General features: G+C 41.9%; 2 protein-coding genes across 6 annotated transcripts; both read right to left on the reverse strand.

Moving 5' to 3' along the window:
• Positions 1-14,979: 14,979 nt before the first annotated feature.
• C6H10orf82 (chromosome 6 C10orf82 homolog) lies at positions 14,980-26,826 on the reverse strand. 5 transcript variants are annotated; one of them, XM_054983526.1, is made up of 6 exons: positions 26,760-26,826; positions 25,916-25,984; positions 23,049-23,270; positions 18,847-19,033; positions 17,927-18,027; positions 14,980-17,038 (listed from the first exon to the last, which is right to left on the reverse strand). In XM_054983526.1, the coding sequence occupies exons 2-6, from the start codon at positions 25,971-25,973 to the stop codon at positions 16,893-16,895; spliced, it is 714 nt and encodes a 237-aa protein (XP_054839501.1). In that variant the 5' UTR covers positions 25,974-25,984; positions 26,760-26,826; the 3' UTR covers positions 14,980-16,892. The 5 variants fall into 5 exon arrangements, with proteins under 5 accessions (XP_054839501.1, XP_054839500.1, XP_054839497.1 ...); XM_054983525.1 differs by lacking the exon at positions 26,760-26,826 and adding an exon at positions 26,520-26,704; XM_054983522.1 differs by lacking the exon at positions 26,760-26,826 and adding an exon at positions 26,482-26,704.
• Positions 26,827-34,079: 7,253 nt separating this feature from the next.
• On the reverse strand, positions 34,080-97,822 carry HSPA12A (heat shock protein family A (Hsp70) member 12A). Its single transcript, XM_054983511.1, has 12 exons — positions 97,761-97,822; positions 77,833-77,918; positions 73,777-73,904; positions 66,252-66,438; positions 65,479-65,583; positions 61,609-61,725; positions 47,964-48,135; positions 46,751-46,837; positions 45,650-45,754; positions 40,144-40,402; positions 38,692-38,795; positions 34,080-35,281 (listed from the first exon to the last, which is right to left on the reverse strand). Exons 1-12 carry the CDS (start codon positions 97,786-97,788, stop codon positions 34,647-34,649), a joined length of 2,013 nt encoding a protein of 670 aa, XP_054839486.1. The 5' UTR covers positions 97,789-97,822; the 3' UTR covers positions 34,080-34,646.
• Between the last annotated feature and the right edge of the window lie 46,357 nt (positions 97,823-144,179).

Here is a 144,179-nt window from a genome sequence, read left to right on the forward strand (position 1 = left end):
AGAACTTCCAAAACTCTAGCTTAAGAATTCAGTTTCTATGTTCTAAAGTGACACAAAGTAAGGAGGCTGTTTGCCAAATCAAAGGCACTCCCTCATCAGTGAGTAATTAGCTGCATACAACCATCCCCAGTCAGATTAAGGTCTGCTGGTTCCACAAGAGGGTCTTTCACAAACTCCCAAACCTTTGCTTTTTCAGAAGTTCTAATAACAAAATAATAGACAGCATATACAGAGCAATGGTGCAAATGTATGCATGTTCATCCAGAAGCAAGTCCTTCTATGTTCAACAGGATTCACTCTCAAGAAGAATGTATATGATTGCCACCTGGATGAATTTAGGTAGATTGTAAAAGGGAGGGCAGGAAGAGACGAGTCCCTTCTAGGATCCTTGTTCCCTTTCTTATGTTCCAAGAGTACTGTTGACCACAGCTTTGGGGTTAGAAAGGAAGTCTCCTCCATGCTAGATTGGCTGGGGATCCTGGAGGTTTCCCCCCTTCCTCTGGGCATTGAGCAGGGACCATGGGGAGCAGGGGAGCGGATGCAGAGGAGCTGTGAATTTCCTGCATTGTACAGGGGGTTGGACTAGATGATTTTTGGGGTACCTTCCAGTTCTGTTTCTCCCCCCCACCCACACACACACACTACTGCTTCCCCTCTTGAAGGATGGGATTTACTTGCCTGTGGTGTTGAGTTAAACCACAACACAGACTGATTTAGTTGGAACATGCCACTCCTGACTGTCCTCCAGCCCCAGGAGAAGACAGTTTAGAAGGCAGGCAGGAAGGGACTGAGGGGCAGCCTGAATTTGTGGGGGGCAGACCCATTTGCCCTGATGAATGCACTGCTTTGGATCAACATTCAAATGCAGATGTCATCTCTCTGTACTTTCAATGAGATGTTCATGTGCATGTAAATGCACATCCCCAGCTATACTAGTTAAGTATAACTCAAGCAAGGCAAGGGAGTGTTATTCCAGTTGCCTCAGTAAAAAAAGACAACCCCCCCCCCAAAAACCCTCCTTTCTCCTTGAGAATAATTTCACACCTTTTTACAAAGGTGTATGAAAATTCAACAGCAGGTGTGCAAACAATTAAACATATCCATTTAAGTTTAGGACTTTCTGGTATACCACTGCTGAAATCAAAGGATAACATCGCATTTGCATGTACAGACGTAGCAAAGCCATCACTGCATTTTCATTTTGGGGCTAAGTATAGCATAACATTTCTAGTAACTAGTTGAGTCAAAAGGGGATGAGGTCTGAGTCTTGCAATATACCTTGACATACCACAAAGGTCAACAGCTGCCACACCAAGAAGATCAAAATAATCACCACCTTAGTTTTGTTCAGTACAAACTGTTAGGATTTTCAGGTTTTCTTGAAAGCACAATTGTTTCAGTGCAGCATTCCAAAAAGCACTTTGTTTTTATTTTAAAATGCTTTTACCTTGCCTTTCTCCCACAGAGCAGGACCCAAGGTAGTTTACAATAAAAGTCATACTAAACTGATGTAGCAGTACAATAAGAAACTCTCACATAACATTGGTGGTGTAGTGGTTAAGTGTCGGACTAGAATCTTGGAGACCCAAATTCCCATGCTGCCACAGAAGCTTGCTGACCAGTCACACACAGTCAGCCTAACACAACTCACAAGATTATTGTGAGGATAAAATGGAGGAAAGGAGAACAATGGAAGACGCTTTGGGAGTGAATTCATTAGTATTCTGCCCCAGAACAGCATTAAATAAAGTCAGGGCAACGCATCTAAGTATAACAACATTCAATTTATATACTGCCCTTCAGAACAACTTAAGGCCACACTCAGAGCGGTTTACAAAGTGTGTTATTATTATCCTTGCAACAATCGCCCTGTGAGGTGGGTGGGGCTGAGAGAGCTCTGAGAGAGCTGTGACTGACACAAGGTCATCCAACTGGCTTAAAGCAGAGGAGTGGGGAATCAAACCCGGTTCTCCAGATTAGAGTCCTGCCGCTCTTCAAACTGGCTTTCTAAGTAGAAGCTGTTATTTCTTTGCCCATAAATCTTTTATTGCCATGTTGAGAGTATATAAAGTTCAAGATGGAGTGCTGGATACTGACCAAAGATGAAACAGAAGTATTTCTTTTTTTACAACCTCTTTGATTACCCTTGGACAGATTCCCCACCAAACTGGGGGATTCTCCCACACCCAGCCTCTGTAAGCCTCTGCTCCCCAACCCCCACTTATGTGGATGGCCTGGGGAAGAGCACATAGAAAGGCTGGAGGCAGTCCTGAGGCACATGCTCAAAGCATGCACATGCCCACCTGTCATGCCAGAAAATGACATCATTTCTGATGCGACACAGAAGTGACAGGTCATGCCAGGGGCTAGTTCTCTAAAACTTTGCCCTAAGTTTTCATTTTCTGGTGCAACTGGTGAGCACAGGAGCAATCACACACCTCATCTGCCTGCACAGTAAGTATCCGCCCTCCCTGTTCCCCCAGAGGACCTGGCAACTCTGACATAACTGGGAATTTTCAGATCCTCTTAAGCTAATTTCTGGGTCTCATAGGTAAGCTCTTTAGTCTCTTACCTTTCCTTTCTATAGCGGTTATTGTTAAAAACATGAGATCTGTTTTATTAAACTATTTGTCTCTCACACACTTGTCTCTCTGAAACTTAAAAGCATTAGCAAAAGACTCTCTGTTGAAAATATTATCCATGTTTGCCTTTTAATATTCCATGATGCAAAGCTTATTTGCACAGAGGAAAGCAAGTTAATTTAGTAAAATCTCCTAACTTCACAGCTTTATACCAACATTTGTTGCTTTGTAGAAAAGGCACATAAAATATGTACACTGATGCCCAAAAATTCTTGACTGGAGCATAGGAGATACCGAGTTACACAAAATCCTTGGTTGTGACCTTGGATAATAATTGGGACCAGAACATAATGTTCCCTCTATTATATTTTATGTGCATATTAATACATTTTTTAACTTCTCTCAGGAGGTGGTAAACCATTCATTTTTTTTTTTTTATTAAATTTTTATTGTAACATCAGATGTAACAAATAACCTTCAAGTAACAAACAACATTTCAAATTTGAATGAAACAAAAACCCATATACAATACGCAGTTAGACTTACATCCTTAATAATTAACGTAAAGAAAAAGTAATTCCATGTAATTACACAGTTATACTATCAGCTTAATAGAAGGAGAGGTATCCATTGTTTGTTACAACTTGTAGTATTTTCGAGTTGGGCTGCATATTATTCTTTTCTATGTATTCCAGAAATGGGAGCCACTTTTCAATAAAATTAGTATTTTCTGTGAGTTGTACTGCATTTTGCATATCATTGCTTACTTTTTCTAAAATAAAATGATTCCAAACTTTAGAGAACCAGTTTTCGATTGTTGGTAGTCTTTTTGATTTCCATACTGTCGCTATGGCACTCTTAGCTGCTACAAAAAAAGAGGCAATGAGCTCCTTTCTGATTTTGGGGACGTGTGAGTTTTCCCACAAGTCTAAAAAAATCATTTTTGGGTCAAAGGGGAGGTCGTGGTTTGTGATATCTTTAATTTTCATTAATATCTCTTCCCAAAATTGTCTAATTCCTTTACATTTCCACCAACAGTGGGCGAAGGTTCCCTCCCCGCCACAATTTTTCCAACATTTTGGGGATGATCTAGCTGATATGTGTGCTAATTTTTTGGGTGTTAGGTACCATCTGTGAATCACTTTAAACGTTTGTAATTTAGTTATGTTGACTTTCGAGGTGAATATTCCAGATGTCCATATTTTTTTCCAAATCTCTGGGGACTGTTCAATTGCACAGTCCTTACCCCAACTAGATTGACAACTTAGCTGCTTGTTCTCAGTGATGTTTAGTAGAAGGTTATATAGTTTAGCTATCATGCCTTTTTTTTGTTGTACTGGTGAGTCTAGAAATTGTTCGAATTCTGTCAGAGGTTCTTTCATGATGTTCCTTAGCCTTATTTTTTCTGCCATGTGTGAGAGTTGTAAGTAATTAAACCAATGTAGTTTTTGTTCTAATTTATTCTCTATATCTACTTTCTCTAGGAGACCTGATTTTGTGGATATGTCAACTAGTCTAGTTATTTTTGCTTGATGTAATGATAGGATAAGTGATCGATCCCACTCTGGTAAAAACCATTCTTGATTTAGAAAGGTAGAGAATCTAGATATTTTGGGAACAATTTTGATCCTGATTTGGTCCCATGTCTTTAAGATAGATGGTATCAGGAAGCTTTTTTTGATGCTTTGTGGCCTATTACTTGGTTTGTTCCAAATTGTGTCTGTTATGTCACTGAATTTTGAAGATGGTTGTATGATCGTAACCCAATCTGGCTGAGGGGAATTTGAAGTCATTTGCAAGAGGTTAGCCAGTCGTGTCGCTGATTGATATAGGTATAAATCTGGATAATTAAAACCACCGTTTGCTGATTTCCTCCTCATAGTAGTGAATGCAATTCTCGGGTGCTTGTTTTGCCATAGAAATTTATTAATTAATATTTGCCATTGAGCTATTTGTGATCTATTTATAGTAAGAGGGATCGCTCTAAACATAAAAATAAATTTTGGTAATATAAAAGCTTTTATTAAATGAAATCTGTCATACCACGTGAGCTTTAATTTATTCCATTTGATAATATCTAATTTAATTTGATTTATCAATTTGAGGTGATTCAATTTTATAAGGTCTTTCAGGTTGGGGGTGATTTCAACTCCTAGGTATGTAAGATTTGATGGGGACCATTGAAAGCTATATATTGTACTAATTTGTTGGACCGTTTTGTTATGGGTGTTGATGGCAAGATAGTAAGATTTTGTTTGGTTAATTAATAGTCCTGATATTGCACCAAATTTTGTAAGTAGAGATGAAAGATGGGACAGTGAACTTAATGGTTTGGTCAAATAAATCATCATATCGTCCGCGAACAAGCTAATTTTAAATTCTGTGGAGTTAACATTTATTCCCTTTATCTGTTTGTGTTCTCTAAGGGCAGTCGCAAAGGGTTCTAGGGCGATTGCAAATAGAAGAGGGGATAGGGGGCAACCTTGTCTTGTACCTCTTTTAACGTAAATGTTTTCTGAGTACTTAGCGTTTACTTTGATGTTTGCTATAGGTTGGTGGTATATAGCTTCAATTGTGTTTAAGAATTTTTCTCCAAATTCCATATGCCTCAGTGTTTTTAGTAGGTATGATATTTCTACCGAATCGAAAGCTTTTTCGACATCTAGTGATAAAAAGATGGCTTCCGTATTGTTTTGGGTGCAATGGTCTATTAAGTTTAATGATTTATAAATGTTATCTGTAATGTCTCTTTTTGGTATAAATCCTGATTGGTCTGTATGAATGTAGTTAGAAATGAATGTATTTAGTCGATTTACCATAATAGAAGCAAAAATTTTATAATCGTGGTTGAGTAATGAAATAGGACGGTAGGATGCTGCTTTTAGGGGATCTTTTCCCTGTTTATGGATCACTATGATGTCGGCTCTCTCCCATGTGGGTGGCATTACCCCCTTTTCCAGAATCGAGTTGGCTAAATCAGTTAGATGTGTTGCTAACAAGCTCGTAAACTTTTTATAAAATTCTGCCGGGTATCCGTCCGGCCCTGTGGCTTTATTATTTTTAGCTGCTTTTATTGCATCCATTGTTTCTTGGATAGTGATGGGTTTTTCTAGGAATGTTCGGTGTTTTTCCTCTAATTTCTTGAAGTGTTTTAGTGAATTTAAAAAGTGGGATATTTTAGTTTGGTCCGGATTTTTTGATGAGTATAGTTGAGTGTAAAAGTCTTTAAAGACTTTAAGGATTGATTCCGGTTTGTACTGCATTATATTTTTACTGTTATGAATTCTGTTGACTGTGTTTTGTATTCTCTTTTGTTTTACTTTATTTGCCAGAATGCGTAAAGTTTTAGGTGTATTGGTCCAATGTGACTGTTTGATAGCAATCAGATTTTTGTATATCGTATGACTTTCCAAGGTTTCTAATATTTTCCTTTGTGTTAAGAGATCCCTGCATATTTTTTTGCTGCCTGTTAATTTATGTTTATTTTCTAGTGCTTTTATATTGCTTATTAATTCACGTTTTTGTTTCAATTTTTCTTTGTTGATTTTAGCAGTAAGGGCTATTAAATGTCCTCTGGTCACTGTTTTTATCGTATCCCAAAATATGTGTATCCCAATTTCTTTTGAGAAGTTGTCTGTAATAGCTGTTTCAATTATTTTGCCAACTTCTTTAATTGCATATTGATTGTATAATAAATGTTTCGGTAAGCGCCATTGAGTACTGCTTTGTGTTTTAGCACCGAGATTAAATGTCATGGATACCCAAGCATGGTCTGAGATTGTGTTACTTCCTATTTCTGTTTTCTCTATTTTATCAATTATGTCATTAGAGCTGAGAAGATAGTCAATTCTTGTGTATGTGTTGTGTCTTTGTGAGAAGTATGTGTAATCCTTTTCTCCCTCGTGATAATGTCTCCATGTGTCAATTAAGTGGTATTTCTGTAGTATAGCTGCTAGTTTTGTTATTTTGGTTTTTTTTGTTGTGTGTACTTTGTTAAAATTTGATTTGTCCAGTTGATGATTTATTATGTAATTTAGGTCTCCTCCAATTATCAAATATCCTTCCTGAAATGGAATCAATTTTTGTATTACTTCCTCTATAAATTCTAATTGGTTTGCGTTTGGAGCATATACTGAGGCTAGTGTGAGCGTGTGCTCCCCTACTTTCCCTTTAACGAAGATAAATCTGCCTTTTTTATCCTTAAGTGTTTTTGTTTGTTGAAATTGTAGGTCCTTTGCAATTAGGATGGCTACTCCTCTTGATTTGGAGTTTCCAGTTGCATGATACTGGGTTTGCAGCCACCTAGCTTTTAGCGAATCTGTATTATTATGTCGTAGATGGGTTTCCTGCAGAAATATAATTTGAGGTCTGGTTTGGGCTAAGTTCGACATCACTCTCTTTCTTTTGATTGGATTACCTAATCCTCTAACATTGAAAGTTAAAACTTTGATTTTAGAGCTCATTGTCTGATTTGATTATAACAATTACTTGTGCCTTTCTTTTTTTTTTTTTTCCTTTTTCTCCACCTGTATATATTCCGAATTCACTATATATCTTAACTGTTGATTAATATACAATCCTAGTCTAAATTGAATCCTTACAACTATATGCGATTGTTCATCTCTATACCAGCACTTTTGATTAAGAGACAGCAAGAGAAAGAAAAAAAAAATGATAGTATCTGGTTCACTGTTTCTTTCTTTCTTTCTTTCTTTTTTTTTTTTTTTGAGTGAATTGTATGGTTATAACATCAGACTTATCAAACAAACCGTATTCCAATCTTGTAACTTCTGCTTATAGTTCTCAACTAGGTATAACAATATAACTATCAATATAGTTGTTTTAATATCACAATAATCTTATTTACTATGTTATTTCTTAATGTCTATATTTAAATTACTCTCTTTGGGTCGATATATAGAAATTAAAGTTGCAAGATTTCTCTTATTTTCTGCACGATAAACCTTCCCTGATTCCTTAGAATTCAATCCAGTCAAGTGTTTACCAGTTATACCCCTCTAACTCCTTATGTTGAATTGACTTTTTCCTATGTTTGTACTCTGTATTATTGTTCTTTCCCCTCTCTTTCCTTTTCCTGTATATATATATATATATTTTTTTTCTTTCTATGATATTTAGTCTTTGTTACGAACTGTAAACTACTCCTATTATTTTCCTATTCCCCTCCCACTCCCTATGCTCTCCCTAACCCTCTTCCTTTTACTTACCCTCCCCTTCCCTTTTTTATACTTATAGATTATAGTAATAATATATATATAACAATTTTTTTGAGATTTTTAATTATTTTATTGTATTTTTTTATTATTATTTTTATTATTTTTTAATATCCTTTTTCTTTCCTTTTTTTTTTTCCTCCCTCCCTTACTATCAGGTTTTTTCCCAAAATTTTGTGTTACTATTTACTGAGCTTATATAACTAACTAACTGTCCCTGTACCTTCCCTTTACCACCCTCCCTCCCTCCCCTCAACCACCTTTGTGTCTTAGTAAGCTGTAAATTCCACTTGGATATTATTAGTATTCTATGCTACTGTAATAAAGTGTTCAAGTTTAGCTCTCTCAAACTGCTGAGTTACCTTCACTCACCAGTTGTGGAAGTCTATCTCACTCCCCTTCCACTTATGAGAGCTAAAAAAAAAACCCACGTGAGCTATGTTGAAAGCCCTTCCCCCCTTCCCCAAAACCTCTATAGTTACATCTCTATTTTCAAGTACTACAACTTGATAAACAGTCAAACCGAAGTATATTTATCCAGTTTTACCAGTTTGTGGTGTGGTAAAAATAAGAAGATTTAAGTGTCTCTGATGGGGATCTTACTCCCTTTCTGAGGAGATAGTAAGTCTGAAGATTTTCTTTTCTGATTTTGTTTGCTCATCTCCATTGGTGTTTCTAACCCGACTGCATTCAATAGCTCTAGTCCCGTATCGATATCAGTTGCAATATATCTTTTGCCATGATGGATGACCATAAGTTTGCTTTGATCCTGCCATTTGTATCTCATGTTCGCTTTTTGTAGGGTCTCAGAGATTGGTTTAAGTTCCCTTCTTTTAGCAAGCACTTCTTTTGGGAGATCAGCAAATATATATATATGTTTGCCTTCGCATTTAAGTGATCCCCTTGCTCTAGCTTCTTCCATTATCTTCTTTCTTGTCCTCTGGTCGGGTACCTCTATGATTATATCTCTCGGGCGTTCTTTGTTTTTGTTTTGTTGAAAAGGTCCCACTCGGTAGGCTGTTGTGATGTAGGGGAAGACTCCTTCCTCAAGCCTTAGTTGTTTAGCTAGCCAGTTAGCAATGAAGCTTATGAGATCTATATTGTGTGTATACTGTTCGTCTATTCCTCGTATCTTAACGTGATTTTGCCTGGCGTTGATTTCTAGCTTTGTTAGTCTGTCTTGCTGCTCCGTAATTATTCTTTGCATGTCTGTGACGTTTTGCTGAGCCTGCACACTCACGTCCAGAGCTTTTTCAGCTTTTTGATTAGTTGTTTGTAAGTCACGTTTTATGTCCATGAGTTGTGCAGTGATAGGGTTAATAAGTTTAGCCATTTGGTCTACAATGTCTTGTCGTAGTTTTTCGAGTTGGGGATCTAGGTATTTTTCTGTAGCAATTACCTTTCTCACATCGTCGTTTGCAGCGAGTTCCGCCATTTTGTTTCTCTCCACGCCGCTGCGTTCTGTCTCCACCGATCCTCCAGAAGCCGCGAAAAACGTCTGTAAGTTTTTAACTGCCTTTGGATCGTTTTTCTTTTTCTTAGTGGAGTTTGTGTACATTATTTTCCTGCAAATTTTCCTTCGTTGTAGCGAGTAAGGGCGAGATTTGGGTTCGGGGGGATTGGAGCGCTCTCAACATGCGTCCATTCCTCTCCTCTGCGACGCCCGTAAACCATTCATTTAAACATAAATATTGAACTGGCTGAGAGATATTGAACTGACACTGAGAGATCTCTGACTTTTAGTGCTACACCTCTGAAGATGCCAGCCACAGCTGCTGGCGAAACGTCAGGAACTACAATGCCAAGACCACGGCAATACAGCCCGGAAAACCCACAACCACCATTGAACTGGCTGATTGACTAATAGTGGACAAACCTCCAGGATGTGATGTATACTTCATTTTGCTACCTTTTTTCCTGACTAGGCTTATTTCTTTCATAGCTTTGTAACAAGAAATTCAACAAGTAAAGCTCTTCCATTGCAGCATCTTCATACTGGAAAAGCTACATTCTTGATGTACAGCTATTATGCACAGAAGTGTTTTCAGAAAAAAAGCTGGCAATCTTTTATGGCCTTCTAGCCTCAGTATCACCTCACGCTGTAGGCACTTCTGATGTATTTATAATTTGACAAACACAAGCATAGGCGCTGGAACCATGTGTGTGAGAGAGAGCTAAAGAGAGAAGGTCACATCCTCCTGTTGTCCTAGTGTTAAGATCCTTCAGGGAAAACACCTCTGTTCCTTCCCACTCCACATCTGAGTCCTTCTGGTGCTTTTGCTCACGACATCAATGTATTCATAGTTAACTATGGGTTACAAAACATCCTTTTTTAATAATGAAGTGGAACAGCATTCACTTTGTTGAGCAGTGTTTAAATAAACAACACTTTACAAAGCTCTCCCATAAAATGTAAAGTTAAATGAACACCAAATTACTGTCCATTTCCATGGCTTTCAGTGCTAATGGAGATATTTGTGTGACCTTTCCAAATGCTTACATTTTTAAAAATGACAACATAAAAAGATTTGTTGTTGGAAAATGCAAGTGACTATAAACCACATATTATTTGTAAATACAGCATGTTCCTACATCATTCATTTCAGTGTCTCATTGAGGCCTAATTGGTATATATTTGGGTTGACAAACATTGTTCTCTTGTAAAGGTGTCAAATTCCTCCACAATGTCAGTGACAAAAGGCCCACTGCTGGTGATATATAAATTATGCTTCTTACCATATAATCAGTCATATCTATTAGAATGCTATTTGTAGCACGAGTTCAAAAACGAACAAGATTTATTGGTCTTTTTCACTTTACTATTGCGCTATTCAAAACAAAAGTTTTTCATTTGAACTTTAGTTGAGAGGTTCAAAATTTGATCAGCTTCGTATAAAATAAGACTTGACGTGAGAAACTGCGTAGTTTATCAAATACTGGTCAAAAGGCCATCACTGTTCAAAAGCATTCTGTCTCAACAATTACATATGGGGCCATGGGATGACACAGTTGTTTAGCCCGATAACCTCTGACAGATGATTCTACTAGTATATATTACTAGTATATATATTCTACTAGTATATATTAATTTAATTTAACCACAGAGTTCATATGACATTCTATTTTCTCCTACCTTATTGTTTTTTACTGTTAGCCTTTTTCGCCTAGGAAACAGCCTTCAGTTCTGTACTGAATACTGATGTTATTGTACAAAACAAACTCTGTACCAACAGGAGCTCCTTTACAAATGCCAAAAGTGTGCTTGTACTGAAAGGTTGTCTTTTGTGCGTGTGGGGAGGGGATTGACAAGCTGAATTTTTAAAAAACAACAACTGCAGGTTTGCTTGCTCCCTGGCACATGACATAGATTGCTTGGAAAATGCCATGACTGTCATATGGCATAGAGGACTGCTTTTGCTAAAAGTAAGAATCTCTCCTAGTTGTGTGAAAGTAATTGAGCAACTCACTGGATTGTGGCAATCATGTTCTGCACAGTCTCTCCCCCCTGCAACCAAGGGAATGTTCTAGATTAGGAAATACAACCATTGCTTTTTCCCCTATGCAATTCTCCTGTAGAAGTTAAGCAGTTTTTACCCCCACTGCAGATAAAAACATGAGTACCTGTAAAGGTTCTCTACTAGGTAAGATAATTGTTGATGGAATAAAAAGCATGGAGAAAAGGAGTTAACCTCTACCCTCCCACCAGAATGGTCTGCCACTTTAAATTGCAGCCTCCAGAGTTCTTTTTTTCTTCTTAAGTTATGGAAAATAAACATGTAGTGTACAATTCTTTTCAACCTGCTATGGCTGAAGAATGACACAGCTAGCTCTATAGACCTAGGGCTTTGGACTACTTCTTTCCACTAAAACTGCAACACACAGCATGTGCAAACCACTTTTAAGGTGGTCTGTCCTAGCATCTTTTACTGCAGCATCTGTTCTATAGATGCTGGGGTTTGCTGTTCATAGTCTTTACTTCAGTTTCCACTTGATGTGGATGCTGGGACCACCTGTGGGACTGCTTCTCAGGAGAGCCCCCACTCTCCTGGCTTTCTGCAAACAATGCAAAGCTAAACTATTAAAAAAGGCCTTTTTCTCTGATAGGAGGGCATTGTAGGGAGGGGGGTGTCTCAGATTCTTCATTAACGAGTAATTAGGGACCATAGACTTCACCACTATGTTGCTTTACATATTATCTATTGCTTTAAATATGTACTCCTATATACTACCTGTGCTTCATGTTGTCTAATGTCAGCTCTAGAATTGATTATGGTCTGTCTCATCAGTTCTTCAACTTGGTATTGGATCCTTGCTAATGCTATGTTTTTGTAAACTTGCACTTATTTATCCTATGACATTGTTAATGGAAATGTCCTTGACACTATATGGAAATGTCTTTGATATTTTATGGAAATGTCCTTCCTTGCTACTGATTGTACATACTATATAATCCACCTAGTCTCAGTGAGAAAGATGGACTATAAATGACATAAACAAACAAACAAGGAGATCCAGGGAAGCCTGCTGTGCAGCTGCAACAAAGCAGTACCCTATAGTGGGCATGGAGGCCAGACAGTCCCACTTGTAATTCAAGTGCACAACCACAGGGTCAGCAAATAAATAAATAAATACAGCCTCAACACAGAGTTGTGAAGAATTCCAAGGGCTATTCCTATGGTGCCTTGTTTGGCACTACCAGCAGCAGAGTTGTGAAAGTCCCTTGACAGCACATTTTTGCACAGGGCATAAAGGAAGCTTGGGTGTATTCCCTGCTCACTGGGACTAAGAGCTCAACACCAGTACAAGGTGACCAGCAGGGCTTCTTATACAACCACTCTGTGAACTGCTGAGACAGAAACAGGAAATCAAAAGGGGGGTTGTAAAGAAATTCACACGATCACTAACACTAAACATCAGAGCTGCTGTACTGGATCAGACAGTCTATCTAGTTTCACACAGACAACCAGATCCCCCCGAAGTCTGCACACAGGGCACAGAGAACCAAGCCTCCCCCTGTTGTCTCCCACATTTATATGGCTCTGAACCTGGAGACTGTTTAGTAAAAACCAGCCAGTCTCAGCTTGAAGGCATTTTGCGATAGGTCTACTTCTCCCCACTCTCATTTCTCTCCATGCCTGGAATTTCAAAATGTAAACACTCATGTCAACAGGGCAGAGTACCACATTCCCGAGTTATATCACTAAAATGCCAATGAAGTTTCCTAAATCTCATAGCTCACACTTGTTTAATAAAGATAATTCTTTGGACATGGGCAGCTGGTATGTCAGATTTGGCTACTGTTTTCTCTGGCGTGCCAGCTGCTCATCTGTGAGCTGGAAGTGATTATGTACATAAGTATTTAAGCATTCTTTTTCCAACTTTTGGCCTGAAGAAACACAGTCCAGGAAGGGTTATATGCTTTGGGTCCCCACTGTGGAGAAAGGTCGGTTATAAATAAAATAAAACAAATAAAATGTTCCTGCACTCTTCATTGTCTTTTCCCATTTTCCAAAGGAAAAGGTACCATCTGGCAAAACCTATTCTGGCCTTTTCCCGTGCAAGCTTGCAGTGAAGTTGAGATCTTCCACTAAGAAGGAATTTTAAGGGTGAAATCTGAATGCAAATATTCCCAATTGTAATTTGCAACAAAGCAGACGCCCTCTAGTTGGCCTCCCTCTTTTGATGGCATATAAATTATAGATGGGGGAAGTGGGGTTTAAAGGTTATGGGATTAAGAGAATTAGAAATTTTGTGTTCAACAAGTATCCATACAGCTAATTGCACAAATGGTGCAATGGAATTATGTATTAGTAAAAAGGGGAAAAGGTAAGATATTAGGGAACTGATTACAACATTGAACAACTCAAATTATGACAGAGTAATTATCTAATATATGAGTGCACACAAATATTCTTGAGGAATGGGTGACAGGAAATGTACCTCAGTTAACACAGACAATTTGAAAAATTCCTACAGTAATCATGTGTAAACTTTACACTTGTATTTTTGAGAAATTGAGTATCTAAACATTCTTGTGTCTTTTACTGGCCACGTAAGGGAAAAAAGACAAGCAAAGGGCTGGTGCCCACCTTTTTTCTTTTAAAGACTAATAACAGTAAAAGGGGAAAGTTTCAACTGGTGAAATGGAGAGTGGGGGATACTTAATTCTACCCTTCTCCGCACAGCTATGGGTATTTCTGTTTAAATAGCATTAGGAAGATCTGATTGTGGATCTCCCAGTAGTCTCTCTTCTAGTTAGACCCTCACTACCTGGCAATGAAGAGTTCTTTATTCAAAGAGGTTAAATCACTTACAATTTGAATTGGGTCAAAAATTGCTACATAGATACACACCAAGTCTAATCATCTGGCCATACTAGCCAGGCAAGCCTCCCTCTCTCTTTTCACTCTTTCCAGGTTACACTGTCAATAGGGTATGTTTGGATGGCAAATGTTATAGCAATCTTGCTGAGGCTAAGAGTTCTGTCAGTGCCCAGAGAGAACTCTTGGAAATTCTAGGGAAACCGCCTTGATTTCTACATCGGAAGAAAAGTGAGACAGAAGTGCTGCCCCGCTCATTGCATTATTGTAGGGGAATGGGGCACTTCCTGTGGCCCCTGTTCAAGCCTGTCATTACATCAAGGGCTGCAGTTGGCCTCTGAAGGAGGCATTCCGCCATTTCTACTCCTTGTTGCCTTTTGGAGGTAGTGGAGAATGATGGCCCCGTCCAGGGACAGATGCCAACTCTTTATCCCCTTTCCAGTTCAGCCTGCACACGGCCAGCCTCTGTGGCTGTCAAGCCCTTTGAATCCCATTGATTAGGAGAAAAGTGAGTTATAAATATTTGAAAATAAATCAATAAATATTTCCAGGTCTTGCTGGCTACAGCTGAGTCAGGAGGATGCTTGGCAGCACCGATGTGGGACATAAATGGCACTGACCATTCCTAGCTACACCTATGGATTGAATACGTGCTCAACTGTATGTCAACAGCTATTCCAACTTGCATCACAATACATTAGTTTGATGCCGCAGCTGACTAGCATAAACACCTCAGGCAGAAATAAAAGAACAGATTTTTTTAGGAACAAGATTAAACAGCAATAATCAGTCTACTAAATTTGATATCTTTAATATATGATCAGCTTTTGTATGAAGTGATAAGTAAACAAGACTATTTTAACAGATATGTGGAACAGATATGTTTTCAAATATAAACTGCTTAAATATTTACAAGTTACAAATGGTAAGAAATCCACTGGATCCAGAGAACCTGATCATAGCTGCACTTTGTAAACAACTTTTCTTTTACTACAGCAGCATAAAAAATACTTTGGAGCTGCAGGAAAATTGTGGCCAAATATAGGATGCTGATGTGAAACCTGTACTCTGGGCAAGAGGCTACTGTTAGGACAGAGTATGGAGGAAAAAATGGTTTACAATTGGCAAAGGTGTCAGATAAGGATGTGTATTATCTCTCCGTCTGTTCAACCTATATGCAGAATGTATCATAAAGAAAACTGGCTTAGATTTAGATGAAGATGGAATGAAAATTGATGGCAGGAACATTAGCAGTTTGAGATATGAAGATGACATCACATCACTGGACTAGTGAAGACTTTAAATGATTACTGATGGTTAGAGGAGAAAGTGCCAAAACACAGCTGAACATCAAGACAAAAATAATGGCAATGGAAGAATTAACACAATTTTAAGGCTGAAAACGAAGAAATTGAAATTGTTCCAAATTTTCCATTCCTTGGTTCAATCATCAACTGTATGGGAGACCTCAACCAAGAAATCAGAGGGAGATTGAGAGACAGAAGGGCAGCCATGACGGAACTGGAAAAAACCCACAACAACAAGGAAGTGTCACTGGGGGCCAAGATCAAGATAATCCACACTCTGGTATCCCCCATCACTATGTGTGGGTGTGAAAGTTGGACAGTGAAGAAAGCTGACTGGAAGAAATTTGATTCATTTGAAATGTGATGTTGGAGGAGAGTTTTCTGGATACCGTGGATGGCCAAAAAGATAAAGAAGCGGATTCTAGATCAAAGAAACTTGAATGCTCCCCAGAAGCTAAAATGACAAAACTGAGGCTATCATACTTTGGTCACATGATGAGAAGACAAGATTCTCTGGAAAAGACAATAAAGCTAGGAAAAGAGGCAGAGCCAAGGTGAAATGGCTTGACTCAATAAAGGAAGCCACGGCTTCCAGTTTGCGAGATCTCAGCCATGCTGTTAATGATAGATCATTAATTCATAGGGTTGTCCTAAGTCAGAAATAACTTGACAGCATATAGCACACACACACACTCAGGAATAATACCTGGTATAGATGACTTTAGAAAACTTCTTTTATGGTAAATATATGTGATTTTGGTTTCTGCTCTTAAATCCCTCCAACTTCCTAAGCATTACATTAAAACAAATCCCTCTGCTAAAGAATATTTAAAGTTGGACAGATTGGAATGGTTTGAGGATCACAGTTTCTAACTCCACGCTGGGCACTCTTCATCAGTTTCTGCTTACATTTTCTGGCTGCTGTTATACTTCAAGGTGTACTGTGATGACAACAGCACTTAAGACACTCCTTTTTGCTGCTGCTGCTGCTGCTGCTGCACGGTCTTTCAGATTTCCTACAATATCTGCTACCAGATACTGTCAGGGGTAGTCCTAGGTCAGAAATCTAGGACTGTACCTCTGCCAATCATGTCAATCCATTTCTTCTAGGTGAAAAATACATTGCTCTTTAGTGCAAAATGCTTGGATGTATTTCATTTTGATCCTTATGAAATATTACTTTTTACTCTTCTTTTGATGCAAGGATACCTGAATTGTTTATACCTTTTTTTTACGTGAGGATGCCTGAGTCATTATTCCTTCCTTCCTATGCAGATGACAACACAGCTTATAAACCAGTTTCCAGTATCTAACTACAACCATACTTTTGCAAATGAAAATGATGAGCAATGCAGCATATTTGAAATTCTTGATCAAATATAGACAGCTTTTTAGCACGACTGTCTCAGACAACATTACTTTAATAGTTGATTGCCCAAGGTTATGCCATTATTTTTCCTCTTTCGGCTGTTCTTGATCTGTTTCAGTCTTGTGTTTCTTAGTAAGATAAGCTCCATAGCTCTTGTCATCATGGCTGCAGGCAGAGCAACTTCGGCACACACTACCAAAGGTCTTTCCGATGCCGGAACGTTCATCTGCAAGACATGAAGTTCTACTTAATATTCAAAGCCATGTGACGATGGTAGGTGGATGAGCACTCCAAGTTCTCAACAGCTAAGAGGGGGAGGGCTATAAAGCCAGTCCAACCAGCTCCCATCCACAGGTGTTTCCAATCACTACATTAAGGAAGGGGGATGATTTGTTATTTTCAGTAGAGTACGAGCCTGATCTTGTCAAATCTCAGAAGCTAAGCAGTATTGTCCTTGGTTAGTAATTGGATGGGAGACCTCCAACAAAGATGAGGGTGGCAGAGGCAGGCAATGGCAAACCACCTCTGTCTCTTTCCATGAAAACCCTGCCAAGGGTCTCCATAAGTCACCTATGACTTGAGAGTGGGATGTCATTTTCATCTGTGGCAAATGCAACATGTGCTCCATGGTAGTTATTGTAATTCAGTATTTACACTTGATATGCACAGAAAAGGGTTTGTATGGAACAATGGTTGAAGTACTAGATTAGGACTGGGGAGACCCAGGTATGGGGCCCACTCAGCCATGAAGCTTTGTGGGTGATGTGGGGCTAGTGACACTCTTTCAGCTTAACCTCCCTCATAGGGTTGTTGTGAGGATAAAATGGAGCTGGGGAAGGGAAGAGGAGAACCCATGTATGCCACCCTGTGGTCTGTGGAAGAAAAGCAGGATGAAAATGTAAAGAGAGAAGATGCAGCTGGATCCTGTGTCTGCATTCTACTAGAGGGGGCGCTTTCCTCTGCTGAAGAACCTCTCGTGTAAGTGGCAGACTCCTTAGGCTGGAGGCATACACTGTCCCATGAACTGCAGACAACATTAATAAATTATTAATAAATTTATGTATTAATAAATCATAAATGGCAACGTTAAAGTAATAAAATCCTGAATCCTTACGTGGAATATGACCCGTGTACTTGGGCATCATCCCCTCAGGCCTATAGCATCTCTGGTATCGATGTGAGTCCCTGTAGATTTTGGAAACATGAGGTTCTCCCCTAATTAAAAAAAATACTACAATAAGTATTTAGGGATGGATCTCTGTGTTGTATACACATTTTGACTATGCTTGGTTGTGAATTCTTTCTAACAGCCAGTGAAGCTGATTCTTCCTGCTTCCGGCCCCAGAGAGTAAATGCAATTCTTTTCTATGAGCTGCCCGATGCACACACAGGGGTAGTTATTCCTCCCTTTCGGCCTAGACACTACACTGCTACCCATGCACAAGGAGCAACTTGATACCATTCTGAAATTGGTTCTTTTTACCACCTTGCATTGTAAGCATTTTAAAAATAAATTTATAATAAAGCTACAGTTCCTATAGTGGTATATAACAGAGACTGCTGGTTACCAGAGTAGCACTCATGGTCGCCATTGCTGTCCCAGTGATTCCTTGAATATTTGTTCTTACACAACTCTGTTTGGTAATGCAATACTAATTATATATATCCCTGCCAGCTTGTGCCAACGCTCACCCAAAAGAAATCCAGAAAGAATTGCCCAGCGCTCACTACAAAAGGCACAACTCAAAAAGTTTAGAAAAAGCTGAAAAGCTTTGGAAAGATGAAGCATCAATTTCCTCCAACTCTCATCTAATGCAACAGTTGGACTTTTTAATCAAGACCTGTCTGTTTTTTCCTCTTCCTTCCCACCATGTAACATTTGCTTTTATACAATGACAGGGAGCAACACATATGCCACAGGAGAGAAAGGCAGAAAACAATCGAATGCAGCATTTGAATATGTATGAACCCATTCTGTAACAAAGCATTAACGGGATCAGTGCACTCCATTGAAAGGCCTGTACATCAACGTACTTGGATTCCTTGCTCGCAGGATCAGGATGGACTCTATCCAGCATGTCCTTAAAATCCTGGTAGCAATTTTCTGTCATCACATGATAGCGGACTCCATGGCCAAATTCTGTGACTTTGGACCTGGGCACAAATCCAGTCCAGCCTGGAATGGGTGGCTCAAGCAAACTTCTTTTTGTTTTCACAGGCCCTGCAAAATAATATCATTTGAAAGCTTATTGAGGCAAATGATAACTGTACATGTGATAAAATTATCAGAGGAGGAGGAGAAGAAGAAACCATGTTTTGCATCATCCTTTAGCATCTCTCTCAACTTTCCCTGATCTAGGAGCCAATTATACCCTTATGGTCTTATCTACGATTTTAAAAAGTTAACAGAGTATGACTCCCTAGATACTATTTTTAGTTCAGTTGAGAGGAGGACCAGCTGTGTGAAAGTACATAAAATTTCAAGTGCATGGCCTTAGGAAGGAAACATCAGCCTTTGTTGCCAGCGCATTCCATGGCCACGCCAGGTGCATCCCAGTGCATCAGCTATAGCACAACAATCCAAAAGCACTTGCCTCACCTCTACAAGGAGAGAGGCACTGAGGAACTGGAATAAATCTGCATTGCATTTCCCTTGGTGACAACCAGGACACCCACCACAACACTGGCCCACGGGATGGGGTTTAGACGGTCTATTACACCATCAGCTTGTCACCATTGATCATCAAGTGATGGAAGAGAGGAGTATTCACTACAGGTAATGTTCAAAGCATCACTATTCAAAGTAAAAGGATCAAATGAAAGCGTATTTAACAAAAAGGATTACCACCAATTCCCTTTATCTAGGAAAAGATACAGTTCCAGATGGCTTATGGATCTAGATCAGGAATTCACATAGCCCAAGACAAGTTCAAAGTTACAATCCTTATTCCTCTTGGCCTACATCCAGTTAAAGAAGCTAAATGTCAGTTTTATTCTAGTCTCTGGATAGTCGGAAGCAAATTTCACTTGTGTACCCTTTAGTAGAGAGCAGAAACCTAGACAGGGGCTATATATTATCTAAAACGCAGTATCATTGTACAAATTTTAACAGCCAATATTAGCGTAAAACTTCTAGGTAATTACATAGAGTCAGATCTGAAATCCTGTTCCATTAATGCTGGAACCTTGTACATGGAGCCTCCAGCAGAAGTGAGGTCTACAGGTGGTAGGCTCCTTGCTTACTACCGGTCTACAGGTTCCTTCCATTACTGGAACAGAAACCCATGCATGTTTTGACAATTCAGAAACACCGCTACAGGGAAATTAATTCTGAACATCCTTTCTGTTCAATATAGTTTAGCTCCAGATGTCACAGAACAAATCTAAGTAGCTGCAGATAAAATCTCAAGAAAGCAATTTTTGTTGTTCCTTGTCTATAATAACAAAGCTATAGTGCTGTTTGTCATAGTTTAATGCTGCAAGAAGATGAAAAAGATCTGGGAAAAGCTCCTTGCTAAAGATGGAACTGCCATTATGCCCTTAACGATACAATTAATCAAAGCAGCTGTAATATCTCGTCTCTTCCTGCATGCCATTCAGGCCTCAGACAGATTTCAGGTATGATTTTTCCTTATGGCAAAGCAAAAAAGGCTTTTGCTACTAGAATCTATCTATATGAAATAGTGGAAGAACACAGGTTAATGTTTTACTTTAAAATAAAAGCCACGCTGCCTTAAGCTTTTATATTTTACTTTTAAAAAACTAATAACAAGAACAGAATACATTCACTTTTGCCACCATGAAGCACAACAAATTAGCTTTTACTTTGAAAAAGTAGTAAAAGTAGTAAAATATTGCTCAGTGTGACTCAAGACAGAAACATGCCGATCCCAAATGTTCCCTTGGGGAAGAACCGGGACATGTAGGGAGCTGGGGAAATTGTCATCAAGAGTGGTTGTATGAAGAGTGAAGAGTGGTTGGTCTGTTCAGGCACAGGAAGAAAAACTACTGCAAATTAGGCTTTTACTGGTGTGTTGAACCTTCCATGTGAGACTGGAATATGCCCTGATCCAAAATGGGCCACACCAGCCATATGTCCACCACAGTCTTTTCTCTTTTCTTTTTTAAAAAAAAACAGAGATAAGAAAAAGGAGTTAGACCACTTCCACAAGGGGGCTGGAATAGCTGCCCATGCTGTAAAAGCAGCAAAGAGCAGGATGGAGGCATGGATGGTATGTGCACAGTATCTGCCCCCACGTCCTAACAATTGCACCGGGGGCCCAGAGACTGCTACAAACACACCCATTTCGGGTTCAAAGCTTACCCATGCCCATTAGAAGGCTGCGGAGGCATGTGCACAACTAAGTTCCACAACCCTCCCTGGACTGGCTGCAGGTAGATAGTCCATGTGGAAGCTTTGCCGGCAGCCACCTTGCACTTTCTTTCCTTGAGTCAGAAGAAGTTTTTCTTTTTTCCAGCTTAAAGACAAAAGACCTCAGAGCTCCACAAGTTGTGCTTGGAAAGAACACATATGGAACACTTACAGAAACTCCCCAAAAATGCGGAGGCATGCTGAGCTCCACACAGAGAAAATAAGCTATGTGGAAGCAGGCTTTGGCAGGGAGAAGGACAAAAGACAAATTCTAAAATATCAAAAACAGGTTCCATTTCTCAGAATTAAAAGGTAGATTCTGGGTCATAAAAACTGAAGACTTCTGGCATATCAGGTAAAAATGTCAAGTATTCAGGGTCACTCTCAATAAGGTGAGTGAAGGCCTGAAAAAGCAGCAGCAGAACAAATTTACAAGTAGTGCTGAAACACAACATTTGGGCAGCAGAAAGGCCAGCTGAGGCTTCCTTTACCCCGCCCACTGGCACAGAACAAAAAAATGTGTCTGGCCAATCAATATCCAGCTGCTAATCTCCTGAGTTGACATGATGATTTTGCAGTTTTCAAGATTTATTTATGGAGGGAAAAATATATTAGATTTGAGAGATTTAAGCACAAAATCCAGAGCCCAGAAGCTTCTATGGTTTACATCACCATCACTAAGATGGATGTTCATGAAGATGGTTGTAGTTAGCTAACCCAGAGCAAATCTCCTGAACTGTGGGTCTCACTGATAGCTAAGGAAAAAAAGACCTATTCAGAACTTGTGCATGCAACGATATACATCCTTTTTCACAAGAAGATGATAGAAGTACCTTTAAAATTAATATACTTGATTACAAAAATTACTTGGAAGACTGGCTAAAAGCTATACATTTCTTATACATTTTCAATCAAGCCTTAATTGCATGAATTTTAGCCGAATTAAGCATATTTCCCTCATGTTCCGATTGTTGCAGAGGTCTTCTCAATTGTGCAGTTTTCCATTTCTTTTCATGTTGAAGCACAGAATTAAAAACAGAATGCTAGCTTCGTTTTAATTGCCCAATCTTACTTAACAGAGATAGGAAGTGTCCCGGTCTAAAAAGACAACTGCAGAACATAGTGACATATTTTCAGGCAATGTGTATTATTAAATAAGCCTCAACCTGCACTGAAACAGACTATCCACTGAGCCCCAAGCATTTCCTCTCAGACTTCCCAGTCAAGCTTCCCCTGCTTCCTTCCGCCTGCACGTTAGTTCAGCCCTGAGGTTAAGGCTGCTCTTCTCCCATAAGCCCCAAACTTCAGGTGATAGTTACCTCACACACAGTCAGAGGCCACATGTCACATAACTCAACTCTTCTACTTAAAATATAAGGTTGGTTCCTTAAGAAATTTAAATCCTGAAACATCAGGGAAGCAGGCTTAGAGGTTACACTGGAACCACAGTTGTTTTTAAAAAGTCTAAACAAAGCCAACTGTCAAGTTTTTCATAATCACCCTACCAACTCCTGCTTATGCTGTAGTGGTTGTTTCAAAGAGTAATGTATAATTCTCAGAACACTCTGGACTGCATCCTCTCTGAGGTATTAAAAGCTGCTATATATGGCAGTGAAACTAAAAACATGATACGTGAGGTAGCCTTTTAGAGAAGGGTAGGAGAAAACCAAAGACTCCTTGGGTGGAACCCAGCTGACCCCCACCTAACCCTTTGTACAACTCTACACCAACAAAATGCTGGAGCGTAGATTCTTTTACACTGCAGCTGCTAAGGTACAAGCTTAGGATCTAGCTTCCTGTAGATTTGGCTTCTTCCTGTAGATTTGGCCAACCTCAATTTTGTTAGAAATTATGCATACTGTACCTAGCACATAAGGGTGATGTTTATAATTATAATCATCAAGTACTCCTATGATTTCTTCATTGGAACATATAGGTGGTAGTTGTGGGGCAGTAGCTGCTATGGTCCTCAGTTCATCCTGTTGATTGTTCTTTCTTCCAATAGTATGACGAAAAGCATTCACGCACCACACAGAATCGTTTCCAAAACTTGTTCCAATCCGGTAGAACCTAAGAGGGATATAACCTACAAAAGAAGTTCACAAGAATGATTAAGAAGCCATCAACAGGATAGTTCAATTTTTCATTCAACAGCATTTCCAGACACAAGATTATCACATAGCAAATCCTGTTACTTACTTAGTATGCAAGTTTCTGTACAGACAAAATTAGTGTTATACAGGATCTGGTTCACATGTATTCACAGGAGCCTTGTGAATTTTGAGCCCGTTTTGGCACGTCGACCCTTCATACTGGGAAAGCACGCTTCCTGCAACCTTTCCTTTCAACATGGTCACAAGTTTTTGTGACTAGAGGATGTTAGATACATATTCTTAAACTCTGATATGTGCATAAATATATCCTAAAAAACCTGGACTCCAAGTCATTGCATACCAAAGCTAGAAAATAATGCATGTTGCCCTATTCTCATAAAATGGTGGCATATGCATTGAAAGAATCACATGCAGACCAATGTCCTCTCATACATGGTTGGATCTCCAAAAGTGGATAGACTGAAAAGGGGGGAATATGTGTTGGAAATTGCAATGTCTGGTGTACTGCAGCAGCAAGAAGAGAAGAAGTGCCTTCTATGCAGGGGGCAGCAAGGGTCACTTAGTTAGGACAGTGAGAGCAGCATCTCTCGTTTCCTGGGGGTCATTTCCTTGTCTTGTCTCCTATTGGGCTAAACAGGGCAATATCCTGCTTCTTCTCTCTCCTGCCTTATTTTCACTCTTCTACAAGATGTAGTCAGATAGCAAGGACCCTATCTCTATCTCTCTTCTTCACTCTCAAGTACGCATTTCTTAAATAAACTTTTTAGCCTCTTTAATCAGCACAGCGTAACTTCTCTGCTCTGTTTGCACTCCGCTAATAATATGTGTATAAAATAATGATCACTTTTCCCCAGCCATGTCGTTTATCATTTTGACACGTTGCCATGTGATTAAAGTATACACAAAACATTCAATCTGACCCACTGCAGGATTTTTCTCCAGTCACTACACTTATCACACCTCACTCCAACCATTCCATTGCACAACTAAAAATGTCAGGCTACTGCCTCGTACCCCTCAGAGCAGGGCAAGGGGAGGACATGACATCATGTAACATGTTCTCATGTCCAGCTGAAAAGCCAGATGTGGAGTTAGCGGATGCTCAGGAATCTATGGTAATACCACAGAGTTTCCAGGGTGTTGGCTCACACACTAATACCACATCTGGGTTTCTAAAAGAAGTGTCTGCACCGGGATTTGCCTTGTTTGCTACATCTGGGTTTCTGGCTGGACACTGATGCATTGCATGACGTAATTTCTGCCCCTCGCTGGTCTCCGGCCAGCCCAGAGGCAAAGGCAGGTGGAAGGGCCCAGCCAGCTGAAGAATTCCTGCCAGAACCAGCACAAATCTTCACCTTTAGCAAAACGAGTCCGGTTCCAAGAACATCTTAAGTTGGGCTGTGCTGGATCCTGGTCACACATCGTCAGTCACACATTGCTATGCTGCAAGAGCTTTCTTCAGTACTGGGAAGGCTGCTGATGGGGAGAAGGAGTAGTGTGTGTGTGGGTGGGGGGGAGACAGGATGGGGATCAGCTCGGACTCTTTTCATTTAATCTGATATATAGATGTGTAAAGGATTTTTTTAATGTAAAGACGTTTAATTTTTTAATCATGGTACCATGACTAAAATAAAATAGGATTAAAGATGAACCCAGATACAATCAAGAGTTTCTTCTTGGCACCGAATTCAGAGTGAACTGAACTGAGCAAATAGGGAGGCAACTTACAGCTTGATCAGCCTATTTTAAGAAAGCAAAACTATCAGATCCCCAAATTACCTCTCCTACTTCCATCCCACCCCTCTCCTCAAGACGATTCTTACCTTTTCCATGTTACCCTTGCAACAACCCTGTGTCCCCTGCTGGTTAAGTCAAGAGACAAGTGGCTGTGAGTTTCATGGCAGTGAGTTTCATGGCAGAACGGGAGTTTCATGGCAGAACGGGAACTCCCGAGTCTGACCCTCTAACCACTCTGTGATTTCAAGGACAGGGCTTGCACCCAAAACTCAAAGGGACTGCAGCAGCTCCTTGATGAGGAGAGATTTTAATCTGTGCTCACATCACAACACAATACTGCTTGCTGAACTTCTCTCAGGTGACACCTGCACAGCTATACTGTACACCTGGTGCTTCCTCCCACACCCCGGGGATTTAGAAAACACCCAGGGCTGTCTGAAGCTTCACCCAAGGAGGCAGAAAGGAGGCGGAGAGAATCCCAGCAGCAGTCTGACAATGTAGGATGAGGCTGAAAGACACAACCCTTGGAATGAGGAAGAGGGTGGGGGTCAGGTGCAGTCTCTTGGAAGCCAGCAGCAGAAACACAACAAGCACAATCTTGAGGTATTCCCTTGCTGGAGCTGCTTTAGCACATAAGGACCAACTGCGGGCTCCAGACATCATCATTTCATAGCATCCAGTGGCAACTAAATGGCTTGAATGATGTAATAAAAACTCTCATCCTGTTTGCTACTGCTGTACTAATCAAAATCTGTTGTAGGAGTGACTAGAGCAAGTCTACAGAAGACATTCTTCAATTTCCCCCCTTTTAAGCAGAATATTCTGTGCTGAATTACTGTTGAGTGAAAGCCAGATTCAAGCTGAGTTTATCAATTATTACCTGTGTATCCTGGTATCAGAGGGTGGAAATCATCTACTTGGTGCCGAAATGCTTTCATGCTTCCTCAGACTACAATGAAACAAAGTGGATAACCAAAACTGAACCCATGTTCTGCTATCAGTAAGCCTGCTCAAGAAACATGCTGCTTTCAAAATGCACTGGCATACCAATTGGTTAAAACTTTACAGAGTCAGCTGTTCATTTCTACATATCACTGTGCCATAGGAGAAGGGCCACTTTTGTCCTAAGAGCCATTTATGACTAATTTGTCGGTCTGCTTCAGACAGGAAAGCCTGAAAACATTCAAGGAACATAAGGGGCCAATCTAATTCAGCGTTGCTCCAACAGGAGCTAATATTTGAGACGTTCATAAACACCGCATGAATGCAATAACCAAGGCCTCGAGTTTGCCTCCAGCCTGAGCCTCTGGTGGTGTTCAGGGCCGTGCTGCCTCTGATCACGGAGGCTCCATTTACGCATCACGGCTAATAGTTGTTGACAGACATAGCCTCGATTCATTTGTCTAATCGTTTTAAAGTTAAGCTCATCACCAGCTGCGAGCCCACCAGTTCTGGATTCCTCGTTTGACCCTCCGTATACTGACTCTCAAAATACACAAACGTTGCGAAACGAAGAAAGGCATCGGCAGGGTTTGAGATTCAAGCCACCACATAAGCGTGGGGAAAAAAACAAACACTCGAGCGAGAAGCTCTCCGCGACTTTCTCAGGACCATCCCCAGAGAACCACCCACTCCACGAGCGAGGAAGGGAGCCTTCAGCCTTGGAAAACTCGTCGAGCAATGACTCCGCCGCCCCGCCCCCCACAGCGGATAGGTCACTTTACGGTGCCCCGTTGTGACGTCAGCAGGACGGCCATTACGACACGTGGAGGGAGCGCAGCTGCGACCCGCAGGCATAGGTGGGAAATGTAGCGCCGTTAGGGGGCGCCCTGGAGCTGGAGGGCTGCGACGTAGCAACAACGGGGCATGCCTGTTATGTGCGTTCGAGGTGACGGTGCTGTTCGTTCATGCTAGGAAAGCACGTAATGCTGTGTTCAGCAACCAGCGCAGATACAAATTCTTCATGTTTCTTGTCCTTGTACAGCTCATAGTGCCACGAGTTTAATGGCTTCTCCACTTGCTTAAGGCACACGTGTTAATAAGGATCTAGCATGTTGGCTAGTTTGGTGTAGTGGTTAACAGCGCCGGACTCTAACCTGGAGAACTGGGTTTGATTCCCCACTCCTCCGCTTGAAGCCCGCTGGGTGACCTTGGGCTAGTCACAGTTTGCTGGAGCTCTCTCAGCCCCGCCCACCTCACAGGGTGTTTTGTTGTGGGGGTAATAATCAGACTCTTTGTAAACCGCTCTGAGTGGGCATTAAGTTGTCCTGAGGTACGATATATAAATCGAATATTACTATTATTAACTGTGCCCGAGGCGGTTTATTTACCCAAATCCTCGATGGCATTGTGAATCAGCAAAGATCCGTTGCGACCAGGAAACGGGGTCCATCATCCCCGTATCTGTTTAGAGGATAGTATAACGAGAATAGTGCTATAAGCTTCAGTTCTGGAAGCAAGACGAGTGCGGAGGGAGACATGATAGAACTAATAAAATTGTACTTCGTGTGGAGAAAGTGGACTTTTTCTTCATCTCTCATGCTACACGAGGGGAGGGGCTCTCCAATGAAGTTAATCGGCAGAAGTTTCAGGAGAGATGAAAGAAAGTGCTTCTTCATACAATGCATATAGTTAAGCTCTGAAGTTCACTACCATAAAATGTATGGACTGTTTAGAGAGCTAAAGGGAATGAGACAAATTCATGGGGACACAATGGAGCCTTCATGTTCAGATGCAGTGTATCTGAGTACCAATTGCTGATAGGTGCAACAACAAAGGAGGCTTTGGCATTGGTACTCTGCTTGTAGGATTTCCAGGGGCTTCAGGTTGGCTGTTACGGGAAATAGGAAGCTGAACTAAGTGCATATGCTGGTTCCAATGAGAGTTTCTTATATTTTTGCATGCCACAGCACACTGAAAACAGATCTCAGCTACTGCAAATCTCGGGAGTTACTATGAGGAAAGTGACTCAGCCTTCAAAATCAAAGTACACGATCATTTTAGAATTGCAAGAATATTTTAAAAAGTGCTTCAGTATAGGTTTTTGTGTATTTAAAAAGTACTATCACACTTTTAACTACAGGCGTTGAAATTTGTTTAAAGCAGGGATCATTTAGTAGAAAAAGCTGGAGGAACTCATTAGCATATGCCACACCTCTTGCCATCGCCAGAAGTGTCATTAGTATAACTGATTTGCATATGCCACAACCCCTGACATCACATATTCTTGCTGCTTTGTACCCAATCCTGGCCATTCAGGGCCGAAATTGTTCCCAAAATGGCAAAAAGGGGCTGAAAATGGCTGAAAAGGGGCCCAAAATGGTCAGGATCGAGCCACTGATGAGCGGGAGAGTGATCCACCGCCCATCAGAGGCCCGATCCAGGCAGTTTCAGCCCCAATCTAGGCCAAAACGAGCCCAAAATGGCTGAGTCAGGTGGGCTGGGCCACCTGACATGTGACCTCTTTGGGGAACTGCCGGAACTGTGTTCCTGTGTGTTCCCCCTCGAAATGAGCCCTGGTTAAAAGTGTTCACAATACCTGTTCTGAATCTCAGGTACATATGGTTTGACAACAAGTTCCAAGTTGTTTAAAGATTGATTCTATCAGTTTAAGCAGGATGCTTGAGGCTATTGTTTTGTTTTTTGCAAACCTCAAGAACAATCCTGTGCAGAAAAAAACACTTTTACTCAAGAGCCATCAATAATCAGCAAGCATATCTGCCTATGTGATTTATTGTCTTTTATTTGACACTTTTGAAAAGTATTCAGAAGATGCAATCGAGACAAGCTGTGCTCTGCTCCAGACGTCAATGGAGTTTTTAGTCTTGTACAGAGAAGGAAGTGAAGAATATCACAATGACCAGTATTCTTGCCCCCCGCCCCCCTTTATATCTGAAGCTATCCAAGAAGATGATGACTGTGACATTATGCCCAACAATTTGTACAGAATGCATCTTTTTTCCAATGTAAATGTGCAGATCACCATAGTAATTTACATCACTGCAGGTTGAAAATTATATTTTAAAATAACAGAATATATTTAAATACATTTATTTAGAAGTATTCTTCAGTGTTTAGGACATTGATGCAAGTTTTAATAGCACTGTACTTTTACCCAAATGAGTCATGATTAATGTATTTCCAGGTTTACGCTAAGTAGCTTTGGGCCAGGTCTTCCATGATTGAACACAAATATTCACAGGAGCAAAAAGGGATTTTTGCTGTTTAAAAGTTATTGTCCTGTCAAAAGAGAACAGAGTGCTGTTTTTTTTCTTAAAATTGTGTTGATCAAAAATTCTCTGAAAATCCTGCAGCAGAAAACACTTAAATATCTACTTCAATTTCCTACTTGTATCTGGATTATTTTTATCAATATAAGAGATTGGTTATGCTTATATGTGAACACATCCATGTGACACTTTAAACTTGTAGCAGTGGGCTGCATTCTAAAGTCTATGGGTCACATCATAACAATCTAGTTCTATTATAAGACAGTTCATTAGATACTTAACCTAGATTTGCTATCAGTTGAGGTGGGTGGGGATGGACTGCAGGTGGAAGAGAGCATGCCCAGAAAAATCATACTTGGATTTAAGGGTGAAGAATATAGAGAAGGATGGGGAAAGGGCTTCTTAAATACATACATTTCAGAAGAATAGCACTTGTACTACAGCAGCATAGTTCTTAGCATGCTACTGATGTGTGATTCTATTTAAATGGCAATTGCAATTGACAGTGAAACAGTTTTTAGCAGCTGTTCCATGGCATAGTCTAAAGAATGCTTTAGCTAATATATTTACAAACTGCCCTAATTTCATGTTCTCCAATGGGATGACATTGGCAAGAACACAGGCTTAAGGGGTTTGTCAGCTGAAAACTGCAAAACCTCTCTGGAGCATTGCAGCCATCCACGAGTCACCTCCCTTCATTGGCTGCAAGTTTACTAATCAGATCACACACACAATTTGTTCCCAATCCCCCAAAAGTTATTTCGTGTAAATTATTGCACTACTAGGCAAAGTTCAGCTCTTATCTAGATGGATATGTCTATTTTACAAACATGATAAATCTGTGCAGAAGTTAAGATCTGAGATAGGAAAGAAGTTTTTTTTTAAACCATCTTGCACATTTGATGTCTTAAAGTATTTAGACCAGATAGTCAGTCCTGCACAGCTACAATGCTTTTTGCACCTGCAATTACAGATACTTTGAAATTTTAAAAAAGTGATCAATGGTCTTACACATGTTTATGATACATATACACAAAGGGAAGCACTGTAAAAAAGTTGAATCACTGAATACATGAAGATGCCTTATACCAAGTCAGACTGTTTGGCCTATTAAGGTCAACACTGTCTGCTCTGATTGGCAGGGCATCAGTCAGAGGTCTTTCACACCATCTACTACCTGATCTTTTTAACTGGAGATGCTGGAGATGGTAGCTGGGACCTTCTGCATGCAAAGCAGATAGACTCTACTACTGGGCCATGGCCCCATCACAGCCATGCTTGTAATCAACATCAATAAATAGGGGAATTACTCCGTCTTTAAAAAAAGAATGTTTAGATAATGGATCAACACAAGCTAAAGAAAACACTCTGATAAACAAATACTAGAAGGAGGAAAAAAATCCTTTTATACACTTCACACTTATCTTGTTATATGGACAAAGGGAAATTTAACAGGTTAAGCACTGACTAATCCACAAATAGTCTTGTGTATGTGACATAAACTGAAGTTTGGTGAACCATGGTAGAACATTCCAGATACACAAAACTGGAGTTAAGCAAGCACATAGAAATGACATTATACTGTCCCTTGACAATTACATAAGAAGGGCTGGCAAATGTCACTAAGTGATTTCTCTTAATTTCCTTTTGAAAGAAAAGAGTTCCAACAATAGTTTTTATTTCATGGCAATTGCTGAGTATTCCTTAGGAATTCCTATAAGAAATCTTTTCCTAACATAGACATGGATGACATCAGAGGGCAGCCTCACTCATTTTTTATGAACTTCTGCTCCTTCTTTTGACAGCAATTGTCCACTTTAGGCCCACGTTATTTAAGTCTAGCGTTGCCTTCCTGTATAGAATAGATGATGTGTTCAAAGATAAGTGAGATACCGTAATTCCAAGACAATCAGAGAGCTGTGAAAAGTCAGAAGTTGAAGTCATCCCTTAAAAAAAGTTGTATCTTTAACTTTTCAAAGCCTCTCTGGTGCAGGAAGATCTCAAATCAGTCATGTGGCTCTTGAACAGCCACCCTATTTCCAAGTATTAGGAATTAGTTGTCAGAATAGGTGACATGCCAACAGGACTGCTATATTGTCCACCCCATGCAGAGCTAAATCATTATATGCTCCATGATTCTGTACTGACCCTCTCAATTTATCTGGCTTCTCATCAGTTTTGAATTTAGTTTTTAGCAAAAGACGGGACTATTTAACTGCACCAAATGCTACCCACCAGCAATGCGCTTGACATCCTCCCCATACTTTCACACCCCCAGACAAGCAGTTTATTGAGTCTCTGATGGAATTACCAGAGGTGGCTGGTGGTGTGTGTTCAGCTTAGTGGGTTAGAGCCTCTTCAGCAGCATAGGATGACAAAAAGGGTTCTTCACTTTGCCATTTTTCCTCAAAACAACACAGTGAGGTAGACAAGGCTGAGTGGGGGAGGGGCTAAAGTCACACAGTGAATTTCATGGCAGAGTGGGGATTTGAATCTTTCCCAATCCTACTCTGGCACTATATCCACCATACCAAACTAGTCTAGCAATACTCTAGATCACTGAAAAGAAAGAACGTATGTTTTGAAACTGGACTCCATTTATAGAACTCAATAAATGTCCTACATTCTAAATTATTACCTAGTTTTTAGATAGGAGAGGAAACTTTAGATACTGTCATTCCTATGCATTCCTTTAAATGGAATTGGGCCCATTAATGGGGGGGGGGGAGAGAAAATGCAGCAGCTCGTGTCTGTATGCTATTATTTGCGTAGCAGGAAGAACATAGTAGTGTCTGACACACTGACATTCCTCTCCCCTTATTATAAGATCAGCTTTGTGCATTTCATATCTTGCCATCTTTAAAAGCCTATAATTACTGAAACAGACTGAGAAACTATGTTATTTAAAATTAACTGCTGAATGCAAATCAACAGGGGTAAAAACGGGTATTTTCTGTACAAGAAAATAGCACTTTAGAAAGAAAGTCTCTGTACAATATTTAAATATTGTATATACATCAAATGGTTTTGTTCATATCATAACTCATCATAAGGAGTTACTTATTTGTAAACCATGGAAGGATACACATTCACACATGTAGGACAAAAGAAATTAAGTATTTGCTTTTAAAAGACACAGTGGTAGCATGAAAGAGAATGCCAGCATGTATATTTTCTAATTATTCCAGAAGAATAATTATTCAAGAAACAGCAAACCAGATGCTGTGACTAGAATTATCCAATCTAGAATTCAGCAAAGCTTATTCACATTCCAGCAGGGAACTATATAATGGAATAAATATTAATGAAAGCCCCCCCCACACCCCCATTCTTTACTGAAAATTTAAAATAACGTTTGTATAAGGCAGTCTTGCTCCCAAAATATTTCTTAAGCGTCTGACAGAAAAACTTTTTTTTTTGAAAAAATAATCAGAGAGATTCTATGGCTTTTCACTGATGCATAGCTAATAGGAGCAGGGTTCAACAAAATTATTAACCTTCTAGGATCTTGAAAGCTTAATGGATTTCTATAGATGACATGAGAAATCTTTTGTTTCCAAAACATGCTTTAAAAAGACGGCATTTTCCAGCTGATAATAGCAGACTCATCTGAGGCTTTCGCTTCGTGTTGGAGGTCTGGCATCCAATCTGTCATTTCCCAGGATAGCAACATACACAAGCCGTGTGATGAATTTAAACCACGCCGCCTGGATGCTGCCTTCACAGTGTTAACTGTAGTGAATAAACCCCTACCCCCATCCCAATGTGGAGAAGGATATTTTCACCCAATCAGTCCTCATCACAATTGTTGAATGGGCTACGCTGTAGTGAAACAGGCTTCTCTAGATGGCAGGCCACTGAAGACAAGCCAGTTACCACAGACAGGCAGCCTCATCCTGGCTTCAATTTAAAGCTGCATTGGTGTGTGCGCTGCTCCTTTATAGCTGCTTTACTTCACACTTGGAAGAGTTGTAGTCCAGTCACCTTTTCATCATGTTTTGAAGCCAGCAGCGCTCACAATACAGGGGCCATTTTCCAGATCTGTCCCAATACGCAGAAGTAGTGTTCATGCTCCCTCTACTGGCCACATTCCATACTGGTAGACTTTGGAGAATTATTTGCTGTTATGTCCCACTGACAGCCACCTTCTTCTGGTGACTTTTGCAGTCATGCAGTTTGTCACAGAAGTGAGTAAGCTGGGTAAGAGGAATCCTGGAAACTGCACACTTTGTAAGGAGAACACTCAGATTATGCAACGCTAAATATACAGTTACATCCATGGAAGACAAGGGGTGGTAAACATTGTGAATGAATGGTATAGCTGAGAATTAATAATCTCTGTATTTTGTTGTCTGAAGAATTCTGAGTAACTTTAAAGCATATATGATTTTTCATCAGCAGATGCACTAAACTTGTCCAATACCTGTTATTACTTTATATTCTCTGGAACCAACAGAATAATATCTTTCTTTTACGTGGCAGGCAATGAAAATTATTCTTTACTTTCTCCAGCCTCAGGATAGATATGATTTCCGTCTGCTGATACCTTTTCCCTTATTTGTTTTGCATGAGGTCTGCCCACAAATAGGATAGCCAGTGATAGGTAAAAAGCAAAGGTACAATATGGAAACATACTGTTTTTCAGAAACAGCTGCACGAATCCCCATTCAATACTTTTCTATCCAATGGATAAAAAAGAAGAAAAGGTGCAAGTATGTTTTTCTGTAAGCAGAAACAAACAAAAAATCATGCCAAGCCAAAACATTGTATTTCCCCAATATAAGCATACAAATCCTGTTAATACAGAAGTCCAGTCTGTATGCCTGGATTATAAATACTGTTGTAATCTACTTTAAAATAGAAGGCCAGATATGTAGAATCTAGCATTCATATTTAAATATGTAAATTGCAGGAATGGTTGATGCTGAACATCTACAAGGTATTAACAGTATCCCACAGTCTACATTCTACAGTCACAGGCAGCCGTGTTGGTATCAATGAGACCACTTGCAAATAGCAAAGTGAAAGGGCAAATATATGTTTGCTGTATTAGGCCCTTAAGGACCAGAATATAATGCCATCGTTGATATTTGTGGCCAAAAATAGAGATCACGCAAACATGTCAATTTGTTTTCTCATCAAGAGGGAAGTTAAGTTTCGATGATTAATCCTTATTAGGTATTTAGCTACTTTGGATTATTTAGTTTAAATGTTTAGCACCTGATAACTTTTGAAAAGATAAATTTTCAAGAGGGGAAAGCCTGACATTCTTTTCTTATGGCTATCCTTATCACTCTAGCTAAAACTCAAGCCTGTTTGGTAACACATGTAAAGTGAAAGAATTGGGCACTGAAATAATAGGCAGTGGGCAGGGAAGGAATATTAGTAGTTTAGGAAATCAATACCAGCTTTGACACTTTTAGAAGTGGCAACATCAATTGCCATGGCTTTAATCTCAGTGTCCCCAAACTGCATGAGTGTTTTGATCTCCCTCCGGCTTGGCACTGATATATCAGTTCCAGTGAGATCCAGGCGAAGGGTACCACACTTTTTCACTCCTGGCTCAGTTATGAAACTGACGTTATCATGTTCTGAGCTATAAATATTGATCACAATCACCAGCTGCGAAGGTTTGGCAGGAGTATAACTGCGTGACACAGTCTCACCAAGAGCTACTGATTGGTCAGCAGAGATGAATTTGTCGAAGACGTCAGTGCACCAGCGAGTGCCATCTTTAACCAGCAGCTTCTCTGTAGGGTGCTTTCCTTCCACATACCGATTCAGGACTCCTACGCCATAGGTTAAGGGGGACCGGCGCACTTTGATGACAGCAGGATCCAAACCAAACAAGACTGCCCCCTTAAGGATCGTGAGCCCTACATCCTGGGGAATGATGATTCGACATTTTGAGCCAAAAGCATTATGGACAGCTTGTTGTAGCAGTGGAGCTTCAGCAAATCCACCCACCAGGAACAGGAACTTCACATTAGTAACTTCTGGTTTTTCAAACAGATCACCTTAGCAGAGAAAGAAATCTGTTAGGAAATTCACAAAGTCAATACATCAGCCATATTAGGACCAACCACTAGGGGTGTGCTGTCTGGGATTTGCACATAAGAGAATCCTGGATCAGAACTAGGGAACCAAACTCTGATGGTCCATATTATTTGGTCGCAGGCAGCCACAACAGAGGCAGAGCAGCAGAGAGCAAGAGGGCAGCAGCAGCACAGTGGTGCAAGGAGGCAAGCTTCGCACAGCAGCAGGAGAGTGATACAAGGCTGGCGGGGGACACGAAGCAGCAGGCAGATTCCCATCTCACCCCTCCATACCCGCCCAAGCTCCAAACGAACCCTTCAAGCCTCTTCTGGCAACCTTTTAAATGCTGCAGCTCGGATGAGCCTCACCCACCCCCACCCTTGCTTCAGTTCAGGTCAAGAAGGATTCTCTACTTTTACATTGGGGTTCTCTGGTTGAACATTGGGGTTCTCAGGTTGGACACTGGTTTCCTTCCTTCATTGTGGTTTGTTGGTTCAAGTTGTAGGATAGTGGAACTTGCATTTGGGACTGGCTTTTGGCAGGGGTTGCCTTTGCATAAGGTTTCCCTTTGCCTGGAAAGCCTTGGGAATGTTTTCCCCATAGGAAACAATGGAGAGTGGCTGGAGACAGCTTGTTCAGTAGTCCATAGAATGGGACCCTGGAGTCCAATATTCCTGAAACTTGGGGAGTCTTTAGTGGACAGGATGGAGTAGATTCCCCGCAAATTTGGTGGTGTTTGCTTGAAAAATGATCCCCTCCCCCCCCCCCGATAGTTTCCCCCATTATTTCCTATAGGGGAATAATAATTCCCTGGCACAGAGTGGTAAGCCGCAGTACTGCAGCCCAAGCTCTGCTCACGACCTGAGTTCGATCCTGGTGGAAGCTGGGTTCAGGTAACCAGCTCAGGGTTGACTCAGCCTTCCATCCTTCCAAGGTCAGTAAAATGAGTACCCAGTTTCCTGGGGGTAAAGTGTAGATGACTGGGGAAGGCAATGGCAAACCACCCCGTAACAAAAGTCTCCCAAGAAAATGTCGTGATGTGACGTCCCCCCATGGCTCATTAATGACTCGGTACTTGCACAGGGAACTATCTTTACCTTTTATAGGGAATAATGACCGGATAAATTCAGGATTCTCTAAATAGATTCGAAAATCTGACCCAGATTTCAAGGATACCAAGGGTTTTTTTTGGTATCCCTGAAACCTGGATCTGGATCATCTGGACTTTATTTTTGGTGCCGACCACTACCAACCACTAAGGACAAGATCATAGAATGTAAACACAAAAAGGCAACATTTAAGCACTTGATTAATCATAAAAAACCTTTGATTGTTTGGTAGGGGGCAATTTTCTTTGTTGGGGCTTTTAGTTTGGGGAGACTTGATTTTTAAAGGTTATCGCGATTCAGATATATTACTATAATAAAGTATGGAAAAGAAAACAATAAAGATGAGATTTCTACTGTTATCCTTCCTTTATAAATTATTGCATGTTTTCTTCAACATCTTCAAAAAGTACTGAGATTTATGCAATTTGTAACTGTTAGTTTTATTAAAAGGTACATGATTAATTTAATTCAAAAAAAAATCTTTAATCGGTTGACAACCCTAGGAAAAAGAATTTGAAATTAGATTAAGTCACATTCTGTATTGGGTCCACAGAGAACAAACATGGTTATCTGTTGAAGAATAACAAGCCATATTAACCTCTGTGTGAGTACTGTCATGTACTGCTAGACCCACAGTGCAATCTTAAGCAAGTCTACTCAGATAATCGTAGAACTGAACTTTACTCAATGAGGCTTATTCCCAGGAGAATGTTCTTAGGACTGCATAGCCAGACACAGTATCTCTGGCTCAATGTCTGGTGAAACATGAACAAAGCAAATCTAGTGGTTCTCTTAACAAAAATGGTATCAATAAAGTGTGATGTGGCACTTCTCTATCAGCCATCACTGCAATAAAATCTTGATTGTACAATTTACTTTGCCTGTTCTGCTGTTATGTTGGAACTTTTTTTTTGCTCATGGAAGTCACCTTCTTGTGAGGACAACATAACACCCAATACCAGCAGCTCACATATCTCAGCCACAGCAATTTCCATGATTCTGAAGGTTCCAAATTATACTTTGGAGATTGTATAAGTTACTGTAGCTGAGTTAACACAGAAGTTTTTTTAGTCATGCAAGTAGGTGACTGCTGTGAGTGGGGAAAATGCTTCCAAAAACTAGATATTTGCATCAGATTGAAATATTCCTCAGCTAAACTGTATTAACAAACACTGCTATAATTATGTAAAGTTAGTTAGTACAGGGAGTAATAATGCACAACTGAGAGCAGAACCACAAGTGACAAAAGGCACAGATTGGACACTTGTCTGCTTCCCTCAAGTTTTGATGGGAAATGTAGGCAGCTTGGCGGAATGTTGGACAAGTGACAGTTGAAAAGTCCATTGGACAGCAGTCAGAGAGCGAAGCTGCGAGACCAGGATGCCTACATTTCCCATCAAAACTTGAGGGAAGCAGACAAGTGTCCAATCTGTGCCTTTTGTCACTTGTGGTTCTGCTCCGAGTAGATAAAATTATTTATTTAGTATGATATTTATTATATCACAAGCTTTCATGTCCATCATATCAGAGTTAGGAAAACAAGAACTGATGGTTAGGAGCCCAAATCCTAACCATTTTTTTGGTAAAATGATGGCTTGATTTCTATTATATAGCTATCTTCAAGTAGGGTATGTTTAGTGTTGCAACATAAATCTCTATGCCCAGGGTATATGGTATGAAGGTATAATAACATCAAAGGGAAATCATCCAGCCAAAACTGTACACCATATTCCCACTGATCTAAATGGCACAAATGTCAACTACGGGCAGTCGTCATTTGATGGTGGTATTGAGCATTCTCTGTTAGACATCACTAACAGAATAGGAGAGCAACAGTACAGAAGCCATTCTAAGGTTGCCCTTTTTAGCAAGCTGGTTTACTGTAAGCACATTCTTAACTCTGAAATCATTGTTACCTGTACCTTCAGTTTAATACTATGTCTAGTCTGCATATTCTGTGTGGCAATTTAGGTAGGAAGTGAGTTAACTCCAGCAGGAATAGGGATGGGAGACACACTTTTCTTTTATGCTAAGGTAAGTGGTACTCTAGAAAATAGCAAGATTATCCTCCTTGTTAGGAAAATCTCAGTGGCTTAAGGGAATAAACCAGAGGTGAGGTGGATATGGACTTAAACACTAGGACTCTCATGTAGACAGAAGATATAACTTCAGGATAATGATCCTGGGATAACCATCCTAAGGTGACAATGACTAAATCTTGAACTCTAGAACTTTACTGGATGAAAAAGCGCTTAGATATGCCACCCACCCATGATACCTACTGAGGTGTTTTATGATTTGGTCAATTGTGGGTTTGAAGAGGGCATTCATTGCATCTGGACTCATCCTCAGCATTCCTTGCGATGACCATTTCACAAAATCCACACTGCAACAAGACAAAAAATTACGTTGCCATTTACGTCAACGGAGTCTGGTTTTAACGGTAAACCATCTTTTTTGAGCTATGCTAGAAGCTACCTGTAAAGACAACATTATACAGGATACAGAGGTTACACAGCTTTTCTTGGAATTTATCAATAAAACCTGTTTCTTGTGCTTCCTGGAATCTTTCTGTGCTGTACTTGGATTTGTATTGCTACTTTTCTTCTCCATGACTGATATTGTTAAAAACAATCATACAATTTTATGGTGCTAATAGCACAACACTCATAACAACAGCAGGGGTCAGTCTGTTACAGGGAGGAACGGCATGTTACATATACTATTGAGATTCTTGTTTTGGACTGTTTCCCTCTCACAAGGCAGCCACTGAGTCTGCAATTTGAAGTGGAAACCAGAATCCAGGGGAGAGGAGATTCTTTCCCTGTGCACCTTTTTTGTTGAAAATTGTCCCAAACACAGCTGCTTTTACACTGCGCTCAGGAAAAATAAAGGACCCATGTCTCTGTTCTTGTAGAAGCAAAAGCAGTTTGTGTTTGTGTTGGGCGGGGAGGGAGGGAGACTTGTGGGAAAAAATTACACATAAAGTGTAGTCCCATCCATAGATATTCAAGACATATAAAGAGACATGAAAGCTCTGAGGGGACTAATAAAACTGATACATACATGGATGGAAAGAAATTAATTAATTCAGAAGGAAGTGTCTCTAAAAATGACTCTGGATTTTACTAGAGCTTCCATTTGTGGAAGATGATTCCATCTGGGTAATTCGCTTTGTTCCCCCTCCCCTCCCAGTTGATCTAAGTGCCTACCTTAATGCGCCATTTTCATTCTGCTAATGAAACACCAGTGGTTTATCACATGAAGTTATAGCTATGGCTTACTAATGGAAGAGGTTTTTGTGAGAGGCTGGAAAGAGAGAGACACAGATTCCAGTGTCACATCCTTACTGTGTGACCTGGAGGTCATTGTTTACATTAGCCAAGGCCATGAGCAACAGTATGTGGACAGGATAAACAGAATGCCATGCAATGAGTGTGTGTAGCAGAGCTGAGGAAGGGACGGCAGGGAACTACCTGTGCTAAGGGACAAAGAATGGATTTGCTGTTTTTCTTTCTGTCATGAAGTCGCTAGCAGCCCCACCTGTGTAATATGATGTTGAAATGTAAAAAGTTGAGCTAGAAAGAAGTTCATATCATAAACAGAAAACATCTTCTTTACTTACTGTAGGAAACTCAATTTTTCCAGTCATGTAAATCAACCATTTGTTATTTGTTTGTAGCAGTGGGCATTTAATCAAGAGCTTCTCTGGATTCTTTTAACCTCCTACTTACTTGCTTTTCCTTAAGGCATGCTCCACGCTATGACCTCGAAATTTCTTATAATAATCAATGAATGAGAATGGCAGAGTAATGTTGAGTGGATTTGTCCGGTCTGGGGCTGCTGCCCTCTTGCGAGATTCAAAAGCTATCATCAAATCCACCCAGGCAGCGGGACGTTTGATTTTAAATTGATCGATGAAATCTTCTCCAAATATTTTACAGAGGAGTTTTTCAAATTCATAATCCACACCTAAGGAGCCATATGGTCCTCCTGCATCAGGACAAGAAACCTTTAGCAGATTGCATATACAGCCAAAAGATGACAGTAATACAGTATTGCAATAAGCATCATAAAACTAGGAAAGCTCCTCAATATACAGAAACTCTGAGACCAAATCAGGACTGCATTACCAGACACAAAAGATCCATTGAATTCAGATGCATTCACTATTCATGGGGGCGGGGAGGGAGTGCTCAGCTCAAAATATTTTATACATTTATTTAATTTATTTATTTATTGGAAGTTTTCTATACTGCCTCTCTAGGGAACCTGCCTGAGACGGCTGACAAAATACAACATAAAAACATAAAGCATCATAAAAGTTATTAAAACCCAATATTCAAAACACAGCAGAGCATAGAACAGCGATGGCGAACCTATGGCACGCATGCCACAGCTGGCACGCAGAGCCCTCTCTGTGGGCATGCGAGCCAAGTTGCCAATCGCTAGGTCCAGGGCTCATTTGGAGGGGGAACGCCTGCAACGGCGTTCCAGTAGCTCTGAGCAGAGATCACATGGGTTTTGGCCCTGCCCACGTGATTCCTTTTCCTCAAGGCTGCCTCCCTGCTGCCCGTCTCTTTAGCAGCAGGAAGCGGAGGCAGCAGGGAGGCTGCTGGGGCTGGCTTTCTAAAGAAGAGTAAGCTGCTTTGATTTAACTTGCTTTACTTTCAGTCGTGGCTCTTGAGTGAGTGAGAGAGTGCTTGCAAGCAGGGCTGCTGGTCTAAAGAATGGCAAACTGCTTTGATTTAACTTGCTTTACTTTCATTCGTGGCTCCTGAGTGAGTGAGTGAGTGAGTGAGTGAGAGAGAGAGAGAGAGAGAGAGAGATGTTAATTAGTTGGGACAACTGTATGAGTTGTTTTTTCTTAACTAAAAATTCAGTATTCAGGTTTAATTGCAGTGCTGGCACTTTGAAATAAATAAGTTGGTTTTGTGTTGCAGTTTGGGCACTCGGGCTCAAAAAGGTTCACCATCACTGGCATAGAACAACATAAACATGAAGCAACTTAAAATGGACCTTAAAGTTTCTCCATCTAAAAGCAGAGTATAAAATGATATTAAAAAGACCAGACCCTTAGTAAACAGCATGGATAAATACAGGGCTCCTTTTGAGGGGGAACACGCAGGAACGCAGTTCCGGCAGTTCTCCCAAGAGGTCACGTGTCAGGTGGCCCCACCCACCTGATTTTTGGCCATTTTGGGCCCATTTCAGCCTGGATTGGGGCTGAAATAGTCCAGATTGGGCCTCTGATGGGTGTTAGATCACTCTCCCGCTCAGCAGCGGCCCGATCCTGACCATTTTAGGCTCCTTTTTGGCCATTTTCCACCCCTTTTTGCCATTTTGAACCCAATTATGGCCCAGAATGGCCAGGATTGGGTCTAAAACAGCTAGGATATGTGATGTCAGGGGGTATGGCACATGCAAATAAACTATGCTAATGACACACTTCCGGTGATGTCAAGGGGCATGGCATATGCTAATGAGTTATGCTAATCAGTTCCTGCAGCTCTTTTTCTACGAAATGACCCCTGGATAAATAGAAATGTTTTGGCTTGATGCATAAAGAAAATCAGACAGGCCTCAAGTAGAAGGTAAGAACCAGCATTTTGATTTGTGCTTGGAAACAAATGGGCAGCCAGTGAAGTTCGTTCAGCGTTGAGGTGATATGATCCGTATCCTGCCCCTGCCAGAATGTAGTGTTTCTTCTCTAATCACCAACTTCTGTTTGCCCTCAAACTATTTAAATTCTCATCTCCACAAATGAATGTTACTAGATTTAATGCTATAAGCATCATATATAGTAGTGTAATAATCCACTTAAAGGGCATAGCTGTGTACATAGTAACACCATTCAGAGGCATTGCAATAGATAAGGGAAGAGGTTCACTCTGGCACCCTTTTACTGCTGCTTGCCTGCTCTTCAGACTCTTATATCACTGTGACCACCAAGGCTTTTCTTTGGTTTTTCCCTCTCCTCAGGGTTTTTACAGTGAGGATGCCAAAGTTTTCCGCTCTTTCTATAGGTTGTGCCATGCAGCAGACCTGGAACAGTCACAGGTGAAACAAACCCATACTCCTTTCAAGACTACTTTTCACACAGAAGTTGGAAAAAGGCAGGAATTTATTGAAGAATAAAAATAAATAGTAGTCGAGATGAATTAACATACATAAATCCCAAATGGATTGGGAGGATTTAGGCACTTAATTTAATAGTCCAGCTCAAGGAGGTAAAGTTACAAAAACGACACTCAGAATAACATAAAATCCCTAACACAGATAGCTACCATCTGTTATGAGTCTCATCTCCTTCTGCCATCTCTCCTGAGAGTAGGAAAACATACTCAACTCTGGCTCCTTTATTAAACCCTCCAGCAACTGAACAAAACAAATGTTTTCTCCCCCAACTGTCATCAGTGTTCTCTGGCAACAGAATAGTCACTGGACTTTCTTACAAGCAGCTGTTTCACCTTAGAAATATAATAGTACAACATAAGCATGAACGTATACTTCTGTCAAGCACATTTCTAAGAACTCCATTTACTAAATCTTGGTTATACTCTGAGCCAAGCACCACCGCATCAGAGCACTTCTTCACATTAATAATAACAACAACAACAACAACAACAACTGAGCTGATATACCGCTCTTCTAGACAGATTAGTGCCCCACTCAGAGCGGTGAACAAGTTAGTGTTATTATTACCCCCAAAATACGGCTGGGAAGCTGGGGCTGAGAGGACTGGCTTTCCTAAGGCCACCTACTGAGTTCATGGCAGTAGTGGGATTCGAACCAGCAGAGTGCTGATTCGCAGCCAAACCACTTAATCATTGTGCTACAGCTTTTACATGGGAAGAACTCTCTGGCCCTTTCTTTCCTGTCCCCTTCCACTTTCTTTTCTCTTGGTCTATTAGAGGCAGCTGAAGCAATGGCAGCAGAGAAGGAGATTTCCTTCACATTGGTAAAGTTAGTGTCTTACGTTCCCGAGATGAAGGTGTGTTCCCATGCCATTTGGACTCAAATAAAATGGAAACATTTAAGCAAGGATTCCTACATTAGTGTATTTCAGTGCATCATGTACAGGCTTGGGGTGCTAACCCACTGACTGTTCCCCAGCATCTGAAAATCAAAGGCATGCTGCCTCTAAACCTGGAGGTCTAATTTGACTATCATAGTTAATAGCCAGAAATAGAATTCTCCTTCATAAACGGCAATCACCATATATTGTGACGAAGAGTTCCCCCAGTCAAGTACCATTTGTATGAGGAGAGTTTGTCTTAAATCTACTTCATATGGTTAGCCCAAGTTCTAGTGTAATCCTATAGGTTTGGACTTCTGTTGGAGTTTGGGGAGAAAGGTATTTAGTCCCTGAGAAGGAGCTGTAGGAACTTTTCTGAGGAAAAAAGGAATGCTGAGGGAAGGAAAGGCTCTGAGGAGAAGAAAGAGGGACAGAAGCCATCCCTCCTTGCTGAATTAAATCCTATTTGTATTTTAAGTTCTACTTGTAAATGGTACAGCTGATTGGAGCTTCTGGGAATTGTTTTCTGAAGTTTCTTTTTTGCCTACTGCCATCCCCTCCACCCTTAGGAAGTGGAGGCCAGTGGGCTGGAGGCACCACTGCTTTCTTTTTTGATACCCCGCTTCCATTAACCAACCCAGAACCCATAATTCCTCCCCTCAGCTGGGAGAATCTGGAGTTACACAAGTATTAGAGAAGAGATAGAAATGTTTCACTCTATCTGCTTTATCCAGTTCACATCATTCATAATTTTGTACACCTCTATCTCATCACTCCTTGGTCTGCAGGAGTAAAGCTGTCTATTGCAATGACTTCACCCCAGAACTTTCCATGAACATACTACTGGAAATAAGTTAAAGAAAAATAAATAAAACTCAATTTGATTAATTTATATATTTTCTGTTACCCTAGGTTGGGAGAATGTTTTTTAGACCTCCCACCCTCCCCCGATACTATGACTCTTACAGTGTCTGAGATTTTGGGAGAGATTCCATGTTTCATATTAAATCTGAAATATTAAGAGTGGGCTACAGGCTATTGAGAACCTTGACTTACAAGGAATAGCTAGGTTTCTGTTTCTGACAATGGCTCTATTCTTTTGCTTCCTGAGGGCTCATCAAAATTCTGGCCACGATTAACAATTGGGGTTTGCAGAACAATAATCAACTTCTAAGCCAATACAGGAATCTGCCTCACAACACAGAGCTCTCTGGAAAGCTAGTCCTAAGTGAAACCAGGATCATCACCCATCTCCTGGCCTTTGTTAACAGAGATTAATCAGGTTTGCATCTCAGGAGATCCCGTTAATGCAATGGTGGCATCCTGGCGTGAGCAAACTGGATTTAGTTCTCCATCCCAGGCTGTTCCTTCACTATTGCAGCACATGGCTTAGTAGTAACAAAGATCAGCCCCCTCCCCAGATTGCCCTCCACTGCTGGAATCACTGGGCAGAGATCCTCTCTTTCCATCTAGACCCCTCCCCTCAGTACTTCAACTGCACTGTGACTATTGGATCAGGCAATGTATCAAACTTTCTGCTGTTATTGTCTAACTCCCCCCCGCCCAGCAACTGATCTCCCATCCTCTTCTTCAAGTGCTGCTCTGAGAGAAACTGCAAACCTTGCCCTTCTACCTGCTCCCCTTTCCACTCCCCCTGGTACAAGTGTATGTCCATAATACCACAGGTTCCGATTTTGAATTAGTCTGAGGGAGGACATATCTAGTATAAGCAGTACAGCTTCCACTAGGATTTACTTGTTTATTCTCCAAATACTTGTGCAATTCTATAGGCCATCTAATTTCTTGCAGCTCAGTAATACCCCAGATATATTTTCAAATTGCTCTTTCAATGTACATGATTTTTTTATCTTTTCCTTCTGTTATTTTTATATATTCAATAAAGATTAAAACTCAAGTACTGTCACCCTCTCTGTCTGTTGTTCTGAACTTCTTCCTGAGATATTGCCCAATCGTGTGCCCATTCCAGCACAGGTTAATGTATTGCCCAAGTTAGTGCCCAAAGGTCCCTTGACCTAGGAGTACGGAGGTGCGCTTGTGAAAAAGTGTTCATGTGTATCCCCAGCATTCCATGTTATAAGCCCAGAAACTGAGATTCCTTGGTATGGAGTATATGTGGTCCTATTAACAGCATCACCAGTTCCTTTAACAGCAGTGAACATGCAAGAAGTTCAAACATTCTAGAATGAAGAAGGCAGCTTTACCAGTTGCCTTGTAGAGTTCCTTCAGGTGTCCTTCTGGTAATCTGATCTGGTGTACAGTCACATCAACTGTCCCTCCTCCACTGTCAACCACTAGGTAACGGTCGCCTGTTAATATAAGAGTTATAACAAGGTGCAGTTTGTATTAGTACCAAAGCATATAGCTAAAGTTCTCACAGACAGCACCATTAACATATCTAGCTTCAAAGCCATGGACATCTTTAATGTTGATAAGAGTGTGGGCTAATTTGCTGCCAAGAATGTGCAGAGGTTGATAATGGAGATAGCATTTGGAATGCAGTATGTTAACCAGCTTTAATCACAGATGTTTATATAATATAATCAGGTGATAAACAGAATAGCGCATGTTATCGCTATGTGTTGCAGCGTGGTTTTTTAAAACCCAAATGATCAAGAGTTAGTCTTTATAAGGCTAACATGAGTTAAATCAAGATAAAGTAGATTGACAGGATTTCCTCCCATCAAGATAGTATACTTGTATTCATACCTTAACACAGACATGTAATTGGTTGTTTCTGGCCAAGTGGCAAAAGCCGAATGATCCACCTTTCTGCCTTTTTCCTCCTGTTGCCGTCTCTGCCCTGACATAGCCATGGATGTAGCCTAGGTCGTTTAGTCCTTAGGGATAGGCAGCTAGGATGACGTGCTAGCTGAGCAGAGTGCACCTCTTTGGTATCTGCACCTGCTCCCTCCTTTAGCCTTAAATGGACAGCCATCTGCTGCCTTTATGCACCTCAGGGGAAGAAAATGGTGTGGTGGGTGGGGCAAAGATAGTGGGCGGCAGAGAGGCCGAGGAAGTGGAGCCTGATCAAGTAGAGCAGGGACTGAGTCTGAATACTTATTAAGGCTGCCTTAGTATTTGGATCTGATTTCTTGGAGCTGTGCACTACAGCAGCATATGCTTTATGAACAACATTCACATTTCAGGTCCCTAAGGTCCGACAGAAAGCAAGACATGTATTTGCCTTTAGGCCTCAACTGCTCTGAGTATCTTGAAAGCACAAAGAAATTTTGTACAGTACACACTGAGACTGGCAACAGAAAAGCAGCAACCGAAAAAAATCATTCAAGAAAAGACACTACCTTCCTCCAATTCGGACCAGATTTCTCCTATGACGTTTTCAACCAAAAAGGTGCGGCTCTGCCGATTACGCCGTATATGTTCTTTAGCTAATAAATGATAGAGGGAAAAATGACTAAGTATAAGACAGCATGACAAAGCAGAATGTGCAGGAAGCAAATTCAAGAACACTGGGAACTGACAGTGATTCACAATTTTGTTAAGCTCCTACAAATGATTTAGACATTGCATTGCTATTTTGCCCATATTCAACCCAACTCAGACAAGCTCTTAATTCTTACAACTAATGAATTCCAAATAATGCCGTGCTAATGGTGCAAGTCTTTTAAATTTTACATGAGGAAAATCCAGATCATTACTGCTTCTGAATTCCATTTCTGCCAGCAGAGGGCATAGCTGGTAGGGAATAAGAGATATTTGTTTAAATCAGTGCATATACCCTTGTATACACTTTGTATGCCCTTAGATAAGAGATATTTAAAACATTATTTCTGGTGACCAGGTGAGATATTTGACAAATGAGATGAATTTTCAAAAGCCTCACAGACAGTTCTTGAAAATCAGACCCATACAAAGCACTCTTCAGATAAATCTTTGTGATGGTCTCAATCTTTGAATTATTTTCATTGCTACACTATGGAGCAAAACATCTCTCTCTATATGGCACCTGCATTTGTTCTGGAGATGTCTTTGAAGATAAACTGCACAAACTAATTTATCATGAGCAAACATCAAAGTCTTAGGTCAAGCCAAAATACAGTCTAGTAACAAATATCTCTTGAAACAATTAATACAAATGACACTGTTTTTAAATGCTCTGGGCATGTTCTAAGCTACTGCACACAAAATCAGCATGGTTAATTCATATAAAAAAGCTGAATTTCCCCTCCATTCTCAATACTTAGTTTGGGGAATATTCTCACACTTGTATCTCAAGTATCTTTTCCAGTTTAGAGACACTGCATATTTACTAATGTGGTTTAGAAATGCCCAATAAACTAATAATATCTTATGTAACAGCAGAATTCACTTTTTAAAAACAGCCTAATTGTATGAACAATATGATAGTTATCATATGTTGCATGGTAATTAACCCAGGATAACAGGTGATACAAATCCCTGGTCAGAAATTTTTTATAAAAGTTATTTGCTACAAAATTTTTTGACAGGACAGCTAGAACCAGTTGAATCAATGCTTGGTTATGTGAACATTACCTGGAGTAAAGCCAGTGCTGATGGTGTCACTGGGGTTATAACCATTGACAGTCCCTTTGCTGCTTAGGTCTATCATCTGATGAAGGCGGAGTTTCCTGCAATAGATTGATGCTGCCTCTGGCTCCAGGGCAATTATCAGTTGTTCAGGATTCTCGGAGGTTGCCATTCCTGCCTGTGAACAGAGAATCATTGATATGGGGCCATAAGGGGGAAGGAAAATGGAATGCTTGAACAATCAAGCAGATTTAATCTCTGTCTGCCTTCACAATTAAGCAGCTTTGTCAACACTGATTTTTTTTTTAAAAAAAACACCTGGTAGCATTTGCTATGCATTGGGGGCAGAGGGGTCTAATTCATTTTACAAATTTTAACTGGTATAGAGAGGCATGCAGTTTTTTTATTGAACAAATAGTTAATGTAGATGCATATAATAAATCAAGGATAACAAAGATACATTGCTTGTTTCTAGGCATCTAGTTAAGTTTAAACACATCCATCTTGCACTGTATCTGCTCAATATGTAAGGAAGCAAATACAACACTAATCATATATACCAGATCTGCATTGCTGGTTGCATGGGGCAATGCAAAGCTTTGTCTGGGCTGATAAGATAGTGATAGATTTCTCATATTTTTAAAAACTTTCTAGTTCTCAAAACTAAAGGAAGTCCTGAAAACCAAGAAAATCCCAAGAATACAACCACTGCGATTGGAGACTTAGGACACATTCCCAGGGCTTTTTTTGACCTTCCAGCAGATCTAGAATATGCCCACGTGATTCCTTCCTCCTGCAGCGGGCTCTGCAGAGGAGGTTAAGCTGCTTTGAGTTTATTCTGCTTTCTTTTCATTCCTCGGTGAGTGAGTGAGTGAGTGAGAGAGAGAAAGAGAGAGAGAGAGAGATGGGCCCCGGTGTGGGCTCTGCAGAGGAGGGTTAAGCTGCTTTGAGTTCATGCTGCTTTCATTCAGGGGTTTCTGTGTATGCATGTGCTGCTTTGAGTTCATTCTGCTTTCTTTTCATTCCTCTATGAGAGAGAGTGCAAGCAGAGCTGCTGGGGCTGGCTCTCCAGAGGAGGGGTGCACCTCACAATCACACACAGGAGGAGAGCTAAGTCCAGAATGTCTGAACAACCACCACCACCCGAGTTGCCTTGCAGATCACCCGTCTCCTGAGTCCTGGTTCGAGGAGGGGTGAGGGTGCACCAACAAGTCAGAAGGAGCTTAGGAGCTGAGCAGCTGGCTGCCCTGCCCATTCACACTGGCCTACCTTCTCCCCTCACTGGCGCCTCCCCAGTGCTGGCCTCTGTGGATGAGGCTTGCTGGTGGGAGGATTGTGGCCAAAACCTGCCAAAGAGGCAGTTGCCTAGGGAGCCATGCTCTATGCAGCTATTTTTGGGAGGGGGGGGAGAGGGCTCCTAGGAGCCCTTGCCAGGGCTCTGTTCGGACTCCCTCAACTGGGCTCCCCCGTTTGGGCAGAGGAGAGAGCACAACCATGAGTTGGGTGACTGAGTACTCACTGTCGCAACTCCCCCGTGATGGCAGGTGCATGACCCCTTGATTGTCTCCCTCTCACTATCAGAACTCCAAGCAGCCACAGGAGCAGAACTACCAGATGTGGACGAGGAGCACTTTCCTGCTGGAGGTGTATCCATCATCTGGCTGTTGGCAGCATCTGTGACGATGGAGCCACTACTGCTGCCCCTGTCCATGGACACGCTTACAGGACGTGGCAGACCTGGCCGCGGCCTGTGCAAGGCCTGGCCCCTCACTTTACATGTGTCTGTTTTCCTTTCAGGAAGGCCGCAACCCATCAGGGCAGCCAAAGGTCATTGCTGTCCCATCCTCCAGTGATCCTTCTTGGCTGCCATCCAAGCTTTGCACATGGAGCCATTTCCTGGGCAGCCTGCTGCTCAATTCTGCTCCTGAAAAGGCAGCATGAGGAATGGTTCTTGTGGCTCCAAATGCTGTGCAAAGAGGCGCAGTTCCTGTTCCTGCTGAGAGAAGTTGGCAACACGCAGCCAGTCAGCCTCTTCACTGTTAGCAGTTCAATAAAGTCTGTGTTGACCCACGGCTGGCAGTAGCTCCCTCCACTCCCGACTCCCTTCTGAGGAAGCTCCACAGCACATCCCGAGGATGGTCCCCAGCCATCAGGGAAGCGGTGGCCCCAAGAATCCACCAGATGCCTCTGCCCCATTGGGTGGCTTGGCCCCTGAATGGAGCAGGAGTCCATCAATCCCATGGGGGCTCCTGGCTCATGCTTCCTCCATCCTGCCTGGTCCCCCCTCACATGGCATTGGATTAAATGGCAAGGGATGCGAGGTCTCTAAGTGCTCTATTAATAGAGGATGGATCGCAACCAAACACCTTGATGTGGAATTGCTATGACTGTAGGAAATGGTTTGTGCTTACAAAACTGTAGTAGCTTCCCACAAGGCTATTGCTACTGTGCTGTGGCTCTCAAATATAATCCTATCCTATCTATTTAACAACATTCTCCACTGATTATCATATGCCATAAACAGGAGTGAGGGGGAGAACACCATGTCAGATTGGAATATTGCATGGGCTGAAGCCTACATTGTGTGAACTGTGGAACATATTGCAATATAAAATGCAGGAAAATCTAGGGGCACCATCAAATAGAAATACCACATTCACACAGGAAGTCTCTGTACTGGCAATTTCAGCTGTACCTGAAATATGAAAAGGAAAGCAGAGGTGCCCAACATTTGTTCATATGCAATATGCCATTTATATTAATCCCACAATTCCCTGCATTGCTATGTGCACTACCAGTTTTCAGTACAATTGCTCATCGAACTTGCAGAGGAGTGAATGTGCTAAACTGGAACATTCAAACCCAAAAGAACCTCTACGCAAACATGTCCCAGACATGAAAATAAGCCTTGTCAACCGAACTTTTGTAAGCAAAATATTTCTTAGCACTTCAGTACCGATTAGAATATTCCTCCCCACTCTGGGGGAATTTGTGTTAAGGCAAAACCTCCTTCAAGCCTTTGGAAACTTGAAACCATATACACCCCACATCTACAGCAAAAGCTTACACCAACGTATCAGTGGAGATTGCATCTGACATAGTGAAAGATAAGGGTCTTGAAGTTAAAAAGCCTAAAGTTATTCGGGTTCTCACGGAATGAGTTACTGAGTTCAATCATCTTTTCAGCTTGAATCTCCAGATGTCCCTGTGATCTGATGAAGAGATAGACTTCAGTTGAAAGAAATAAAGTGCAGAGGAAATATTTTAAAAATCTTGACGACTTGTGACATCCACACAAATTGTACTGTTTAACAAGTGATTGAATATAGAGCCACATAATTATTTTATCAAATTATGCTTGATGAGTGAGAATAGGCATACTTAGCCCCTATGCTACCAATTATTTCATATCAATATCAATATTGATTTGACAGATCATCAGAGAAGAGTTGAAAACAAACTCTACTGGGGAAGGAGAAAAACTCCACATTTATCTGACATTTCTGTTAATTTGTGTAGTAGTCTTAAAATAACTGTTCCCAAGTGAGGTTGGGTTATAACAATATTTTTTTTTAAAAAATGCCTTTTGTAATTTCCATTTAATGTTGCAATATTAAGCTGTCATAATTAGAGATGGGCATGATCAGCATTACGATAGAAAAATACCCATGATAATGGCGTTCGCGTGATCGGGACCCAGTGGATCGGTGCCGCCCATGGCGACCGATCCAGCGTTGGGGGGGGGGCCTTCATCAGGGCTTGATTCGGGCCATCGGGATCTGATCGGGGATGCAGACAATCAGGCACTAGTAATCTATTCCCGGGGCAACGGAGCCAGGGGAATGCCTGAGCTGTGTTTGCCCTCCTTCTGTCGCCCTGGAAACCCGAATGGAAGCCCAGCTTTCCTTGATCAGCAGGGCTTCCTTCCAACCACAGAGCAGCAACACACTCACCACCAGTTGGGAGAAGAGACCCAGGGGAGGGAGGGGGAAGGGGGTGTTCTGTAGCCATGGGCACTCCAAACGTTTTTTGCTTTTTAAAAAAACGGGACTTTGTAGGAGGAATGTGTTGACTGGGTGTCTCTCTCTCTCTCTCTCTATTTGGAGAGGCAGGGACGGGTTAAAAACTCCTCCCTCTCTGCTCTAAGAGAGAGAGAGAGAGAGAGAGAGAGAGCGTCCCCTCCCTGAGGGGAGGCGGCTCGTCGCTGGGTTAAAAACTTCCCCTCCTGCTCTAAGTGTCTGTGTGTGTGTGAAGGTCCCCTCCCCATGCCCGGCGGTCACCTCCACCACCCACCCACATAGCTGGGAACAGCGGGGCGCCCCTCCGCTTTGGCCTCCCTGATCCAATCCACAGATCAGAAACGGAAGATGATCAGTGTGGATCGGTGATTTGGGGTCGTCGCCGGCGCAGATCCACGATCAGCTTGATCGGTAATGTTTTTTGGATCGTGCCCACCTCTAGTCATAATATTGAAGGAATCTCAGTTACAAACACTGGTAAAACTGGCCTTCTCTGTGGTTGTTCTATGTATTCTGTTTTATAAGCTGTTTTGAAGAATGATCAGCATATTTTTTTCAGAGTAATCTCTTTACTTTAAAATATTTATTTTAAAATATAATTGCAAATAATTTAAATAAATTCATAGGCTTTAAAAATGGTTAAATGTAGAGAACATTACAACTCTATACTGTGAATATAATCACAAAACTGCATAATTTCACAGTTCCCTCTCCTTTTAGAACGTGAGATGTACTGGGAAATTTACTTGATAAAATTACTGATCAAAGCATTGCCTGTCATCAGGCCCCTCCCTATTATGAAGTGACATTAAGCAAATGTTTTCAACAGAAAAACATTTCCACAGATTCAGACTTCAATAGCTGCATGCCAGTAAAAATACGTACATGTGGAAATAAAGGTTTTCATTTTAATTTTTCACTTAGTATAAACTAGGGTTGCCAGTTCCCCTGACCCTCCTGGGGGGGGGGGGCAGCATTCATTTCTTTGCCACTCCTTGCACCCATGCAAAGGGCACGTGTGCTCCCGGGAAGTGACATCATGCAGGCCTGGGAGCACACGTGTGTCTCAGTGGGCCAATTTGGGGCCCCAGTCAGCATGCTGAGAAATGCAGGTGCATTCTTGGGGCAGCACAATGACATCACTCCAGGGAGTGGGGTTGTCATGCTTCCTTGATAGCACGCTAAGAGGACAGTTCTCCAACATCCCCCCCCCCGCCACTGGCCAGGTGAGTGGTGAAAGGGAGTAGAGGGTGGGAGCAGGGGATCCTCCACCCCCACCAGGGGACCTAGGATCCCTAGTATGAATGTTTTTAATGCCAGATTCTGTATTTACTGTCTACTTTCAAATTTCTTGTTAAATGACTGATGGATCTTCTTTCAAAATATATCACAATTCAATATTTTGATTGATTAAGCATCTTTACTTTCTAGAATCACAAAAAATATCCCCCAAATCTCCAGGAATTTCCAAACCTAGACAACTCTAGTCCTCATAGACCTCTAATATGGGGAAAACTTATGTAATATGATTAGATTGCGTCAGTTTGTTTTTCTATAAGTTATGGTTTTTGAAAACAGGAGATTCTTAGGTATAATGACTTGTAATTTAAATATTTAAATTTTTTATATTTTGAGTCTTGGTTTTGCAGCTAGATTTTTGATGTACAGAACAGAAAGCCATTCAAATTTGTAAGGCTGATCTAAGAGTAATATTGTCCAGTGCTCTATACAAGCAAGATTCAAGACATAAACTATCCGTGAAGGATGTGCTTTCAGACCCTCATAAGATCTCCACAGAACAGTATTTGGTATGTTTCCTGGACACTTGTTTTTCATTCTCTAGACAGTACTGGGAGAGGTTGTATTAACTTAAGCCTACTTTGTTAAACTCACAACTTGTTGCCCTTCCTTCACCAACTCTGGTAAACAACTTCCTGTCCTCTGTGACAAATTTCTAGGTATCTGACAATTGGTATTATGTCTTCTGGTCTTTTTTCTAGATTAAATATTCCCTTTTCTCCTGTGTTCTATACATCAAAAGTTACTGTCTACCCCCAAGCTAACCATGTTAACAAGATTATAATAATCACTTTTTGCTTTGAAAAAGTTCCAATATGGTGATTTTCACCTACCAGGTTCCTGATGTCATCATATTTATATTTAATGCACTTTAAAAATATTTGTAGAAACAAAACAGCTTCAGAGCAAGTTGTCAAAGAGCATTGGTTCTGAAAGTAGCTTAGAATGCAGATAAAGATAAATAAACACATGTTGGGAAACCAAGGAAAAATAACTAGGAGATCTTTTCCCTGACTACTATAGCAGAGTTCACCTTGAGTATTAGCAAAGCACAATCACAGGTCACCAAGGCCAGAACAACCTACTGCCCATTTGTATTGTAATACACAATAGCTTGTACATGTACTGTACTACTGTACTTTAGAGTTACCAACCTCCAGGTGGGGGCTGGCAATCTCTCAGAATTACAACTGATCTCCAAGCTACACAGATAGGTTCTCCTGGAGAAAATGGTTGCTTTGGAGGATGGACTCTATGGCGCTATACCCCACTGAGCTCCCTCCTCTCTCCAAACCCTGCCCTCCTCCAAATCTCCAGTAATTTCCAAACCTGGAATTGGCAGCCTTACTTATATAACCTAGAGATTTCTCCACCGTGACAATTCCAGGAACGCAGTGAGGTGGTGCTCGGTAGCATGCTATATAACAAAAGAGGAGCCCTGTCCTTTTCCTGTCTATAGCCTTCCTATTTGATGTTGGACTGTTTGCACCTTTTACTCATTATGTTTCTTCATGACATCCATAGTTCTTTTTCAAGCTGCAAAAACATTGCTGTTCTCAGCACAAATTCTGTTACACCATTACAGCCATGTAGGTGTGATCCCTTCCAAACTACTACTGCTTTAAAAATTCATTGGTGCAGTAGGATAAAGTCATAGTACTAAAGAGATATCATCAGCAATAACATATTTCAAGCTGTGGCAAGGCTCAGTCAATCAGTTTCCTCCCCTATAGACAGCACTGTCTGATAGTTTATTGCATCTGTAGAAGCCTTTCAGAGATCACATTTTTGCAAACATCATCTAAAATGTTGTTAGTTGCTTTCAAGGAACAACTGCAGGTCCTTCCCCGCTTGAACAACTAAGAGCAGTTAGTAAAGCTGTATCTACAAATGCAGGATTGGGGTGTGTTGTTCCATTAGTCTGGCATAGTCAGTACATTTATGCAAACCTAACAGCGGCAATTAGCAGGTGTAAATTGAGATTTGTTAACACACATTTCTTGTTCCATGCATTTTAACACCATGATCAATTAAGCTCCCTTAATTAATTATGGCTTTAAAATGTTGCAATCTTGTACTACATTACAGTTTCATAACAAACATTAGTGCTTATGCTGAAAAGAGAATTCATAAGTGAAAGTATCACCAGAAGAACTACATCCATAAGAACTTGCCGTAATAGCACCAATCCATTCACTGACAACAATCTGTCTCTATCAACAAGTGCCAATTAAGGAGGTTTCTTCATTTCCCCTAATATTGCTAATGTGTCTAATTCCTGCTGCTTTTGCTAGTCTGGAAGGTCTGGCAGAAAATGAAGTATAGCAGGCAGGGATTACACCTTTAGAACATCATTTCTCTTTGTTCTCTAGGATCTTTCTGTCTTTTTACAGCAAAGAAAAGATTTAACCATGCATTAACAACCATAATATGTCAGTTGAAAATATACATTAGCCATCTTCTAAAACAGAAAAGCAACAGATCAGATATCCTATGATGGTCTCTCAGAATCATGCATGAAAACATTTCATCTTCTTTAAAAAAAAAAAGACAGAGCCACATCTTATGAAATCTGTTTAAATGAGACACAATGTTTGACACTAACTGGCTAGTGCAGGATGCTGGGGTAGAGATGTGCAAAACAAACAAGCTATAAATATATTTGGAATTCACTGTTTTGTTTAATTAAAGTGGTTTCTGGAACAGTGAACCCCATTCAAGAAAAGAAGCTATAATGAGTCCATCCCACCCACCAAAAAGTTTGTGTTTCATTTAAGTTCTTACCATGCAGCAGCAGAGCAGGCAGGGAGGCACTGCTGCTAGGTGAATGGGGGGGGGGGGGGAGTTGCACAACGTAATGGATGTTAATGTCATTGTGAAACAATGTAGGCGTTTACTAGTGCTTTGCCAGGAAATGCATGTCTTAAAGCAGTGTAAAATATAGTCCTTTTACAGTTATTCTTACATTCAAAGACATTTTCAACCTAAAAAACAAAACAAACAAACCAAAAAGGGTTGGGGGGGGCAACACTAAAGTCTAGATGGCAACCAAAAAAACACCCTTAAATGCATTAAACCATGGCAGTAAACAACATAATGAATAGATGCAATGTATATATTTTAAAACTGTATCTGAAAGTATACAAAATGCATAAAACTATTATGTTGACTCCTACTATTTCATTCCCTCAGTGTCCATGTGTAATCTAATCATTTTATGTATTTTATGTTCCTTTAGAGACAATCTTTAATATAAAATTATTTTCATTAAATTTATATCGTTCATCATTGTGGGTTTGATAGATTTGGGAACAGACATATTTTGGCCATGAGATTAAGCTTAGTTTTTCTGCTGTCTGCAGATTCTAAGCTAGAGTCTCATGAACAGTATTTTAATATCCCAGACTAGATCCATACAAAGAGCAAGTATTACTAGAAAGTCAATGCTAGAACAAAGAATACAGTTCCTTCTTTATATACCCAATATTACATGGTATTACTTTATTTTATTTCCCCCCAGTTTTATTCTGCTTTTCCACCCATAACATCCAAAAGGCAGCTTATACATTAAATAATATAGCAATGTCTGTCTTCAATCAACAACCTATTCCTTTATCTTGTCACTTTCCTGTGACTTGTGATGATCACAAATTCACAAAAGCTTTAATTTGTCCTCACTGTTTATGAAGCTGGTTGGAAAACATACATTCACAGACAAAAAAAATTACCACAGATGCAGACACTGTTTAACAACATTCCATTGAGCCACAAATGGGAAATGTTGAGAGAGCGTTAGCATACCTTTCTTCTTATGCTGCTAGCTTCCATTCCACAGGTACACATGCACACAACAGCAGGCAAGCAACAATAGACAAACACATGGGTCTCTAAGGTTTTGGATTTACCTACAACCGTGTCGTTCCATGAGAACCTTTAAGTGATTTGCTTCTGGCACTAGCATTAGCAATCCCACAATACAGACTGTTGAGAAAAATGTTGCTCAACATTAGAGATATGCACATGATATTCAAAGTGGTTAGGGTGGCTCTATTCAGAACACCCAAATATAGAAAATGTGACTCAGTCACTGCATGGATTATGCTAGCTACAAAAAAAAAACACCCTTACTACACAGTGATTTTCTAGTGGAAAGATATGCACATCCAACAAGGCAAAGAAACAAATCCAAACACATATATACTCCTAAGGACTCCTGATATGTCAAGAGAAACAACAGTGGACCCTATAAGGGGTAACAAAAGACCATTTTCTTGATGTTGGGATTTACTACATATCAAGGAAACTGAGATCAGACGTTAACGTGCATGGGATGTGTTGTGCGTTCCTCAAACATACACTGTGAATATCGTCTTCCCATCCTCACCCCATATCACACACTTGCCATTTGTTTACAACCTAAAATAGGATACAGCCTATGAAGTGTGAACCTGTAATGAAAACAAACTTCCTCTGATACAGATCCTTGTGTGGGCGTAACTTCCCATTCTCTTCTGCAAGCTGGAAATGATCAGTGTGTTTATAGGAACTGAGCATTAGATGAATTAAATATTTTCCTATAATGAAACAGGATGGGTAACCTCTGAGCACTAAGAGTGCAGTGTTCATACTGGTATCCCTTTGGTGGCCACCACCTCAGTCTTACAGAATTATTCTAGATTCTATTCATGTTGTGATGTTTGATACCATCAACTATGGTATCCTTCTGGGGAGGCTGGTTAAGTTGGGAGTGTGAGGTACCATGCTTTGGTGGTTCCACTCTTACTTGATTGGCCAATTCCATAAGGTGATGCTGGACTGCTGCTTGGACCTGTGGCTTTTATGCTATGGGGTCCAGCATGGTTCCATTATGTTCCCCTTGTGGTTTAACATTTACATGAAAAATTGAGGAGGGATCATAAGGGGATTTGGAGGGAGATGCCTCAAACATGCAGGTGACATCCAGCTGTACTTCTCGTTAACAGTTGAGTCAGGTTGGTCTGTGGAAGTCCTGAACAGGTGCCTGGAGATGGTAATGGGATGGATGGAAGCCAATAAACTGAATCTCATTCTTTACAAGGTGGAAGTGCTGCTGGTTAATGACAAAGCTGCTCACAGACAAAAGAGTAATCCTATCCTGAAAGAGGTTGCACTCTCCCTAAAGGAATAGGTTTGTAGCTTGGGGGTAATGCTGGATCTTGGTCTACAACTGGAGGCCCAAATCTCCTCTGTGGCACGCAGTGCCTTTTATCAGCTTCTGCTTATATGCCAGCTGCAGCTGTTCCTTGAAAAGCGTGATCTGGCCACAATGATCCATGCTCTGATTACATCCACGTTAAATTATATCAATGTGCTTTACATGGAGCTACTAGAAAATTCAGCTCATCCCAGTGCTGAAAGATCTGCACTGGCTAGCCATTTGTTTCCAGATACAATTCAAAATGCCAGTTCTTACCTTTAAAGCCCTAAATGGCTTGATCTGCACCAAGGTACTTGGAGGACTGCTGTGCCCCATATTGCCCAATCTGCCAATTAAGATGATCCTCACAAACCCAGCCGACAGATGTGAGGTGGTTGTTAACCAGAGGAGCGCTTTCTCAGTAATGGCCGCTCACTTTTGGAATGCCCTTTCCCTTGAGGCTCAGTTGGCACCTATGTTGCCTTCGTTTAGGCACCGAGACAAATGTTTCTGTTCACCCAGACTTTTAATTAAGGGGTTGTATTTTCAACACTATTTTAGCCTGAAAACTGTTGTCTGTGGTCTGTTTTTATGGTCTATGTTTTTTATGCTGGACCAGAGCTTTTCTAATGCTGGATTTTAATTAATATTTTTATTTTCATTTTGTAAGCTGCCTCAGGCAGGTTCCTGGAGAAGTGGCATAAAAATGTTCTAAATAAATAAATAAATTCAGTTTATCTTTTTAACAATATATATACTCAGGATATCTATTTTGGGATTTCATCTCAGCTCTGGCTTCCCAATTCACTATATATTTATTTTTGTCTTGCGAAACAAGAGGGAATGGATGATGTTTCCCTGAGAAAGACTATTGCTCTTCTTTTTTCTTAGATACCTTAAATGACATTACTTAAGTTCATTTATTTGGGAACTCCAGTTTCTCCAGTGATGCCTGGGGGTAGTGAGAAATCAGAAATGCTCATTCACGGAAGCCAACACCCACAAACCAAGCACAAAGGGATATCTACTAGTCCCAACGACGGAGAGGTTAGCAGAGCCAATACAAATAGGGCAGTGCAAATCATGAGGTACTCAACGGTGGCCTCATGCAGATTTACGATTTTCCTTCCTTTTCTGCATATTCAGCTTATTGCTCAGTCACTGAGGCCCAAACTAGACGTTATACGGCAGGTACATGTTACAGTGTCCTGCCAGTCGGAGTGGAAGAACCATGGAAAGTGGAGTTTACTTAACCTTTTTACTCTCTGTATGTCTACTCAGAATCGATCCCAGGAAGTTTTTCTGCCTATTAGAAGCCTGTATAGGCAGCAATTTTGAGAAGGAAAATGGCCAGAAAGAAAATGGTTACAAGCAGACCCTCTCTGTCTCCTCCCTACTACTCCTCTCATCAAATTGGCAATTATTACACGCCTCTGGTATGTGACACCTTGTTTGGCTCTCTGTTACAAAGAGATTTCTACGCTCCAGCTTTGCAGGTGTAGGTTAGTGGGTCCACAAACCAAAAGAAATGTGTGTGCTTTCCCCCAATTAGTGAGCAGAAATTGTACATGTCACACAACTCCCAAAAACTGCAGAAAACTTTTTTTCTGTCCTAATATATTATTGTCTTCAGTTCCCACTAATCATTCAGATTCTAAATAAACTTCTATCACTGCAATAAAGGAGAATAACGAAGGCACATGACGAGTAGTTTAGTGTGATTGTAAAAATGTGTTTTCTGATTGCAGAATTTGGAATTAACTAAAGAAATATAGACACTTGTACATGATTAAGTATCCTAATAATTAGGCTTACAGCGCTTGAGCTAACTCGGTGAAGCCCAGTCTTCAATTTCTGCATTACACTAAATACTACTCTCACACAAACCCCTTTCTTCCATCATGACTGGGTGTTTTACAGCAGTAATCATGTACATTCTTTCCATTTCCATTGTATTTGAGAGGAACCAGCTTTATATCTTGCCACGAGTAATTTCCATTTTTAAAAGGATAAAACTTCATTTTAGGGAATCGGTAACGTTTGCAAACTAGCCCCTCCTAACTGGAATGTGTAGTAATTTATTCGCCTTTAGGCATTCCTGATGACTGTCACACAGCAAAGAGACCAGCATATCGTTTTCTCTAACCAGGCCTTTCAACAAATTATTTTGTTTTCTGTCTGCCTGCCTACCTCATAGAATCTTCATTTAGGTGCTAGCCAAGCTTGCAACTAAGGAGAAGTGCCTAGTTTTTGCACATAATGTTGTTCAGCTCTAACCTTTTTCATAGCCATGCCTACTGTCACCTTTGAATACAATGGTTCATTCATTCATGACCTAAGGGATTGTGCCTAGTCCTGAAAGTTTTGTTTTTGGAGTGTTGGGGAATCTGCTACTATGTTGTAAAGGTTCCTCTTCCTTTGTTCTCTGGACAATATGTCTTTTTGGTAATGGTAATCAACCACCTGCTTCTAGACACTGGAGGAGGAGAGTGCCCTCAAGTCACAGCTGACTTATGGTGACCCCTGGCAAGAGACTAGCAGAGGTGGTTTGCCATTGCCTGCCTCTGCAACCCTGGACTTCACTGGAGGTTTCCCATCTAACTACTAAGGATATGATTACAAATAGACTTTAATTCTTAGAACTCTGTAACTCAAACAAGGCCCTAGTTTTGGGGATACAGAGTTTTTTAGAGATTGTTTTTCTTTATATGGTTGGAATTCCAAATAAACTTATTCCCTGACAATAAACTACTTGTATAGATTGCATTGGTGTTTCAATAGATTTAAACCGCTGCAAAATCTACACTCTTCCATGCTATGCTATGCTACAGGCAAGTGAACATTTGGGGTTTATAGGGGAACCTGAGGCATCCTGACAAGTCTAGGAAAGCTGAGGTAGTAGATGTTCATTATTTTTTGTGTGTGATTTTAAAAAAAAAAATCCATTTTTAAAAGGACAGAACAGCCCTTATATTTCAGATAGAAAGTCTACCTAGTACAGCATTCTGTTTTGTTTGGTGCTAAAACTGATGCATCTGAGTAGCTTGCAAGCAGGACAGGAAAACAGTAGTTGAAGGCACATGGCAAACTAGCTATGGATACAAGATTAAGACACTGTAACACATACACACCTTTTGCCCCACTATACTAATCTTACCTTGTATGCAGCTTGCCTCATAAACTGCTTGGCAGGCTGCTTCCAGATAGCTGGCACAGTGATGACCCATCGTACCTCAGAATTTTCAAACTCTGAACCTTCCTGATCACTCAGCTCCTAGAAGAAATGAAAGTAACATAGGAGGGAGATATAAAATTGACGCCAGATGTTTTTAAAAAATGTGTGTGTGTGGGGGGGGGGGGGGGTTTGCTGGCTCCAATGAAAATAAGTTGCACTCTTCATGGTTCTAATGTTATGTCTATGCCAGATAGTTTAAACCATTGATTGACACATTAAAAATGTGTAAAATGTCAAAGCCAGTGTTTCTGTTACACCTTATCAAAGAGTACCATTAAAAAAGCAGAATTCAGTGGGGTAAGTTTCTCTCCAACAGAGAGCCCAGAATATGGCAAACACAGCAGCTTGCTTTATGTGTGTCTTCACAGTGAAGGTCAAGGCTGCTCCAAATTCATTCTCCTAAACATTAATCAGACTGAAAAACAGTTGCTGTATCACCAGCAGACACCACATTCTCCACACTTTACTTATCTTAAATGGCCATTATATATTATGTTAACCATCATTAAATTATGCTTTTTGTTTTAAAACTTCAACTTTCTTTCTCACTGAAAACCTGGAAAAGATTTGAGTTTGTGCTAGTTGGGAAAAGTCTACTTTAAGCAAATAATGAATAGTAGATAGATGTCAAGAACTTGCATTCAGCTTGTGGTATGAGCGGTAACATGATTTAGGAAGGATTCCAGGCGTAATGACCTGGCATATCTTTCTCTGTTGTCCAAAAAAAGAAGGGAATCCAACAGGGTGAACAATATTCTTCTTTGAAAATAAATGTCTAAATGTAATAAACCAACAGGAGTATGATTACCATGATACAGGTCACATTCAGACATCACAACATACTTCTGTTTATGACAAGCATGAATACAACTTGTTTAATTTAGAAAATGTTTATGCTGACTCTCCAGGGATCCTCTTGAAGCCTGTTTGAAATGTGTGTGTGCCCCTCCCTCCACTCCCCTTCCCCTGTGTTTGGAACACAGTTGAAAGCTCCCTGGTTTGGAAAATAGGGCTGCCGACAGGCCTGAAGTAAAATGTCCTGTACTTTTAATAGAGGCTCAATGGGATGTTATTTGCCTCCATGCCATGAAAAACTTCAGCTGCCCATTTCCATATATTAAACCTCTATTAAGAGACAGGATATTTTTCTCCAGACCTGTTAGCAACCATATTGGGAAACATTCCGTTGAATCTGATGTGATCCCGTGCCCCCACCAAGGGACCGGCAACCCTAAGTGGTTTAATATGTGCTTGGCTTCCTCACTGCAAGATTATTGAGCTCAACTTCACTTGTAAGCTAAAAAAGGTATTCAAAGACCTTTATTTTTTAGACTATAAATACTATGGTAAATGAAAACCAATATTCTGAAACAAGATTCTACTTTATGGAGCCAATGTGGCTACAGACTACCTATTTCATTTACTTATTTGTTTGTTTTATAGCTGGCCTTTCTTGCTGAGACTCAAGGCGCCTTACAGAATAATAAACAAGGTAATCATATTATACATAGTTTTGATCTGTATTTTATACAAGCCCCAGGAAGGATGTGTGGGTCTCATCTCTAAACAGGGCTACCAACAGAGCCATGTGTTATATAACTAAGATTTTGCTGAATGGGGGAACAACTAACAGAGTCATTCAGTAAATCATAATGTTTTCAAAGTGAATAATGTTTGTTGCTGTGGCGACCATTTTAAGAAACTTGTACCGTGGCTTACATTTAGGTATGCCTTACTAGGGATAATAGACCTTATTCATATATGTTTCCATTGGCATGCTGTGGTGCTAGTTTTGACTAAAACCACACAATTGAATTATCTGAACTGAAAACGCTGGGGACAACTTTGCCACGACCCCTGCTGCTACCTGTCCTCTGCCCAGAATGATGACTCTGACTCAGAGGGGTCTAGCCAAGAGGGGTCTGACCCAGAGTGTCTGGGAGAAAGTCCTGAGCGACCTGGACCAGGGGACCAGGCCCCTCAGTGAGACCAGGAAGGGCTTGATATGACAGAAATGTCTGCTGATTGTGCCTCAGCTCTACCAGAAGTCACTTTGCCAGAACCAGCAAACGAGCCCACACTGCCCAGCCCCTGAGACAGCTGCTGGGTCTCTGCCAGGCAGGGGGCATAACCAGAGCCATAGTCCTTCAGGACTCACCCATACTTAGCAGGAACAGCAGCAGCAGAAAACCCAGGCTGAGGCGGCACACAGGAGGAGAAGTGCCAGGCTGACTGCACACAATCTCACTGTAATCCCAGAGCAGAGTGCTGAGAACACGAGGAGTTCAGCTGACCAGGTGCAGACAAACCTCACATGTTCTAAGCTATAATGTGCACTAGCTGGTGTCACTTTTAGGAAGGATTCTAGAATTCTCCTCCTGTGATTTTTTCTGTATTAGGTGGTTTTATTTTCCAAATGAACCTGACACATTAGAAATTCTTCACTGTTCTGTTTTTTATTTCCAAATGTGGTACACTATGCAGTGTATGTACAGTCTGCCATAGATTCCATGCGCATTGACAAAACATTGAAAAAAAGCTACCATAGTAAGTATTTTTGTTGTGGTGCAGGAACACATGTGTGTATTACAAGTAGTGCAATCCTAAGCAGTTACACCCTTCTAATGGTCCCAGAAGTTGTAACAAATTGCACATACTCCAAATCCTGAATTAATTTTAGAAACACTGTTAGTTAAAATGGAACTCAGCAGGAGTGGAATGCGGGACAAAAATACCCCCCAAACGATAACAGAACATAAAAGGATGTGCACTCATCCCCTGTCATTTTTCATCATAATACCAGAGAGGAAAAATAATAATAATGAAATAGAATAATGATTCAAAGCAAAAAATGTAGGTTAACTTTCCAAAAATCAGGCAAATTCTCTTACTGTGAGTGGAATTCAGATCTGGAGCTCCAGCACCAGGGTCTGAATACTGGGATATTTTGCACAGTTATACACCAAAATGTAGCTGTTGAGAACTATGATACTTAAAAACTTGCTAATGACTGGAATGTTACTTGTAATCAGCTGTGGAACTTTAGTCAGTGCACCCATCATGCCTATCCTCGAGAATTTAGAAACAGGCAAAAATTCTCAAAGGTCAGTGACACATTTTTTTTTCCAATCTGAAGCTCCAAGATGGAGCTAGTGAAAGAGAGCAAAAGGGATTCACACGGTTTATGCCCTGCCTGCCCACACAGGCAAGTGTTAAGTACTATATGGGCATCCACACTGTGGCACAGTGAAGAAGCGATGAGTAGTGGAGGCAGGGGGGCTGCTGGGGAACAGGTAAATGGCTGCTGATTGGACCGAGCTACTTATTGCACTGTTATTCTCCTGCATGGAGACAAACTCAAGAGAAGAGAGGCATGGGCCTCTAACCATGGGAAAAGACTGAAGAACTCTTCCTGGAAACTTACTCTGAATAGTGTGAGAAAAATGGGGACTGGGCTGCAGGGATTTCATTGCTCTGAGATACTATTCTGGTAATAAATAAATGAAATAAGTGACAAAAAGCTACTTCTGTTGATTGCTACAGAGCTGAGATATCACCATCAACACATACCTGATAAAATTCTGCTAACATATTTTTATGGTAAGGAAGGAGGTCATGCACAGGAATCTAGAGTACTTCAGCAGCATCAGTATGCCTGCACTTCCTACAGCTGCTACACTTTGTTTATGTCAAATACCACTGCAGGCTGAAGTCTGGCAAGGTTATGTTAGCTGGGCCGGCATCTGTCATGGTTATAAATATAAAGAACAGGAGTCAGAAGAGTTGCTTTACCTTTAATGCTTGTTCCTTAAAGTACTGTAGAGCAAAAGCAAATATTTCAAGTGCTTTAACTCTCTTGCCATTTGCAGCTGTCAGATCTGTTTCCAGAGTGAGATTCTGGAGGAAGAAAAATATTACAAAGTATTAAAAGGAAGCAGAATGTCTAAATCCACTGTTCTTGATTTCAGAGAAGTGAATTTGCTATTGTCGATGCACCATTCTGGTGAAATATAACTCCAAGTTTGCCCAGTTTTCTCCTTGGCAGAGGATTTCTCCACCCAATTGTATTTTCAGGAATTGTGTCATTTTAATGTCATAAAAGTTCAGTCTTTTTGCACTTCTTAGCTATGATTTCAATAAAGTGCAAGTTTAGCTATATGTCCTTGATGCTGATATGCATGGTGGCTATCAAATGTACCTGCTGAAGCACTGATTTAAAAAGACCACCTCTACAAAAATTGTGCCAACAGCTTGGAAAACACTGTCTGTACCACAATAAGTTTGAGGTTGGGAAATCCATGAAGAGAAGTGGTCCCAGGGTACTGATATGGAATAAAGGCAGAGGAAAACAGCGCTAATGGGAAATAGTTAGTGGTTCACAGCCAAAAACAGTTGGGGAGGGGGGTAGAAAGGTGGGACAACTGCTATTAACTCTCTAAAAAGCAATTCACAGCTCTTTTGATGTCACATTTACTTTGAACCTAAGTTTACTGTAGCAGTGGCAAATGTACTGTAACACCATTAGGATATTAAAACATTTAGGAAGAATGTCATTCATTACTTACTCCAGTTGTGTGCAGCTTCATCTTAAACTTTTCAAAATACAACCAGTGCTTTGATTCATTAGGGTCCAGGTCATGATAGAAATCTCTGGCTGCATAACCAAAACTGTGGAACTTTCTTTCTGGAGTTAAGAGGATAGTTGTTGGTGTCTTCTGATTGGACACCCCAGGGTCTCCTCCTTCCCATCGCCTAAAATACAGAGGAAGCCATTCTGAATCAGTGATCTTAGATCTTGGCATACTTTATCACATGTACTACATGCCCTGCCCATGTAGTTCAGTGAACAGGGCACAGAACTCAGACTACAAGATCTGGAATCAATTTTATTGATCAATCAAATTAGTTATGTGCAGATATGCCTAGCCATAAGAAAAGTTAGTGAAGTTTATCACTGCATCTGTTATCCTATTTGACCATATATGTTGAAACAGGAACAGTAAGTATATTCTTGAGCATGAGAAATCATGGAAATTGCTATGGCTGGGAGACAAAAGCTACTAGTTCATGGGACATTGATCTAATAGAATAATACAAGTAGTAAGCTGCAAGGATTTGCAGTGGGCAGCTCATGTTCCACTCCCAAACTATGTCCTCTTTCCATAACCTGCCCACTTAGCCTCTTCCCTTCTCCTACTTTCTTTTCTCCTTCCCACCCGACTTTGTCTGTCCCATTTTCACCTTTCCCTCTTCCTCGCCGGGCAGCCTCTCCCTTATGACCCAGTTGCATGGTGGGGAACCTGCAGCTGTATCCCCTTCTCCACACTATTTCCTCTTTCCCTCTTCCTGGCAGCCTCTATATGCTCACCTTTCCCTACATCCTCCTATCCTTCAACCCCATTAAACAATTTACCTTTTATCTGTCCCCCATCTTCATCTATATTTGCTAATTCACTTCATTTATATATTGCCTTTCTCCACAAAGGGGACCCAAAGCAGCTTACGTCATTTTTCTTGCTTCCATACTATCCTCACAACAACCCTGAGAAGGAGGTTAGACTGAGAGTGTGTGACTGGATCAAAGACTCCCAGTAAGCTTCCATAGCAGAGTGGTGATTTGAACCTGGGTCTCCTAGATCCTACTCTGAAACTAAACACTACACTACGCTGGCTTTGGAGGGGGAGAAGAGGCTCACTGTTCAACAGTAGCAAGTAGCTGAGCCTGGATATGTCAGGCAAGTCTTGTGGTATCAAGTTGCCTAGTGGTTGCTGCTGGGCCTGGCCCTGGTGAGTCCCCCTTCAGAGGCCCAAACTACCCTTTACTGATGGATACCAAGCCTGGAATACTGAACTTACTGTTAGTTGGTTGTCTAGTAACAGCCACTGAGGGCATCTCTTTAAAGCTACAGGAGCTCCTTTAATCTTTTTGGGGTTGTTTAACACCTCTCCCCCGCCCCAGTGTGTGCGGTGTGTGTGTGTTTTAGATTTCAGATTTTTCTACATACATTTTACAGGACAATCTGTCTTGTCTGTTCATGGATCCAGTCTCTGGATTTACATATCCTTAGATTAGGGCCACTTGGCTATTAGTATATAAGATGATTGCAAAGTGTGGCCCAAGATAACGTGAACTGGCTCTAAGAGCTGTCATTGATCCAGATGACTGCTATAAGCTGAAATCCCCTAATGCTAACCCCATCTCTACGACTTTGAATAATTATTCATTTTTTTAAAAACCTCTCTGTAATTAAGAATCTAGTCATATATCTGTTTAGAAGGCTTACACACATGTTTTTCCTCCTGTACACCCGAATATATAAGATGTAAATGCAACGAACAAATCTTTGAAAACTCGACTCATAGACATACAGTGGTTTAAATACTAGGACTGACTGCAAGTCCCTCTTGAACATATATTTGGGGGGAAACCAAGTTTGTTGCTGTGTAATGTATGAAATACTAACTTCAGTTACCAGGCTGAATTCAAGGTCATGACTATTTCATTCGAAGTCCTTCATGGCCTAGGCCCCTGCAAATCCACCTGTCTCCCTATGCTTTGCCACACTAGCTTTGTTCATCTGAACAGACTTTCAGCAGAAACTACCCTGCAGCTGGGTTAAATCAACAACTGCCCTGTACACACACTTTCTCTGTGGTAGCCCCCACTTTGTGAAATGGCTGAAGAGGTCAGGAAAGATCCCACTCTCCTGGCTTACTGCAAACTATGCATGACTGAATTATTTAGGAGCGCCTTCTTCTCAGATTTTAGGGCTATGCCATAAGAACTAGCTCAGAGAGATACCTCGGTAAGGGACAGTAACTGTAAACTAGTCTATTGGGTACTGTCTGCTGATGTTGATATGCTCCTACTGGGTAGTTTGACATTGCTGAAGATGGCATGTTAGTTTCAATGTTGGTCTGTAACAGCAATGTTGGTCGTAATAGAACAAGATTACGCTCCACTAGCACCTTAAAGACCAACTAGATTTCCAGGGTATAAGCTTTTAAGAGTCAAGGAGCTATGACTCTCGAAAGCTCATACCCTGGAAATCTAGTTCTTCTTTAAGGTGCCACTGGATCCAAATCTATGTCATGTTAATTACTTGTGCTTTAAATCAGAAAGGTTTAATCTATGTGTTCAGCTTTAATGTAGTTTTTAAATTTGCAGCTATCATGACCTATTGTATCTGTTTTCATTGAATGTGCTGTTGATCATATTGCATTTTTGCTCTGTGAATGTCCTAGTTAAATGATTTTATTATATTTATTTGCAATATGTAATCTACATTGGATCTCAGTGAGAAAGGCTGACTATAAATAAACAATAATAGTAATGAAAAGTCTATTAATAATAAATAAATACACTGGGGGAGGAAGCTGCTCATACACACAAAGAGCAAACAAGGTGAGGTGATGTTTTTAATCTTAGCTATTCAAAACATCCATATTCTATAACATTATTTTTTTAGCTAACAGGCAGTTTTCCAGATGAGACACCATAGTTGAATGGCTTATCTAACAGGCATGAATTTCATCTCTTATTTGTTATGGAGGAAATACCTTGTTTAGGATTGGATCTTGTGATCCAGGGGCCACCATGGCAGCCAATCTTTCCTGCCTTCCCCTGGCAGCCTCTCGCAGTCCCTAAAGAGATTACGCTTGGGGTGCAGGGAGCCCTTTGGACAAAATGCCATGGGGAACAGGGAGCTGCTGTGGGTAGAAGAATTTGGAGAGACTGTCCATCTCTTCTGCTATCAGAGGTTATGTTAAAGTAAGAAGAAAGAAAGCAGTTGCAATTTTGTCTAGTTTCACCTTTGCATTGCACCTTTGTATTGCATCTAATTACAGTTCTGGTCGCCCTCACAGATGATCTCTGCAGTCAGCTTGACCATGGAGGGTCAGCACTGATGTTATTGCTTGTTCTTACAATGGCATTCTACATGGTCGATCATGACCTTTTGACCCACTGCCTCACTGACATAGGAGTCCATGGGATAGTCTTGAAGTGGCTTACTTCATTTCTCCAAGGTTAGGGACAGAAGGTAGCGCTAGAAGTGTCTACAAGATACACCTTGATATGTTGGGTCCCTCAAGGGGAAATTCTTTCTCCAATGTTGTTTGACATCTACATGCCCCCCTTCACCCAGCTGATACAGAGTTTTGGGCTGGGGTGCCACCAGTACGCTGATGACACCCAGCTGTATCTGTTGATGGGCAGCTACCCAGCCACCACCCCACAAAATTTGACAAAGGGGCTGGAGGCCATGGAAGGATAGTTGAGGAAGAGTCGACTGAGGTTGAATCCAACCTAGATTGAGGTGCTGTGGCTGGATGGGGGGCGGGATTCAGGTTTGGACAGTGCACCCTTAACACCAGCACAGACTGTCAGGAGTTTGGGTGTGGTTCTGGATGCCTCCTTATCTATGGAGGCCCAGATCACAAATGTTGCTAAGATGGCATTTTTCCAGCTATGACAAGTGAGGCAACTGGCCCCCTTCCTGTCCCGCCATAACCTAGCCACGTAATTCATTCAACAGTCACCTCTAGATTGGACTACTGTAACTCGCTCTACACTGGCCTACCCTTGAGACTAGTCCAGAAACTCCAACTGGTCCAGAATACTGCAGACAGCACACATTCATCCTGTGCTACATCAGCTGCACTGGCTACCAGTGGAGTACCAAATCAGGTTCAAAGTCTTGGTATTGACTTTTAAGGCCTTGAGTGGCCAGGGACCCATGTATTTTCAGGACCGTTCACCAAAGAGTGTTATGCTCTGAAGAGAACAATCTGCTGGTGACCCCCAGCCCAAAAGCAGTCTGGCTGTCCTCAACCAGAACCAGGGCTTTTTCTGCCCTAGCTCCTACCTGGTGGAACTCTCTGTGTGACTTAATGCAGTTCTACAGGGCTGGTATGGCAAAGATGTTCTGCCTGGCTTTTGGCTAAGGACGGCAACAAATGCCGTCCTGCTGGCACCCCTCCTCTTTTTTCCTCTCCCCCCCTTTCCTATTTTTCCTGCCCCCTTTCCACTTCCATGGAAACCAGTGATAAATTTAGAAACTGAAGTATTAACACCATCTAAGAATGTTTTATTCATGGATTATTTAAATTGTTGACTTTTAATGAATGTTTTTATTATGTTGTTCACCGCCCTGAGCTATGTGTACTCAGGGGTAGGTCAGTTTTTAAATTGAAATTATAAATAAATAAATAAACAAACAAATATTCATTCTTCCCATAGCCTTCCCCTTACTCACTGCATAAGCTTTTGGGGGATCATGGTAGATTTCGGGGAAAATTTTAATTAGATTTTCATGCAGGCATGTGACTCTTCGTATTCATGGAAACAAACTAGGTAACCATGTCACCATGTCTACATGGGATTATTCAGAGACTGAACAGAAGCTACTGCTTGTTAAATCCTACACACCAGCTGCACATTCAGGGAAAGAAGAAAGGTATTGTTTTGATTGGGGTTCCTTAATTACTGTAATTTCGACTCATTCATGGACTGTTATGCTAATAGAAAGTGCACTTAGGAGCTGAGTAATTGTGACAGCCATCTATTCTCTCCTAAACAGAAATTGCATTAGTCCTTTTTCTGTAATGAATGCCTGTGAGCTGCAGTTCACTCAGAAACACAATGTCTCACAGATATTTCAGTTAAGATTTTGACACATTATTTTGGTTTCTAGAACAAATTGGATGCACCAAGCTCTTGAGACCAGGACAAAGCAAAGCACAAGCATCCAGGGAAGTTCTGTGTTCTTTGTAAAAGGAAGTTCTTAGTCCCTGAAGCTGCAAAAACAGCCTGGGGAGCATACAGTAGATGTCTCATAAAATTTCACGAAGGGTTGATTGTGGGGTGGGATTTCAGTGACTTCCACGCTTCTTTTGCCCTCAGGGGAAAAAACCCAGCAAGGGTTAGCAAATATTTTTGTATCCTTGCCACACTTATCCCCATACAGTCCTAAAATACATTTTTCAAACTTCTTTTAAAAGCCTAGCAAAACTGAATTGCCTTTTCATTTTACTGTCTATAAGAACTTCTAACCCCAATTCATTTCCCTTCTTCCAATGTTCCTGGTTCTCTTACACCACTGCTTATTCAACTACATTAACCTCAAAAACCCAGCCTTAACATCTCCACTCCACAGCAGTGACCTCCAATCTGCTATCAAACCTTGATATGCTGCCTTCTAGCACCTGACACAAACTAGCTATTCATTTCCAGGGTAGAAAGGAATTGTCCCCTCGCAAGTAGTCTCTGGTGTACAAAGTCTGGTTCCCTTAAATTGCTGAGCAAAAGATATAATGAGAGAGAAGCCACCACTGTAAGGGCTCTGATTCTCTGCCTCTTTCCTCTCTCTGCAGGACCAACTTCTGCTGGTGAAGCTGGAGGAAAACTTTCAATCTCAAGCAGAAACAGCACGTGCCTTTTTTGCTGTGGGACACCTGATGCCATGGGCTCTGCATTCCCAATGGCTGCTACAGCAGAATAGCTGGGCGATGGAACATGCTGTCCAGGGAAGGCACACAAATCTGTGCTGGAAGTTTTTTAGGAGAATGAATGTGCATCTGTCAGGAACAGTTTAGGTCTAGCAAATTGGGCTGGTGCAGTGGACTGGATTACATGACCCAAGAAATCCCCTCCAGCTCTATAATTTTGGCTGGTCCACAGTTTCTTGTTATCAGGACACAGTATGCTCAGCCTTTGTCTGCTTAACCTAGTTCATTGATTTGTTAATGTTTTTGGAGGTGGACTAACACTAAAAAGCAAGAAGGCATTTAATAAAAAAGGATCATCAGAAAACTAAGCATCAGTGAAGGAGCGATATAAATGGGGTGGCAGAGAGGCAAGATGCAGATGGTTTTGAAATTTAAAAGAACAAGGCTTTAGCACTGACATGTTTATGTTAATGTAAACATTCTTAAGAATGGTGCAGATAGAAATGACATTTCCTGTGCTTAAAAAATTTGCTATTTATCATACAAACAACTCTAATTACATAAATACTGTTGTCTTCGGAACACATAACTGTTAGTTGATTGAACAGCATCTGGACATTCCCCCCCACCCCACAACCGCAAGTCCATAAATGTGTACACTATCAAAATGTTTCCCAATGCTTTAGTGATTCTGGATTAAAATCCTGAACTGTTATATTTGGAAGAATTCATCCTCCATTTCATCTAAAAATGTAAGTATTGTTCCTTTTTTCTTGACTACTTTCATTATGTTACATCAAGGCATCAACATTTGCATAGCTGCTGTTGCTTCCATATAATGCTATACCAAACAGAACTTACCGTTAATTCAATAAGTATTAGTTCACAAAAACAAATCTCATGGCTATGGCTAGTATGATAGCAGTTTGATCTTCACTCAGGCAACATTGCTCAGACTGAAGAACTAAGCCAAAATCAAAGGATTTAAAAGGCCAGATGGTATCCTATTGGTCTTTCTGTATCATCTGACCACTGCTGAACCAGAAACTGCAGTGCCATCTTTTGGCCAGCTGCACTGCAGCACAAAGCAGGGCAATAACTCCCTCTTAGTGGCTTCAACAAACTCAAGGCGGATAGGTCTGTTAGTGGCTACTAAGCCATGGTGACTAAAAGTAAACCTCTGAATACCGGTGCCAGCAGGCAACATCAGGGGAAGGCCTTGGCCTCTCTGCCCTGTTCTTGGTCTTCAGAGGAACTAGTTAGCCACTATGTGAGACAGGATGCTGGACTAGATGGACTACTGGTCTGATCAGGCTTGTCTTATGTTCTTCTGGCAAGCTGCCATGGTGGCAGAGAGAGTAAGAGGCCCACAACCCTTATCTGCCAACAATATCTCCATTGCCAAATTCTGAATTCCTGTTACGGTAATTCACACACATTTTTGCTAATGAGCTCCACTATGCCCTTGAAGTGGCACTCACATAACCAGATCTAGCCACTGATATCGCATTGTCTCCAGCAACTACTGCTAAAATCTTGACGAATTTTACTCACAGTTTGGAAATTATTACAGTACTGTTAACTGCAAAGTCAAAGTCATTTCAATCACCATGCCCACAAGCCTGTATTAGTGGCCCTTACCTCATGACATGAATGCATTCTGGTTCCTTGGCGAAGCTGTAAGCATAGCCACTGGAAGTTGTCCCAAAATCAATGGCCACAACAACAAGAAATGATTGTTCCTCTGCATCATTTGCATCAGAGTCCTTCTGTTAAAAAAACAAAGTAAAACACTGATGTTATTTCATGCAGGAGCTGTAAAAATTACTGATTTTACACTAAAGCACGTCACTACTACTCTGCACCAGAGTAACACAACTAGAAATTCCTGAATCTTATCAGGACTTGCATGCTAGTAGGAATGAGAATACAATACTGATATTTAATTCAAGATGATATTTAATTTTTGTAACTCTGATGATAATCCAGATGAGGGAGAATGCCACTCAAATTCTTTTCTTGTAACTTTTGCAATCCGCTTGCCTGAATCACCTTATGTTCCAAAAAAGTGGATGGCTTTTGAAATGTCTGTTGTGTCAAATGCCAATTGCATTACAGTACAACAGGTAATTAGCATGTAACCATAGTTTCATTAGCATGAATTCTAACTCTGTGAAGTTATGCAACAGTAAATTTTAGCTTGTCAATAACAGAGAATTTTTAAATCAATGTAATTTCATCTGCTAAAGTGCCTCTTTTAAATAGTAGCATATAGTCAAATAAACCAACTTCTCCCCTTTCCCCCAACCAGTATGTGGATTCAGGAGTTGAAAAGAAGCATGCTGAAGCATCACACTTCTGCCCCATCTTGAATGTAGCTTCTGCTTTGTATGACTGTGTCAGATTGGCTGCTTTTGACATTTATAGAGGCCATTTTCAATGAGAAGGCCTGTGCTAGGAAAAGCAGTCCTGATCCTCCTAGCTTTACTTGCAGCCATAGCCTTAATGATAGTAGAATCTATGTTCAAAGGCCATATAAATCAGAGCGCCAGTGTAGTGTAGTGGTTAGAGTGCTGGAACAGGATCTGGGAGACCCAAGTTCAAATTCCTGCTCTGCCATAGAATTTTTATGGGTTACTGGGCCGGTCACACTCTCTCTGCCTAACCTACCTCAAAGGGTTGAGGATAAAATGTTCTGGGTCCCCTCTGGGGAAAAAAGCAGGGGATAAATAAAGTAGACAGACAGACAGACAGAGACAGACAGACAAAGATTACCAGGCACTGAGTACAAACCACAGCAAATTGCTATTACCATCATTCCCTTTGCAAAATATAGCTCTCAACATTACAGGATCAGTTTGCAGCAAAATGAGCTCTTGCAAGTTAAGTAATTTAAACGCTCAGTTTTGCCCCCTTTTTGTCTGCAATGGAATGCCAAAAGTTCATATCTATTCGGTGAGAAAAAAAATTCAAAATTCGAACGAAACTTTCAGAAGAGCACAAATGTATAAGATTCCAAAATGTATTCTAAAGAACAACAGACATTAATAAAAGAAGATGAAAGAGCAGCTTTCAGAGGTCCATCAGTAGAATGAACTTCCATGGGAAATAACAGCATCACAAACATTGCTACCTTGTATACCAAACTCAAGGTACATGTTTGCTGGGCCACTGTCAAAACTTGTTAAGTAAACCACATAAAATGCCAGATCAAGCCTGTCAATGTGAATTCTTGTAGACTTAGAACGTTCTTGTAATGTAAAGAAAACATTCAGTCAAATACATTGCTACATTGGCCTATTTTTATTCTCCATGCTATTACATAACAAAGATGATTGCTGACACATTTTTAGATCCTCAGTTCCTATGTAGAATCAAAGACGACATTTTCTAGAAGTTCACCTCTGTAGCAATTTCTCCCTTTGCTTGAGACCAGCAAGACTTGCATGGTTAATGAGAAGGTGGTTCACCTGTACATCCTGAAGAAACTAACCTATAAATTTTAAGTCAGATTGACAAAACAAAGTACTACAAATAACTTGTTAAGTAAACCACACAAAATGCCAGATCAAACCTGGTTCTAGCACAGTTTATTTATAAAAACATTTTATACTCAAACTTTTATACCCTCCAACAGTGGCTCAAGGCAGCTTCCAAACTCACATACAGTACCACAAAAATATTAAAATATTATGTATACAAAAAACACTCAATTCATTTCCAGTGGATGCACTCAACATTGCTTCAAATCAGTTCAATTATACTTTTTTAAAAAAGTGTTTACAGTGCCTCTGAAACTGTGCCAAACTGGGAATCCTCCTGGGAGACTGTTCTAAAAAACAGATGTGTCAAACAAGAATAAGTATGCCAGGGAAGGCCCTGGGAGGATCTAAGTTGGCCCAAGGACTTGTACCAGGGGAAGCATTCCTTCAGCAGTCTATACTAGTGGTGTGCACACAAAAAAAGAAAAGAAAACAGTGATCCAGATCTGGGTTTCAGGGAAACCAAAAAAAAAAATCAGTATCCCTGAAATCGAGATAAGATCCTCTAATCCAGTTCTGCAAGATTAGAGAATTCCCAATTCAACAAGCCATAATTCTCTATGGAGAAAACTATCCGGGGGGGGGGGGTGAGGGACACTTTTCAAGCAAGCTACACCAAATTTTCAGGAAACCTACTCCTAATTGTATACTAAAGACCCCCAAATTTCAGAAAGAGTGTACCCCAGAGTCCAATACTATGGGCTTCTGAACAAGGAGCCCCCAGGCACTCTCCACTGTTTCCATTTCCATTTCCTATGGTGGGAAAATATTCCAATCTAGCTCTCAGGCAAAAACACTCAATTGCAAGGCAGAAACACATAGGGACAAGGCAGCCACTAGCAAAAACACAGTTCCAAATGCAAGCTCAGGCCAGAAAAAGCCCAACAGAACCAAACTGAAGCAAGGGAATCTAATCTCACCCCCAGAACCAAACTGAAGCAAGGGGACAAACATCAAACCAGAGAATCATGTCAAACCAGCAAATTCCATCCAACCAAACTAAAGCAACGGACACTGTTGCAAGCCCAACAGAATGTCACTCACAGAAGCCAAGAAGAACCCAGGGCCAATGAGGGAAGGCAACAGAACAGAACCAAACAAGCTGCACATCCCCAGAACCCCCAAGGATAAGGCAATGGCAAGCAGACACAATTGTAACTTAGTATAAGATGGATCCCTCTTGGCCTCAGAAAGTTAGAGGCAGGGGTAATTTGGGGAAATCCAAGTTCTCTGTCTAGTCTCTGTAGTCTATATTGCCACTCTCACCAGCTCCGAGGAGGCTTCAGCCAGAGTTGTAGGCTGCTGCAGCCCTTCGTCACTGGCCAACCTGTTCCCTTTCACCCCCACAATGAAGAAAGTTAACATTACACACAAGAATAGACAGCAAACAAACAACTCTTAACAAGTTAACGCAATAAAGCAAAGCACCCTCCAACACCAATTAATTAAAAACAATTAATAACTAATCTTTAAACTTAGAAAACTGCCAGCCAACCCCCTCTCCTCAAAACAGGAAAAAGAGTCTTAAGGGACTCAAAAAACAGGTGAAGTCAGGTGCCACTCCTCAGGCAGGCCACCCAACAGCATAGGCAGCACAGCAGCAGCCAGACCAGGCAGCAGGGAAGACAGGTAAATCCAGTAAATCCAAGGCACAGAGAGCAGGCCAGAGCAAGTGAGGGCAACCAGCAGCCACAGTGTCAGATCCACACTAACTGGAGTCTGCTCTGAGCCAAGCCTGCCTTTTTAATTCTTTGCAGGCAGTTTGAAAAAGGCTCTCTCCTATTCAAGAATCCCCATTGGCCAGATAGGGAGAGCTCCTGAACCAACTGGCCACTCACTCCCAAGGAAGACTCAGAAAGCCCAGGAAGGAGCCAACCAACAGCTGAAGCTGTCTTTTCCAGATTAACCCAGATTAATCTGGCAATATCGATCTGGCTTCCTGGATCTGATCCAGGATTATCTGATCGAGCAAAACTGGATTTTGCCAAATCAGCATAAATCCATCTATAAAAGTCGAGTCAGAAAGTCTGATTGTACACCCCTAGTCTACACAGCAAACCAAACAGAACAACCATAGAAATTCTCTGATCATCTACACAATTAAATCTTCACCATGGACAAAGAGAAAATAATATATATAGGTTGTAATTCTCACCGCAATATGTGATGGAGACAGTGGTGTTATTCCAGGGTCTCCCAGACTCCTGGCTGGAGATGCATAGGCAGATGTTGGAACTCCATCTGAAAGAAAATGGTAATCATCTGAATATTCCCCAGGGGATGAAACATTAAGTAGTGTCATGCAAGTCTGGGCATTGTCACCCACCTGCAACTGCAATAAAGAAACTTGATTATAAATTAGAAATGACAATTATATAAATCTGGCCGTAAAATACTTTTCTTATGATAGACATGGTAACTGGAGGAAATTCATTTTGATTTTGACTTACATTAAAAGGATGATAGTATGTGCCAGTGATTCACAAAGGCAAATAGCAGCATTGATGCAAGTTCTTGAGCCTTCCCATTGCAAATCTTGACTGGGGACACAGACAGAGCATCCATAGCCCTTCCTCAATGCAATGCCAAGAAAAGATGTGCCCAAGTGGTTGTGTACATGTATATGTGAACGCATGCAGTCTTCCATCTTTTGCAGGATTTTTTCTTAATGTACTTCCCAATGAGATGGCAAACCCCCGGACTTCCTGTTTGGGATCCATGGAGGTCTAACACAGCTCTGGGAGCAGAGCTGACCGGGCTGCCGTTTTTAGTGACCGGCGGGGGCAAACAAGCCCGCGGTCCCCTTTTCTCAGGCGGAGAACAGGCTTTGAACGCTCAAGTACCTCAGGGCGCGTTGATCTCAGGCGAGGGGGGGTTCTGCGCAACGAACTCTCCCCCGTCCCTTGAGGTCCCACCCTAAGACAGGTCGGCCTACATCTCTGCGGCAGTTCTGGGGCCAGTGACGGCTGGCATAAGATCTACATGCCCAAGCATCAACAGGAGGAAAGAAGGTGAAAGAGAACCTGAGTTTGAAGCAGTGATTACAACCCAGAAAGACGTTTGAAAAGGTAAAGATCACTATCTCTTGAAACGGGATGAATTACTTAAAGTAAAGAAGCATTAAAGGGGACTTTTAAACTGCAACAGTTTGATTAAAAGTAGAGGAAGACTCGGCAAGAAACAGATTAGTAAAAGGACTAAGCTAAAAGAAGTAATTAGAGAAATCGGAGGATTGTTGTTCATACCTGTGGTTATGAAGAGATAATAGACTGTGAGAAAGCTTCTACCATCGCGAGAGCTGCTGTGAGGAGACGGGAAACAGGAAGTACGTAATTGTGATAGAGCTGCTGGAGAGAGACGGCCCTAAGGCAGACAGGAAGAGGGCAATCGCCATCTTTGAAGAGGGAAGGGCACGGGCTTCAGCAGAAGAGGAAGTATGCCATATTGGATTACAAAAATATAGAAAAACCATAGAGAAAAGACGCCCGGCATTTTGGATTTTGTAAGTGCTTTTTTTTCCTTTTGAAACCGGGACATTTGAATTAAATTAAATTAAAGGGACACTTAGCCAAGCGCCACGGAGTTAAGGAAACGTGCAGACTCGTGGGAGCGGGGCAAGTCAAGCCCCACGATGTCGAAAAAAGAGTGGCAGACGGCTATGGAAAATTTAGACAAAAGATTTTCGGAAATGTTAAAGGTCCAGCAGGAGCTGGTGAAAGAGATCAAAGAAGTTAAAGAGACAGTTAAAAGTGAATTGGCAGAAATGAAAAAGGGAATGGAAGCAACACAGCAAAAAGTTAACGTGGTGGAGAAGGCGATGGAGAATCTCTCAGACACACAACAGACAGATATGAGGACGATGAGGGGCAGAATGGCTATTGCGGAGAGCAAGTATATGGAAAAGCAGCTAAGGTTTCGCGGTTTGCCGGAGATGGAGGGAAAGACAGCTCAAGAGCAAGTTGCTGAAGTGTTAGCTGGATACCTGGGGAAGGAAGAAGAAGAAATCGTGGCTATCCTAGACGTGGTGTATCGTATAAACTCAAGATTTGCGGCCCAGAGGAAGTTACCAAGAGACGTGATTGTGCAATTTACAACCAGAAATATGAAAGAAATGATTGTGAGCAAGCAATTCCAAGACCCATTGGAGGTTGATGGCAAGACGGTGATTATTATGAAGGAGTTACCTAGATCGGTGTTGCTTGATCGGAAAAAATATAAAGCCTTAGTCCAAATTTTGAAGGACATGAAAATAAGGTACAGATGGGAATTACCGGAAGGGCTGGCATTTGAGTTTGGAGGAGTGAAAAAGCGCATCAGATCTGAATTTGAAATGGAAAAGTTTATGAGGGACAATGAAAAGGACTTACCAGCAACAAGGCTATGAATATGGAATGTAAGGTTATATCTTGGAATGTAAATGGACTTAATTCACCCAATAAGAGAAAAAGTACTTTTCACTGGCTATTAAAACAGAAATGTGATATTGTTTGTTTACAAGAGACTCATATTAGAAAACAGGATGTAAAATATCTAAAACTGAGCAAATTGGGCACTCATTTTGCAGCGGCCACAAAAAAGAAAAAAGGGGAGTGGTCTTGTATATTAGAGAGGAGCTGCAGCCAAAGTTAGTGTTTAAGGACCCAGAAGCTAGATTTTTAGCGGTGGAATTTAAAGAAAGTGCTGGTGATTGGAATCTATGCACCTAATGGAGCAAAAGAAAGCTTCTTTGAGGATTTGAGGAAGCAATTAGATGAACTTTCTCACGACCAGATAATTCTTGCAGGAGACTTCAATGGAGTTACAAATTTGGAGCAGGACAAGAAATCAGCAACTGCACAAAAGAAAAGAGGACTACTACCAAAAACTTTTTTTGTATTAATGCAGCAGGAAACTTTGGAAGATGTATGGAGAATACAGAATCCCAAGGGCAGACAATTCACATTTTTCTCCGCAAGACACTCTACTTTATCACGAATCAACATGATCTGGGCCTCAAAGGACTTAGTGTTATGGACTAAAGAGGTGGAAATAATGCCTATGGTAGGCTCAGATCACAATCCAATTATGTGGAAGTTTGGGGAAAGAACTAAGAGGAAAGGATGGAGAATAAATGAGGACTTGTTGCAAGAGGGAGAAAACTTGGAGATGTTGAGAAGGGAAACTAAGTTCTTCATACAATACAACATGAATCGAGAAGTACCAACCAACAAGGTATGGGATACCTATAAGGCAGTAATTAGAGGCATACTAATGGACTTAAACGGAAGAGCCAGGAAAAAACAAGAGGAGAAGAGACAGGAGATTACAGAGAAAATAAAAGCCAAAGAAATACTACTAAAGAAAAGACCAGGGAAGAAGAAAGTTTACCAAGACATTAAAATTTTACAAGAACAGTTGACAGCAATGAATAATAAAGAACTGGAATAGAATCTGAAGAGAATGAATCAAAAGTCGTTTGAAGGAGCAAATAAACCTGGGAAATATTTGGCATGGCAATTGAAGAAGAGAAAGGAGAAGAAGACAATAAATAAAATTTGTGAGGATAATAAAGTATATCTGGAACAGACTGCTATTAGTAGAGCCTTCTACAAATTTTACGCTAAATTGTATAATAAAAAAGAGGTGAATAAAGATTCAATAGCGACATATCTGGGGAAAATGAGGCTCCCAGTGATCTCGGAAGATTGGAGAAATAAATTGAATAGTGAAGTGACAGAGGAAGAGATAAGGAAGGCAATATAGTCAACAAATCTGGGTAAGGCGCCAGGGCCTGATGGACTCACAGCTAAATTTTATAAGGTAATGGTCAATGAACTGGTGTCATTCCTAAAAGAAGTGATCAATGGTGTTATGAGAGACCAAAGAATTCCAGATACTTGGAGTGAAGCTAATATATCATTGATCCCTAAAGAAGGACAGGACTTGACTAACGTCAAAAATTACAGACCTATTTCCTTACTTAACAATGACTATAAGATCTTTGCGAAGATCTTAGCGGAAAGAGTAAAGGGATGGCTATCCGAAGTTATTGGGGAAGAACAAGCTGGTTTTTTACCGAATAGACAAATCAGAGACAATTTAAGGACAGTTATAAATGCTATTGAATATTATGATAGGCGTTGTGATAAGGAGGTTGGGTTCTTCTTTGTGGACGCTGAAAAAGCATTTGACAATTTGAACTGGGATTTTATGTTCGCCACTATGGAACAGCTACAGTTGGGAGAAAGATTTATCAGAGCAGTAAAAGAAATCTACAGAGACCAGAGTGCAGCAATTGTGGTGAATGACGAGGTGACTAAGAAATTGACTATAGGCAAAGGTACAAGACAAGGTTGCCCGTTGTCTCCACTGTTGTTTATAATGGTTTTGGAAATTTTGATGATACAGATCCGAGAAGATAATGCAATCCGTGGAATAAAGATAAAAGACTTTTCCTATAAGGTTAGAGCATTTGCAGACGATATAATGTTAATTGTGGAAGATCCAATTGAAAACATGCCAAGGGTAATAGAAAAAATCACAGAATTTGGAGATTTGGCAGGTTTTTTTGTAAACAAAAAGAAGTCAAAGATACTGTGTAAAAATATGACTAAACAAAAACAACAGCAACTTATGGAAATAACAGACTGTGAAGTAACAAATAAGGTGAAATATTTGGGAATTGAGCTGGCTGCAAAGAATATAGATCTATTCAAGAACAATTATGAGAAATTGTGGACTCAAATAGAGCGAGACTTGATTAAATGGAATAGATTGAATTTGTCATGGTTGGGAAGAATTGCAGCAGTCAAGATGAATGTGCTGCCAAGAGTGATGTTTTTGTTACAGACAATACCAGTTATTCGGGATTCCAAGCAGTTTGAGAAATGGCAGAGAAAGATATCGGACTTTGTTTGGGCAGGCAAAAAGCCTCGAGTGAAAATGAAAGTGTTACAGGACGCGAAAGAGAGAGGCGGAATGCAACTGCCCAACCTAAGACTTTACTATGAGGCAATCTGCTTGGTTTGGCTGAAGGACTGGATGATGCTTAAAAATCGCAAATTGCTGGCCTTAGAGGGATACAAAAAAATATTTGGATGGCATGCATACTTATGGTATGATAAAGTAAAAGCGGTCTCTATGTTTGTACACCATTACATTCGGAGAAGCCTCTTCACAATATGGAAAAAGTACAGAGATTACCTACAAGAAGGAATTCCCTCCTGGGTGGTTCCTTATGAAGTGATAGATCCGAGAACTGTTGATAATGAACAACAGTGTCTAACGTATAAGGAGATAACACGAATAGAATTTTCTAAATTAAGAATAAAGACGCAAGAAGAGTTGTCTCCAAACTATGACTGGTTTCAATATAGACAGCTCAGAGACCTTTATAAATCGGATTGTGCCAAGGGAGGAGTACGAATGGAGAATTCGGACTTGGAGGAAGTAATTTTACAAGAAGACAAAAAGGAAATTTCAAAGGTCTATAAAGTGTTGTTAAAATGGTATACTGAAGAAGAGGTAGTTAAGGTGCAAATGGTGAAGTGGGCTATAAATTTTAATAAAGAAATAACAATGGAGGCGTGGGAATACTTGTGGAAAAATACTTTGAAAATTACGACATGCACTAACATTAAAGAGAATGTCTATAAAATGATCTATCGTTGGTACCTGACACCAAAGAAAATTGCGCTAGGGAATGTGAACATGTCTAATAAATGCTGGAAATGTAAAAAGCATGAAGGATCTTTGTACCATATGTGGTGGACTTGTGAGGTAGTCAGGCAGTACTGGGGGGAAATAATAAGAGTAATAAGTGAGATTTTACAGTTTCAAGTTAATAAGAACCCAGAACTCCTGCTACTGAACTTGGGAATGGAAGATATTCCAGCACAACATAGGACATTGCTTTTTTACATGACAGCAGCGGCTAGACTTTTGTACGTGCAAAAGTGGAAAGTACAAGAAGTGCCAACTATCGAGGACTGGATTCACAAATTGCTGTACATGGCGGAGATGGATAAACTGACAAGAAAACTAAGAGACCTTGATCCAGGACAGTTTAACACAGATTGGGAGAAGCTGAAACAATATTTGGTGAAAAAATGGGAGGTGGGAGGAGAACTGTGGCAGTTTGAAAATTATTGAAGAAAAACAAAAGAAGAGAGAAGTGACTATACCGGGGGGAGGAGAGTTAAAGAAGAATTACTAAGCAATTATTCTATTTGATTATTCTATACAGTATTAAGTAATAGTTATTATGTGATATATAAGAATAGAAATTAATTAATTAATTATGTTGCTGGCAGATAGGGGTGTAATTGAGAATTAACAGAATTAAAATTTATGAATACAAGAAGGGGGGGAATGAGAAGTAGCATATAGAATATAGGTTAAATTGATTGACTTATGCTGAAGGTATTTTTGGTTATAGCGATTTAGAAATGTGCAGAATATGGGTCAAATTGATTGACTTTATGTTATAAAGATAAGAGATATAAGAGGAAGTAAAGAGTAACATATAGAGTATAAGTTAAATTGGTTGACTTATAAATGTATTCATCACTTATGAGTACTCAAGTTATGTATAAGGAGGGATAAATTGTTTGTCCCATATTGATGACATTAGAATGAATAAGTTAGAGTACAGGATATTGAGAATATTACCAGTATTATTACTATTGAATAACATGCCAGGAATGTATTAGTTAGTTGATAAGTGAAGGGAAATTGACTTAGCACTGTGTTATAATAGACTAGCTTAGAAGAGTGTGAAAGTATATGTTTAATTGACAAAATAAGTTGAAATGAGTAGGGGAAGAATAGACAAAGGGTTGGAAAACTGTTGGAAGTCAATAAACGGGGGGGGGAAAGGGAGGGGGTTAGAACTGGAATATTAAAGTAATTTGATTGTTATAAATGACAAAATATTTCTAATTCCAATAAAAATTTTAAAAAAAAGAGATGGCAAACCCCATCTCACATTTTTTTCCCTTTGTCAGTGCCTGAGGGAGCTGAAAAATCTGCTTTTGTTCCATCTTTGGGCATGTAGTTAAATGTTTTTAGCGCACACATTGGGAAGCAAAAGGAGGTATTTTGTGAAGGGGTTGGGGTGCCTGCTTTGATTAGACTGTGATTCTCCCAAGCAGATATATGAGCTGTGCACAAATGTTATATTGTTTTTAGGGATTAGATGAACTGTATCAGCCATTACAGTCATAAAGCCTTTAGGTCAGAAAGCAATTGTTGTCTTTACAGCAAGTCACTAGGAATGGTTTCCCCACTCCCATTAACATTGTCTGTAATGCAGACAATCCTGCTTACTGAAGTTGGGTGCTGAGAAGTTCTTGATCTCCAAATTCTTACTTATGAGTGCCTGAAAAGCTCCTTGATTCTTCTGAGCAGTGAATTTTTATACATACATGTTCAATCCTTTCAGCAGATTTTCCAGTTGACCTAAATTCCAAATAGCTGGTGACTATACAGATTTACATTACTATCTGAAATGTCTTCCTAATTTATTGAAGCCCAGCAGATACTAAATTTGGCAAGGCAAACCATAAATTACTGTCTCTTGGATCCTGTGAGGATTTCAAGTATTCAGTATTTTAATATAATTTATTACTGCAAGCAGATTTCTACATGTCTGCCTCATCTCAAATGATTCTTTGAACCTTCTTCATAGAATCATAGAGTTGGAAGAGGCCTTACAGACCATCTAGTCCAACTGCCTGCTCAATGTAGGAAAAGCCTAAAGCATCCTCCAATAGTATTTGTGCAGCAGCTTCTTGAAGACTGCCAGTGAGACGGAACCCACCATATCCCTAGGCAACAGACCCCACTGGTGGGTGACTCTTAATGTGAAAAAGCTTTTCCTAATGTCCAGCCAGAACCTCTCCACCTGTAGTGTAAACTCATTGTTTCGAATCCTATCCTCTGTTGCCAACAGGAACAGCTCCCTTCCCTTCTCTAAGTGATAGCCTTTTAAATACTTAAAGAGAGCAATCATGTCTCCCCTCAGCCTCTTCTTCTCCAAACTGAACATTCCCAGGTCCTTCAGTCTTTCCTCGTAGGGCTTGGTCTCCAGGCCCCTGATCATCTTAGTTGTTCTCCTCTACATGTTAAATCGAATCTTATTCAAATCTGTCCACTTTCCAACAAAATTGAATTAAAACAGAGAATGACAGAAGGACACAGAGAATGATAGGAGGAAAGAGTTAGGTAATATAAGATTATAACAAAAATTTTATTAGATATGAAGGTAGATGGGAAAGATAAAAAAAGATATTTAAATAAAATTGAAATATTAAAAGTTAAATTTAAGTAAGTTCTATATAAATGTACGATTTTGAATTTTGTATATAAATGATTATAGTTTATACTTTGTTTGTATGTTTATACATTGAAATAATTTAAAAGAATTTTTTAATTCTGCCCCATGGTGCAGAGTGGTAAGCTGCAGTACTGCAGCCCAAGCTCTGCTCACGACCTGAGTTCGATCCTGGTGGAAGCCAGGTTCAGGTAGCCAGCTCAAGGTTGACTCAGCCTTCCATCGTTCCAAGGTCAGTAAAATGAGTACCCAGTTTCCTGGGGGTAAAGTGTAGATGACTGGGGAAGGCAATGGCAAACCACTCCATAACAAAAAGTCTGCCAAGAAAATCTGATATGACATCCCCCCATGGGTCAGTAATGACTTGGTGCTTGTACCTTTACCTTTTAAAAATCTGCCCATTTTCCCACTGAGCTCAGAACTCATTGAATTCTATCCCTATCTTAAAGGGTGGTTGCTACTCCTCCCAGTTTGGTGTCATCTTCAAGTTTAATGAGGAATCCCCTCATACCCTCATCTGGATCATTTATAAAAATATTGAAAAGCACTGGGCCCAGAACTGAGCCCTGTGGCACTCCACTTGACACCTCCCTCCACTTAGAAATGATGCAACTGACAACTACTCTTTAGGTGCAGTTATCCAGCCAGTTCCCTATCAATCTAACCATCCTAGAGTCCAGTCCACAGTCCACCAGTTTGCCCTTCAGAACATCATGAGTATCCTTGTAAAAAGCTTTACTGAAATCCAGATAAATTACATTGACGGCATTCCCACAATCCAGTAAGCCTGTCACTCAACCACAGAAGAAGAGGTTGGTCTGGCAGGGCTTGTTGGGTACAAATCCTTGCTGGCTTCCCCATATCACCATGTTATCCATCAGATACTTTCAGAGTGACACCTTTAATATCTGCTCCAGTATCTTCCCTGGGAGAGAGGTAAGGCTGACTGGCCTATATTTCCCAGGATCATCCTTATTCCCTTTCTTAAAGGTTGGGCTTACATTTGCCCTCCTCTAGTCTTCTAGCACATCACCTGTCCTCCAAGAGGTCTGGGAGATGATCGACAAAGAGTCTGTAAGTTATTTTGAAAGTGCTTTAAGCACTCTTGGGTGTACCCCATCTGGCCCAGACTTGTACACATCCAGCGCAACAAGGTGTTCTCCACTTCTCTGCCCATGTCAACCAGCAGTCCTGAACCCATCTGTTACAACCCTTTCTTTCTCTTGGGTAGGTTTTGCCTTTAATCTTTCTCTTACACCCTTTGGGTAGATTGCTGCCACCAGGAATATTATAGTCCAAGATATTTTATTTAAATATCCCCTTTGGTAACGTGCCCAAGGGTCAGAGCCCTTTGTGGTACTATGCAGCCCTGAGGAAAGGAATGGGATATAGGAATGGCAGATTCTCTGGGATATATAAAAAACAAAGTAAATATTTATTTTTATAAGAAGTGTATTGGTTTCATATTATTTCTAAAACCTGATGGTTTCAAAAGAGTAGTTCTCAGTTCTTAAAAGTTACTTTATTTAAACCCAGTCACACAGATCTTCTCTCAGGCTTCACACAGTTTGCCTGCTTTTGATATTAACTTCTCTCTCAATTACAAGTAAGACCTTTTCTCAGGTATACTCACAGTTTGCCTTTCTCCTGACTGTTCTTTCACAAACGCACAGTTCAGGCTACCACACAGGTTATATTTCTCTCAGACAACATAAACAATTTATCTCAGACAATACAGCTTGCCTACTAAAACTAGACTCAATATTTTTTCTTTGAAATACTTAAACGTGCTAAGGCTGCACGCAGCTTGCCTCTCTTGCTCTGACTGAATCTTTTTTCTCCACTCTCAGTCTAAAACTGCATTCACACCACTCACACTGTCATCAACCAATCATATCACTCACTCATCCCTCTCTTTCACCCCCTCTTCATCTATACCATACCAAGCCTTTAAAGACACATACACACATTTGCTTAAAAACATTACACCATCTCTAGGTGGGCCTGTTCTCTCCTTCAGGGAGAAAACGAAAGCAAAGTAGGCATTGATTCTGCCTGCTCTGTTCTCTGTCAGAGTTTCTCCATTTTCACCCAGCAATGGGTTAAAATAATACCTATATATTGTTGCAGCTTGTATAAAGGTATGTCAGTCTCAGCTCCGAAGACATCAGTGCCTGGGGGTGGTTGGCCTTCCAGGTTGGCTTCAGCAGTGGGTTTAGGTAAAGGGGGTGTCTCAGAATGGGAAGGAGGACAGGGGTTTACAGCACCTACTTTCCTCTCTCCCTCCATCAGGTAGACCGTATTCCCCCTTTTCTCTCTCTAGCTTGTCTTGTCTCGCTTCTCTCTCTCACCCACTCTTGTTTCCCAACACTCTTCCTCGGCTTCCCTTTCCTGCCCGCATTTATGGGGCCATCCCAAGTCTTGGTTCCCACCTCCTCCCAGTGCTGACCTGTCCTTGATGTTCTCCTCCCTTTCCCTGAGGTATTGCCAGTTGAGCTGGCCTATTCCAGAGTGCCTCTCAATTCCTTCTAAGCCCTGGCCCCACCCTCAACATTTTCCTTCCTCTTGCTGAGTGGGGCTGGCTGGGTCTTGGCTGGGGCTGCCCCGGCTCTGCCCCTCTCAGGCAGACTCTCATGTGGCTGGCGTTTCTTGGGAGCCCCAGTGCCACCTGCCTGTCTCATGAAGGCTGGTGTGCCCTGCCGGCGTTCCCAGCCGCCTTCTGAGCTGCTGCGGGGCTGATGGGGGCATCGGAGATCTCCAAGGCTTCTTCTGCCATGCTTGTGGCTATGGAGGCCATCCCCAGGTGCGCCGCTGCTCCAGTGGCCATCCGGGCTTGGACCACTGCTCCAGCGGCTCCGGAGGTGGCCATGAGCTGGGCCGTTGTGCCGGAGGTCTCCCCAGCTCCCACCACAGCTCCTGCAGCTCTGGAGGCATGTGTGTCTTTCAATTTGTTCAATAATAGTTCAATAATGTAAGGACTGCACTCATTTTAGAGCTTCTCCCCACTTCACATTCCTCTCCAGGTTTGGTTATCAGAATCCGAGAGGATATAAAAAGTTAAATGTAGTCCAATGTGTGGACTTTTTTGGACTGGTGCTGTAATTATAACAACTATTTCACAGATTTACAAACCTCAGTGTAAAAAAAAAAAAGACATTCAGGCATCATTTAGTACTTTCCAGAACATCTTCTGAGAAAGAAGTCACTGATTTGAGATTGCTGGAGACAATTTAATAGAATGCATTCCAGTTTAGCACAATATAGCTAATATAGCACTTTTTCTTAGGTTTCCATGGACACCATAGTACAGCACTGACACATCCTGTAATCAAAACAGTAGGGGGTTCTGTTTAAAGCTCACCGCAGTGCCATGAAGGAACAGCAAGATTCAAGAAATAATCTTCCATAACTGAATATCCTTTCCCTTCTGTTTTCATCTCATCATCCATAGTATGGTAAAATACGAAACTAAGTTCTTGGTATTCACTTGGTGGTTTTATCTAGATTCTACCTAGATCTTGGCCTCCAGCAAAACTCTATTTCTACTACTAGCATTCTTCATCTGTAGAGCTTTGTAGCCTTTATAATATTGACCCACCAGTGCCTTGATTTGTAAAATCAGCTCTGTATTACTCACTGGAACTGAGACTAATAAACCCAATTCACCTAAAGCCACATAATGGGTTTAAGATCTACATTGGCTCCTGGACCACAACAGCATTATGGATTACAAACCTCTTCAGAATGTAGCAGTGATATAAGGTTCTATAGTACAGCATCACACTCTTAACATGGGCCTGTTTTACTTCTATAATGGCATATTTGTTCTACTCTTTTATTTATGAGAGATGTTCTTTCTGTCTAACAAGAGGCCAACCTAAAACATGTTCTAAATACAGGAATCATTGATTGTTCTGGAATTGAGTTTTGTTAAATTTGATACCTTCATTGCAGACTTGTACCTTCTATGATTTCACTTCCTGTTTTTTTTTCCAACTCCTTTAACCATTATACTATCTGTTACATATTACTGAGACATTGTCAGGGGCATGTATATTACTTGTTTACTGGAAAATCATCTAACCAGTTTTCCTTGAATCCTATGACCAATGAGTATTAATCTAAGACACCTCTGGAGATGGCTGAATGATGGGCAGAAAATGCTAGATAATGGTTTTCAGGAACATGCCATTCTAAAATTTAAAAAGAAACAGACCTTTCAGGTTAAAAAGGTACAACTGGACTTGCACAAATTCACTCATGACTGTTGGCAGAAGTCTGGTACAGTCTGGTAACTATAAGAGAGATCTGAAGAGAGGAGGAGACTTCTGTGGTTTCTAGTAGGGTATGGAAATGGTAAGTCACATCGTCTCTCCTGCTGCTCAGAAAAAGACTTCTCTACTGTTTTCCATCTTCAAACCACAGCACAAGAAGAGTTTCAGGAGGAGAATCTATTTGTTGCTGGACGTCCTGATTGCCATAGGGCCAGGGAACTTTCCCCATAAACTGGCAAGTGGATTTGTGAACATCTGCTCATCAGTTACAGCATGAGTTACTGTAATGTTCTTGGAGAACTTACTTGCAGATAATGGCAGAGGGAGACACAAGTCCATTGTGGTGAGAATAGCTTGGCTAAGCAGAACAGGAGTGAAATTTTGACTGACACTACTGAGAGGAGGAGAATAGCCACTACTGAAGGTGCTACTGGTTGAGTTATGAATCCTTTTGCCAAATCAGCTTCAAGATACTGTTGCATGGCAATGAAGTAACCAGTATACATTCGTTTATGCATATTTTCCCCACAAACAACTGAAGTGAGGAGATGGTGATGGCAATGATATGGAGAACTTAATAGACTTCTATTGATGTATCCATGTGGCCTGCCAGAAAGACATGTTGTGCAGGGCCAAAAAAGCCATGGGCAATGTAAGGCAGGGTTTGAGGGGGGGAAAGCAAAAGGATCCACGGGCCGTGCACAGAATATGAATAAGATATGCTGTTCTGTGGTAGGTAGTTTGGAAGCCAGAAAACAAAGAGGAGGAGGAAAAGACACAGGGCCCATGGACTTATGATGGACTAAGCCTTGGAAATCATTAGTATGACTCTGGAAGATTGTGTCTCACTTTTCAGTGAGAGTGGAGCCAGATAAGAGAAAATGTGGTAGATCAAAAGGAAAGGTGGAACACTCCTTTCAACACATTTATTCTTTTTTTGCCCTGATCAATGTACCTTTTCATACATGCAGATACGTGCAAAGATGTCTCCAAATGGTGTGTGTGTGAGAGAGAGGGAGAGGGGTGCAAAATAGAATATATGTGAGAGTATTTCCAGAAAAAGACATTTCAGACCTCCTTTTCTTCCATGAATAAAAAAATCACAAACTGAATTTAACCCCCTTGCTTTAAATTTGTTCCCCAGGTATAATTCAGTCCTGCCTTCCTCCGAATATTACAGCAATGTCTGCATCATCAGAACTGCTGCATCATGAACCCTGATGCAGCACTTTGGCTGTGGTAAAGAACTCTACTAGATATTGCTTTGGGAATGAATGCTGTGGACAAATGCCCTTTGCCAGGAATACCACATGAATTATCTCATCCAGGGTAATATTTTACCATGACATACTCTGACTGAAGTCCTTAATGGAATTCTCACACTTCAAAATGGTTAAAGCATTTTATAGGGGAAACAACAAAATCAAGAATTAAGGTTAAAACCCTATGTACCTGGAAGCAAACACCACTGAGCATAATGGGACTTCTGAAGAAAAAAAAAAACAGAGATGATCGTGCGGCAAAACTAATAGAATAATTCTTGTTATCTCCTGCAACCAGGGCAGGGAATCCCCGAGCCCCACTTACCTGGCTGGTGAGGGGAAATGAAGATCCAGGCCAGGATGCAGCCTGAGGATGTGGTTGTACATGCCTGTGTCCCAGTCAGATGATGTCATTTCTGGTGTGACCCAGAAGTGATGGGGCTGGTTTTTATTGAACTGGTCCTGGCATGACTTATTGCTTCTGGGTTGCACTAGAAATGTCATTGGACTGGGACACAAAGCTCACAAAATATCTGTCATCCCTGGCCCCAGCACTCCTCCCCATTTTTAGGTTGTGGGGACCTCGCAACTCTGCTTGCAACTCCTTCCTTGGATTTGGATAGCCCTGGGATTGAAAAGTTCTCTTTATCAAGGTAACAAATAGCCTTTGGGGGTCCATTCATAGTACATCTCTTGAAGGAACAAAACATCATGGAATTCTCTCCATAGACCCAGGCAACTATACTGTTGTAGAAATTGGGACGTGTGTGGGTGTTTGTCATTGTTAGCGTGTCCCCTGCAGGGAGCCCTCCTGCCCCTTACTCCTATCCCTTCTGCTCCCAGCAGCCACAGAGCTGTTGGTTGACACCATTCTGATCCAGGGGGTTCCAACAAGGACTGGCCTAGACCACCACCTCTTTACTCTTCTGGCACCCCTCTACTGGTGAGGCACTGCCAAGCATAAGACTGAACTCTTAGTTGTAAACAGGCAGATGGTCTAACACAAGGTTAGAGCAAAACTGACACACAAAGCAGAGCAAAACTGACACACAAAGAAGTCAGCACAAAAACAATAGTCTTCCTAGAGTGGTGACTTCACTGGTTTCTAACTTTATGACATGCCTACCTCCTAGGAGAGAACAACAACCCTCCTTGGGTGAGGTATTGTATTAACTTTTTCTAAGGCCCTCCCTCCTCTTAGATAATTGGCTTATTTTTTCCAATTATGACAAAAGATTACTCAAGCCCAAAAGTTCTGCCTCAGTTCTTTAAAAGTTTAATTGTAGGACTGGACCTTACTAAGGATACCCAGATTGTAATAGTACATCTTGTTCCACACAATTTTGAAGATAGTATCTATCAAAACTCAATTATCTTCCTTATTTCCACAGTATAGCAGTGGATTTGACTATACTCTCTTCATGAAGTTCTGTTTTCTTTCATACACAGAGGGAGTAGGATTGCCAGCTCCTCTGGGGTCCAAACTGGGAGGCAGGGGGTGTCTTTAGAGGGGCACGCTTGGGGGGAATTTCAATCAATGTTAAGGAAAATACCCCCCCATGGGGGCCTTCCCTTTGTTGTTCTGCCAGGAATGACATCATTCCTAGAGTGATAATGAAGGCTCAGAAGCAGGCAGGAGCAGTGCTCCGTGGAAGAGCATCTGCTTAGCATGCAGAAAGTCTCAGGTTCAGTCCTTGGCATCTCTAGAGAAACGGATCAGATAGGTGATGTGAAAGGGTGGTGTAGACAAGACTGACCTTGACAGATAAGTCATCTGGCGACTGGCTCCATATCGGGCAGCTTCATAATTCAGACTAAGTGACACATATCTATACTGTGTTCCAACCTTAGCAGTGTGAAGATCCTTCTTCATTACATTGTCCAAGTTCTGGATACATCACTATGCCTTGTAATTAGAACCAATTATTTCACAGGACCTCCCTGATTCCTCAGAATGAGCATTCTATTTCTGGGTACGTCTCCAAAAGTATTAGTGTTAAGAATATGCATAACCAACATGAACGTTAGAATAAAAATACTTTCCCCATTGGCTCCTGCTCATTTCTGCAATTAAATATTTCTCCCATAATGAAAAATCATCTTTATGGAAATAAATTTATAATAGTCCATTACTAGGTTGGCACCTGACACTTTGATGACCAGGAGGGCCTAGGGACTGAGGGTGTAACTCCCACACATCACAGGAGTGCTGGGAAGCAGAAATAACATCCTCAAATTTTAAATATGCAGTGGCTGGGGGAGGTCTCCAGTCAGTTTGAAAGGGGGAATGCTGCTACTGATTTGCACAGGATACCTTTTCTCCTGATTTCCTCTTTGTAAAGCTCTCCAAACTGCTTTTGGTAGTTCTTCCAGAGCCTTGGAGGTTAGGTGGGACTTTGGGGACATTTGCCACATCTAGCAACAGCCATGAGTAAGAATGTGCTTCCCGGCCATTGGTTATTCCTCAGGAGAGCCAGCTGCTATACAAGCTACCAATGGACAATGGATATAGAATACAACCTTATGGTCTCTCTTATATGGAGTAAGTATGCATAGTGTTGGTTAGATGTACAACAGAATCCCACCATAGATGAATGGTATCTGAAGAGAATGTGTTGCTTCCTGTACAAGCCTTATTCTGGCTTGTCCTGCTGGCCTGAGCTCCAGTATCTATTTTGTCAAGATCTCGTATCCCATCCTAATGAAGAAAATAAAGTTGTATTACTTAGTTCCAATGCAAGTCAGTCATTCCCCACCAGCAGGAGTTCCCATCCTTTTCTGGAATCCAACACTTAAAGCAACCAAGTTCCTACAGGCCATTAAATGGTTCTTTTCTCCTAAAAGGTTTTTCCCCCGTTAGGCTAAATTCTAGCCTCTGCTGGATGCTGCTGTCTCTGTGGACTAATGTAGCTTTGTAAGTATTGTTGAGTTTCACTCCTTAAAGATGAGACTCATAGCATTAACACCCTCTCATAACGTTAACACCTTCACATGATTTTTAGTGTCCCTAGATAGAACAGGTTTCCCATTTCCTGGCTTGCCGTAAACAGTCTCCATGTTTTAAAAAAGCAGTATTTCTACTAAAAGATAGTCAGTATAATGTGCTGAATATCTAAGCATATTGCCAGTCTGAGGTCACTCTTAAACCAGCTAAGTTTCAGTTCTCTGGGTTGGTATTATCTGAAGCTTCAGCTCAAGAGTTTCACTGTCTGGCTGAGACTGGAGCACTGCAGTGCTGTCAGACCTGAAACCATAAAAATAATTAATGCTTGATGACTGCAACATTTTGCTGCTTTTCTTTGATTTAGGCAGTTTTGTCATCAATGCGTACTTTAATAAGCAACAGATTTATCACCATTAACTTTTCAATACAAATGATTTCAAAAAGCAATGTCACTCTTCACTCAAAAAGAAAAATCAGTGCTGCCCACAGTCATAGTAAGATAAACTAGGCATCGGCATTTTTTGTATGTTACATAGGGGCTCTATTCAACCACATGCCTTGGTACCCCAGAAGCCACCCTACTTTGAGCATCCATTTTCACAAGATTCACTGATCATGAGGGGGGGGGAATGCAGCATCCATAGTATAACAGTTAAATGTGCTTTGATACCCATTATCGGAAGTATCCCTCTCTAATGCTTTAAATATTTGCTTCTAAACAAAGACCACTCCAAATTGTTATTTGAGAAAGATTTAAAAGATCTTGAAAAAAAAGAAATGGAAAAACAGAAAGCATCTGTCAGTGTGTGTGTATATATAAAAAGCTGCTCTTTTAATATTCATTTTTCCACAATTCAAAATCAATGCCTTCTGTTTCTGCTTCAGGAGCCCTGCATTCAAATTACTTTATTATGAACCATTCACTTTCTGACTGCATGGTGATGAATTAAGCCCTCAGCTAGTTAAGTCTCTCCCTGTAAAACACAGTCATGTAGAATTGCACAGATCTGCCTCAAAGTTATATGAGTTCCCTGAAGCAAGCAGCTCATCAAACTGACTAAATTTCAGTCCTCTGCAGTTTCTAAGAGTTTGCATTTTCTTTGCACTCAAGCATGACAAGCATCACATCATAGCAAGGCTATTCCAGTCCAAACTGACTGGAATGTCAGAATTCAAAAAGCAGTGGGTTACTGTGGAAAATACCTTTCAGTTATCTCCCCTACACAGAATATTAGAAAAACAGGACTGGGGCCTGGGGTACCCCACCTCCATGATTTTCCAGTTTCAATCTCCTCCCCTCATTCTATTCATAAAGTAAAAAAGAATCAATAGGTACTACCATTGACAGCGCAGCACAAGTTCCAACAGCTATAACAGCTACATGGAAATAGCTTGAGCTGGGCCTGTATATGATAGCAAAAATGAGATTATTATGACAATAGCTAAGCGGAGTAACTAGCTATTTTATTAAGTGTGAAGGCAATGGAGGAGGAAGTCCTAAAATATGATACGTCTATCTGTGTCGGTAAGGACTGGAGTGGTGTTCCCTCACAATAAGGAAGTCTTTAGAACCCTGTAGGAGATAAGAAGACATAGTTTGTGCCCAAGGAGGTTCTCTTTTTAAGAACATTAGGAACTGGCCAGAGGAAGGAGGTGCAGAGGTCATCTTTCAAATTAAATTAGGTTTGCTCGGCACTCTTCTTGATTTCTGGTGTCTATGCAGCTGCCTTACCCGCATTTCTTCCAACTCAGAAATGCTGAAACATCACGTGAGTGATGTAGCGTGTATGTAGAGTACTTCTGCATATAGTGTAATGGCGACAGGAAAAACAACGGTCTACAGCCACAGGTTTTCCCTGGCTTGGCATGCAGGAGAGAAAGAAGCAAGCGGCGGCCTCTGCGCTCGCTGCTGTGCCTGACGCTGGGAATTCACTGCATTGCCGGCCTGACAGCGCTCTCCGGCCCCGAGCCCCGCCCAGCCGCAGAGCACACGCGGAGCATCCTCCTCCTTCTCCTCCTCCCGGCCTTCCGAAGAGACATGCCGCGGGGGAGGGGTGTCTAGGGCTTCGCCGCATTGTTTTTTCCCGCGGGATCCTATCGCCTGCCGCTTCCCCTCCTCCTCCCGATCTGGCGCAGTCCTCCCCTCCCCAAGACAGCCTGAGACGACGGCCAGCCTTTGCTGAAGGAGAGCAGCTGAGAACGGAGCTCCTGAGAGCAGAGCGCGCAAGGAAGCGCCAAGAGGAAACCATGCCAAGCCGGGGAAAACTCCCATGGAACAGCCGATAAGCAGAGGGAAGGAGCGAGGGGAGATCGCCCGCCCTGGCGGCTCAGCGGAGCGTGGAGTCACGGGCCACTCACCCACCCCACCCCCGGCGCAAGCAGGCCGACTTCCTTGGCTTGCAAACTGGACTATCCCAGTGAGTCCCCAGGTGCTGCTCGCCAGACTAGCCTGTTCCTCGCCCGCTTGACTCGCGTCTCCGCTCACTGCAGTGAAAAGCTGGCGGCCCAGACCGGTCCGCACAGGAGCCGTTAACAAATGAGGGAGCGCCTGTCTACGCTTCTCGTGTTCAAAACTATCCCCAAAGCAAGTTCCATGAGCACGTCCCATCATATTGCTGGAAGAGCCTTAACAATAGATATAGATAGTTGTCTCAGTAACGCCCCCCCCCCGCCACTGCTACATATACGTGCTTGCGCACATATTAACGCCTATGGATGTAGACTGTTGTTTTTCCTGTCGCCATTACACTATATGCAGAAGTACTCTACATACACGCTGTATGAGCATACATGTTTGCATACATTTCGGTAAGCATGCGTGGGAGAGGACTGCAAAATTTATGTATCTTGTGCATACGTCGCTATAACACTATATTCACGTACAGACATTACCCAGATACACTCGTTATTGCTTATGTATACATCAACCACACCTGCGGTGTGGCTAGGTGCTGCCCGTACCTATCTGTATATCCCTTCGTTTCTAATTCTAAGATGCTCTCTAAGGTAGACACAGGCACCGACTAGATTTATGCCTGCAGTATAGCGTTCCTCTCGCAGGGAAAATGCACTATTGGCAGCGGCGGCCGAAGCCACCCCGGTTCACAGTAGGGTCGGGCGCACGGCACCCCCCGGCCAGCTCCTGCCCCCTCTCGCACCCCCTTGACCCCCCTTGACCTCGACAGGGCATCCTCGGGCAGGGCTTCAGCTTTGGATAGCCCCGATTTTCGGGAAGGAGAATCCACCTCCCCCACCCCTAAACAACCCCCTCTCCCGCCCCAGCTCCATTACCTGCCGTGACGCCTTCGGTCCCCGCCATAGCTGGAGGCGCCTGCTGCCCCTTCCGCTCGCTTCTTCAGCAACACAAGGCGAGAACAGTCGGGAGGGGAAGGAGCGCTCCGCTCACTCCGCAGCCTGAGCCATCGGGCATGCGGCAATCCTGCAGCAATTGCTCCCTTCCTAGATCTGCCCTCTCGGCCAGGGCTTTGCTCCTTCCTCTTTCCCCACCCACGTCTGGCTGTGTGCGAGCAGCCAAAGGGAAGGCTTCGCGTTTCACCCGGCAGTTCACAAGCCTTTCTTCCCTGCTGCTCAGATTTCTGCAGCGCCCCTCCCCTTCGAAGTGGGCTGCCTCCCACCCACCCCCTCACTCCCTGGCGCAAGAGGCAATCGTGGCTGCAATTGACAAAGGCGCGTTTTCGACGAGTCACCCGCGGAATAGGGTTGTGTTCCCAAACACCATCCCGCGTGTTTGTAAATAATTTAAAAGAATGCCTCTTAATTTTAAGGACTGCCCCCTTCTTTTTGAACAATCACAGCTACATAGAATATGTTCAACACTTAATGAGTCTGTCCACCCGGCAAACCCGCAGGCAACTAGTGGTGCCTTCAAACGCTCAGTGCACAAATGAACCAGGTAATGTGTAAGAAGAGCCTTCCACATAGCCACAAACAGCGCAGCAAGTGCATTTGAACCATTGCAGGACATTCCTAAGAGAGACGTGTCAGGTATCCTGGTTGGTTCAAAAGAAAATCCCAAAACAAAAGTCATGTAATATATTTTATTAGGACCAACCAAATGACACAAAAGAGTGTGCAGACTTTCCGGATCTGCTGAACTCTTTCATTAAGCTTAAAGGGTGTTTGTGTGTGTGGATATTTCAGGTTATGATCTTCAGGCCTTTTCTTGCCACTACCCTTGTGTGCTCTGCCACAGATAAGAGTAATATAGATTTGTCATTGTTATTAAGGGTCTCATGATGATGATCTTAATGCTTAAATAGAAACTGGCCAGATGTGCAGGATTGCATAAAGTTATATACACCATGGGAGTGCATTGCGTTGAAGGAATTTGACCATATAAACATAGCATTTTATGCAATAGTAGCAGGCATCAGGCCAAGTATACAGCTGCTGGTTATTAATGCGCAAATTAACAAGTAGCAGAGCCCGTACATGTGTACTATCAAGTCACAACTGACTTGCAGCAACCCCAGCAAGGGGCTTCCGAGTTCAAGTGAGAGGCAGAGGTGGGTTTTCCACTGCCATCCTCTGCAGAATCTTTTTAGTGGTTCCTCATTCAAGTACCAACTCTGCTTAGCTTCCAAGATGTGTTGAGACTGGGCTATACCATACTGCCTCCTTCCCAGGCCCCCAGTATGTGATAGAAAAAACAATTTCTTCTGCTTTTTTTGTTAGTTATTAATAAACTAACATAAAGCCCTATGCGGACTGCGACCTGCATATCTGTGGGACCACCTTTCCCCATACGAACCCCAGAGGACTCTTCATTCCAGTGAGAAACATCTGCTAAAGGTCCCTGGCCCCAGAGAGGCCCACCAGGCATCAACCAAGGCCAGGGCCTTTTCAGTCCTGGCCCCAGCCTGGTGGAACGCTTTGCCTGATGAGACCAAGGCCCGGCAAGACTTGCTATCCTTTTGCCGGGCCTGCAAGATGGAGCTGTTCCATCAGGCATATGGGCAGTACTAGGCGGAGCCCTCCGGCCAGTTGATGGTGGATTGGGCCCTCCCCACCACAAATACTCCCCATTCAAATCATTTTCTACTACAAAGAGGCTCTGGAGATGATTTAGGCTGGTTAGCTGTGCTGCTATTTTTATGTATATATGCATTTTAAATTGTGTGGTAATTTTGTATGTTTTTATGGTCTTTAATTTATAATAATTGTTTTACGTATTTTAACTATATATTTCTGTAATCCACCCTGAGCCCACTGGAAATGTGGGGAGGGCGGAATATAAATTGAAAATAAATAAATAAATAAATAAAATAATCTTACAGACCCTGGTATATTATACACAACAGGCACAATATCAGTGGATGTTTCCCAGGCTAAAAATGCTTGGGAATCCAATATCCCTACAAAAATAGCAGAGCAATGAGGGACTTTGCACAACAAATGCATGTTGAATACAAAAAGGTCCTTCAGTGCTTTTTCTCCTTTTGCTGCTTTTTATCATGGTTCCTATTAGGATAATTGCCTACATGCTTCCAACTTTGGCACTAAAAAACAAAAAGGGGTGATAGTGGTGAAGAAATCCTTGCCTTCTTAATATGCACCTACTGGATCCTTCAGTCATATGGGGTCGTAATCTGCCTCTCAGTTATACAGAGAAACCAAAAGGCAAATCTGATGCCCTATCTGCTCATTTGCTTTAGTACCAAAGCCAGCAGCACAGGGGAAGCCTTCCTGAGCAAACTGGCATTATGGGAAGTCTGTACATATAGACTGTATCTTCAGCACCCTTTCCTTCCTCCACTTCCATCCATCTGTCATGCAGATGGGCAAGGGATTGAGCTCAGAGCCAGCGTGGATCTCAGGCAATTGGATGTACTGAAGAAGCCCCATGTGCATTCTTTGGTTGAGTTTGTGAGCAATACGTGTTGCCCTGGCTGATTTAACACGTGCTATCTATTCATTAAACATGGGCATTTCTAAAAGTCAGATGAATTCCGATAGTAGCTTTCCGGGCAACAATATTCAACTATACCTTATGCTTGCTTGTCACATGTGTTTGTACTCAATAATGACGGTGCACCAATAGTGAGTGGGTGGTTAGTGTCACTTTGAAAAAAAATCTGCATTACCAAATGAGCCATAAATGTTCTTTGCCTGTGCCAAGTATCATTTTGTAGTGCATGAAAGGACTATCAGGAGTGCTAAAAAAAGCTATACTAGTTATCTTGTAAATTATTCTTACACAATAAAAGAAAATAAGGGGGTTTTTTTTTGCTTTTATATTTATCCCAATTCTTTTCCCAGTCAACACTGGGGCACAATCAATGCAAAAAGAGTTGCGCTGCCTGCCTAGGAAGCTGAATTATTTGAAAACTGAAAACTTCAGATCCCAGTGTTGTAGGGGCTGGCTGTTGGAAAGAGAAATGAACCATATCAGCAAATCTTCTCTAATATTGCTTCATGTATTTCAAAGATGAGCCCCGGCACTGAAAACAGGGCTTTAGGTCAAATCAAGCCCTGGGAATGACCATTGTACAAATGGAGATTTATGGAACAGACCTGAGAGAGTAGACTTTACAGTAAAAAAATAGGAAGAGCAAGCTTTGGAAATATTTGTATGTTGAACAGCAGCAACCATAAAGCATTTCAGGCTCAGCACTTAAATTTGGCATCAGCTGCCTCAGCTACAGAACCCCTCACAATTAATCAATCAGACATAAATTCCCAGGGAGATAAGGGCAGCATGCTGTGTCGTTCCATGTTCTTTTTTCCTTCCCTTCCACACCACACCACAGGGACCAGCATCTGGCCTTTGGCCTGCTACAAATATATATTTAGAATCTGATGGTAAACTCACATAGCATAGGAAATGGGAAACTGGACAACTTTCGTTTCATGTTACAGTTTCCTAATGAGAAAAAACTTTCACAGAGCCCTAGATGCATATCATATTATTGTTAATCTGAATAGATGAAAAAAATATATTTTGAGGACGCTAATAAAAATGTAATGGGAAGTCAAAATACCACACATATACAACCCCTTTTCACTTTTTCTCCCTGTCTCAGTTTTTGTTGGAACACAAAGCAGCCCAAGTAAGCCACATAAAAACAGACATTGATAAACAGAGCTGGCCATCTTTTTGAATGTCAAGTGCATGACAACATTAATATTTATTTATGCCATTTATAGTCCACTATTCTCACTGAGACACAAGGTAGATTACACAGTGTGAGATTAATACAGTCATTATCAAGGACGTTTCCATAAATAATGCCATAGGGTAGATAAACACAAGTTTATGAGGACATAGCATTAGCAGGAATCCAATACAGAGTTGAAGAAATGCTGAAACAGAACATAAGCAATTCTAGGACTGACACTAGACAACATAAAGCACAGGTAGCTTATAGGTGCACATATTTAAAGCAACGGATAGTACGTAAGGCAACACAGTGGTGAAGTCTATGGTCCCTAGCAAAGCATCTGAGACCCCACCACACACAATACAGCCCCTCTATCTGAGTAAAAAACCTTTCTGAATAATTCAGTTTTGCATCATTTGCAGAAAGCCAGGAGAGTGGGGGCTTTCCTCACCTCCTCAGGCAGGCCGTTCCACAGGATAGGGGCCACCACAGAGAAAGCCCATGTACAGGGTGCTGTTGATTTGGCCCACGTGCAGGGTGGCACCTGCAGGAGACCCCGTTCAGATGAGCAAAGCTGCCATGGAGGAACATAGGGAGGGAGGCGGTCCTGTGGGCTGGACCAAGACCATGAAGAGCTTTGTATGTGATAGCCAGTACCTTGAACTAAGTAGGGTAACTGATAGGTAGCCAATGGAACTGCAGGATAGGAGTGATGTTCATGCTCCTGCTCACTCCTGATAACAGTCTAGCCGCAGCATTTTGCACCAATTGGACTCTCCTGGTTAACTTAGATGGGAGACCTATGTATAGTGCATTACAATAGTTAAGTCTTGATGTTACCATAGCATGGATCTAGGTTGCCAGATCAGCCATGTCGAGGTAAGAAGCCATCTTCCAGGCTAGAGTGAGGTTGTAGAAAGTATTTTTTGCAGCTGCCTTAACTTGTTTTTCTAGTAGTAGCACTGGATCCCTTATAACCGAGTCTGCAAGGGTCAGAAGAACTCCATCAAAAGTGGGGAGTTCAATGTCCTTCAAGATCTCTGCCTTCCCAACAAGCATCACTTCCGTCTTGTCTGGGTTCAATTTCAATTTGTTTGTTTTCAGCCATTTCAACACTCCTGTCAGGCAGCAATCCAAGATTTCTATTGCACCCTGTGGGCATATTGGTGACATCCAACTCCACAGCTGCAAATGAGTTCTCCTAAAGGCTTTACGCAGAAGTTGAATAACATGGGAGATAAGATTGCGTCCTGTGGAACCCCACAAGATAGCTCCCATTCCGGAGATAGCTGATGTCCAATAGCAACCCTTTGAGTCCGTTCCATGAAAAACTATTTACACCAGTCCAAGGTACATCCTTTGATCCCCACTTCTGTCTCTGAATGCCTCAACAGGATGGCATGGTCTACTGTGTCAAAAGCTGCAGATAGGTCCAGGAGAAGCAATAATGAGGCATGGCCTTTGTCTATATTCAGATGGAGATCATCCACCAATGCTACCAGTGCAGTCTCTGTCCCATGCCCTGACCTGAATCTAGACTAGAAAGGGTCCAGAGCATTATATTAAGTCAGGTTTCCTGAGTTACAGCCTGGTTGTAGGTGTTGTGAATAATGCATAGGAAGCACAACTGAAGAGTGTATCCCAAGTGGGTATAAAAATAAAACATTTTTATTGGAAGTTTTAACAGCATTTTAAAAGAAACATGATAGAACTATCAGCATGAACATATTCTTGGTTTATACCAGCTAAAGGACAACAGGATTGCTAGTAAATCTTCTTGTGCCAGGGGGGAAAACACTGAGCTTAGAAGGTTTACACACATGTAGTAAGACTATAGAGCTGGTATAATGCTGTGCTAGTGTGGTGCATGAGGAATGAACTAGCTTAATCGGCAAAACTGAGCAGGGTAGAAGATGTGGTAGTGAACAAGCAGAGCTTAATCAGAGTCTTATGCTCATCCATTAAAAATTGCAACTGGTGTAAATGGAGAGCCCCAAATGGCTGCCCCTCCTCCTCTTCTCCCAACCATATCAGAGGATAGGATAGACTCAGTCGCTGCAGAACATCAGTATATAAACTCCAGTAACAGAACACAACTATATAACAAGGCATGTCACCACGTTATGTGGCATGGGTCTATATCTGCCTGTGTTTACTAGGGACACCAGACTGGAACTTTTGTGATGGAGATATTTGCACAGCCAACACTAACAACAAATATGGGATGGGCAAAGGAATATAACTCAGGTTCTCAGATCCTTTACAAGTACTTTGCTTCAGGACGTTTCTTACAAACACCCACCCAAAACTCCAGTTTTGTCAACTTGGACTACTAGGAAAATGTACTCCATTATAAACAATGGGGAGAGGACCACCACAAAATTCCTCCTCCTCTCTCCAAATACCCCAAGATGTGCCAATCACTGAAATACCTGTATTCACAAATAACATCTAATTCAAAAGCCATGAATGATTTCCCCATGAATACCATGGGGGATAAGATTGTGCCTTGTGGAACCCCCATAAGACACCCCCTACAATGAAAACAGCTGGTGTCTATTGGTAATCCTTTGAATTTGGTACACGAGGAATGATTTAAACCAGTTCAAGGCACATGCCCAGAAATGTACTTCTGCTTCCAAATGCCTTGGCAGGATGTCATGATCTACAGTATCAAGGGTACAGACAGATCCAGGAAGAGCAACAAAGAAGTGTGGCCTTGGTCTAAATTCAAATGGAAATCATCAGTTAAAGCCTAAGAGCTAGTTTGGTGTAATCGTTAAGAGTGGCAGGACTCGAATCTGGTGAACCAGGTTTGATTCCCTACTCCTCCGCCTGAAGCCAGCTGGGTGACCTTGGGTCAGCCACAGCTTCTCAGAGCTCTCTCTGCCCCACCCACTGCACAGGGTGTTTTGTTGTGGGGATAACAATAACATACTTTGTAAACTGCTCTGAGTGGGTGTTAAATTGTCCTGAAGGGCAGTATATAAATTGAATCATCATCATCATCATCATCTTGTGTGTCTGTTGGACATGGATCGCTTGTATATTAAGCTTACACTGTTGCACTGAACTGTGAAGTCCTTCTCTACTGGCTTGTAGGGCTGGGAGCCCAGAGTTACACACATGGGGCAAGTCAAGGGGTAAGCCCTGGGGAGACCATAAAGGTCCTGTCATGTGTCTCTCTTCTGGCTGTATTGCTCTTTTCCTTGTGGTGATCCAGGCACCTTCCATTATCCATTGTAATGCTGTTTCCCACTGAGCTAACAGTCCGGTCACGGTGTGGCCTACTTATAGCTTACTGTTGTAGTGTGCATTTTCACTTATCCATGTGGCACCTTTTACTTTTTCCTTGCAAAGTGCTCATTCCCCTTAGTAGGCACCAATCTAAATATGTAGTGTGCACTTTTCTAAACATTGTTGATGTGGAATTCTTGGCACTGCAGCAAGACCTGAAACTTTCTCTTGGAGAATCTGTCACCAGAGAGAGCTCCTGTCCACTGACTATGGGAAGCTGACAGAAAAGCAGTATAGGTTGCACTGTACCATCGTGTGTGAGAAAGGTATGAGAGAGGTTCCGTGATGATATCCTGACATTCTGGTTGTTGCTGTGAGCTGATTAGTGCCTTCCATGCTTGACTGATGTGGGGTGTCATCAGTGAGCACTACAGTGATTGAAGGGTAGCAGTGGTGTTGTTGGGGGGCTGTGGGAATGCCTGTTTAGTTGTTAGATTAGCATTGTAGCTACTGGTCTTACTGTATTTTGGACACTGCAGCAGAGAGAGCAGAGAGGCATGACAATGTTATACCAGTACAATATTCATATAGCTGTTGTCTGACATAACAGAACCATAGAATCAGTTTGTTTATTAAACCATGTGGGGGGCGGAGAGGGAGGACAAGAGAGAGAGAATCATGTTGACAAAATAATATTAAAGCTGTAATGTCCAACGTGGAGATTCACCTATCTCCTCACAGAAAGAAAAATGAATGGTGAGGTCTGTGAATATAGAAAATGCAACTCACTTGTGCTTCCTTTATTCATGCTTCTTGTTAACATCTAAAACTGCTCAAAATAACATAAAGCTACTTTAGAAAAAAAATAGAATCGTGGAATTGTGTATGTGAATGTCATTTACACTGAGGCATCATTCTCTTTTTCAAAGCTTTCACATGTTATTCTTGTAATTGGTTCCCTATTTCTGAATCTAGATATACCCTTTTCTTCCCTAAAACAGCTTAGAGCAAGCCAAGCCCTTCTCATACTCAATAGTGACCCAGCCTTTCCATAGTTTCACCAGGAGAAACAGCCTGATCATTCTGATCTTTACAGAATTTGCCAAATTCACCTGTCCCACTTCACTTACCAGATAAGTAAGAAACATTGGCTTTGTGGGTGCAGGTCTACCACAGTCACTGACTCACTTCTGCTCAACACCCCATCCTCCACAGCACTATATTTATAACTATTTCCTGCCATCCATCTATAGAGGTAGACAGGGCAGTGTACACATTGAAACAGCACAAGGACAGATGTCCACGGTATGAACACCATGTGGAGGCTGTTTTCAATTGTTCGCCATGGCATTTGTCTCTGTGTGGTAACCTGATCATGTGTATTGGCCCATCATGCAGATCAGTGGAGACAATCAGCCAATTTGCATAGCAAGGCATACACATGAATGCACTGAGCAGAGAGAGCTGGCACTGGGAGCAATTGAAAGCAGCCTCCATATGGCAGTTTACTTGTGCTCTGGCTGTCAGAGTCCAGCATGCAATGAAATAAGGAAAGAGGTGATCCTTCTCAAGATACACAGAAACCCTGGCCATTTTCACACAGCTGTTAATGCCTCCAGTAAATCGTGCAAAACTCGCGGCACAATGGTGTCTTCATAGTGCAATTTCCCATTTAATGGTGTAATGATGTCAGAAATTGTGCCATTAAACGGGAAATCGCACTATGAAGACGCCAAACGGGAAATCGTGCTATGAAGACACCATCATGCAGCTTATACGACAATCTATATCAGATGTTTACTCTCCTGGTTGCCACATTTGCCCTTATTTTCCTAGCAGCCAGGGCGTAGAGGGCCATCCTGTTCAAAATAAAAGGGTCTGTATCTGAAAGTATAAAATTTAGTTTATCAAAATCAGACAGAAGATGGAGACCGGCTAAAATATTCGTGAGAGATTTTCCCCTTGGTTCCTGGTATAGGGGACAGCGTAAAACATAGTGTGGTAAATCTTCAATTGAGGTTCCACAGATACACATACACTGATCGATGGGGGGGGGGGGGTTTGGAATCGCCCGAGTAGCATCTCAGTTGGCATAGACTGGAAGCGTAATGATGTAAATGCTACCCTGAGCATATAGACTGTGATGTCAGTCAGATAGTGCGCTCCAGTATGGTCTTTGTTGAAGGTTTTATACCATGGAGCAAATTTTGTTTTACTGATTAAAAAATTATCAATTAGGGCATCCTCTTTGTAAAACCATTCCCTTAAATCAACATTGCTTCCCGAAGGCTGGAGTAATTAATCTGGGATGGTATATCAAGATGCAACGCCATTAAGGAAGGCCAACTGGGTTTTATCCTTATTTTGCAGCTGGTGATAGCTCAGGTAACTCAAATTACTGAAGGAACCAGGGTCCGTTAGTTGGTATTTTTCCTGCAATTTGAGAATTGCTAAATGGGCATGTGCTTTGATTGAAGGGAGACCAGTCATTCTCAGCCTAACTGACATCACAGCCTTAGTGTTGTGAGCACGGAATGGGATGAGGGAAAGTGTGCTGCCCTGAGCTTCTTGGAGGAAGGATTGGATGCAAATACAATAGAAAATAACTGAGCTAAATCACATGCTAGAGGAAAAACAGAGCCTCTTTCAAATATCATGATAATTTGATGCTAAGAGCCAACCCCCCCCCCCCCCCCGAAATGCTGGGGATCTGTGTTTGGGTTCCCAGAGCTGCAAGAAGGGTGAGGACTGACTCAGAGCTGCAGTGTCTCAAATCAACATGGATGTGTTTGGAACTCTGAAGAGGTCTGAGGTTTTTTAAGAGCCAATTTGGTGTAGCGGTTAAGAGCGTGGGACTCTAATCTGGAGAACCTGGTTTGATTCCCCACTCCTCCTCTTGAAGCCAGCTGGGTGACCTTGGACTAGTCACAGCTTCTAGGAGTTTCTAGGAGCTCTCTCAGCCCTACCCACCTCACAGGGTGTTTTGTTGTGGGGATAATAATAACATATTTTGTTACACTTTACAAGTTTAAACAGCTCTGAGTGGGCATTAAGTTGTCCTGAGGTGCAATATATAAATCGAATGTTGTTGCTGCTGTTTTTATTATTAAAAATACGTGTAAAGGCATATAATTGTCTGCTCCAGTAACCGATTATACTCTGTTGCACTTCTCTTTTCCACGTTTTTTGTTATTTCTGTTCCGTGAACATGCATCTGTTCAGCTTCCCCCCCCCAGTGTTTTTCTCTTTTCTATAGTACATCTGATTTTTTTAAAACAAAATTTCCCCTGTTCTTTTTGGTGTACGCACATACACAATATGGATGTCCTTCTTTTGTTTGCTTTTGGCACTTTCTTGATGTGATATTCTGCTTTCTGATGTAAGGCAGATTAACATTATCATTTACCCTCAGTCTATTGTAAAGTTTCCAAATGGTTACAATTTTACAGATATTTCCCATTGTCAACATCTATCCCCACCTTGTTTAAACTTTTTCTGTACACCGTTATGTTACTCTTCTTTGACCTATTATTAATGCCTGGTATTTTAACTTGAAAGGAATTTCGTTTTGTTTCCCCATCACAGTTCTTAGTACAGGTAATAGAACAACTTTTTTCTATTTGCTGCTTTTTGGGGAAGGGTGGAATGCAAAACCCTTTAAAGCAATTTGATTTTTTCTTTCCCCTAAATTTAATCAGTGAATTTCTAGCTGTTCTTTTTCTTGGTTGCAGAATATCTCCTGGTCTTCCTTATATGACTGATCTGCTCTAGACCTGTTTCAGTCTGGCTTCAGACCAGGCTATGGGACACAGACTGCATTGGTGGCTTTATGTGATGATCTCCATTTGAATGTAGACAAGGATAATGCCTCTTTGTTGCTCCTACTCTTTGTTGCAGTAGCCTTTGATACTGTGGACCATTTACCATCTTGAAACATTTGGCAGCAAAAGTAAGTATCAAGGATTGTGGTTTAGATTGGTTTAAATGATATTTCCTTACTCACTGAGCTCAGAGGATTGCTATTGGAGACCATTTGTCTTCAGTGTGGGACTTGTCTTATGGTTCCACAGGGCTGTAATTTTATTCCTCATGTTATTTAATTTCTATGTAAAGCCTTTAGGAGAACTCATTCATGGTTTTGATGTTGGATGTCATGAAGATGCTGATGACACCTAACTGTATCTTTCTTTGACCAAACCTCCTGATGCTGCTGCAGTGGTCCTCGTGAGTCAGTGCCTTATTGCTGCAGTTAAGTGGCTAAGAGCAAATAAACTCACAAGACAATGCTAATACTGTTCAGGAAAGAAGAGGTGTTGGAGAGTCCTGAGCTTCTTATATTTACGTGGGTTCACCTGACCCTTGCTGATTCATTTAAGAGCCTAGGGGTTATATTGGACACAGTATTGTGGATGGAAAAGCAAATTAACACAACTGCAAAAAATTGCTTTCTTCTATTATAATTTTGCCCAGAAGATGGCTTTATAGCTTGGCCTGGCTAATCTGATCACGTGGATCCATGCATAGTAATCTCAAGGCTCGACTACTGAAATGGATCTGCCCAAGAAGACAATTCAGAAACTCCAGCTGGTATAGAATGCTGCAATGAGCCCTGTGGCGCAGAGTGGTAAGCTGCAGTACTGCAGTCCAAGCTCTGCTCATGATGACCTGAGTTCGATCCTGGCAGAAACCAGGTTCAGGTAGCCAGCTCAAGGATGACTCAGCCTTCTATCCTTCTGAGGTTGGAAAGTCTGCCAAGAAAACGTCATGATATGATGCCCCCAATGGGTCAGTAATGACTCGATGCTTGCACAGGGGACTACCTTTTACCTTTATAGAATGCTGCAGTTCTATTACTATTGGAAACTAGGTGGAATATGCATAATACACTTGTACTGCAGTCACTCCATTGGCTAAAATTCATTTCTGGGTTCATTTCAAGATATTAGCTCTCACCTACAAAGCCCATCACAGTATAGGACCCACATATCTGCAGAACTACCTCTTCTGATATGCTTCATTGCAGCAGTTTTACTCATCTGAGCAACATCTTCTAAAAATTCCACTTTGCAAATGAATACAATCAACAGCTGCCCATAACTGGCCATTTTCTGTTGTGGTTCCCACCTGGAGAAATAGCCTGTCTGATGAGGTCAAGAAGACACTCATGCTTCTATTCTTCCACAGAATGTATAGAACAGAACACTTCAGGAGACCATTTTCATAAAGTGAATAAGGTTGTAATTAATGGGCTGGCTCCAGCACAAAATTTCTGCTTGCATTAGAACTCTTGTGCAAATTGAAATGCAACAAAAAGACCACAGTAACCACTTGTGCTAAGTCAAACTTATTGTATCCTCACTGAGCACTATAATAAAAGTATTGGACAAAATCTTGCACAAGTTGAATTATGTTAAGTCAATTTGTTTCCATTTACACATCACTGAATCCAAGACAATATCTGTGGAACTGAAGGCAGTCTTCATTGTATATCATATACCGTTTATATAGCACTCTAAATTTGGTCTTAATTTTGTAATCTCGTTTAATTATATTCAAGGCTCATTTCGAGGGGGAATGCACAGGAATGCAGTTCTGGCAGTTCCCCAAAGAGGTCACATGACAGGTGGCCCTGCCCACCTGACTCTCAGGCATTTTGGGCCCGTTTCGGCCTGGATTGGGGCCGAAACGGCCCGAATCAGGCCTCTGACAGGTGGTGGATCACTCTCCTGCTCAGCAGCAGCCTGATCCTGACTATTTTGGGCCCCTTTTTGGCTATTTTCAGTCCCTTTTTGCCATTTTGGGCCCAATTTCGGCCCTGAATGGCCAGGATTGGGTCCAAAACAGCCAGGATAGGTGATGCCAGGGGGTGTGGCATATGCAAATCAGGTATGCTAATGACACACAGCCAGTAATGTCAAGGAGTGTGGCATATGCTAATGAGATATGCTAATGAGTTCCTCCAGCTCTTTTTCTACGACATGACCCGATTATATTGTTTCTTATACATAATGTAATGTTTCACTGCATTGCTCTCCAATGTTGTAATTATCATTTATTGCCTGCATTATACTGCATTTTTAGTACATTGTTCTCTAGTTATGTTGATTACAGAGGTAAGCAATGGCAAGCCACTTCTGTTAGTCTTTTGCAATGAAAACTGAACCAGGGGTCACTATACATTAGCTAAGACTTGATGGCCATCACCATATATTATACTATTCTTACTTCATTGTTTTTAGTTGTAATCTGCTTTGAGTTTCAGTGAGAAAGGTGGACTATAAATGAACTAAGTAAGTAAGTGCCACAAATCCACGTCCAACTCAGCCTTAGGCAGACCTTCCCCTACCCTGAGGTAAAACTTCTCCTCTTTAAGCCTATGAAGCTGTATACTGGGCTGGGAAGCCTCTGGTAGCATGGTTGATGTTAAGCTTCAACTTTCCTTCTCGTCCCACCCTTAAGAAATATTAAACAGGGTTAACATACCTGTAACTTATGTTCATCGAGTTCTTCTGTGCTGACACACATGGGGACTGCGCAGGCGCAGGCCAGCCGCCGGAGAATTTTCTAGAGCTTCCATGGCTCCGAAGGGGCCGTTTGTCGCGCGCCTCAGCGACCGTCTTCCCGCCCAAACGGTCACGTGATCCTCCAGCGACCAACGGCCCCTTCCCTCAGTTCTCCCTTGCCGCCGCTTGACCAACACACCTCAGCCATAACACCTTAAAAACACCAATTTCCGTTACAGCCATCACATTATCGTGCATTGGAGTTCACAGCGGGGTAGGAGGGAGGGTTGTGTGTCAGCACAGAAGAACTCGATGAACATAAGTTACAGGTATGTTAACCCTGTTTTCATCTTCGTTCTTCTGTGCCTCCACACATGGGAGTGTACCAAGCTTCACACAATAAGGAAGGCGGGGGTGAAGTCCAACACAATTTTATTGAACAAACAAGAACAACAATAAATAGATATGCATATATACATCTATGTAAAAAACTGTGTAAGGACACATAAATACTCAAAATTTACATATATACACACCCCCAGGTACATATATACACACTTTCACTCAAGGGTACCCAGCAGGTACGCCAAGAAAGTCATTCCAAAACTCCCTCAGGAAAAAAGGGAGTGTAAGACAGCCTTGGCCACAGATACATCCTGCTCCGCATTGACATCAACGGCGTAATGCCTGACAAAGGTGTCTGCAGAGGACCATGTGGCTGCTTTACAAATGTTAACCAGGGGCACCCCCCTGAGGAGTGCCGAAGAGGATGCTTGGGACCCGCGTGGAGTGGGCTCTGACATGGAGCGGGCAAGCCACCCCTGCCAGGGAATAGGCCTTGCTAATGGCCGCCACAATCCACCTAGACAGGGTCTGTGAGGAAGCCCTGCTACCTTTGTCCTTGGCCCCAAAACATACAAACAGGTGAGGACAGGAGCGGAATCCCTTCGTCCTATCCAGGTAATAGGCTAGGGCCCTCTTCAAGTCTAGGGAATGGAGGGCCTTTTCCCCCTTAGAGGAAGGTTGAGGAAAGAATGCAGGCAGTGAGATATCCTGCGAGAGGTGGAAGGCGGACACCACCTTGGGCAGGAACCCGAGGCAGGGACGCAGGACCACCTTGTTGGGATGAAACACAAGAAAGGGAGGGTCAGACCGCAGTGCAGACAGCTCACTGACCCTTCTGGCCGATGTGACGGCCACCAAGAATGCTACCTTGTAGGATAGCATATCCAAGGGGCATGTAGCCATAGGTTCAAATGGAGGCAACATGAGGCGCGAGAGCACCAAGGACAGTGACCACTGAGGCACTGGCGCCGACACAGGTGGGTAAAGATTGTACATGCCCTTAAGGAACTGGCGGGATTATGGGTGAGAAAACACCGTAGCACCCTCTACTCGGGCGTGAGCAGCTGATATCGCTGCCAAGTGTACCTTGAGGGAGGACACCTTCAAGCCCAGGCCACGCAAGTGGCACAAATACTCGAACACAACCCCCAAGGGACTGCTTTCGGGCACCACTCCTCTGGCCAGTGCCCAGAGCTCAAACCTGCGCCACTTGGCCGCATAAGCGCGCCTAGTGGATGGCCGACGAGCATTCAGGAGGACCCTCTGTACCTCGTCAGTAAAGCCTACAGGGGAGGAACGATCCGCCAAGCCGTTAGGTGCAGCTTCCTGGGATCGTGGTGGACTAGGCTCCCGTTTAGGAGAAGGTCTTGCCGAGGGGGCAGACTCACATATGTCCGTTGGGACATCCGCAGGAGCTTCGGGAACCAAACCTGCCGTGGCCAGAAGGGGGCCACCAGGATGCAGTCCGTCCCGTCCTCCTCTATCTTGCACAGGACCCTGGGAATCAAGGGGAACGGAGGAAACATGTAGTGCAAGCCCTGCGTCCACGTAAACTGGAAGGCATCCCCAATAGAGAGGGGGTCGCTCCCTGCCCTGGAACAGAACGTGTGGGCCTTGGTGGTCGCCGCAGTGGCGAACACGTCTATCACTGGATGACCCCACATCTGGAAGATCGGCCCAACGCACTCTACGTTCAGTTCCCACTCGTGGTCCAGCAAAGGGACCCTGCTGAGGGCATCTGCTCGGGCATTGTCTGACCCAGCCACGTGTATAGCACGGAGCGACACGCCGTTCCTGATAGCCCACTGCCAAGTGAGCATGGCTTCCCGGCACAGGGCCATGGACACTGTGCCCCCCTGCTGATTCACGTAGTACATGGCAGTCGTGTTGTCCGTCTGCACCAAGACCTGACGATTTCTCAGCAGTGCTGTAAGAGACACAAGTGCGAAACGAATGGCCCTTAGTTCAAGCACATTGATATGGAGGGTCTTTTCCCTCTCAGACCAGACATCTTGCACAGACACATCACCACAGTAAGCCCCCCATCCCAACAGAGAGGCATCAGTGGTAACCGTGATGTCATGGTGTTGATACCCAAAAGGGGTCCCTTTAAACAAGTTGTCATCAGACAGCCACCAGTCCAAGGAGGAGAGGATGACCCTCGGGATAGAGAATTTGAGGGACGGAGGGTGCAGCAGAGCATCGTACCTCCGCACAAACCAGTTCTGGAGAGGGCGCATACGCAGCCTAGCGAAAGGCACCACAGAGGTGGCCGCTGCCATATGCCCTAGTAAGCACTGGATAGTGCGCACAGACTGGAATCGGTTCCTTTTAAACATGGACACAAGACCCCTTAGGGACCGAGCCCTCTCCAAGAGGAGCAGGGCCTTACCCTCCACAGAGTCTAACAGTGCACCAATGTAGGACACCTTGCAGTTGGGCACCAGCTTGGATTTCTCCAAGTTCACCAGGAGCCCCAGGCGTTGGCAAGTGCTAAGTACCAAGGCAATGTCCTGCACCAGCCTAGACTCCGATTCAGCCACGATGAGCCAGTCATCGAGGTACGGAAAGATGGTACAGCCTTCTTCCCGTAGGAAGGAAACCACAGGGGCCACACATTTAGTGAACACTCGTGGGGCAGTGGACAGGCCAAAGGGGAGCACCTTATACCGGAAAACCCTTTGCCGGTAAACAAAGCTCAGGTATTTCCTGTGCTCCTTCCGTATGCCCACGTGAAAGTATGCGTCTTTTAAGTCAAGAACCGCAAACCAATCTCCCTGTTTCAGCAAGGCGATCACAGCCGCCAACGTAACCATTTTGAATTTGGTCACCTTGAGGAAGGCATTAAGGCCCCTCAGATCTAAAATGGGACGTAAGCCCCCATCCTTCTTAGGGACCAGGAAGAACCTAGAGAAGAAACCCTTTACAGAGTCCTCATAGGGCAATTCTTCCACAGCACCCTTGGCCAAGAGCGACACGATCTCCGCATCCAGCTCGGCCATAGTGTTATTAACAGCTGTCAGGGGTGAACTGCATCTAGGCAGCTCAACGAATTCCAGCCCGTATCCCAGTTCAACAATAGTTAAGACCCATGAGTCAGATGTTATTGACTCCCACTCAGAGAGGAGTGGACTCAGTCTGTCCGAAAAGTCCGGGGATACGGCTGGCGTGACCCGTCAGTACTGCCTCCCGGCGCCCTGCTGATCTTTCTGCTGGGCCGGTAGCTGCGCCGGACGAGGCTTGAAGGGCCGACGCCTCCTCTGCTGTTGTGCGGGAGGGTAAGGCCGCTGCTGGTAGGCAGGATACTGTTGGTAGCCCGGCCGCTGATGTTGGTATCTGCCCTGGTAGTGGTAAGGGCCGGACCGGGGAGCGTACCGTGGCCTGGAGGAGGGCTTGTCCGCTGGAGCCAGACCCAAGGACCGCGCCGTCTGCCTGTTCTCTTTTTTCTTTTTCAGGGTCTCGTCGGTCGATTTGGAGAACAGCGAGTCCCCTTCAAAGGGCATGCTCTCCACCCTGGAACGCACCTCCTGGGACAGGGCCGTAGACCGCAACCAGGAGTGGCGCCTGAGGACCACCGCCGAAGCCATTCCCCGAGCAGCAGTGTCGGCAGCGTGGCTCCCGGCATTCATCTGCTGCTTAGACAGCCTGACAGCCTCTGTCTGCAACAGGGAGACGACAGCCTTCTGCTCAGGTGGAAGGTCTCGAGTGTAGGATGCCAATTTCTCCCAGAGGTACAATTGGTACCCTGCCATGATGGTCTGGTAGTTGGCGATCCTCAGACCCAGCGAAGCGACGATGTACTGGCGCCTGCCCATGGCATCCAGCTTCTTGCCCTCTTTATCGGCAGGCACCGAGGAGTGACCCGACCGTCGGGGGTTGAATTCCTCCGTGACCAAGGAGGAAGGTGGAGGGTGTTTCACCAGTGCCGGCCAGGTACCCTGCTTGATCTTGTAAAGCTGCTCAATCCTCTTGGATGTTGGAGGCTGATCACAGGGCACCTGCCATACCTTCTCCACGATTTCCTCAATACCCTCGAGCATTGGAAACCCAACGTACGCCGGATTATCCCCGTAAATACGTTTGAGGAGCTTGTCCTTGGTCTGGGGAACCGCTGAAGAGATATCCATCTCTAGAGCCTGGGCCATCCTTGCCATCTGGTCGGCGTAGATGCGGAGGTCCTCGAATGGGGAGTCCGCAGATGGCACTAGCTCCTCAGCTGGCGATGGTTCGGACCAGGACTCCGACTGGTAGCCGCCAAAGCTCTCCACATCCTCCTCATCGGAACCGAGCTGGGATTCCGGAACCTGGAGCGGAGGGGGAGCCCACGCCGACCTCGATGTCGAAGGCCTCGGTTCCGACACGGAGAAGCCCGCAGGTGCCCCCTCCCATTGGCAACGGTATGGCGAGGGGAGGTAGAAAGCCTGTCGATGCCGGGACGCAGTGGACCGGACTGATCGGACACTGTCCCCGGAACCATGCCGCACACGACCGACCGGAGGTGGAGACGGACGGACAGGCGACGGACGGCTCCGACGAGGAGACGGGCTCGGTTCCAGCCTCGGCGACCGAAGGGGAAGCGATGGTCGGCTCCGACGGCGCGGGCTCGGCTCCGGCCCCGACGAGAATTCCGCGGGCACCGTCTCGAAGGCCATCGGATCCGGCACTGGCACGGAGATGTCTTCTGGCTCCGGGGAGCCCAGATGAGGGGAAGGCGTGTGAGGAAGCACGATGACCTCCTCCTGAGGAGCGGGACGCGGCGACCGGTGATGCTTGGTCTTCTTCTTCTTCTTCGCTGGTTCCGAAGAAGACCTCGGAACCGACGCGCTCCTCGCCTTCGAAGGGGACCTCGGCTTCGACCTCTTCGCCTTGATCGGGACCGAACCGGTCGTCGGTTCCGACCGGGGACTCGGTACCAGGACCCTCGGTTCCGAAGCTGGTCTCGGATCCGACCTGGTAGAAGACGCGCTACGGGGCGGCCGCACCGGTCCCTGCGCTGGAGAGGCCGCTCTCGACGCCGAGGTACTCGGGGGACGCGGTTTCGACCCCGACCTCGCGGAGGCCACTGAGCCAGCTCTGGAATGCCGTTCGGCAGAGGGGCTAGGGCCGGCCTTGGACGGACGTAACGGGGTTCCCTCCGACATGACCTTCTGCCACAGCGAGGAATTTAGCCGGGCCTTGCGATCCTGCCGGGCCTTGCTGGTGAAACCCTGGCAGATCCTACAGGCCGAGACATTGTGGGTCTCCCCCAAGCAAAAAAGGCACAAATCATGGCCATCGGATTTGGCCATTTTAGTGTGGCATTTTAGGCAATGCTTGAAGAGAGCCGTAGAGGCCATCTTCAGGGGCACGCGAAAGAAGGGTCAAAAACAGTCCGAGTCAAATTACCGAGTCCACGTCAAAGTCCAAAGCGAGATCCAAAGAATAGTCGAGGTCACGAAGTCCGAAGTCAAAAGCCAAGCAATCAGTTAGAGTAAAGTACGAAGCACAAAAGCACAGAGCAACGAAGCTCACGTTCTCTCCAAGCGGCGGCAAGAAGAGAACTGAGGGAAGGGGCCGTTGGTCGCTGGAGGATCACGTGACCGTTTGGGCGGGAAGACGGTCGCTGAGGCGCGCGACAAACGGCCCCTTCGGAGCCATGGAAGCTCTAGAAAATTCTCCGGCGGCTGGCCTGCGCCTGCGCAGTCCCCATGTGTGGAGGCACAGAAGAACGAAGATGAAAAAATGGTTACCCAGCCAAGTCTTAGTAGGGGACAGATCAGAGGTTTACACATCTCTTTAGCAGAAACTGACACACAAGGCTTGGGGAGGTTCAAAACGTAACAGAAGGTTTATTTACAGAAGGTTAAAGTCAAAAGGCAGGTAGGCAGGTGTTTGAACTGAAGAAACAGAAAGGTTTTTGTACAGGAATTTCACTGGTGTGAAGCACAAAACACTTGGTATAACACTAGGTTGCAGGCTTCTTTCAGAGGTTAACACTGCTTCACAGATGTTGCACTTTATATACTCAAACACAAACACAGCATGACTTTCTGTCCTCTCCAGACTTAAGGGTGCTTCACTGAGACAAACCCTTCCTAGATACTGGGCAGGCATTATAGTTATGAGCTAGTTATGAGCTATAACCCTGTTCCTGGCACTGAAGGGGAGACTCCTCTCTCTACCCACTTCCTTGGCCCTCTATAATTCCCAGATCTCTTGAGTCTAAGTAGGGTTTAGAGCTGGTTTCCCCCCACTTTAGTCCTAGGACTAAAAGTGTTTCACAAACATTATTTCCTCTCACAGAGGATTCTCTGGCTGACCCTCTCTGGTCTAAAGCCAGGCTCCAACTCTGTTCACTCTCTTGTTTACTCTCCAACTCCAACTGCCATTTCAGGCTAGCCACATGGGGGCGGGGGGGGGGGAGGAAACATGTCAATCATAGCTCACTGACTGGAAATCTCAGCACCTGAAGCTGAGTCCGTCAGAGTCAGTCAGTCAGTCAGTCCTTCAATGTAGCTGCTTATATCAACAGGTGTTCACTTAACAAAATATCTATTTTTGTATCATGTTCATATTTTTAATCTCTATTTACTTAAATTTCATTTCTAATTTTAAATCTCCATGTTGAATACTTTATCTAGGGTTTTCTAACTGCCATAACTTTATTTTCTAACATCATACACCTTGAGGACCACGTTTCCCAGGATGCCCCATGTACATGTTGAATTCTATTCAAACAGTATTTGAAGTATGAGGTGGGTTGTGGGGAGGACAAAATGGAAGGAAGGAAAAATCTCTTCCTACCTGTCTGTCAGCTGGATGGCTGGTAGGTTAGCCATCACTGTCAGCTGCAGGAGCTAACAAGGATTCTACAAGGATCATAAGAAGGAGGAGGAAGAGGAAACGAATGACTCTTTTTAAAATCATTCCAAGCTTAGAAATCAACATGGAATAAACCAAGTTATTTCCTGATTTTGTTGGTGGGTTTGTTTTGGTGATGCAGTTCAGCAAACTTACTATCAATATCTTTCAATATTAGTGGATATTTTCCCATAATTTTATTACCATTGATTAGCACCTGGTATTTCATGAGGTTGATTTGTGCCATTGGTAGAATCTTTAGTAAGATTTAATTCACCAAATTTTTGTCTTGCTTTAGTATTTGTTGCAAAATAGGATTCTATTTCAGTATTTTTTTAAAGGAAGAGTAAGCTGAAAATGAGACAAGATTGACTTTGTAAGCCTAAGATCTCAGCTGATCTCAGCAAGGACGCTTGGAAACCCAAACAATTTGAATGCACAGAACTTTATACTTGGGCTTCTTGAACTATCTTCACTGATAGAATGTCCCACAGTTTTCAAAATAAATGTGGGTTGGTTGTTTTTTTTTATGTAAGCAGAAATCTTTGTTTCCTAAAATGGTGTACGGAATAGAGGGAGACAGGAGAACAAATTTATGCGTGCATGAGATGGAAATACAGAAGAGAAATTACTTCTAGGCACCAAAGGGTACTGCTTGTTCAATATAGAAAAAATTGAGGGGGAAAAGAGCAGAAGTCAGATTTACATATAATATCTTATACTAGTTTCCAAGCAGATAGAGAAGTAGAGTTAAGCATCCTTCCTCTGCTATTTTTCCACTTAAATTTTAAAAAATCAGGAGCAAGTAATACATAATTATATGTAGCATCTAGTTCCAGCCAAAAAAGCTAACACAAAAACATTTTTATACATGTCCTCAGTAGACTTGCTCTGAAATCTACACACAACTAGAATTCAGATTTGGTCATTCAAAAACTTACTCTGAAAATTCTATGCGAATCTGCCATGCTTTCAATAAGTCTCCCACACATCCATCCTGGCCATGGATGTTTTCATTGTTGCCACATTTCAATCAACAGGCAGATGCCAGCTTTTTAGAAAACCAAGCCTTGCCCTTTTAAGAGTCGCATGATCCATTCCACGAAAAAGTTTCACCTGATGATTCAGGGAAATCAAGTTGTCTTAAAAGCTCAGGAACAGATAATACCATTTTGCTTTTGACAGTTGGCACATGCATACCCATGTTATTTTTTAAAAACTTCACAAGCATCACTCTTTTGCTAAAAAACAAACAAACAAACCTGTTCAGCCTGTCTTAAGACATGAAGGTAAACACCCAGCAAAGCTATGTACAAAAGTATTAATTTTTGTACATGTGAAGAACTATATAGCAAGCAACAATAGCTGAGATGAAAATGAATCCTGGAAGAATAGAGTTTGCTAAAACAAGGTCACTCACTACTGCACAAAGTTTCAGATTCCAGCCTCTCTCTCTCTCTCTCTCTCTCTCTCTCTCTCTCTCTCTCTCTCTCTCTCTCTGCTTTCATGTCAAAGTGTCCCAAGAGTTGACAAAAGTACATTTTCTTGTGTTGTTTTCTGCCTCAGCTAAAGTGCTTCTCTGCCAAAGCTTTAATGTGGCAGCATTTAAATATGTTGATAACATTGAAAGTCATGGAATGAAAGGGGAATGGTGGAAGGTTTGCTTTGGTTCTTCTGCTTGCTAACATGAGTTCTGACTGAGTAGCTGTTTGCTGAAGACAGCTGAGTGGGGAATGTTACTATTTAAAATGACCTTCAAAGTTACAAAAGGAAATTCAGGTAATCTGTGTTCTAAGCAATCCAGGCATAGAAACTACAAGATATCCTGACTCTGAGCTCTGGAAGTTCTTTGCTAAACCTTACTTCTGTTCTCCATCTCTTTAATCACTCACATTTTTGTATGCCTTAGTTGTTAATCTTTCATACTAAGGTCTAGTTCACACATGAAAAATTCAGCCTGGTGGCCAAGAATGCAGAATTTTAAAAAATGGAGATGTGGTAAGAAGTGAATCTTGCTAGTTTGAAAACATCCAAGCTGTTATGAGTCAAGCTCAATTCACCTCGGGACTTCAGTTTGGTTCATAACAGTTTGGTGCCATTCTCCTTACCTGCCAATTTCCCTCTTCCATCTTTCCCCAAATTTAACAGATTATAAGGAGAGTGGAGATGGGAAAATGGCAGCTAAGGAGGCTGATTCAAGTCTGGGAAAGTGAGGGAGAAGGCAAACTGTTAAACAAGAGGCCTGGCAATAGAGAAGGAGCTCTCCCAGGTTCTGGATCTTTTTTAGCTTTGCTGAACTGACTCAGAAAAATCCCAAAACTTGACCCCAAGGATTCCCCCAGAAGTCTTCGACAGACCCAACACATTCTAAATCAAACTAAGAGGAGACAGCCCATCACAATTTTAGAATTTACGTTGAGGGTCACCACTTAGAATAGCCCTACTTTGCCAACTCATAATTTTGACCTCCCACAAAAATGCATTTGAGAAAGAATCTTAAAACAGAATTAGTGAATCCTTTGGAAGAAGGAACTTTGAGCCATGCAGACAATGAAAAGGTCAAAGCAAGCATCTTGAACTAGGCCCAGAAGAAAACTGGAAGCCAGTCCAACTGGTGCAGAATAGTTTGGATGCATGTGTGTGTGTGTGTGTATCTGTATATATATTGTTTCTGTTTTTATGTTATGGTTTTATTGTACCTGTCTTAAGTTGTTTTTAAAGATAATGTTGGGTATGTTGGGTATAAATGTTTTAAAGACAGTTGCATCTTGTCACATTTATACTTTATATATTCTAGCTCTCTTTTCCTATTATTGTTTTCTCCCCCCCCCCCCCCCGCACCTTGCCTTCAGGCTTGATTGAAGCTTTCACACTGTTTTATTCTGTCTCATCAAAACAATTCATATTGATGCCACTGTAATCATCCTTACTACCTTGGGATGGAATTTGTATGAGGATTGGCCAAGGGAAGGGGGAAGTATGTGGCAGCAGGTTTGGCAAGGAAGAAACCACTGGGGAGGGAGGCTGGGGGAACAAGAAATAGAAAATGGGTCTGCCTAATGGGTCCTCATGGGTTCTCTCAGTATGGCCTATCTGTATAATAAGGAGTATTTAAGTAAAGCTTTATGGCAATTTAGGAGTCCTCTTACTGGAACTTCTTTCATTTACAATACACCCCACTGCCATCTGCACAGTCTGCATCACAGATCCAGGGAATCACTGTCAGGATGTCACCTGTCATACTCTGCAAGCTCCTATGTACTGCTTGTATTCTGCAAGGCCCTGTGTACTGTTTGAAACTGATGACAGGGGCTGAAGCTGTTCTCTGACTGGAATGTGCAAGGCTGGAAGGGAGGGGGGCTATTCCACTATTATCTCTGTGTTTCTCTTTAGCCTGGGAAGCAGTGCCTCACAGCCTTGAAGTTTCCAACACATCATCTCTGCTTTGTCCTGCTGCCCATCTCTTGAATTTAGCTAACTGTTTCCTGAAGGGGGTGGGGACTCTGGGGATTAGGCTGTGCTTAGAATCATATATATGCTATGTGCTTGTAGAGAAATGCCATTCCTGGCAAGGAATGCAGTAGGGTATGATTCTAGTAGCTTATCAATAACTCTAGTAGCTTATCTAGTAGATTCTAGTAGCTTATCCATAACTTTAACTCATGCAATTCCTGGACTCATGCGGTGAAGTCTTTGAGAGTTACTTGGCAGATCCTTACCTTGCCAGTAGAGGGAGAGCTGTCTATTTGCCCATGATGAACAATTTTGAGAAGACTGTAGCCCCTTCTACACCGGGCACATAATGCTTCACTGTCCCTGAAGTCAGACCAAAAGGCATGAAATCGGCTTGAATGTGGCCATTCACACCTCTCATGTTTGGTCCACATGGCCCTGAATTTTTTTTGGGGGGGGGGGGGCTTTTGGGGCAGCTCCTTTCTGGTTCCCTCTTAGGTTGAAAAGTGGAGGAGGGCAGGGATGATGATAACCTGCCCCCCAAACAAGGAGGCACCTTTTTAAAAACTTTCTATTTGCAACAGGTGTGGATGGAAATGGGGTGAAATTGACCAGCCTCCTCTACTTAGCTAGGAGGTGAAATTGATGAAGGTCAGTCAATTTCAGTTGCAGGTTTCGCTGCAAAAAGAATGAAAAGGGAGCTTCCCCTCAAACCAGTGATTTATTGATCCTTCTCTGAATTTTTTTTAAAAAGAGGAAAGTGGCGGGGGTAACAGAAAGGAGGAGAGAGGGAGTGGCTGGATAGGTGAGAGTAGCCAGTCACTATGAAGTGGGCTAGCAAGGGACAGGAGATGAGGGAACACCCAAAACCAGAATAAAGAGTGTACATGGGGAAACAGCAGACTTCAAAGCAGATTTTTTTAAAAAGTCGTGGTATAAGCGCTCCTAGGAAAGCCACGGAAAAGCCACATAGTGGCTGGAGTGACTACTCATGGTGACAAATCTGGTGCAGATGATCAGGGAAAAAAACGCTGCGGTATGGGAACTGAACTGGTGAAACTGACCCATGCAGACTTGGCTTATATCAGTCACTTTCAGGCACTTATTTCTTCATCTTGCTCAAGCACTCGATGGCAGAATGGAAGGATTCTATCTAGATGACCCTTTAAATGTAACACCCCCATTTTCAATACATTTATTGAAAATAAATCATTCACAGTACAGTCCTAAACAGATTTTTAAATCAATAAGCTTAGAAATGTGTAACTCTGCTCAGAATGGCACTGCAAATGCCACATCCATATTTTCAAGATTTTCTCAGTAACTGAACTTCTTACAAGTATATTCCCTGCTAGAATTGTATCAATGGAACTGTATGATTCTGCACCATTTTCAGATTAATTGTAGGACAGCTCACATGCTGAGCTATGTGCTAAAATCTTAGTTGTGATTTGCATGGCTTTTATTGATAGACATTAAGATATGGGTTTAATATTTCAGGAGATTATGTTAATTGTTTTATAAGCAAATATTTCAAGACTATTATTATATTATCACTATAAGGCACATGTGTGGCTCTTGTAGCCTTTCTCACTCACAACTGGTTTTTCCATGGAGTAATGAGAGGGAGAGAACTTCTAGAGAAACATGTTAATGTCACAAAACACTAAAACAGCCTTGGATTAAAACAGTCATTCCATCTGGAATTATACTGCCATATTAGCTGGCATGGCAAAATAAACCAGTTTCTTTGGCATGAGGGAATAATAAAATAATTACATACTATGACTTTTACAATACTGTAACCTCAAGTCTTGCCTGGTGATATATACTTCTTGCCCTTCCACCAGTAAATGGGTATCTATAACTGACCCTACCCATTTTAACCATAACAAAAAGAATCTCTGCGCCTTCTTGTCCAAAGAACAATACTATACTTCTGATCATTTCAAGGAAGTCATTTATAGTTAATAGTTTTCAGTACTGAAAGAGACAGAGCCCCAGAGCAAAGATTGTTAGTTTGAAGTTCACTATTTCAGTGTGCAGTATATAGTCTGTTAAGTGTTTGAACATTTTATTATTCTATCTTCCTGTTTAAAACATTTATACGCCACATTACCTATAATAATAGCTGATAAATGTATAGTTAGTTATAATATAACACAAAAATAGAGCAAGAAAGAGGAGTGCAGGACAACTCCAAGTGCCTGGAGACAGGCCTTATGTAGAGGGACAAACCCACTGCTGTGAGGCCACCCACTAAATTTCATGGTGAGCAGAGATCTGAACCTGGGACTTCCCAGTTGTAGTCCAACACTAATACAGCACAATGGTTCTCTATGGGGGGCTGCCAAAAATCAGTGTGAATAGACTATACAGAGAGACAAAGAAAATTCCCAGATGTGCAAGTGCATATTTTATTGTATTTGTTGTAGAGCTTTTCTTGTGTCCCTTCCCCTTGTGGGATGATGGGAGATATGAAGAAAAGAGAATTGGGGGAGGGGGATGAGAGAATGTTAGCTTTGGGTGAAGGGAAAGGAGGAGAGCCTTGACCAGATCATGCAGTAATCTAAGGAGATGTAGTCAGTGCTGGGCACATTGTTTGCTCTGTAGGGGATAAAGGGAAATGCCTTGCTTGCACTGACTGGCAGGTGTAACTACAGAGATGGGGAGGAAGGGAGAAACAGTGGTAGTTGCCTGGACTTTCTCCCCCTGTGACTGACAGCCTGCATGCAGGCTGGCAGGGATAAAGGCAGAGAAATTTTCACTCTCTGCTCCCCCAGTAAACATATACAATATGAGAGATCAGTGATGAGACAGGACGGGACAATTTTTTTCTGTGAGAGAGAATTGCTGATTCAAAACCTGAGTTGTCTCAGTGTCTATAATGTAATGCAAAAGCACTAAGAAGCATCCCTACCTCCCCCATTTTACCCTGCACCCCCAAAAGATACATTAATCTTTTTTCTTGGTTTCAAATAAGGGATGTCTATTTTTAAACAAAACTCAAGCATGGAGGTCAGGGGCTAAATTCCTTCCCCTCTTGCACCTTACATGGCAGACGCAACAGCATGAGGCCAGGGTACCTGAGGGACCGCCTCCTCCCATCTTGTCCAGCTTGCTAACTTAGACCTGTCGCATGAGCCCTGGTCTCTGTGTCCCTGCCTGCAGAAGTGGGGCAGAGGGTGGTAGCACCTTGCTTGAGGGATGCTCTTCTCCTTGAGGCTTGCTGGTGCCTGCATTGCCTCAAGGTGTCAGGCCAGAATGTTTCTGATTTTTAATTAAGGGGTTGATATTTTAAAGTTAAAATAATGGGCTTAGGGTCTGAAAATGTATTTGAAGCTGCTCAGTGATCTCTGCTTTTATGCTTTGGGTTGGTTTTGTAAATTCTGTATTCTTATTGCTGAATTTTAATGAATAACTTCTAATGTTTTATGCTTTTATTATGTTTTATTCTGTAAGTTTTTTCGGGCAGGTTTCCTAAATAAATAAATCTATGGAGAGAGGGTAGTTGCCTTGTCCTGCCTTTCCTCCAAGAAGCTCAGTGCAGCATGCACAGTTTTGCTCTCCTTCAGTTCATTCTCACAGCAACCCTACTGACTGAAAAAGCTGACCCCAGGGCTCCCCAGTCCGAATCCTCCTAACCACTTCACAACACTTGCTGTGTGCTGCTGGTTACTGAAAGAGAACGTTGAGCTCAAGGCATCATATAGATTCAGCATATGTCTGATAACAGAATTAAAATAGCCCTATGTCCCCACTTCAGTCAGGTGGCTAGGTAGGCCAAAGGGGGAAAAACCTGTCAATGTCTCTTGAATGTATGCAGTCTTAGTTGTTGATGGAACTTGTTGTCCTTTGAAAGACAATTCCAGTCAAGCCAATAAGCATGAGAACACGCAACACTGATGAGGGCATTTAGGTGAAACTGTAAACATGCACATCTTCCTTTTTGTATCTTAAATTTTATACTACCATAAACTACACCATGGTAAAAGTAGCAGGCAGTGCAGTTTATCAGGGATATAGCTTTACACCAGTTTAGCACAAACTGTAATGAAAGGCCTGATCGATTCTTTGCATAAACAGGTACAATGCAAAGCACTTAGGAAAGGGTAATTTGAACTATTTCTTTATGGTGATAGAGTCTGCTTAACTAACTGCAACCAATGGAAAGGAAGTGGAGGACACTGCAGTCTGCTGTGATCTGCTCAATAGTTAGTGAGTGGTTTCCAGGAAGAAGCCAATAAATTGATCTTGCTAGAAGCACTGAGAAATGATTGCAGGGTATAAGGACATCCTGGCTCAGGGCACATGCATGTGAGGGGCAACTTTTGAACAGATCCCACATTCAAGGAACTAAGAATTGAAATCCTTTTCTTAGCCCCCTTCTCATAACTGAGGCCAGTGCATCTTTGCTACATTTTTAAACATTTATTTATTGTCTGCCTTAATTACTGTGACTCAAGGAGGATAACATAGTGCAAGTTTGGCGTAGTGGTTAAGAGCGTGAGACTCTTATCTAGAGAGCCAGGTTTGATTCCCCTCTCCTCCACTTGAAGCCAGCTGGGTGACCTTGGGCTAGTCATCATGGCTCTCTGGAGCTCTCTCAGCCCCACCCACCTCACAGGGTGTTTTGTTGTGGGGATAATAATAACATACTTTGTAAACCACTCTGAGTGGGCATTAAGTTGTCCTGAAGGGCGGTATATAAATTGAATGTGTTGTTGTTGTTGTTATCTGTTGGGAAAAGGCAGGGGGAGGGCCATTTCCAGGGCAGTTTTGGTCTTTGAGGGAGGGCTCATTGGAACCAGGCCCAGAAGCGCCCACTGGGTAATGTGATGCCACATGACTTGCATAGATCACCCAGGCCTGGCTGCTTACTACTATTCAACAGCAGCACATGCCCTCCCACAAAAGCCAGTGCAGTGGTTAGAATTTCAGAGTAGGGTCTGGGAGAGCCATGTCTGAATCGCCACTCTGCTGTGGAAGCTCACTGGTTGTCTTTGATCCAATAACACACACACTCAGCTTAACCTACCTCTCAGGATTATTATGAGGATAGTATGAAGGCAAGGAGAATGATGTAAGCTGCTTTGGTTCCCATTGTGGAGAAAGGCAGTATATAAATGAAGTAAATTAAGAAAGGTGAAGATAAGAGGTAGATAAAAGTTAAGTTGATTAGTGGGTTTGAAGGAATGAGTTTGATTGAGTCTTTAAGAAGATATAAGTATTTTTGAAACCACCAAGCTTAAGAAAATTTTCTGAAACCAATATGCGTATCAAAACTCTGCAACCAGCACACTTAATGCACTTAAGAATAAATTCTACTTTTGTTTAAGGGGGGAAAGATCTCTTTTTCCTCACAACCATCCTTATGCACTGACCATTCTGTCAAACTACCATCTATAACAAGTCTTCCTATGTTACCAGGTAAACTAAGGAGATCTAGGTGAAAACCTTTGGTTGCAGAAAAAAATCTTTTGAGGGAAGCAGCAACAAACACAAAAAAGGGAAGAAGTTCTCAAAGTAAAAGCCTGGGTAAAGTAGAGAATACCTAAAGCTCTGTGTAAGAATAAATAGAGTGTTGGTGACCCATATACCCTCTTGAGGTATATGTTTAAGATGGTATAAAGAGGAACTGAACTGAAAGTCCAAAGGCAAAGGTTATAAAAAAACAAAAGAAATTTATTACAATCCCTTTATCTGCAAGCCATGTTATAAATTTGTCACTCTGGGTCATGTGTGAAATGAATTGTTGGGAACTAACTTTCATAAATTGCATTTGCATTTTGCAATTTCAAATAATGTTCCACAACAGTTTCTTTCTTCTTCTTTGTTTAATCCAAACAGCTTTAAACTTTCACTACAAAAAATGAGTAGCACATCCTGCCCGCTGACTTATAATGCTGTTAGTAAGCCATAGCAGGAAGTTTCAGAACCTGCAGACAGAAGCCATAAAAATATTAAGATCCCCAAAGGTAGTCACTGGAGAGGAAAGATTAAACTGTTTCATATGCATCCTTTCTCCTACAGCTATCAGCTAAGCAAATGGATATCTAAAAATCAATATCCATAAGCATATGTTCAATGGATTGTCAAGAGGTTCAAGCCAACTGCTCTCTTCAATGTATGAACCATGTTCCAAAATACAGGAATGATATTTTTACTTGTATGCTTCACTTTCCTGTCTTCAAATGTTTACATTACACTTCCCACTGTAGTGACTAGAAGGGAATGCACTTCCTGGCAGCTGGTGCTGCGAACAAAAGGTCATCTTCTAAACATTAACTGTCAGGAAATGAATTCCCTCACACAGGGTTATTTTATTAATTAATGCTTTTAATGTTTTCAAGCACTAACACATTCCTTTTCTAACACTCTCGTGCTTCTCACAGTAATTTATCTTTTCTTGAGGACTAAACAGAGTCAGCATTGTGTCACCATGCATGGCTAGATGATCCTTATTTTAAGGGATTGTCGGTTAATTTAGGAAACATGAGTTATGTATAATGCATGTCCCTTATTTCACAGCTCTGCATAGAATCTATTGCATATTGGGTGAGGAGCCATAGTTCAATGGTAAAGCATCTGCTTTGCGTACAGAAGGTCCCAAGCTCAATCTTGGGCATCTCCAGTTAAAAAGATGGGGACCTTCTGTACAGTAATTTATCTTTTCTTGAGGGCTAAACAGAGTCAGCATTGTGTCACCATGCATGGCTAGATGATCCTTATTTTAAGGGATTGTCAGTTAATTTAGGAAACGTGAGTTACGTATAATGCATGTCCTTTTTTGGTAGTTCAGGGAGAGCCCCAAGGCAGTGAGCCAGCCCACTCACTCTGGGATACAGCCCTGGCTTCTGACTCAGACTTGGACCTCTGGGCCTTCACCCCAGAGCCCACTGCAAGTTCTTTCCCCAGCTGACCCCTTAAGCCTCTCGAGGCCTTGAACCCCTTAGCCCTGTCACAGTACTAAGCACTATAAACAGGCACAACATCATGATGAACACCCAAAAACCTGCTCCTGGAAGGGTGGGGCTTGCAAAGCCACCTCCTTGCAGGAATACTTAAGGCCTCAGTTCATCCTTTGCCCTTGCTGAAACAACATCTGAGCTTTAGTACTGTTGCTTTCATGCCTGAATCTCAGCCTCAAGCAGGGCAAACTGCTGCTCACTTTACCTCAAAAGCAGGGACGGGGTGTGCGCACATTAAGCAGGGCCTGTGCTACCAATCTTAACAGATGAACAGCTTTATGTGGGAGGAGGAGATCCTTCAAATATTCTGTTTCAGGACTGTTTAGGCCTCTAAAGGCAAAATACATCATATTGGATTGTGATGTAAACAAAGTGGTGGGATCTGTTCTCTATCATCCAGATCTCTCAACAATCTTGCTTCCATGATTTGCACTATCTATAGTTTCTGACCAGTCTTCCAAAGCATGGCCCTCTTAAGGATGAAGGACATGCACATGTATCATGCGGCCCATGTCCATTTAAAATGCTGATCTTTTTTGTACTGCTGCATTCAAGAAATGTAGAGAACATGTGTTACATGTGCACATACTTCTCAAATTTGACAAGAGGCTTGTGTAATTTCCACAAACTGTCCATAGCAGTACAAACATGTGAAGTAAGAATCTATCCTATAGCATACAATGATGTAATATGAGTACACTTGTATTTCTCAGCAAATTCTCAAAGATCCTGGTAATGCTGGGAACAGCCTTGACATTTGTATTAAAAACCAAACCAAACCACCATCTCAACTGAAAGAACAGGAGATACTATTCAATTACAAAAATCTCTTGGCAACTTTGGGTGATATTTTGGTATTCAGGTCTTCTTTATATGTTGTGGAAGTAGCATGTGTCATTAGGATTCCCATATCAAGCTGCTACTGACATGAACACATGCAGTTAGTTGCCTTATATTGAGCTATAACATTGATCTATCAAGATTGCCTACCCAGACTTGTAGCTGTCCAGAGTTTCACATCTCCTGCCGATTCCAGATGGGCATAAATACAGCGAGTGCTTTCGCTTTTTCATTGTATGCTATAGAACAGATCCCACCACTTTGTTTACATCACAATCCAATATGATGTATTTTGCCTTTAGAGGCCTAAACAGTCCTGAAACAGAATATTTGAAGGATCTCCTCCTCCCACATAAAGCTGCCCATTTGTTAAGATTGGTAGCACAGGCCCTGCTTAATGTGCGCACACCCCGTCCCTGCTTTTGAGGTAAAGTGAGCAGCAGTTTGCCCTGCTTGAAGCTGCGATTCAGCCATGAAAGCAACAGTACTAAAGCTCAGATGTTGTTTCAGCAAGGGCAAAGGATGAACTGAGGCCTTAAGTATTCCTGCAAGGAGGTGGCTTTGCAAGCCCCACCCTTCCAGGAGCAGGTTTTTGGGTGTTCATCATGATGTTGTGCCTGTTTATAGTGCTTAGTACTGTGACAGGGCTAAGGGGTTCAAGGCCTCGAGAGGCTTAAGGGGTCAGCTGGGGAAAGAACTTGCAGTGGGCTCTGGGGTGAAGGCCCAGAGGTCCAAGTCTGAGTCAGAAGCCAGGGCTGTATCCCAGAGTGAGTGGGCTGGCTCACTGCCTTGGGGCTCTCCCTGAACTACCAAAAAAGGATCCTGAAGGTGTCTTAGCTGCCTGTGGTGGTGTCAGGTGCTCAGCTCCCTCTTTGTCTGATTCCTTAGAGTGGAACTACAAGTGACAAAAGGCACAGATTGGACACTTGTCAGCTTCCCTCAAGTTTTGATGGGAAATGTAGGCAGCTTGGTGGAATGTTGGACAAGTGACAGTTGAAAAGTCCATTGGACAGCAGTCAGAGAGACAAGCTGCAAGACTAGGATGCCTACATTTCCCATCAAAACTTGAGGGAAGCTGACAAGTGTCCAACCTGTGCCTTTTGTCACTTGTAGTTCCACTCTATTAGTCTATTTGTCTGGTGAGGAGGAGTCTGTACTCTGGTCCATAACATGACTAGAGACAAGGTCTTCTCTGTGGTGGGGCCTTGACTATAGAATGCCGTCTTCATAGCAGTTCAGCTGGTGCCTGACATGTTAAGCTTTTTCAAAATTTGTCCAAGCATTGGGTTAGTTGTGTTCTTTCTCATCTTGTTCCTTCTTTTTTTAAAAATGCAGCTTTTAAATTATGTTTTTTATTCTGCTGCACATTAAAGATTGTTTAATGTTTTAGCTCTGGATATGCCTTGTGCATTTCTTATGAAGAATAAGGCCTCCTCTAACAATTTTAGCTCAATATTTTCTTGGTCATTAATCTTTCCTGCCTTCATTTTTTTAGCCTTTTGCACTTTAGTTTTCTCTGTATTTTCCTCTCATTATACATGTTTCATCCTCTTTTTTCCTCAGTTGACTTCCATGAAAACCAATTTAACATCAGACAGGGCTTCCCCAAATCCAGTTTCAGAACCGTTTTCAGTGTTGATGCTCATCTCTGGGAAGATCTTATCTCTGTCATAACCTCACTAGGTAGCCTCAGGCAAAATACTCTATTTCAGCCTCAGAGCGGAACCACAAGTGACAAAAGGCACAGGTTGGACACTTGTCAGCTTCCCTCAAGTTTTGATGGGAAATGTAGGCAGCTTGGCGGAATGTTGGACAAGTGACAGTTGAAAAGTCCATTGGACAGCAGTCAGAGAGCCAAGCTGCAAGACTAGGATGCCTACATTTCCCATCAAAACTTGAGGGAAGCTGACAAGTGTCCAACCTGTGCCTTTTGTCACTTGTGGTTCTGCTCTCAGTCACCCATCTGTCATATGGGGATAATAATATTGACCTCTCTTACAAGGTGGTGGGAAAGCATTACAGCATGATAATGTATATAAAGTGTTTTACCAATTATTTAATTATTAGAGACAGCAGTAAGAAGAGTAACTGTGGACATATGGTGAATGCTGTCTACGGTATTGGATAGGTACTCCTGCAGCTACTGCAGAAGGGGATTCATTGTCAGAGAATATGATTTTCATATTCTGGTATTTCTCAATTAGGCACAGCCTAGAAAATGGAGGGCATATTCCTATGCAAATATATATCTTTCAAAAATTAAAAATATAAGTTTCAAACTTTTATAAATTAAAACATGTTGCAATGTCCAGAGCTCAAATCAGGAAGGATGCTGGTACATATCTTACAATGCATTGCCATCTTGTGGCTCAAGCTAGGAATGACCATATTCATAACTCAGCCGCTTCTAGTATATTAACTATGGACTCTACAGCCCTGCATACATGCCCTGTCACTGAATGAAAATGTCAGTACTTAATTCAACATTAATGTAAAAGCAAGCAAAAAAGTGTGTGAAAGTAGGAGATAAATCTGCACACTGCAGTTGACTGCAGCTATAATATTTAGAGTATTTTCAGCAGGGTCAGAACTAGATCACATCTCTAAGATTTGTTGAAAATGGAGTACTTTGAATTGGACCCCAAAACACACTGGTGTATATTTGAATGCTGATAATGTATCCCTACATACAGCATGAGGCAGGAAGCAGCAGCAGCACTTGTTCTAACATTTTATAGGCAACTCCTCATAGAGTCAGGCTACTCAAATATGTCCCTTTCTATTTCTTTTCATTTTCACATGTGGTTGTTGTGAGCTTTTTGGTTCCAGCTATTTCTATTATTGGTGTTGATTTTAATAAGGTGTGCACAGGAAATTTTGGCAGAGGAGTTATTTGAGGCTTTATTGTATTTTGTATGTTTTAATTTTAGATTTGTAAGCCACCTTGAGCTGGGGGAAAGTAGGGTATAAATATTTTGATAAATAAATGCATAAATAGTATTGAAATATATGTACATTTTGTTGGAATAGGTGACTCAGCATGCCTTGGACATTGGGGGGTGCTACATGTCTCTCTCTGTGTATGTGTAACTCTTGCTAAGTAAGCTGTTTCTCTTTGTCTAAGGTGGGAGCGCCTCCTCCTCCTCTGTCTCTATGCCTCTTGGGAGTTTGTTCTCTCTCTCTCTCTCTCTCTCTCCCCTCATGGTCTTCCAAGGAGGAAGATGTGTTTCACTGAGTTCCTGCCATGAAGCCTTACCCACAGACCTGCACCTCAGCCTTGCTGCCAGACACAGGCCATGGTTTAGTGATAGTGAAAGTGATCCTTTAGATTAGGACTCTTTCTCTCTTCTCCAAGATATTGCTATGGATGGAAACTGCTTCAATAAAACTATAAGTTCTGTCTTTCTACAATTTGTCTAAAGTTTAATTAATGCACTTTTGAGGTTAAATGCTTCTGACTAAATAACTCTGCTACCACAAAGAAATACAACTAATTCCTAATGCATTTTACGGGGAAAATTAGGAAACAGAATGGTGCAAAAATAAAGAATTATGCATTTGATTTTTAAAAGGGAGAAGAAAAATCAAAATTAGGATATTCAAGTTGAACCAGTGAAAATGAAATAAAATGGCAGAGAGGAAAAGGCTACAAGCTGCTTTATGTCACCACTGGGAAGAAAGACATTGTAAAATGAAGCAAGTAAATGAATATTTGATAGGTTCTATAACATACAATTCATTCCAGTCATCGCTAGCCAATATCAGTGGGAAGTGAAAGCAGGATTAGGAACTCCATACAGGTCAAGCAGAAACAGGGTCTAGTTAAGATGTGGGCTAAAGGTTTAGAATGGGGTAAAGGTCAGAGCCAAAATACCTGGCCTACTAAGCATCCTATCTAAAAAGGTAGATGGTGTTCAGAATCTGGATGACAACAATGATATGGGATGCTAAGAAGAAATATCTAATTGCCAGGACAAGGGCAGGCAAGAACATGAACAAGTGTGGCCTTACTGCAGTTCCAGGTAATGGTATGTGCATAAGACAGGCAGGAGTCAGATAAGCAAGGGATCTGACTGCAAAAGGTATCAACAAACAGCACCTAGGGAATAAGTGTGAGACTTAGCAAATGTAAACAGAGGGTGGCAAAAGTTGTTAGGTCCAAGATATTCTCATTCAACTAGGCAAAGCTATAAGCCTCTAACTGAAAAGTGTTGATTAATAGTGAAGAAATCAGCTAATTAATACACATCTAATATTAACCAATGTGTATTCATTGCCAACTGTGTAGGAGCAAGACAAACAAGTCCAAAATGTGTGTGTGTGTGGGGGGGGGAATTGAATACAAAATACTGAAGGTTTGAGAAAAAAGTGTTAATTAGAAGCAAGGAAGGGGTTGTGGCTCAGTGGCAGAGCTTCTACTTGGCATGCAGAAGGTTCCAGGTTCTAGCCCTGGCATCACCAGCTAAAATGATCAGCTAGTCTATGGTATGAAAGATCTCTCAAATTCTGGAGAGTCACTGCTATTCCGAGTAGATAGTACTGACCTTGATGGAGGGATGATCTGATTCAGTATAAGGCAGCTTCATGTGTTCAAATAATGCAAAACCAAAAAAACTTTTGCCTTTTGACTGCTTCACCTGAGCCAATTAAGCATAGTTACACCCTTCTAACTCCATTGAAGTCAATAGGCTCAGAAAGGGGTAACTCTCCTTGGAATGGCACTGTTTGGATAGAGGTTGTGGAGAAATGCTTTTTATTTGTAGGTTTGGAGTGTGTCAAAACTTCCACCTCTAGTTTAAAAAGTGTCTCTTTGCTGAGAGCAGGCAGGAGGGGAGAGGGGAAGCCAATTTCTTTCTAAGCTGCACCCAGTCTGGGGGTTTAGTCAAGCAAATGCCCCACCTGGCAGAAGACAGAGAGGTGGCCCAGTTAAAATTTTCTGCTAAAAGAAGATCCTTAAAGGTGTATATGTGTGTGGGGGGGGGGGCGAGATTTGGAGGGTTAAAATGCCAGAGAGCAGTCTTCCTGGAGTGGGTGGGCAAAGGGAGATGATAAAATCTCCTGATACAGGGAAGAGGAGTTCTGACCTGGCTCCTTGCAGGTGGTGGCCATTCTGGAGGCTGGAGTCCTCAACTAAGACTGCGAAGCGATGGGAATTTCTCAAGCTGGAACCTTCTAAATTTGAGAGCCTGCCTTAGCAGAGGATCTAACTAGGGCATGTACAGAATGAAGGACAGAGGAGTTGCATTTTTGCAGATTTATTTTGCAGATCCCTTGGTCAAAACTAGACATGGGCACGATCCAAAAAAAAATACTGATCAAGCTGATCGTGGATCTGCGCTGGCTATGACCCCAGATCACCGATTCACTCCGATCAAGTCCTGTTTCTGATCTGGGATCTGGGATCGGGGAGGCCAAAGCGGAGGGGTGCCCCCCCACACACACTTAGAGCAGAGGGGGAGGAAAGTTTTTAACCCGGCGATGAGCCGCCTCCCCTCAGGGAGGGGATGTTTTCTCTCTCTCTCTCTCTCTCTCTCTCTCTCTCTCTCTTAGAGCAGAGGGGGGGGGAAGTTTTTAACCCGTCCCTGCCTCTCCAAATAGAGAGAGAGAGAGACACCCCGTCAACAAGTTTCAGCCAGCTTTTTTAAAAAAGCAGGGATAGAATCCTCCATTCCTCCCCACCCGATTTTAAAAGCAAGCAGCCAGTCTTCCTAAAGCATATTTTAAACAGGAAGAAAGTAAAACCAGGATCCACACGGATCCTCGCGGATCCTATGGTTTTTTAAATAGGAAAAACACAAATGAAACATCAAATCACATATCACAGCCAGGTCCACAGACTGAAATATAAAAAACACAGATGCAAAAATATTTGGCGCTGCCACGGTGAAAAAACATGAATCTGAGACACAGATCCCCATGAATTCATATGGTTTTTACATTGAAACAAAACAAAAAGGCTGTCATATTTTAGATCTTTTGGTCCTGTTTGTGGCATTGGACATGATCTGGGACATTATACACTCCCGCTCAGCTCCTCTAAGCCCTCTATTTACCAAGTATTACCCTTCTAGTCATGAAAAAGCCAAATCATTTGTACCACCTGTCTAATTAGAGTTCCACCAGCTGATAGTTTAAAGGTGGCTGTATTTTCTTTTGCATATTAACTTCCCGTCTTCTCCTTCTTAACTTCTTGCAAAAAGGATGCAGGCACTGGGCTGAGAAGCCAGGAGGAGAGAGATATCTCTTCTCAGTGTTAACTCTTTCAACACACTGAATGAACTCAGGAGGAGAGGAGCGTAAAACAGCATCTGCTGATAGCCGCTCTCAAAGCCAGGGGTTTTTGTTTTCTCTCTCTCTTAACCTCTTCCTCTCCCAATCACTTTGCTTATATTTTTCTCAGGAAGCCACCTTTTCACTCACGTTTGCTTTTCCTTGCTAGGGGAAATATTATTTTCTTGCCTTAAATTTTGCTCCGTGTGCAGCATGAAACCTCCGTGAAAGAAGGAGGGCAAACAGAGCTCAGGCATTCCCCTGCCTCCGTTGCCAGGGGAATAGATTGTTGGCGCCTGAATGTCTAGCTTCCCGATCCTATCACGATCACCCTGGTCCAGCCCAGGTCCAGCCCCCTCCCGACCGCTGGATCATTTGCTGTGGAAGACAACGATCTACCAGGTCATGATCGGCGATTGCCATTATCGCGGGGGGGGGGGGGGGTATCGTACTGCAGATCGTGCCCATCTCTAGTCAAAACTGCTGCTGTTCTTAAAAATATGAATGTTTCCTCCCTCCCTTTAAAATAAATGTTTTTTTAATCCTTAAAGGCTGGCATCTGTTCTCTGTTCTACATAGGCTTCCACTGCTCATCCACACTGTTTAAAACAAGTGCCATGGGAAGGGGGCATTCTGTTGGCAATTTGCTGATTCCCCCAATGGTACACAAGAGCAGCAAGGAGTCCCTGTGGGAATTAGACCCTGGGTAGCAGGAGTCTGGGCACAAGGCAGGGCCTCAGAGTGGCAAGCCTGCACAAAGAAGTGAGGAGTCTTGGCCCTCTCCATGGGCAGTTCCTACAAAGGCCAAATAGTGGCAGTGGGTACAAGAGAGAAAGTCCCCCTGAGGATTGGGGGGAGCCAGGTAGGTGGCACATGCCAAGCGAAGATTTCAACTGCTACTGGTTAATCCACAGATACCTCAGAGGGCAAGACAGGTAGTGCTCATCATGGGTCAGTGGAGCTGTTCCACCACACAGGTCCTAGAATGTTTAGGAAGTGCTGTTTTAGGGAAGAGTTGTGTTGCTCTACATTAACAGATAACATGCCAATTTAAGAAAGCCCCATTAAAATTCAGGACATTGGACAAGTATAGCTAAGGGCTGATTTGGGAAGGGTTGGCAAGCTCCTTGAGATGCAGTCTTAAATTAACCACCCCATGTTAAATCTTTGCAGTTTAAAGCATTCTAAACCTTGTTTCTGACATGTAATGAAACAGTGAGCTACTCCAAACAGCCCTCAATTTGCATGTAACACAGATACCTGGAAGAGCTTTTATGCAGTCTGTTACAAAGGAAACATCATAGTGCAGTTTTGGAAACATAACACCATCTCCAAAGAGAGTAATTCTACCATTTTCTTTAACATGGCTGTAGATAAAATGAGGCTCATCAGACAAAACTGGATAACATCACTTTTGATGTGACAAAACTGTACAGTAAAACTTTCACCCATGCTTCGATTGGTAGAAATTAAATGCCATCACAAAAAACAGAACTGATTAAACCAAATTTAACATGAATGGCAATAACTTGGTCCTTTCTCTAATTAGGTATACATGCATTGCAATCTGTCTTGTTTTTACCTCACCTTTCCTCCTAGGAGCTCAGGGTGGCAGAGGTGGGGATAAGCCTGGCAAAGCAGAAATACTTTCTCAAATTTCTACCTGATCCCAGATACTTAGTTACAGGATTATGAATTTACCACTTTTATTCTGTGTTATTGATTGTAATGAAAGGTGCATGATTAAAAGATTTAAAAGTCTAAAGTCAAAAATATCTTTCTCTAAGTATTCTCTCAATTAACCAAACATGCTAGAGTCACAGATGACATCCTGAGGCTACCCAACCAAGATAGAATCTCAGTATTTATGAGAATTGCTTTGGTGAGTGAAAGTTCTGCAGACCAACTGGTCAGGGCAGCCTTAACTAACACCTTCATAGAGTTGAGGGTTAATGTCTTTAATAGCCACATTCTGAGACCTGGAGGCAAAAGTGCTTGGAGAACTGACTAAGCACTACATGGGCCTATCCTGGAATTATGCTGGTCTATCCTGAAGGTGCAGCAGCCTGCCTCGGGACTGAGCTGAAAGTCCTTCGCTTGATTTTTCTAGCACGGTGGGTCAAGTCTTTGGGAGTTTCAGGCATCCAAGAGATGGTGAGATGCGTGTTTAACAATTTCAGTTCTCTGTATTAATATCCTCACAAGACTTGTTAGAGAAAATCATTCATAATTTAAATTTTTTAATTTAGAAAGCTCTTATCCTTATATAAGACTTATTAGAGGAAATCATTCATAATTTAAAAATTTTAATTTAGAAAGCTCTTATCCTTAGATCAGTACTTTATCTTTAACTATGCTTTTAATTACAAGGAATCACTAGCTCATAAAGGCTTTTTGCTAACTAGAGGAAAGATGTAAAATATATTTTTTTCATTTACTTATTGAAACATTGCTTTATTGTGATCATTTAGGCAGTATACCACAGTGGTTAGAATAGCAAACTAAGATCTAGCAGACCCAGTTTCAAATCCCCACTCTATTTGGACTTTTACTAGGTGACCTTGAACCTGGCTTATCCTTACCTCTGCCACCTTGAGTTCCTAGGAGGTGGTTTTATTTTCTTCACTTTGTTTTTGTTGTTAGAAAACACACACCTATGACAACTGCTAATTTATATCTGAATCAACATTGGGGTCTTCAGGACATGGGATAGCTCCTGGATAGCAGAGATGTACAAAAACAACACAGATGCACAAGTTCACAAAAAAGGAAGAAGGAAAATATCAGCAGGTGACATCAATAATCAATACATTAATTATAGAAATAATACAGGATGAAAGAGAAAGTTATTTGCAGCAGAACATTTTAATGCATTTTGAGGCAATACATTTTTGAAAGTGTCTACTGTTTACACAAGGATTCATCATTATGTTAGAGCGTTTCTGTTCTCTGCCTCTAAGCATACTGATGAAACTCTGTACTAAACACCGATTGTCCATGACACCTTTGGACGTTACCCTTCTTTTTTTCCTGTGGCAAAGATATTGCCCAAGTCTCACCACTCTGAGGTAGGTGCAGGACATTTCTTCAGTAGACAGTATCCTAGTTTGCCATCTTTCAGTAGCTGATATTCATCAAGAGTGACTTTCTCTTTCTTAAGGAGACCTGTGACTTGTTTCCCCTGATAATGTAATTCAGGCAAGCACAGGGGCTGCAGGAATTCTGAAGAAACTTTCTCCTGTGCTGCATACACATCTGTCTTGTATAACACTTAAGATTAGCATTTCACTACTGCACAATAGGCAGAAAGAAGTTTGTTACCCTGTGACTTCTACAGACAGAATTATCTATGTATGTTACAGCATAAGACAGTAGCCAAATAGGAGCCTCAAAGACATACCAAAGAAGCACATACCATACCTTCATTGCAGTCCTTATAATTTCCCTGCCCTTGTTATTAGGATGTTTAAGAGCCTAGTTTTGTGTAGTGGTTAAGAGCAGCAGGATTCTAATCTGGAGAACCAGGTTTGATTCCCCACACCTCCACTTGAAGCCAGCTGGGTGACCTTGAGTCAATCACAGCTTCTCAGAGCTCTCTCAGCCCCACCCACCTCACAGGGTGATTGTTGTGAGGATAGTAATACACTTTGTAAACTGCTCTGAGTGGGCATTAAGGTGTTCTGAAGGGCAGTATATAAATCTATTATTATTATTATTATTATTTGAATTATCTGAAACACTATCAACAATAAGTAGAGGTCACATATTATTATTGACTGGTCTTGCTAAGCTGATACAGGTTTCCACCGGAGATGTAAGTATCAACCAGATATAGGCGTAATATGCACGCTGTTCCAAGTAGCACCATCTTTTGCTGTAGGTGTTATGTCAGAAAGCTGCAGTTTTTCCATATGAATTGCAAAGTCCCCAATGGCAATGGGGACTACTGTCGCATTCTTCTTCCATAGACGAGTGGTTTCTATTGCCACATCTTTATATTTAATCATTTCTTCTTGTTCTTTTTCTTTGACTCTGGCATCCCCAGGAATTGCAAGGTCGATTTTCCACGACAGTTATGTCTGGTGTATTATGTTCAAGGTGCCGATCAGTTTGAATTCTGAAATCCCACAAGATCTTGACGTTCATTTTCTAGCACCTTTTCCACCTGATGTTCCCATGAATTCTTTGATACTGGATATTGGTCATTACCTAATGACCAATGAATCAGCTTTGTGACCCTGTCATCATGTCTAGTTTTGTAGTCCATCTGTGCAATTTTGCTGCATTCAGAGATAAGGTGGGACACAGTTTCATCTTTTTCCTGGCAAAGTTGACATTTTGGATTTTCAGCGATTTTCTGAATTTTTGGTTTTCATAACATTCATTTGCAATGCTTGTTCTTGTGCTGCGAAGATCAGACCTACAGTTTCTTTCTTGATTGTACCCAGCTTTAACCATGCCCAAGTTAGGTTGTTGTGACTTTTTACTTCAATATTTTTTAGATGTTGTCCATGTAAGGGTTTGTTTTTCCAGCCAATTAATCTATTCTCAATCTTTTTCTTTTTGTATTCAGCCTTTGTTTCAGTTGTTTTTAATATGTTCTCTGTTTTCATAGCTTGATGTAATTTTTCTGTACTTCTACTGATGTAATCATTCAGGCCTCTCTTTTATTTTTCCACTACCTGATGTACTTGTAACAGGCCTCTTCCACCAATTTTTCGTGGTAGATATAGCCTGTCAACATCATACTTTGGGTGTAAAGAGTGATACGTGTTCATTAGTTTTCGGGTTTTTCGATCTAGTTTTTCTAAATTGCTTTGTGTCCAGTCTATTATTCCAGCTGGATATCTGATCACCAGAATTGCCCAAGTATTATTATTGTTGTTGTTGTTGTTGTTGTTGTTGTTGTTGTTGTTGTTGTTAAAAATCCCAGAAAATTATGACTATCCAACAGTCCCAGGAGACAAATTTACTGATTCCAGTATACAGATCCCAATATGTTTGGGCAGCTAGCTTTCTATCAGAGGAGTATCAAGAAGAATAACGTGCATGTGAAACAACTGATAACTCATTCCAAAGAGCGCTATTAGCCAGCTAATTCCTGCAATTATACTGATTAAATTTCCATCTTTTCCTGTTTTCTAATGCTTCCCTTGTGGTGTAGCTTCTTTAAAATTCCCAGCAACTCAGAATTATAGTGGTCATTTCTTCTATTTGTGGCAGTGAAGGACTGGCCAGATCCTCACTAAGGGTTTATGACAGCTTGTTTAAAATGAGGAAAATTAACTTATTCTTTGGAATGGAAAGAAAACTGCCTTTTCGTGTATGTGCTTATTCAGTTTAGTGCTTGTCCATCTGTGTGAGTGATGGAAGCCGGGAGACCTTTGGAGTCACAAAATGCCCCATTTGACTACAGCGCCAGACTTTCTGTTAGGTTCAGAAACCTCTGCAATTTTTTCCCTCTTGGCTGGAAGCAAAGTTTTAAGTAGCAGGATCCTTAAAATGCTCTGCTGGATCTCACTGATTCTGCAAGTCTCACTCTGCAGGGAGTACCACTGCCCAATGGTTTCTACAAAGAGCCAGAAAGAATTATAATTCTTTCCAAATGCATGTATTACTTGAATGACAGGCTGGGGTCTCAGACATTCTAATTGAGCTTTTGGCTGCAGTATACTGTAATTTGTATGGAAATATGCATGTTGTCAGTGGAGGCTGTCCCACGGTGGTGTGAGCAGAGACATGCCCTCTAAGAAGAGTTTCATGATTCATAATTTTCTCCATGCAATTTGCACTTCTGTAATGCAGGGATATGAAGATCTTTTCTACATATAGACACAAAAATGATGAGCTGTCAAAACACAAAGCATTTGAGAATATTATATATTGACTCAGAAAACCAGAACACTTAACCATCTCTCCCCAAATACAATAAATCAGTAGTGGATAATTTCCTAGATCAACATACTTTACGCTTACCAAGTTCATTCATAAAATAAGCAATATTATTGATGTTGTTATAAGAATATTGGACAACTTTTTAAAAATGTCCTGTGGCCTACACTAGAAAGAACTTCATTTGTCACCAGGTTTTAAATCAGGGTGGGCACATTTTATGGCCCAAGGGCTACATCTGGTTCTCTGCCACATCTGTAAACCAGAAGAGCCAGCATCCAACTCAGATCTCTCAAAAGTGGGTGAAGCTCCAAATGTGGCCCTCTTTCCCACTCTACTGTCCTTCACAGCACTTGGCTGTTGAGGTGCTTGATGATATTAGGGTGTATTGTTCCACTAGCTGATAGTATTTGGCAGGCAATACTCTTGACAAGTTATTAAGCATCTCAGGAGCCAAATGAAATGCTCTAATGGGCCAGAGGTGGCCATCCAGGCCATAATTTGTCCATCTCTGGATTACATAAATAGCTCTGTGTCACTGGATTAAGGAGACAGATCTCACTCATTCACTTCCGGGCAGTTATTGCATCCAAGAGATTTTTGAGGGCAAGGACAAGGAACAAAGATGAGTGGGTGCTGCCTGGAGGACAACTTGGCAAATAGTGAAACAGTCAACATCTGGACCGGATAGCACTGCTGTTCTTTGCAACCTCTGGCTGTTCACTCACTCATATTCTAGGTTTCTTTTCCATAAGGAAATGGAAAATTCTTATTCTGTTTTCTGAAGGAAGGGGCACCTGAAGACGGCAGTAGAGCATAACTTTATGATGGTCCTTCAAACCCCCTTGATGCTTAGGAATAAAAGTTAAAAGAGCCATGCTGTACTGCCTCTCCAAGAGTCAAGGCCACTGCCACAGAAAAAGGGAGAATAGTCCAGACACCTCAGCAAGACGTACTTGGGAGAGTTTTTCATGGTACATCAAGCCCAAACTATTAACCTGTTGCCCTCTAAGCTTCCTAATGCTGCCTCTCCTATCCTTGGCAATAAAGATGGAGTTAACAGACAGATGTACAAACATAGAATATGATAAAGTTTTTCAAGCTTCATGTATAAATATACAACTGCATACACTAGATATGCCAAGGTAGCATAATTGTACAAACATGACCTACATGAAGAATAATGTCCACCACATTCACCTAACAAACTGCTGTGAAACATGGAACAAAACCTTTTGTGTTAGTTGGAATGGAAAAATGTGAGCAAAGGATGGACTAGTTGGGTGCTCATTTGGCAACTGTGATAACCAGGAAGGCATTGAGTTGCATTTTCATGCTGTGTTCTATCAGATCCTATCTTTGAATTGTTAAAAAGGGACTGCATAAGCACACACAAATCCCTTTGGGATCTACACCACACTTACATTTTCAGCATAGAAGTTTCTGGCAAGATCAATTTCAGCTTACCTCTGGCCTAAAGAAAACCTGTTGTATATTCAAGTCCGAAGACACTCCTGAACAAATAGTACACAGTACACAGCAGTTGCCGCCAAAGTCTGATTCCAGGCTACAGCTTTCCAGAACAATGAAGTAAAATTTTAACTCCATCAATCTGCCACTTAGATTTGTTATTCCTATTTTAGCAGAATACTCTGCAAAGTACTGGGCTTTCTTTGGCTATGGTAATGGCGTAAACTCCAGTGCATTTAGATCTCCCAGATGTTTCACAGAAATTTGTAAAGGATCTAGATTTAAGGGAATGAACAATGAAGGTGGGGGGGGGTCCCGGTTTCCCACCCATATTTGTTGAAAGCTATTTGGTTTGTGTTCCTATGCAACAAAAATTAAACATCCGTGTAGGTGTTCCATGTTTTTACAAACCTCTATTCCTCTGTTGTTATAAGATAAACACAATTTTCTTCTTCAGTAAATGCTTCCTTTGAGAAACCTGTCGGAAACACATAATTCATCTGCCCATTTACAGCATCTATTTTCTTCAAGGCAGTGAAGCACCTTTGATTGTGATTGTTGTTTTCCCGTCTAAGAAGCCAACATTGAACAAGTGACAGATAAGACAATTTCATATCTTAGTAGCCATACAGATCAATTTTTCATTTATTCTGAAGATGTGTTTTTTAAAAAAAAAATCCACCAAGCAGGCACAGCAAATTATCCTTCTATACCCAGAAAATTTAATGGGCACTCTCATTAAACCGGCAGGGAGTTTAAAGGCAGCTT

Source organism: Eublepharis macularius, chromosome 6 (genome assembly GCF_028583425.1).
Source record: "Eublepharis macularius isolate TG4126 chromosome 6, MPM_Emac_v1.0, whole genome shotgun sequence".
Classification (NCBI taxonomy): domain Eukaryota; kingdom Metazoa; phylum Chordata; class Lepidosauria; order Squamata; family Eublepharidae; genus Eublepharis; species Eublepharis macularius.

Bases quoted from the DNA above. Each gene is read 5' to 3' on its own strand.
- C6H10orf82 (XM_054983526.1), bottom strand. From the start codon at position 25,973: ATGAAAGCATTTCGGCACCAAGTAGATGATTTCCACCCTCTGATACCA. The intron at 23,271-25,915 runs GTAATAATTGAT...CTTCTTTTGTAG, and splicing joins TCTGATACCAGGATACACAG to GTTATATCCCTCTTAGGTTC. The intron at 18,028-18,846 runs GTACGTTGATGT...TTTTTTAATTAG, and splicing joins CCTGCGAGCAAGGAATCCAA to GGGAGAACCTCATGTTTCCA.
- HSPA12A (XM_054983511.1), bottom strand. From the start codon at position 97,788: ATGGCGGGGACCGAAGGCGTCACGGCAG. The intron at 77,919-97,760 runs GTAATGGAGCTG...ATTTTCTTTCAG, and splicing joins GACCGAAGGCGTCACGGCAG to ATGGAGTTCCAACATCTGCC. The intron at 61,726-65,478 runs GTAAAGCAACTC...CATTTCTTCTAG, and splicing joins TTAAGGAACAAGCATTAAAG to GAGCTGAGTGATCAGGAAGG.